Source organism: Chlamydotis macqueenii, chromosome 10, assembly GCF_036417535.1.
Source record: "Chlamydotis macqueenii isolate bChlMac1 chromosome 10, bChlMac1.mat, whole genome shotgun sequence".
Taxonomy (NCBI): Eukaryota; Metazoa; Chordata; class Aves; order Otidiformes; family Otididae; genus Chlamydotis; species Chlamydotis macqueenii.
Genome location: NC_141565.1, coordinates 22820986 through 22933790, shown reverse-complemented (window position 1 = coordinate 22933790; position 112805 = coordinate 22820986). Strand labels below are relative to the sequence as shown.

General features: G+C 47.4%; 9 protein-coding genes and 1 long non-coding RNA gene across 16 annotated transcripts in view; 3 read left to right on the top strand and 7 right to left on the bottom strand.

The window, feature by feature from the left end:
• Positions 1 to 1071: 1071 nt before the first annotated feature.
• On the bottom strand, positions 1072 to 2375 carry H1-8 (H1.8 linker histone). Its single transcript, XM_086755319.1, has 5 exons — positions 2360 to 2375; positions 1904 to 2178; positions 1684 to 1816; positions 1531 to 1589; positions 1072 to 1458 (listed from the first exon to the last, which is right to left on the bottom strand). The coding sequence occupies exons 1-5, from the start codon at positions 2373 to 2375 to the stop codon at positions 1072 to 1074; spliced, it is 870 nt and encodes a 289-aa protein (XP_086611445.1).
• Positions 2376 to 5263: 2888 nt separating this feature from the next.
• Positions 5264 to 8181, bottom strand: RHO (rhodopsin). Its single transcript, XM_086755588.1, has 5 exons — positions 7821 to 8181; positions 6743 to 6911; positions 6462 to 6627; positions 6046 to 6285; positions 5264 to 5633 (listed from the first exon to the last, which is right to left on the bottom strand). Exons 1-5 carry the CDS (start codon positions 8179 to 8181, stop codon positions 5514 to 5516), a joined length of 1056 nt encoding a protein of 351 aa, XP_086611714.1. The 3' UTR covers positions 5264 to 5513.
• A 4664-nt stretch (positions 8182 to 12845) lies between these two features.
• Positions 12846 to 45074, bottom strand: IFT122 (intraflagellar transport 122). Of its 7 annotated transcripts, XM_086755220.1 has the most exons (30): positions 44955 to 45074; positions 44262 to 44328; positions 43204 to 43288; positions 42296 to 42374; positions 41634 to 41710; positions 41132 to 41198; positions 39933 to 40079; positions 39517 to 39678; positions 38526 to 38601; positions 37743 to 37934; positions 36946 to 37084; positions 36120 to 36322; positions 35534 to 35671; positions 34620 to 34784; positions 33474 to 33671; positions 31651 to 31791; positions 29907 to 29960; positions 27540 to 27701; positions 24704 to 24870; positions 23640 to 23811; positions 22452 to 22554; positions 20800 to 20940; positions 19667 to 19764; positions 18624 to 18724; positions 17341 to 17506; positions 16265 to 16376; positions 15669 to 15797; positions 14731 to 14810; positions 13886 to 14050; positions 12846 to 13291 (listed from the first exon to the last, which is right to left on the bottom strand). In XM_086755220.1, exons 1-30 carry the CDS (start codon positions 44993 to 44995, stop codon positions 13202 to 13204), a joined length of 3717 nt encoding a protein of 1238 aa, XP_086611346.1. In that variant the 5' UTR covers positions 44996 to 45074; the 3' UTR covers positions 12846 to 13201. The 7 variants fall into 7 exon arrangements, with proteins under 7 accessions (XP_086611346.1, XP_086611340.1, XP_086611341.1 ...); XM_086755214.1 differs by lacking the exon at positions 39517 to 39678; XM_086755215.1 differs by lacking the exon at positions 39517 to 39678 and having other exon boundaries at positions 42296 to 42350.
• MBD4 (methyl-CpG binding domain 4, DNA glycosylase) lies at positions 42845 to 50046 on the top strand. The gene is made up of 10 exons (XM_086755318.1): positions 42845 to 42867; positions 43985 to 44036; positions 44818 to 44978; positions 45354 to 45485; positions 45832 to 46664; positions 47222 to 47296; positions 47887 to 48021; positions 48236 to 48385; positions 49030 to 49133; positions 49798 to 50046. Exons 1-10 carry the CDS (start codon positions 42845 to 42847, stop codon positions 49873 to 49875), a joined length of 1743 nt encoding a protein of 580 aa, XP_086611444.1. The 3' UTR covers positions 49876 to 50046.
• Positions 50047 to 50639: 593 nt separating this feature from the next.
• Positions 50640 to 52943, top strand: RPL32 (ribosomal protein L32). The gene is made up of 4 exons (XM_086755323.1): positions 50640 to 50789; positions 51661 to 51761; positions 51987 to 52168; positions 52768 to 52943. The coding sequence occupies exons 2-4, from the start codon at positions 51666 to 51668 to the stop codon at positions 52895 to 52897; spliced, it is 408 nt and encodes a 135-aa protein (XP_086611449.1). The 5' UTR covers positions 50640 to 50789; positions 51661 to 51665; the 3' UTR covers positions 52898 to 52943.
• Positions 52944 to 53164: 221 nt separating this feature from the next.
• On the bottom strand, positions 53165 to 72700 carry LOC104473460 (cullin-associated NEDD8-dissociated protein 1). Its single transcript, XM_086755322.1, has 15 exons — positions 72500 to 72700; positions 69608 to 69751; positions 68537 to 68691; positions 66889 to 67012; positions 65996 to 66252; positions 65311 to 65416; positions 64501 to 64643; positions 62075 to 62367; positions 61528 to 61669; positions 59034 to 60539; positions 58579 to 58674; positions 57722 to 57891; positions 57446 to 57610; positions 54781 to 54888; positions 53165 to 54581 (listed from the first exon to the last, which is right to left on the bottom strand). Exons 1-15 carry the CDS (start codon positions 72565 to 72567, stop codon positions 54354 to 54356), a joined length of 3705 nt encoding a protein of 1234 aa, XP_086611448.1. The 5' UTR covers positions 72568 to 72700; the 3' UTR covers positions 53165 to 54353.
• Positions 72701 to 72981: 281 nt separating this feature from the next.
• Positions 72982 to 79303, top strand: SEC13 (SEC13 homolog, nuclear pore and COPII component). Its single transcript, XM_086755570.1, has 9 exons — positions 72982 to 73061; positions 73414 to 73458; positions 74232 to 74347; positions 74806 to 74957; positions 75650 to 75783; positions 76219 to 76352; positions 76870 to 76990; positions 77830 to 77976; positions 78432 to 79303. Exons 1-9 carry the CDS (start codon positions 73059 to 73061, stop codon positions 78540 to 78542), a joined length of 963 nt encoding a protein of 320 aa, XP_086611696.1. The 5' UTR covers positions 72982 to 73058; the 3' UTR covers positions 78543 to 79303.
• Positions 79304 to 82138: 2835 nt separating this feature from the next.
• On the bottom strand, positions 82139 to 82899 carry LOC147599577 (uncharacterized). The gene is made up of 2 exons (XR_015259552.1): positions 82779 to 82899; positions 82139 to 82702 (listed from the first exon to the last, which is right to left on the bottom strand). It is a non-coding gene; the product is annotated as an uncharacterized LOC147599577 (long non-coding RNA).
• A 3811-nt stretch (positions 82900 to 86710) lies between these two features.
• IRAK2 (interleukin 1 receptor associated kinase 2) lies at positions 86711 to 105876 on the bottom strand. Its single transcript, XM_086755835.1, has 13 exons — positions 103922 to 105876; positions 101880 to 102059; positions 95927 to 96097; positions 95114 to 95226; positions 93492 to 93686; positions 92982 to 93046; positions 92399 to 92513; positions 91537 to 91646; positions 91007 to 91202; positions 90224 to 90286; positions 88965 to 89165; positions 88283 to 88799; positions 86711 to 87916 (listed from the first exon to the last, which is right to left on the bottom strand). The coding sequence occupies exons 1-13, from the start codon at positions 104097 to 104099 to the stop codon at positions 87798 to 87800; spliced, it is 2223 nt and encodes a 740-aa protein (XP_086611961.1). The 5' UTR covers positions 104100 to 105876; the 3' UTR covers positions 86711 to 87797.
• Positions 105877 to 110193: 4317 nt separating this feature from the next.
• VHL (von Hippel-Lindau tumor suppressor) overlaps positions 110194 to 112805 on the bottom strand; it is a 3037-nt gene continuing 425 nt past the window's right edge. Inside the window, exon 3 of the mRNA XM_086755838.1 lies at positions 110194 to 111780. Coding sequence (XP_086611964.1) covers positions 111596 to 111780 — 185 coding nt within the window. The 3' untranslated portion in view covers positions 110194 to 111595. The remainder of the gene's footprint in view (positions 111781 to 112805) is intronic.

Genomic DNA, 112805 nt, shown 5'->3' with positions numbered 1-112805 from the left:
GCCGCAGTTTAAAGAGAAGTTAGTTTGCTCAGCTCTTGCTTAAGCCCCAGAGCAGGGCCGGGAGCCTTGGAGGGCATTGGCAAGGCCAGCTGAAGATTAGCAAAATCCTCTTTAGGAAGAGAGTTTTACTTACACTTATTTTCTCCTGCCCAGGAGGACTGTCACCCTTTGCATTATCAGGCTGACCTTCAGAAGGGCTCTGTTCTGTGCAGAGCAGGAAAAATTCAGGCATTTGAAGCTGTTAAACGAAAGCGTTCATACGTTGACCCGCAGGAGCTAGCAGGACAGGTTTAGAGGTGAGCACTGTTCCACAGATCACTGCAGCACAAGCAATGCTGCAGTCTACAGCAAACACCCCAAACTCTTTTTTTGAGCCCCAAAACACTTCTGTCTTCCTCTTGCTACAGTTAGAGCACAGGCAGCCCCCCCCGCCCCCCCCGCCTGGTGCTGGAGACCCTTGCCAGTGGCATGCGCCCGGACCTGCTGCTCCGGCATTCCAGTAATCCCAGCTCAGCCAGGCATTAGCACAAGGGCAGCTAGGAGGGCAGAGGGCCGGACACCGGCAGGACCGGCCAAGCCTGAGCTTTGCAGCACCCGGGGTGCCACCATGCCGTGTCCCATGGGACCCAGGGCCCCCTGCCCAGGCGGTCACCCAGCCCTGAGGCTCACCACCGCCTCGCACACATGCAGTCCCCAAAGCCCAGCACCCTCGGCACCACTGCCTGACCTGGTGTGCCACTACAGCCTGCAGCTGGGGACACACGGGACAGCCAGGGCTCTTCTCCGTGGGAGTGGGCATGGCAGGCAGCTGCCTGCAGCACCAGCCCACCACCATGCCATGCAGGACATGGCCAGGGCTGGGGGTTTTGGCACTGGGAGTGCAGGGGCAGAGACCCATGAGCAGCACAAGTCATGCCATTTCATGAGGGAAATGAAAAAGCTTTATTAGCAGGAGGTAAACACGGAGTTAAAACCTGTCCTGGAGAATAAAACCAACCCAGATGCCAAGGGCCTGGGCCCAGCTAGAAGCAGGGCTGGGGTCCCATGGAGAGCAGGGCTGTCCAGGACCCCCTAAGGGCCCTTCCTGTCCGCTGCTGGGGCAGCTGCCTTCCGCAGCCCGGCCTCCCCCTGCCTGGCTGCCGGGGGCTTCCTCGCCTTGCCTTCACCGCCCCTCGCCTTGCCTTCACCGCCCCTCGCCTTGCCTTCACCGCCCCTCGCCTTGGGGGCGTCCTGCTGTGCCACCTTGGGCGCCTTCCCCTTGCCCTTCCCCACTGGGGCCTTTCGGGGCCTCTTGGCCCCAGCACCCGCGGGGCTGTCCCCATCACTCCCTCCTGCGTCCTCAGCAGCCGGAGCCACAGGGAGCTCCGAATGCCCTTTGCCGGGGGCCCGGGGGCGGCCAGCAGCTCGCGGGGGCTTCACTCCATCGCTCCTGGGCTTTGCTGCTGCTGGCGGCCGGACCTGGAGGGGAGAGAGGCCCTCAGGCTGCCGCCGTGCCAAGAGCCACCCGGCCTCGCCCCAGGCTCTACTCACGTCTGTGGGCTTCGCCCTCGGCTTCTGCTTTGCTGCTGTCGGCTTCTCCTCTGCAGCACCTGTGGGAGAGGTGGCGGTGGGCGAGCCCAAGCAGGGACCTCTCCGCGAGGCTGGGGCAGCCCCGGGCAGCTCATGGCACCATCAGCCCCTTACCTCGCTGTCGTGCACCCACCGCGGGGGCCCGAGGGGGCTTGGTGGTCCCTTTCTGCCCTGGCTTCGGGGCCAGTTCTCCATTGGAGTCCACCTGGCCCGGCAGCTGCTTGTGCCGTTGCTTCTTGGGGGCTAACTGGGGGCAAGAGAGGGGTGGGAGCAGGGCCGGGCGGCACCTCGGCCCCCAGCCCCGCCGCTCTGGGGGCAGCAGCTCTCTGCTCACCTTGAAGCGGCCGGTGGCCCCTGTGGCAGAGGAGTTGCTGGGCCGCACCAGGTCCCCGCGGCTCAAACCCTTGGTCAGCGCCTGCTTCAGCATGTACTTGAGGCGGACGGGGTCCACAGTGGGGTACTTGGCCAGGATGAAGCGCTTGATGGCGATGACAGAGACGCCCTTCTTCTCATCCTGGGCCTGCAGCGCCTCGATGACCATGTGCAGGGTTGGGGGGTGCCGGCCCTGGGCCAGCAGACCCGAGAGCTGGGCTGCGCGGGCAGCTTTGGCTGCAGAGAGAGGTGAGAGGCACCTCTGGGGACCCGCACCCAGCTGCCAAGTCCCCCAGGAGCCAAGCATCCCTGACTCTGCTCATCCCTGCGGCCTCACAGGGACCGTGGCCACCAGAGCCCCAGCCCCGCGGGAGCCACCGCTCTGCCAGCGCCCTGCAGTGCTCAGCAACCCCGTTACCTGGCTGAGGCTCCATGGCAGCACACATCACCCAAAAACCCTGGGCCCAGGCAGCCCCAGCTCTGCCCACAGCACCACCACTTCTGCTCACAGGCTGGGTGCACTTCCTGCTAATTTATCTGATTAGCACCCTAACCACAGGGGCTGGTTCACAGCTGCTAATTGCTCTGGTTGCTGCCCAGGGCGGGAGCAGGTGTCTGGGAAGCTGAGTGCCCTTTGACAAAGCTTTGCGAGGGGCTGGAGGGAGAAGGGCACATCCGAGCAGAGGGTTTGGAGGGGGCGAGAGACGGGGGGGTTCACTGGGTGATGGCCCCGAACACACAGGACAAAGGCACGTACCTGCTGCCTGGCAGGTGGCGGGGTGCCAGGGTCGCAGCTTGCTGATGGCACTCGCTGTGGGGCGGACGGGGAGCCAGCCCGTGGCATGGGGCCTGCACAGGACACATTCCCAGAGCACTGGGGTGATGTGCCAGCTCCCTTTGCGTGGGACAGCCCCACTGGGAAGCGAGGGGCTGCACTGCCAAGGGAGTCTGATAATGGGGGGTGAGAACAATCCCACAAACGGGAGGAGGAAAATGGAGAGCTGCTCTGTTGGCCAGCAAAGGCAGGAGGAGCGACTCTCCCACAGGAGCCCTGGGTATGTGAGCACCGCTGCCCACCAAACCCCACCGTGCTCCGGGGAGAGCACGCCCAGCCCCGCACGCAGGCAGCCCCTCCACCCGCTCCGTGTCCAACCGCCACACGCCGAGGACAGCATCGTCCCATGGGCCGGGTGTGAGCTGAGCCTGCAGCCAGCCAGGGTCCCTGGGGCACTTCTGTGTCATGGCCATGGTAAAAGTAAGTCCTCCTGCGATCCTACGGGTATCTCCTGCTGTTCCAGTGGGGTAGGATATTTGTGCTACTGTCTGTTCTGCCTGTGACGAGCCACAAGGCGAGCCTAAGGAATTCACCAGCTGCTCTTTGGTGCAGGAACAGCACGAATGTCCCCACCTCGGGGACCACTGTGTTTCTGCACAGCGTGCTGCGTCAGTCCCTTCCTCTTCACGCAAGAGTCAGGGGGCTTTTGTACGCATCGGCTAAGCCGCGCGGGAGCTGCAAGCCTGAGGAGAGGCCGGGATTACCTGACAGCAGGGCTAGTTGATGGCCCAACCCAGCGGATGTGTTGCTGTGCCAATGTACATGCAAAGCGCTGCCCAGAGAGCCCTTCCTCAAGGTCTGTGCCCACCTGCTGAGCCCGGGGCCGGACTCTGGCAGGGGACCACGGTGCCTGCAGGAGTCGGGTCAGGAGCAAGGAACTGGACAGGCACCCCATGCCCGGGCCCCGCATGCCCGGCTCCCCCGGAGCAGCACCACCAGCCTGCTCCCTGCTCTGTTTCCAGTCTGTTTCTGAATTTCCCAGGAAGGGGCCAGTGCGGACGCTGGGGGGCTGCAGGGGCTGGCACCACAGCAGGGTTGGGTGCAACTCTTCCAGCCATCTGCTCCTCCTGGATCTGGCCGTCACCTCTCCAGCAGCTCCGTGATGCCTCCAGCACCCGCCTGGGCTGGCAGAGGGGTCCCAAACCCTCGCTTGCTCCTACCACCGCCAGCAACAGCCGTAGAACTGGGCATCACTCGGGGCTGGGACATCACCAGCACGCGCCGGGGCCGGGCCGGCGCAGACGGGAAAGCTGCAGCGCCAGGCATCGCACGGCTCCGGTGGAGCCCAGCCTCACGGACAGCAAATAAACACCAGTCCTTCCTCCCCGTCCCTCCAAAACCAGCTCCCAGATTTGAAGTACATGAATCAGACATCAGCCTAAACACTGAATTATTCATAAACCTCTAATCTTTAGATTTCACTGAATATGCAGAAGTATCGATAAAAAAAAATAATGAGAGAATTGTACTTGCAAATTGCTCTTTATTAAAGGTTTAACTTGCATGGGCTCTATATGTTCCCTATTAGACCTTGCCAAGCCGCATAGGATTAGAAATCAGAGAGGATAATAATGTACAAAAATAGTTTCAAATGTTGATAACACTGAACAGCGAGAAAAACATCTTATTTGTATAACTGAGCTAAAAATAAAAACGAAGAACACTGCTACAATTGCAATATGCCATCTTGCAGCGCTTAAAACATATGTGGACGTCTCTGCGCCGTATGCTCCCGAGTCTTGCCTGCTGCAGCGCGGAGGGAAGCCGAGCAGCGCGCCCATCCCTCCTCAAAAGCACAAGCGCTGGCCAAAACCTCCTACTGGGGCTGGTGCCAAGCCGAAACGAGGCGGCGGGCGGGAGGGCTGGGGGAGCGGAGCTGGGGGCCGCGGGCTGAGGGTGCCCGAGGATGGGCGACAGTGCTGCAGGGAGGGGGACGGGGTACCCGGCGGGGCGGCTGCTGGGGGTGCCAACGCCGGCTGCACATGGCTGTGCCGGGTGCCCGCGGGAGCGAGCACCGAGCCTTCCCTGAGCACGTCCGCCTGCAGCCGCATGGCCAGGCCGTGCCGTGCCATGCCGAGCTGTGGTGCCTGCTTGCCCAGGCGGGATCCGCAGCCATCACCTCTGCGGCACGGAAGGGCCCATGTGCACCAGTACCCTGTCCCGTCCCCCCTGGAGGGGTCACGGTGCCTCCCGGGGCTGTGCTGGAGGTGGGGCAGGGCTGGAGCTGGGAGCGCCTGGCAGGGCTTGGGGCACCTCACAGCAGCCAAACCTGCCCCCGGGCAGCCGAAGCGTGGCGAGGCCGAGCAGCTGGGCGGCAGAGCCCGGAGGTGGCCCCAGCCCCATGGCGGCAGAGGCAAGGAAGTGCCCCAGCCCCTGCCTGGGCGCCGAAGTGGGGCGAGGGAGGCGAGGGTGGCTCTGCCGCGGCCGGGGCCGCGCAGGCATGGCGGGGACGTCAGACCCAGGGTCCGCGCTCGGAGCAGGGGGGCGCGAGCTCTCAGCGAGGCAACAGAAAAGCACGGATTTACGCCGGTGGAGGAGCTAAGCCTTTGCATTTTAATTACAAAACGTGTGTACACATTCACAGCCTTGTTCCCAGGGTTCTAGTGCCAGGAGAGAGGAGCTCGCCCCGCGGGCCGTGGCCCTGGTGAAGCGGGGGCGGGCGGTGGCAGCGGCGGGGTCAGGTTCGTGCTCCCGGGGCGGCGACGCGCACCCCGAGGACCGGCCGCTCCGGCAGGGCCTACGCGGGAGAGACCTGGCTGGTGGAGACGGAGGAGGTCTCTGTCTTGCCAGCAGACGTGTCCTCGTCGCCCAGCGGGTTCTTGCCGCAGCAGAGGGTTGTGATCATGCAGTTACGGAACTGGAAGAGAGGGAAGCCCGGGGTGAGGCAGGCGGGCGCCATGCGGCTCCGGCTGTGGGGCTGCCTCCGAGCCCGGCAGCACTGCTTGGACCACAGCGCGGGAGGCACCATGCTGGCGGAGTCTCCTTCCCCGCCGCCTGCTGCCGCCCAGCCTGCTCGGGGCCGGTGCAGACGCAGCCCCCGCTCCTTCAGCGACCCAGCGCCTGGGTCATTTCGGACAGGATGGGCTTGCGTTCATGAGATTTATGCAACGCCAAGGATGGGCTGCACAGTCGCCCTTCTCTCTGCCAGAACCAGATCTCCTGGAAACAAACTCCCCTCCCGCCCGCCAAGCTTGTGGTGCCGGCACCCTCTGCAAGCTGTCGTAAAGCGAAGCAGGGAAAGGGAGGCGGCCTGGCGCCCTGCCCGTTACCTGCTTGTTCATGACGATGTAAATCACGGGGTTGTAGATGGAGGAGCTCTTGGCAAAGAAAGCCGGGATGGTCATGAAGATGGGCCCGAAGTCTGACCCTTGGTTGGTGAAGATGTAGAAAGCGACGCTGGCGTAGGGGACCCAGCAGATCAGGAAGGCGACCACCATGATGATGACCATGCGGGTCACTTCCTTCTCTGCCTTCTGGGTGGTGGCAGACTCCTGCTGCTGGGCAGCAGCCTGTGCGCAGAGGGGAATGGAAAAGTGATGGAGCTGGGGAGGGCTGCACCGGCACGGGGCGCGGGGTCGGGGTTTGGGGTAGCTAAGCTGCACATCTGGAGTTTGCCATTTCCCCCTTTGTGGAGGGGCAGCTGGGGTCCTTTCTGTCACCAGCCTGGAGCACTGGCGGTACCCACCTCCTTGACGGTGCAAACCAGGTTCCCGTAGCAGAAGAAAATGACCATCAGCGGGATCATGAAGTGAACGACAAACATGTAGATGACGAAGGATTCGTTGTTGATCTCTGGCTTCAGCGTGTAATAGTCGATCCCGCACGAGCACTGCATGCCCTCGGGGATGTACCTGCAAGGCGAGCAGGCAGGTTGGCGCCTGACCGGAGACCGGCTGGAAGCCAGGGCCAAGCCGCCGCCAGCCAGGCCCCTGCAGCCCCCGGCGCCGGGCACCGCGCCCTCCCTACCTGGACCAGCCAAACAGCGGGGGAGCCGCACACGCCAAGGCCATGATCCAGGTGAAGACAACGCCCATGATGGCGTGGTTCTCCCCGAAGCGGAAGTTGCTCATGGGCTTGCAGACCACTACGTATCTTTCGATAGCCAGGACAACCAGCGACCAGAGAGCAATTTCACCTGCACCAGGAGAAAGAGGGTGGGGACACAGGGACTTTTGAGTGAAAGGAGGAGAAAAACGCGCTGATGGCAGCACGAGGCCTCCTCGGACTCTTGTTCCCGAGGAAGAGCCCTGGCAGGTAAATCTCCACCAAAGGTTCGGAAAGAGAAACGAACAAAGGCCACGCGCAGACATCTCCCCACCGTGCTGCCGGCCCACAGTAACCACTTTGCTGCTGTGGTTTGAGATCCGTGGCTGGATCCTACAGCGTGCCCCGGACAGCACCTGCACCTGCCAGCCTGCGGTCCCGCTCTGAGACGCAGCGAGTGCCCGTCATCCCGGGACTTCCCCTCGCTACCCACAGCTCCCCAGGCAGCTTGTGCCACAGGGACAGAACCAACAAACCAGCCGCCTGCTGCTGAAGGGAGCAGGGCACCTTTAGACACACAATTTTTATTTAACATCTGGTTTGGTCAAAGCCTGGCTGGCACGGGAAGGAGAGCCAGCTCTGCCAGCCCGCGCCACCATGCACCGCACCAGAGTGAATGACAGGCTCAGCCCCACGAAAGGGAAGAACCAATTTGTCAATTTGTCATCTCCCAAGTCAGAAAGTGAGCCAAAAAGATGTGCAAAGCCAACAGCTGCAAAACCTGCTACTGGTTGCTTTTCATTGCTGCACCGTTGTTCTCAGAATACTGAGCAGGTGGCTACCAAAATAAGGTCAAGGAAAAAAAAAAGGGAAAGGTGTCATTTGTCACTTTCTTCACCTTCCACCCTGAAACGCTGCGACTGCCTCGGCCCACATCAGCAGCAGACAAAGGACCTCCCAGACACCACCTTCTTCCAAGATCACCTGGGCGTCCTCCCTACCCCTCCTCAAATCTGGGGCAATCCCTGACAGAAGATTTTTGAGTATTTGGAAAACTTACCACCCAGCGTAGCAAAGAAGCCTTCGATGTAGCACCCTGTTACTCCAAAGACAAAGTACCCATTCATTGAAGTGTACATGGTGGTCGTGAAGCCTCCAAAGACCATGAAGAGGTCAGCGACCGCCAGGTTCAGAAGGATGTAGTTTAGAGGTGTCCGGAGCTTCTTGTGCTGGATGGTGACGTACAGCGTGAGGAAGTTGATGGGGAAGCCGAGCAGGATCAGCATGAACATGTAGGCAGCCAGCGCCGAGAACTTCCAGGGCTCAGCCAGGTAGTACTGGGGGTACTCGAAGGGGCTCCGCACCACCCCGGTCTTGTTGGACATGGGCACATAGAAGTCTTGGCCTTCCGTCCCGTTCATGGTTGCGGTTCGTAAGGTGCCTTTTGCTCTTACTCAGAGGTGTTTTTTGAGTGCAGGGGGATCGCCTCTGAAGTGGGGGTCCCGCCACCTCTCAGCCTTCGCTGTCACCCCAAGGAGAAGTGGCTACGCTCACCTCCGCAGGGCGCCCCTTATAAAGTGCCCCCTTGGGTAAGCTCCAGGCGTTGGTGTCAGCACGATTAGGGCTTAGAGAGTTATTAATCATAATCATCCAGGGGTAATTGGCTTTCCTGGGAAGGCATTAAGGTGACACCTGTTTCTGGCCCGCGCTGTCATTGTTGGACACCACGGCTCATGGTCATATATAAAGAGGTAGCTCTGCACCTTTCATTTGAGGGGCACCAAACCAGCCGGCAGCTCCACTCGCCCAGCCTCGCTCCTCGGCACGGCTGTGCTCCCCAGGGAGCAAGGGTTTGGGGTGGGCCCTGCACCCGTGGCAGTCTGCACCCCACGATCCAGAGCTGGGCATCCACAGCTCATGATGCTGTTGCACTGGGGAGGCGCTTGCTCGCCCGCCCCCAAGGCCCCCAAGTCCACCCTCTGCGGGCTCCCGGGGGCGCGCTGCCCCTCTGTGTGAAACGCCTCGCTTTCCCCACAGAGGAACTGGGAATGGGACACATTACCGTCGGGTTGCCAGGACGGAGCCAGGGGAAGATAAGCCCCACAGGGATCCTTCTCTCGGCCGCAATTTCTCAAGGCTCCCGGGCTGCGTGTTCGGCTCTCACCAACAAACAGAAGCTCCTTTCCAAGGGAGGGAAGTTTGTGGTTCAAAACCCCACAACTGCAGGTTTAGGGGCTGCAGATGGTGGCCGGGCAGGGCAAGTCCGGTCCGTCAGTGACAGAAGGGTGTCCCAGGCCGGTTCCTACAAGGGGAAAGCGAGTCCATGTCACCAGCTGGTCCCCACTGGAGAGCCGTCCCCACCACTGCCGTTCCCTGCAGGGGGCTGCAGAAGGGTGCTCTCAGGTGGCACACGCATCAGCAGCCCATCAGCATCAACAGCAAGCTGTTACAGGCTCTCAGCCACCTCTTCTTCTGCTGCAGGATTTGGCTGGCGAGGTTTGAACACCACAGTGAAATATGGACCCTGCTGGCAGGTCTCCAGCTGCACCATCTCCTCTGTGCCAGCCTTTGTTTGTGATTTGGGTCACGCAAATTACAGTGGTAACACCTAATGAATAACGCTGTCCACCCATCCTGGACAGGTATCATTTGCACTGGTGCTGAGAAGGCTGCTGGACAAGGGCTCTGAAGGGAGGTTCTGAGCTGAAGCCAACACTCGCCCCCAGCGCTGGCTGACAGGCATCTTCAGTCTCCCCGAAACCTTGCAGAGCCATCAAATTCCACAGGGGAAGCCATCGTTGGAGCCTCCCATGTCCTCTGTGTCTCTCTGCCTCCCCACTCAGTTGTGCTTGAAACATCCTTCGTGCCAACCAGCAGCTCAATTGGACATTAATTACCTTTACTTAATTTTTCAGAGCTGATGGGACAACACGTACAGCAGAGCGAGTACAACGAAGCCAGCCGCAGAGGAGCTCTGTTCTGGAGAACGTGGTTCCTTACCGTTCGTACTGCCACGATTCGTCTTGTAAGCTCCAAAGCTATTTCCCCTCTTCTCTTTTTCCCACCTGCTGTTTATCACCTTTCTCATTAGCAGTCAATTAGCGGCGGGCAGGCAGGTACCAGCTGGGTCCCCCGCAAAGGCCAGGCAAGGAGTGTCTGCTCTGCCCCTTGGGGGGGCTGGGGGGGACCTGAGCACCTGCCCATGCTGTTTTGGCTGCAGCCCAGGGGCTGAGCCGAGCGCTCCTGGCAGCCGGGAGCGAGGAGCGTGCCTCGCCCAGCGCAGGAGGACGTGCCAGAGCCGCGGGAGCTCCCGGGTGCGAGGTGGGCAGGAGCGCACGTCCTCCTGGCCTCGACAGACTTCCTGCAGCCCTGGCCTGGTTTTTACCAGTGTCCCCTGTGGCTTCGTCTCGCACATGCCAAAAGTTTAACGGAAAAGAGCACAGAGCTCTGTGCTCTCTTTAAAGAGAGACCAAGCTGGGAAGCCTTCACTCGGAGTGGGGAAGGCCTGAAGGACCTCAAGTGCTGGCGCTGCGGCCAGAGGAAGAGCCGGGTGGCTGTAGGCAAAGGCAGGCCACGATCACTCTGGACGGCCCCAAAGGTCTTCCTTGGCGTTACCGTGAAAACGCCACGTCCTCGCACACGCTCCGCTCACCCTAAGCCCCTCTCAATTAACTTTTCACACGTGTTGCCAAGGCCAGAGCAGTGCCGCTCCCACCTGCGAATGCAGCGGTTCATGCTCGTACCTGGGCACACTCGGATTAGCGGTTTATCTTCCTGATGCACAAATACGCCACCCTAAGCTGTGATGCAGTAAGCCGCTGCTGAGGCCAGCAGCTGCTGCGCAGGGCTTAGGGCCCGGCGTGCGTCACCCCTGGAGCGCGGCAGCGGGATGGGCAAGCAGCCGCGAGGCAGTACAGGCCAAATGGGAGAAAACCGTTGGTTCGCCACTCACAATGACTTCAGGCAAAAGCGCTGTGGTGGGACTTCTGGTACATCCAGGGACTCCTTATCATGAATTCCCTGAGAGTTTCAACAGCACAGGGCAGCCTGGAACTAGAACACCTTCGCAGTGAGGTGCGTCGAGTCTGTTGTTGCCCAGAAAAGCCAAATACATGTTTCAAAGTTGGACTGTATTTACAGAGCTGTTTGAAAAAAAGAAAAAAAGCTTCCTTGCTTTTGTCTCTGTGCCACTGCAAACCCTCTCTATTTATTTTCATAGTTTTCCGTTCCCACTAGCTCTGCAAGGCCAGCTCGGTTCCGGGAGAACGAGCCGAATCCCATGCTGGCTCCCCTCTCAAACAGCAGTGTTTATCCACGTCAATCGCAGCGTCTCCACTGCAAACAGTGACAGATGAGTCAAAAAGCAGACGAGCAGTAATTAGAACAGAATGTTTTTGAAGTGGTAAATTAAGCAGACTTGGTCCAGAACCACCGAGGGACTCGCAAACCCGGCAGTGCCACTGCAGAGCACGGCTCTCCAAAGGAACGCGAGCGGACGCAGAGACATCCCTGGTCCCACGTGCGAAGCGCTGTTTGCACGGCAGCTGCTCTACCAGCACCCAGCCAGGGGCTCGGGACGGTAAAGCAGAACAGCGTTTCCCCTCACAACAGGGAGGCTGCGGCAGAGGGGATGCGATAGCAGCGCTGGAACTCCAGCTAACGTGGGCACAATTTGTGCTGGATGCAAGTCAAGACCCTTCACTTCCCAGCTCAACTCCAGCCCAGCTGGGCACCTACACAAATTCTCCCACTGTTGGAGAGCCACTGGGTGACCGTCCTGAGGTGTTTTGGGTTTGTGCCCAAACCAGTGCTGGTAACACCGGCGTTGCAGCTGCAGCTGAGCAGCGCCTGCACAGCACTGGGGTTTTATTGCCCTGCTCTGCACTCCCCAGCACTAGGCCCGAGGGGAGGGGACGGAGCGGGGACAGCTGGCCAAGGGGGTATTCCACACCAGATGATGTCGTGCTCAGAAATAGAAGCTCAGGGAAAGGAGGAAGGAGGGAGGAGGATGTGTTTGTGGTGTTTGCCTTCCCAAATAACTGTTACTCATGCTGAGGGCCTGCGCTCCAGGAAGCAGGCTGGACATCTGCCTGCCACTGGGAAGCAGGGAATAAATTCCTTATTGCTTTGCTTTGCTTGCACGCACAGCTTTGCTTCACTTATTAAACTGTCTTCATCTCATGAGCTTCTTTGCTTTTGCTCTTCTGATTCTCTCCTCAGTCCTGCAGGGAGGGGCACAGTGAACAAACTGGGACTGACCCACCACGTTTGGTCAAGCAGCTGCATCACCAAAACCCCCTCAGCCCCAGCAAGGGGCCGAAGTAGAAGGCAGCAGGTCCATCTCCTCTCACACTGTTTGCCTGTGGCTCTGCACTGAAACAATGCCGGGGAAATGCTGCTCAGACCTAAATGCTTAGCACCTCACACCGCTGCTCAGCACAACAGCCAATCCATCCGCGCGCGCTGGGGTGGGCGCGTGCACCAGCACCACAAAGGTACGCTCACAAGAGCTGAGGCGTGGGAACTATCCCGCAACTTTAGCACCACAGCAAGTAGTACAGCCCTCGCTCGTCTCTCAGCAGCCAATGAACAACTCTCCATCCTGGGTACAGAGGAGGGGCTGTGGGGACCCCCTGGCTGTGCGCCCTCAGCTGCTTTGCTGGTCCTGCCTGGCACCCCGACCTATTTGTAAGCGTGCAAATATATTCCATTCAGCCCATCAGGTCAGTGGCATTTCCTTCACTAGTGATAAACACGCTCATGTTACCAGGATGAACACGTGGCAGCGGGCAGTGGAGGTACCCATGCCTGGGTAGCGTGGTTAACATGAAGCACATACTTCCACGCACAGCCTGGCATTCTGGATTTTAACAGTGGACTCGACACAGATTAAAGCCTTCCACCCCCCTCCACTCAGCGCCGCTGCGAGAGACGGGCCTTGCCGCCCAGGTGAGTGTAGTGGGATCTTAAGATCACACTTTTAAGAGCTCTAAACTCATAATGCTGTTCTTGCCTGAATGGAATAGAAATTTTAAAAATACAAGCTCAGGAGAAGCAGAATTACAGCAAATTCCAAAACAAAGAGTACTGAAAAACAGTCCTGTTTATTTGAAGATCTGTCAATAACGGGTACATATTAAGGAGCAAGTCTTAACACAAGTCAGAGTAAAAATGGTTACTTCGAGGTTGAACCTGACCCCAGAAACATTTCTGTAGAAATCTGTGGGCCTTCAGCTGCTTGCCTGGGAAATGTGAGGACATTCACAAACAGACATTTTCATTTAAAAAAAAATAAAAAAAATTAAACTCAGTTCCACTCCTATGTACAAAACAGAACAAGATGACTTAGAACTCAGTTGTGAGGAAAACACTAGGAATTTAAGAAGCGTTTTGCCAAGCCAAGAGGGAAGGCTGTCAGTTGAGGTATAAGATTGTTTTTCTTCATTGGATTGACTCATTTATTCTCCGCCGACAGAACGGACAACAATTATGCTGGAGTACAAGAAGCTCATAGTCTTCTGTGTGAAACATCTGTTAATTAGGAACAGATTTAGGGACAAGTTAGCTTGTGACTAGCTCAAAGAAAATGCAAACTGAGCTCAGCAGCTTCTCTACAGCACGGACATGCTGAAGCTACCATCACAAGAGAACTGGTCCTCTTACTTTCAATTGCATGAGCGAGCTGTAACCTGGAACAGAGCAGCAACCGTTGGCAGACCACTGCCAATGATGCTGAAGAAACACAAACCAATTAATTACTTTTGCAGAAGGAAGGACAACAATTAGACAGTTTCCGTGTAAGCAAACGTGACTGAATTCCAGTATTTCTAAACGCTGTTCCGGAGAGGGGAAGAGGGAGAGGGACTGAACCACAAGCTAACTTAGTTACCCACCGCTTTTCCCTGCTAGACCAGGCTGAAAGTCAGAGGGGGAGAGCAAAAAGAAATAAATACAATTAAATATTTGTTGTTCAGCCAAGGTTTGCTCTGACTTGCTGTCAGTGCAGCTTCTCAAATTCAGCCACCTCAAAGTTTTCGGAAGGCAGCTGTTCCTCTGTGCATCACACACCTTATGTTTTGGGTTTCTCTTTGTTGGTTTTATTAAATCTCTCTATGAAAACACTACCTGAAAACACGATGGACACATGGTGATGGAGGCATCTGGTAGCAGGGAACGGTAGTACTGCCACCGCAGCGGCTTTGGCCAGCGTTTAATCAGGACATCCCTCCGGCTCATTGACTGGAGAACAGCACGATTCACAACCACGGGAACGAATTCTGAGCCCCCTTGCTGCAGGAGAGCAGTTTAGAAAGAATTACTGTTAGCAACTGCAAAGCCCTTTGAGGATAAATCAGATCTTGTCAGAAGCAAAGTAAAATTCAGTAGAAGTTTATATAGAATTGGCCCGAGTCTGGTCCCATCAAACCCACTGTCAGTTTTATCAACACCTTCGGTGGCAGCGGCATCCAGCCACATCTCTGACTTGCTTTCAGTGAGCTTCCATTATTCATCTTAGCGCAACGCCTTGTGAATAACATCCATGCCCACAGCCTGTATTAAAATCTCACAGTAACGAGGGTTTGTAGGTATACTGCCCAGAGACAGAAATACCCTGGGGGACAGTCTTTTTGTATCATTTTATGATGATAAAATGAAATTTCAGGAATGTTTACTTTAAGATCTTTGTGGTTTGTGTGTACGTTGTTGGGTTTTTTTTGTTTGGTTTTTTGGTTGTTGTTTTGTTTGTTGGGTTTTTTTTTTGTTTTGTTTTGTTAAGAGAGGAGTTAACTGGCAAATCCCTTTCCCTCTCTAGCTCCATCCCTCTCTTCCAGTCCCTGCTTTGTACCTCTCTCGTGGCAGTCTTTGTAACAAGCTCACACCAGAACAGCAGCACGGATTGTAAATGAACATTTTCTATCCATTTCTGTTGGCAGGAAGAAACACCTGGAAGATACAGGTAATGCTCTTACCTCAAAGCTCAGTTTTGCTGTAAAGGGATCGTCATCTTCAATAATATCTGTATTGTCATCAAGCCTCAAACTCTGTGCATCTAGACACATTTCTTAAGGAAGAAACAGCGTTCCTGTAAAATCCACTGTCCTCACAGTAGCTAGCACTCATGGAGTAAGTACGAGAGCACACCAGCAGGACTGGTATCCCTGTTGCTCCAGAAGGTCAGAGTATTCTCAAACTGGTACAGTGCCCAGATTATTACAGACAGTACTAGAGAAGGGCTTGCAGTGATTCACGGGGACTGGGGAAATTTATCACTGCAGCTGCTGTAGAATGACAGAACTGACCGCAACCACGTATGACATCAGCTCTGCCTTCTTTTCCTCTCTGCCCTCCTCTGACAGATGACAAAGAGCAAATGAAGTAACCTTTTTAAATTACACTTTGAGCAGCTTTAGTCAGAGATTGTGTTTTCTTGTGCATTACTCTGCACCTAATATTATATGGTCCCCAGAGCAACTGGGAGCTGTGGATGCCAAAGCATTACAAAACAGATTCCAGCAGGAATGGTTATCAAGAAGGTCCATGACGGTTTCCCTTGGCTAAGAGAAGACAGCGTCCGAAGCAAGCTGTTACACACTTCAGATTCTCCCCATTCTATACAGAAAGCAGTTAAAACAGAATAGGTAAAGCATGGCATTTCATTGTTAAAAAGAAATATTTTACATTATTAGAAACAAATTGTCCTGATAAAAAGCTTTATGAAAATATTAGGCTTATTTAAAATATCACTTTGGTTGTTATACTAGCCTGAAAAGGAAACACAATGCAATTGTTCTGATATGAGTCGTATGACAAAAAGAAAATTTTAAACCTAAGGGATGGAAAAAAAATTCAAAATTGTTCCTTTTTCCCTAGGAAAAGGACTGGAAACCAATTTTAATCAGAAGGATACGGTCACTCATCATTTCTTGCCATTTATTCTCTTTTTTATTCAATCTTGGAGCTTCAAGATCAATGAGAGCTACAGCTTCTTCATCCGTGATGCCGTCTTCCAAGTAGAACTCGACCAGATGCAGTACTTCTAAAAGGGTGTGAAAAGCAAAGAGCGTTTGTCCTGCAATGTCCTGCAGGGAACACTGTCAGAAAATGCCTCCTAGAAGATACTGTGCCCCTTAAGAAATTAATACCCTCTGGTTTCTGTGATGGTGGTGTTCTGCCCACACGCTCTCACAAAGCAAGTTAAATAAGATAAAATTAAAAACCAACCCCCCCCCAGCTTCTCAAAGGACTGCATCCGTGTCAATGACACACTTTGTGCATTTGGTGTCCCATAATAAAGCAATGCTTTACTGCTGCTGCCGTCTTGCACTGAAATTCAACTATCCCTGGGGCAAGAGGCAGCCACTAAGTCAGATCTAACAACATTAAAAGGAAAGATTTGTTTGTCCAAATAACACTGCAGAGAGAACAGACCAAGTACTAACCTACGCTGTTCAGTTAACATTTATCTACTTGGAAAGCATAACCAGATGTGATATTCCAACGCACCGTAGGAGGACGCGGAGAAGACGAAAGGTTGCCTGCAGTTAATGCAGACGTTCCCCAAGTTATTTAGCAAAGGGTTGTTGGAAGAGCACCTATAGCACAAGGGCACGAGCTCCTGCAAAGACAGACAGAGCACGGTAATCGTAAACAGATCGGCACATCCTGAACTCTTTGTTTTCAATTAAATAGGGGTTCCTTAGGTTTCACCACTGATGTTACATCAGCACTAATCTGGAGAAATACTGCTGTGAAATCAGACCCTTTAACATCTGAAAATGCTTTCCCTTTTTAATAAAACAGCAAGTTTTCACATTAAAAATAGCTGTCTTCACCACTTAAGAAATTTTCACCTTGCCTTTGCAGTACAGAAGCAGAATTCTGCATCAAATACGCAGTGACAAAAGAAGCTGAAGAGACGGAAGGTTACCAAAGCAAAGTTTTTTGCTCTAAGGTTTGGTCAAATTTAAGTTCTCCAATTAATTCATCTCTCTTCAAGAGCACAGTTATTTTAGACAGTTCTTAAGACTGTTTCCATTATTTCAGGTGGCCAGGTGCATGTTCACTTGCACAATACAATTTATTTTTAGTGAGTACTCCATGAAACACGTCTTTATAGAACACTGCAGAAAGTCAGACTTCAGTTAAAGAAGAAAAGGTGTTAAAATAAGACTCAAGGAAGGAAGGTCATTCCAGGGATAGGGGGAGGAGGGAAGGAGTGCTAGCAGTGGGACAAATGAAAGTGACCTCCACCTGGAGAGAGAGACAAAGACTGCGGAGTAATTGCGTGTGGATCGCAGAGAAGAAGGCTCGAAAGAATTAATAGGCAGAGAGGAAGGCAGACGCAAGACAGGAGAGGGAGGATGGAAGCTGCCCATAAAGAAAGGGCTGATTTTAATTTGTTCTCAGGAGCAGAAGGAAGCCTGACTTGAAGAATAACAATAAGAGGACTGTGTTTCCAGCAGAAATATAATTACATCACAGAGCTATGCATAATACATTTCAGATTTTTTTGTGCATACAGCAACTCAGACTCTTGGATTAGGCCATATTAATGATTAACATAAAACATCACAACTCACTTCACTGTCATGGAATGGCTTGGATCGGATTGTCAGGCTGCCCAGCTCAATCGATTTTTGGAACCTGGCTGGGATCTGCAGTCCCTGTAACTTCTCATAGGCATGACGAGCCAGTTTATACGCACCAAGAGCTTTACTCTGTTTTGCCAGGGCAAATAACGTATTGCTATAATTTAATTAAGGAATAAAAACATATATGGTGTTTAGGAAAAGCGGCAATATTCTTTCTAATCAGAGAAGTTGTGCAAAGAAGCATATCCAGCACCAGCACTTTGAACAGGATTTAACAACAGAAATCTATTTACATAACTCCATTTAGAAACAAGTGTGAAAGGACTATCAAAATGTCTATGGGCAATTATTAGCAAGGTAAGGAACTGACCCTATATAAACCTTGCTTTGGTTAAATAGCCTGACTCCATTTACAAAATTTCAGTAATTTTAGGGTGAATGCATTTTCCCCTAGGGGGGAAAAAAAAAAAAAAAGTAATCTTACACCACCAGCTGAACACACATGATCTTATTGGGAAAAAAGACCATGCTCTGTGTCACTGACCAAGAGGTGTCTTTCCATTTCAGCTACTTAGAAAGCTACTGATCACAAGGCATGTTATGTAAGACTTCATAAAAGATTATACATTTATAAGTGAGGAAGTTATGAAAAGGAAAGCCAACATCCCATTCAAAGCCATAAACGCAGTGAAAACAAGAAAATCAGGCCTCCCTGTGGCACCCAGTGACCTTTGCTATCTCCTACAGACAGGTGCGTTTCCACACGGTTCCTACGGAGCGTTTACGGAGTACTCTCCTCAGATGCCAAAGGCACTACCAAAGCTGTGCAAGTGCTCGCCTGACGGACACTGCACAGCTACACCAGCCTCACGCGAAGCAAAAGCGCCTGGGTTTTTCCCCCACTCCCGTCCCAGGACAGGCTCCTTGCAACAACACTGACAGGATTCAGAGCCGACATCCTGTTGCAGTGACTGTATCCTAGAACTTGCTTCTCCGACAAAGGCAATGCACCAGACTGGGTGGGTGGGTTTAGTTGACAGGTACAGCTCTCTGAAACTATTTAAAAAAAAAAAAAAAAAAAAGTAGTGCAGTTAAACGCACCATGGTTTGAAGATGCCAATTGTTTCCTTAGGGACAAAAGTCAGCTTCCGTTAACTACAACCAACAGGTGAAACTGAAGACAGCCTACAGCATTGTGGATCAACAGCAATTCTTCCTTTCAGGTAGCTCATAAGTTAACTGCTAGATTTTGTACTTTATTGGAAGGATACACTTTTGAGATCCCCAAAGGAGTCTCCTTTGTCAAGCTGTGAAGCAGAAACCTGGCAATATTGAAGAGGGTTTCAGGCAAGTGGAAACTGAAAGGCTCCTCCTGCAGTATTAAAAATACAGACACACATTTCTGAGCTGGAAAATCAACAACTCGTATCGCTAAGCACTACAGCACTAGGCATCTTGAGTACTGTGCTTCTTTCATACCGTTGCAAAAAAAAGAGGTGCTGACAGATAGAGCAAGTGGATTTTGCATGTCTCTATTACCACAGCTCACGCCCGCTACATGGGGAAAAAGAAAGGAAGAGATCCGCATAGCTAAAACAGAACCTGTAACAGGCTACTTAAAATGAGGGCAGGCTGGCCAGGAACAGTGGAGTCTCCACCACTGTAAGGTCTGAAGTAATCTGACCAAAGACCTCCACAACACAGAGTCATCTTTTGGGCAGGGGCACGGATCAAGGGTTTTCAAATGTTTTACAGAAGGCATTTTCCGCAACAGTGGTGGCAACATGACTGTAATTGCTGGAAGTAGCAGGAGCTCCTCACGCGTGACGGCTTATCATTTTGGAGCCATTTAAACACACACTACTGACAAACGTACCACGCTGGGGGGATCCCTAAGCTAGGGTGCCTTCTGTTCAGCCTTGTTTTCCCACGACTAAAGGAAAAGCTGACCACAGCCTGCGTAGGACCAGAGGCTCAGGTCACCATGGAACCAAACTGATATGGCTAGCAAAAAGGGCTGGGGGTGGGAAGTCAGTCAGCGTCGTATCTTCTTCCCACACTGAGACAAGCACAGATCAACTGAAATTGCACTGCGGTTTTTAGGAACCAAGACAACAGAAGTTCCTGTAGCGAATGGCAGAACGTTGTATACTAAAATAAAGTTAAATAAATAAAGTTACTATACAGTACCACTAATATACACTCAATATTTAATTGCCTGATAAGCCATTAATTACTCCTGGTTATTTCTGGACTCCCTAAAGAAAAATTCTCAGGAGGCACAAATACAGAACTTCTAAAGTTAATATCTTACAGTGTATCTTTGAATGGAGTGATAGACATGGTAAACTTCTGCCAAATGCTGGAAATGATGAAACTTCTGTAACATTTCAGTCTTCTGTTGTTCATTCTCTGCGAGAGGCAAAGGCGTTAGTATAAGCTTCCAAGATGAGTCTATGAGACTCAGCTGGAAGAAAACAGCACACTGCAATTTTAGCACCAGCACTTCCCAAAGAGTTACACACCAGTTCAACTGTGTCCCACCCACCTGTGCAAACTACACGTTATACAGACTTGTCATTTTTCTGAGCAAACTTCTGGTCTAAAACAAGCATGGTAAAACACAAAACGGTTGAGGCAAGGGGTTTAACACAGCCAGAGGCTATAGCTCAGTTAAAGGTAGAAAACGGTAGGTGTGCAGCACTGGAAACCTCGCCCACAACTTCAGAGTTTACAAATAAAATGGGTTTTGAACCATTTACTTCATAAATATTAAATTCACTGCTAAGCCAATTGGAAGAGTTTGCATCTCTATAAAATATCTGAGGGGTAACAGAGCAGCACTCGCATGCATTAGTTGAACTAAAAAAAAAAAAAAAAAAAAAGGTACTTATAGCATCAGGCAAATCAATCTTTCATGTTCATTATTACTAAATTACACCTACTAACTACTGGCTCCACCTCTCTCCCAGTGAAACACATTCAGAAGACAAGATTACAGCTAATGAACAGTTTTACCTCTGTTGGCAAAAATAATTTGTAAAGTACCTCTCCAACCTCTGTTCCAAGACTAGATGTATCTTACACTCCACTATTTACTAGTACTTGAACGCTCTAATCCCTTCTCTAGTTAAAGCGTGTTGTGGGAAGGTACGTGAGGATACACGGTCCCAGGAGACATGATTCTGATTTAGTCAGATTTCAAAAGGGGGCCTACGCATGCTGACGTGGCTGTTTTGCTTATTTGTTTTAAATAAGCGCATGGGAAAACCAGGGGGACTACAAAAATAGCACAAGCCAGAGTTATGCACAGCATTAAAAAACAACAAAACCAAAAACAAAGCCACACAACAGTGAAGCAGTTGCAGCAACGCTATCACAATTCAGTAGTTGTTTGTCTACACGCATAAGAAGGTAACAAATATCAACTTCCTTTCAGTTACTTACCTTGGGCTATATCTAAGCACTGCATGGAAAGCATCCAGTAATAATAGGCTGCGTCGTTAAATCGGCTTTCAACCACAGCATTGTGTGTTAGCTGCTCCAGCACTCTTACAGCTTCACTCTGCCTGCCAGCCTTATGAAATGCTACAAGGAAGGCCAAAACAAAGAGGATTTTACAGCGCAATGATATCAATTAACTGAAATTAATGATTTTAAATTAAGAGCAGTCTATTCAGCCAATATCAAGTAGTCTATCCAGGGCAGGATAAAAAGGATTATAAGCTGGTATTCTTCTCCTTGAAAGCAGCGATGCTAATGGAACATGAGAAGCATCTGTAGGTATTTTGTGGCTTTTGCACTGTCTCAGCAGCTCTTGAGCTCACAGATCTTCTACAAGGCTGGTTGCTTTCTTTTTTAAAATACAGAAAAGAGCAAAAATTACTAGATCTCCATATAAACAGTGGCAATCTAAACACTGCAAATCACAACTTCATTCAAAACTGCAATAAATTAATGTTTGAAGTTAATGCTCCGGTTTGTAATGCCGAGTATTTTGGAAACAGTAGAGCATTTGCTATATCCTTCTATTATTTATTAGCAGCATTTCTTTATTTGATGTTGGGAAGCCTGTATTAAGCGAGATCCTGAATTCTCACTTGGTAAACACGCATTTGGCAAACACACACATAACCCATATGAAGATACAGGGTAATGGGGATGGGGGGGAACCAACCCCACAGCACAATTGCCTCCTGGCTTCAGCTAGCTCAGATACAGCCAAATCCTCACATCGCTACACAACGATCTCTAGCTAACCCAGTTCTGGAGCATTTATATTTGCTGAGCAACAGCAGCACAGAGCTTTGTGGAACAAACTGGGAACAATACACCTGCGTTCACAAACTGCCCTAGAGCCAGGTGCCCCAAGGTCTGGTGTCAAAACACACAAACTGCTTCTGCCTGGAGGCAGATCATGGACGGCGTGTTCGCCAGCGTGGTCCTACACACAGAGCGGAGCTGGCTCTGCAAACAGCAGACGCAGCAGTCACATGGAGCTGCACCTGAGACAACTATACTAGAAATGTGCTGGCTCCACACGGAGCTCGCTTTAACAGCTCCTTGTCCCTGGAACAGTTTAGGAATTATATTGTGAAGTCTGTCCACATGATGGAAGGTTGACAGTTCTCTTTAAAGGTAATTTTATAAGCCTAACAAAATACATGAAAATTCTTAAAGAAACAAGAAAGTTTTACTTGTACAAATGCAACATTACCTACATATAAGGTAAAAACTATGCCTTCCACTCAGGTTTATAAAAAAGGTCATGCCATGATTCGATTTCTATTGTGATAAAAGTATTAATAAAGACAGATCAGATTATATGCCAAATACTGTTGCCATGTGCCACACTGAGATATACAATGCAATGGAAAATCTGGACCTGCATTTAGATGGCATCATTTTTGATAGATCTATTGAATCTTCTTATCAAACAAGGAGACTTCCAGCTACTTTATACTGGTATGAAAACATAGATTCTATTTGGTTTTGATCCCACTGATAAGAAACTCTCCAGGGCAGAGACTGCAGATTCTGTATTGGAAAAGCAGGGAGTAAATTTCAAGTGACTAGTGATCTGTCAGCGATGTTCTTACCTTTTTGGGCTTCTTCAAATCTATCGTTCTCTGCTAGCCACTGAGCATAGGGGACATAGACATCATCTTTGAATTCAGGATGCTTTTCACTCAAAGCAAATGCCTGAGGCAAATAAATTAAAAAAAAAAAAAAAATCATTTTTAGAATACTGCATGGTTTAAAGGGTTAAAGGGTTTAGAATATTCCATGAGATCAGTCCTTTAGCTGTAGGTAAATTCACAGTAAAAACACATACACAGAATAGAGTGTAATCCATATTTTCCCCAGTGTGAAACTAATGTATTTTAAAATAAAAAGCAATCAACAACAAAAGAGGCTAACCATAGGAACAGTCTGGATATTGAAACAGGGAAACCTGAAAGTTATTATCTAGGAAATTTAGTAGATTTCACAGCAAGAGACAAAAAATATTTTTATTTTTACTGAATGTATCTTCTAAAGAAAATGAAGTAACACTACAAATGTAGTTTAGAGTCACTTTCTAAATTCACTAACAAGTCAATAAAGGGCTAAGACTACAATTTCCTAAAGCACCCCGGGGGGTGTGTTGTCAATTGCAGCAGCACTTTGAAAACATTTCCTTAAGAAACCACACCTATCAAAAAATTAATGTGAAGAAACAAGAACAAAATCAACGGTGACCCCGGCTGTGAAGTGGGTGTACTGACAGACCCATGTTTCTATGGAAAAACCCAGTGAAGTCAGGACTTTACCTAAATTATACGTATGGTATTCTCACTCAAGCGTGTCCGAACTATAAATAATGCAGTTCAAAGCAGAATTTCCCATGATATAATGCCATTTATGCTTTCTTATGGACTAGAAGCATCCCATGGATTACAATAGAAAGTGGGTAACTATAACTCAACAGGCAAAAAAGTGAGACCAAGAAATACTCAGCCAGGAAACTTAAAAAAACCCAAAAAACCAAAAACCGCAACCCACCACAAAACCCCCAAGAACCCCAATAACAAACAAAAACCTCCATAACACACCTCCCACCCCCCCCCAAAGACGCACTGAGCATACAAAATGAACTTACATGCTCCAAATCACGCTCTACAGAAGGCTCCCTCCCTGCCTCTCCCTTCACTACAGAGGTGGGGGAGCCGGACATTCGCCTCCCCCTCTCGTAACCAGAGACAATCGGGAGTGCTTTTAAACACAGGCATGAAGGGCACGCTTACTTCTTCCCAGCGATGGGTCTCCACGTGGAGATGGACCAGTGCTTTCAGGTCACCAACTTTCATGTAGGTTTCTGCCGCATAGCCAGGGTTATCGAGTTTCTTAAAATAGAAGGCACATTTTGACAAAGGCTCACGCTCAGCTTTATCCAGTTTCCGAGCAATTTCAATTAACCTAGACCAGCAGAGAGAAGCCAGATGTTTCGGGTTCTGCCTCATTGTTTTGCCTTTTGTTTAACTATTGTAATAACTTCACCTTTAATCAGTTATTCTTTAACAAACAGCGTAATAGTAGCACCATGCAACACTGTCCACAGTTTTCAGTACACACTCCAAATTCTTTTTTTTCCTTTTACAAACTCAAAACCCGTTCCTTCAGTCCCTACTCATACGTGCAATTCCACACCTCAGACTCTTTGCAGAGTCATGAAGACGGAGGGAGGGAGTAGGTCCTACATGACTAAGCGACATGGGACACACTTCCTCAACCCTGACCTGAACAAAAGGCTCCTGAATAAACACTTCTCCGTTTGCCACACAGCAAAACTGAGGCAAGGGAAGGCTGAGTGACCTGTCCCAAGATCTTACGGCAACTCAGCCAACGTCCCAAAGTGTCACCTATTGCAAATTAAGGAGACTCTGACCAGTGACAGGAGTAGCCCCGCAACTTCTAGGGATTCTGTGCTCCAGTTATCTTCTCTACCCACTCTAGATGATTATCCTTAGCAGCTTAAAACAGAAATAGGCTATCACATCTAAGCACTGCTGCGATGGGTACTCTGAAAAGCTTAAGGCATGCGTATTTCAGAAGACAGCCTCATGCTGTAGGTGAACTCATTCATTCTCTGTACTGTTGTACTGCATTTGTTTTCATAACATATTTACGTCCCTGCCCTCTAAACATGTAACTTTTAAAACATTTTTAATTGTAGATGTGCTTCAAATACTCAGTCTGATACCAACAAAGGCAGATGCCAAACAAGTTTTGTCTTATTTTAAAATGCTGCAGAATTCACAACAACTCAGGAGTTTTCGTTATGTGTTATTGGAGGTGGAACGAAACCAACATATCGACCCAGCCGTGGTCCCCGCTGAGCTCTATGGCCTTCATGTGCTCGCCTGCGGAGAGGTACATCTCCACTGCTGCTTTCGGCTCATTGATATTCTTGGCCCAATCCGCTTGTTTTTTTATTAGCATCTTTGTGTCTTTGGGGTCTCCAGATCCCAGAAAATCCTGCAATAGTGCAATATGAAAGTTGGTGTTACGTTCCAATCACAAGCACTGTTACAGTCCAAATTCTAAAATGCACGGAGGTTATTTTAATGAGTATCGTTATGCCTCCCAAGAAAAGAAATGCTGCACGCATAGCCACATGAATCGAGACAGTCTTCAGTAACTAATCACCAAGGCCCAATGTTTGGTAGGAAACAATGGCAAGTCTCCCATTTATATAGTTTTCATTTGGAAAAAAAAAAAAAAAAAAAAAAAAAAGTGGGAGATTCTGGGATGGCAAGGAGAAGGACGATGCAGAAGCCTCAGAGGCAGTATGTCCCCACTTGAGTTCTTGGAAAGCCTGCTCTCTCCTGAGCCTGTTTCAGTGGACACAAATTATGACTTCTGCATGCTTTTCAGGAACGTGCCTTTCCAAAACAGAATAGTACTAATCTCAAAAACCGCAACAGATCATTTTCAAGTTTCGGATTTTCTTTTGCAAGCCAAGAAGGTACAGGTTCATTCTCAAAGACGACCCAGCCCCACCTCATGCTTAATTAACAACAGTACACCCACTTAATCATGTTAGCATCAGGATGCCCAGACACAAATCAATTAAAAGCTGAAATTTCATTTTCTGCAAAGACACTTGATAATTATACTACAATGTAATTTTTTTAAAAGTTCATTTATAAGGACAGAATGACAGCTGCTCAAAAGTGAGAGTGACTCTGAACTACTGGTTGGATTTCTACAAGGAATGCAAACACCAAGCCTGGATGCTGTGACGATGACCATTCTGGAAATATTTCTAACAGTTTGTTCAGCTTCTTATGCCAATACCAAAGCCCTGTTCACACAGGTTGACATCATGTGCCAGGAAAGAGTACTTCAACACCAGAACATTGATTAAGGAAAATTTTGTAGCGAGCTCCGCATAGGATTTTGCTCTGCCATTCTCTGCTGCAACACAGCCCTGATTCACCTGAGTGACTATAAAGGTGCAGGATGATCTTTGAATATGAAAAACTGAAGCAAAAGAATCAAGTTGAACGGCATCTTTGACACAACTTGTTTTCCAGCTTAGGTCACCAAAACAAACCTAGACCCAAAGGCTCAGCTTCTTAGAATACAAAGAGGTTTTTGTGAGCATTTTGTGACCTGGTACTGCGATAACAAGCCTATGACCAAGCATCAAAGGACTTCCTAACCTCTGCCTCCAGTCGACTCCAGATTAGCTGTGGCTAATCAAAGTCAAGCACAAGCAAGAGCAAACAGATTCTGTAAGGGTCCCTTTGTGTAATTCCAGCAGCATTAACAAAAACAGAAACAAAACCAAAACCAAAAACACCAACATAAAAACACACCCCGCACCCTCCATGTATCTTTCCTTGGAAAAGTAACTGGCAAACAGGGGGAGTTTACATATTCTTCCATGTACTGTGCACTTCCTGCTCAAGGCGCTTCCTTCATCGCTGCGAAGTTATCTTTAATTTCCTCCGCATGCAGCTACTCTCAAGGACAGGAGACACAAGACCTTTTGCTCTCTGCTAGTTAAATATAGACAGGACTATGGCCAAGAATTAAAAGATTCTGATGAAGACTTATGGGAAAATTTTCATCTATGAATTACATTTATGTTCAAGAGGAGCCAAACCACTGCAGCTAACAAAGACTCCAGCCAAAAATAGTGGAAGTCAGACTTACATCAGCAAAGCCCCGAAGTATTTACATTAAGCTCTTGGACAAAAAAAGATCTCTCTGTAGCACAGTTTGTGGAATCTATGCTAAACCAGTTTATATGCATGTCATGGTAAAGTCTTTGTCCTGTCTCGGGCAGAATAAGGCTCTGATGAGTGACGAATGAGACTAAACAGCGCATGCATTCTCAGGGATTTTGATAAGAAAACTCCATGGAAGACTTAAAAGTCAAGTAATGCTTTCTTATCAACATATGAAAACATTACTTTTAAAAAACATACTCAGTTTATTTCTACATGGAAACATAGTTTAAAAAAAAAAAAGCCAAGACGTATATATCTTTGGAAGAAAATTCTCTAGTAAATAAAGATATGCTAGATTAGAATATTATACAACTTACAAAAAACATTAATATACAACTATCATACCTATTTAAGTTCAAAGTCTGAAAGAACAGTATTTTTATTATAATACAGAAGTGAAATGCACGGAGCACTCACCTCCATTTTGCATTTATGCTACCTTATTGTCTTTGGAAGACAAACAAAAAAGGGATTCTTGACTGAGATAATGGGGAAGAAACAGTCATTAACATTATATTTTTAGTTTTTTTTTTTAAAAGTAAAATTACTATGGATAATACTATATAATCACAGTGAAAGAGTCACTTTTGGTAGTGTCCAACAACAACAAAAAAAAAAAAGAAAAATCCACTGAAAAGCTAGGAATTCCATGGACACATTTGCGACTGTACACATCACAACTGGTAGCTCAGGAGCGGACTCTGAAGAAGGCTACCATCACATCCAGACATAGAAGATCGCCGTTTTTCCCCTTCTAAGCAAAACAAACTTCAACCAATTAACTGAGAAAATAAAGTTGGAATTCAAAGCCTGCATTTAATCCAATTATTTTGTAGGATCATTCCTTGGAAACAGTTATAAGTACATAATATTTCTGCATTTAAATACTCTCGTGCAAATTATTACCTTTGCATAGTCAAACATGCATAAATCAGAGTACATATCGAGAGCTAGGTTTTCATGTCCACTCTTCTTGTACAACTTTGCTGCCTCATGGAATTTTCCCTGGTAGGCATAAACGTCTGCTAGGAACAGTTCGTTGTTGTTCTCTCCATGCTTCTTCCGCTCCTGGAAAAAAAAAAAAAATCCAAAGAGATATAGAAAGTATTCTAGATGATCAGGACCTAGGCGAGAAATAGCCATTGAGGAATCAGATTTTCAGGCTTATATTTTAACTGTTAACAAAACCTTGTAACAGGATATGATAATTATGCCTCTCCTACATTTCTGGTGAATTTGTAATTGAAGAATTAAATCTCTTCTTAATTAAAATTAGGAAGAGCAAAATTAAATGTCACTATACAAACCAAAGTGATGAAAAATCACTTCTCTTGATTTCACACAGGAAAATGAACACAGGCTATCATTACGCTATGCTATTTTAAAAAGGCATCTGATGGGTTCCTTATTTTCTCCTGTAGAAACTCACTAGCGTATAATTTGGCTAAAATTAACAGTATGTGCAGTGGGCTGACAAACATGAAACTAATTGCTAGCAATAAGCAGATTCCAAAAGTATGTTAACCTGGCTCTGAATAAAAACCAGTGTCACCGCCACCGCTCCCACACGCAAGAGCTCCTGACTTCAGGGAGGCAGCAGTCACTGCCAGAGCACCTGCAGATCCCCTCCTGCCAACGGAACTCTCACTGGAGCGTGTGGGAAGGGACGACAGAGCAAAGCCTGTGCAGTGCCACCGCAAAACCCTTCACCTGAGCCAGACCCGCAGAAGCACGCTGGCTTCAAGGGGCCAACGCCATACACACGCGTGCACGTGTTTTAACGTGTATGTCTGATCCTGGATCTTGGGAACACATTGCTACCCCGCTTCAGATAAAATTATTACTACTATTATCCCACCTCATACGGAAACGGATAGCTATGAATTGAATTTAAAGAAAACTGCACAAAAGGGGGAAAAGCATTCCACAAGCATACAAACTCAATTCTCTGCTGCCAAAGGAGACCCAGCCACCACTCCTAGTCACGCTTACTGACTAGGCTGATTTGGGACTGGGGCTGAAAGTTCCCTTTAAATACTTGGTTAAAAGAATAATCAGAGGAATTGTTACACCATTTTTTAAAGACTTCTCAGAATCTTGCCAGATACAGAGATCTGGCAGTTATGTTTCCTGCTGTCATCAATTAGAAAAAAAAATGTGTCATTACTGAGAGAAAACCATCATATTAAAGGAACATATGTGCTCAGTTACACCCCTGCAAGCCTTAAAAAGAATCCAACATGCCACAAGCAAGAGTCAGCAATGATGCAGAACTCTCACTTCTGAAGGAGGATTTTCAAGAAGTCAGAAAGTTTATGCCCATTTACAGAGGGAATCTTTCTCATTAACCAGAACATAACACGGCCATTCCAGAATATCCTCAACAGACACAGATGTGGAGAAACATACGTGGAAAAGAAAGGTCAGTAGTGAGAATACTCTCATCTACCCATACACCCTTTTAAAGCAGGGAGGGGGAAGAGAGGCTCCTAACACACACCTTTGTGCCATGCTGGACACCAGCAAAAGTTAACTGCACCCAGCCGGCGCTTTGACAGAACCAGGGCAGCTCTGCAGAAAGGGAAGACGAGGAATGTGTTCTTTCAGAGAAGGTGTAAATCTAATTAGCATGAGAAAGGGGACTCGACAGAGATCCTTAAAGTAAGCATCATCATGCAGTCCTCGCAGAAGGACAGGGGTGATACCATGTCTTTTAATGTGCTCGGTACAGACAGTTATCATCCAGTGAAATTCTATCAAGAAGTGAAAAAAGCAAGAAGTACTGATTAGAGCACAGTATGGAAGTAAGGAATCCCAAATTCTATTTCCAGTTGTCACAGACTTGTCATGAGATCCTGACTTTGTAATTTTATTGCTCTGGCCCTGTTTCTGGCTCTGCAAAGAGGAGATAATAGTAATTACCCCCCTCCAGGGGGTAAGGAAAGGCTTAATTAACTCATGTTTATGAAGCATTCTGTACTAAACTCTGTTAGCACAGTAGTATTCTACCAATTATTAATTGAATATTGAACGTTCTGCCAGTTTTCCTGAAGACTGTTTCAGAAGTTCTCGTTGTTCCCACCCCCATTTTTCTTCCAGGAAGTTTCAGTCGTATGACTAGAACTTGAGTCACCTCTGCTAATCAGGATTTTTCACTCTAAACATATCTCCAACAGTGAGAAACGCTATCCAAAAGTCCCTCCAAAATAGAAAGTACTGGTTTTGGAATAGTACGAAGTGTAAGAAAACACACTGTTTTTAACACTCTCTTACCTCTATGCTGCTGATCAGTTCTAAATATCTAAGGTCTCGTACCCTGGTAAATGCCTATTGAAAAGAATAAAAAAAAAAAAAGGAATAAAAGGAATTAACTTGAAAAGTCAGAAAAGTTGAAGTGTTGTCACATAAATCAAGCTGTCTTCATGCAAACAGGACAGACAGAAACATACTGGGGTTTGTGTTTGTGCAGTCCTTAACCTGACGGGCTCTGACTACAACTGTCGCCCTGAGGCATTACAGTAAATAAGACAAGCGTTCAATCCAAACAGCTTATCACTGAAAATAAACAGCAACGGCAGCGAGTGCGTATGTCAGTCCCCCGAGAAATACAAAACAACATTTAAAATACTCCGTACTTTTCTTCCTGCTATTTTATAGCTTTTCCATTTTGATGTGAGGCATGATGCAGATGAGGAAATTTAAGGGAACTATTACGAGGTAAAACATATAACTGATCATATTGCCAGAGCATACTGCGTATGCTTACAGCTTTTATACCATTCTAAAATCCAGTGTGGAAGTAGCTCAGGGAGAGGAAAGGAAGTAAGACGACAATAAGACAGAAGTACTGCAAGACAGTGTAATATCTTTTGCAAATGGAGATAAATGTGCAACCCAAAGTCTCAAGTGGCAAAGTCACGTGCAAGTTACAGCAGCTTAGCACTTATTCTTGACGTGCATAAAAAAAAAAAAAAAATTTAACTCTTTAGACTGCACATTCAAGACTTCTAACAAAAGTAATGCTTAAGAGGGCATAGAATATTCTGCTTACACCGGATTGGACTAGGAACATGAGAGCCTTTAATGTCAAGAAGCTGCTTTTGTTCAAATTAATCCGCTCTAATTCTAAGAGGGCACTACTTTAAAATTCCAAGGAGGCACTGAAAACTTCTTTTTAAGAATATTTATTTGCATAAAGCTGTCCATGAAACTGGAATTATTCTGATACCTCCACTTAAGATAAAAATAAGGCATTTAATTTCCTTAAAAACCCCCCATTATTAAAAGATGCCTATCTTACAGGCCATTCCCTGCATATTTTTAGAATGTTTTGTCTTTCATACAATATTCATGACATTGAACTCAGTTCAACCTCTTATTTGAGAAAAGGTGGTGAAAGAAAATAGGGAAGTATTTTATGCAAGAGGAAACCTCTGTTCTTCAGCATACGCGCATTTACAGACCGCTCCCCAAAACAAGGCGTTCCAGATAGAAAATGACTAGAACGATGCCACCCCATGACCATCGCCTTCAAAGAACATCAATGTGTAGATAACAAAGACGATGAAACCTCACATTTGAGCTGAGGTTATATTAAATATTTAGGGGAACAAAGAGAGTAAGTTATAGCACTGGCAAGGGGAACGGCCGGAGCGTTCTGTGCTGCCACCCGGCGGGCAGCAGCGCCATCGCTCCACTTGCCAGTCCTCTTCCCCTCAAACGCATTAACGTATTTTCCAGCGGATCAAAGAAACCATTTTCTTTGCATTTAGCACTTTGATTTAGAACATGGCACTTCTCTAGAAAGACAAATTAGATTTCAGTTTAAAACCTCATCTCAAGATGCTAAGTATATAACAACCCAAGACTTTGGTACGTAGAATAACATCTATGCACTGAAGGAACACCACTTTCTACTCCAGCTATAAAACATACATTATGCACACATGCGATACATATATTAAAAAAAAAAAAAAGGAAAACAGTGTTCTGCTAAATAAGTAAATAACTGCTTTACCTTTTTAGCAGTTTCAAACTCTAGCCCTTCTAAGGCTTCCATGGCCAGTTCTTTCCAGTCAGTGTCAGTTACTCCTAAACATGCAATTTGATAGGCTTCTTTAAACATTTTTCGTTCCAGATACTGATACATGGGTGCCGACTGAGGAGCGCCATTGAAAAACATGTGTTAGAAAGCATAACACCGAGACACATTGGTGAAATTCTCTACACGCACTGGGAAAAAATATATTCTCATCACAAGCATTACAAGCTCCACAGAGAATAAATGTATGGTTTTTGTGTAACAGACAGAAAAACGTTCTGGGGTGATCATTACTGTATCTTTAGACAAGCTGGGTTAATTATATTCCAAAGTCATCCATCTTGAAATCTTCAGTTCCTAGCATATTAGGAAGCAGTTAAGAATGTCAATACTTCTGAGCATTATGCATGCTAAATATTATGTACAATGCGCCAACGAGCTCGTTTGGTTTTTGTTTTTACATACTCTGGAAGCAGAGCAAAGGAGGGGGTAGCTGTTAGCCTTTGTTTCTCAAAGGCTAACAGCACGGAAAGTGGCACAACAACCCAGTGTGACACATCCCTGGAAATACGTAGGCACAATCAGAAGGGGTATCACGAGGCGGTAACCCTTCCGTGCTGACCCTGATGACAAAGCTCTTTTACCAGGACTGGGACTGTGAAGCCCAAAAGACACCGACCTCAAGGACCGGCCCTAAAAGGGAATTTAAAGAGAGAAACTGTCAACTGCAGGCTGACACAACTCGACTAAGGGCCAGGATCTGCAGCTACAGCTCGAACCCTTCCAACAAAGAGGGAGCACTGCAGCCCGATTACCTTTAACTCTGGGCTTGCAACCCGCGTCGGCAGATTGACAAAAATAATGCAGAAAACAATTTAACTGATCCATTTATCTTCTTGATAAATTTATCAATTTATTCTTGGCACTCCCTCCCCTGGAAAGCGTACCTTTGAAAAAGCTGCCTCTATGATACTTCCCAATAATTTTGTGGCATACTTGTGCCTACAGCACGCCAAAGCCAGGCAATGGGTGTCCCAGGCCTGGTCGATCCCACGGCCGTCAACCACTCTGGACAGCCTAGAGCATAATTAAGGATCCGCGTAACGCCTCAGAGGGACAGACAGGGCTCCGTAGCACAGCTATCCGTGAGTCAACAAAAGCACATGGCACTTCTGCCTTCCTCACTGACTCTGTTTCAAACCCTGCAAACACTCGGGTGCACAAGTCAGAATATTTTTCTTTTCATTTTCCCTTTTTTGTTTTGTTTCTTGAACTGTTTTACATTGCTTCCCATAACACAGAAAACAGCATTTTGTGGAAGGCAATCTCTAAATTTAGAATATAAAGACTACACATGTGCTGTACATTCAGACTAAAATATACAGCTTACGTATTGCCTAAACACATCTAGACGAAGCGACAATAAGACAGTGCTTGATGTGCTTGTAAGAAAAATGAAATTACAACTTGAGAAAGGGTACAGAGACTACAGTAAAAATACAGGAAGAGGTAACGCGCACCTTATCTTCATCTTTGCTTTTAGATTATGTGCGTTTGCAAATAGAAATGCAGAATTAGGAACAACAATCAACAAGAGCAAAAAGGAAGTTAGCTTAGTTAACATCAAATAAACCAAAATGAAGTAGATCATGCAATATAACTTAAATAACTATAAAGAAAGTGTGAACTGCCATCATTTTGGTAATGGAATAAGAGTAAATCTCAGAAAAGCTTCTTCACTTCTTAAACATTGATGTTTACGAAATGTAAAGCAACGCTTAATGAGATTAAAAGATTACCTGCGGAACTTCAACAGCTGACATAGAAAAAACATGAAGACAGAAGATCTTAGAGCCGTTGTAACCCACAACAAAGCCTTGAAGTTTCTGCTGATGGACAGGGAAGTTACTGGCTTTGATATTGAGGTAACCCCCTCCAGAAAAGCACAGCATATCCTCACACTGCGTATTCCAAGCCACGCTATTAGCATTGGGTTCCTAACGAGCAAAATAACTGACAATTACAACAGACACAATCACATCTTCTCTCAAGAAATACGCATCCTTCAGCTAGAACACTGACCCAGGATAGCCTGGGTGAGTGTACACACACACTTATTTACATTTGTAATATTCTAAAGCTTAGTATATTCCTAAACAGATTTACAGGGACATAATTTTACATTTTAATAGGCAGCTGTAATGTTTTATTTTACATTTTAATAGACAGATGTCTTTTCTTTGGTTCTTATTTACTGATGATCTCTGCTATCAAACTGTAGAACATAATATAACATTGCACACTAAAACACTGTTAGTTAGCCAGCACATTTAATTAATCTTTTTTTGTCCGTTACAAAGATAAAGTAGACTCTATCTTTGTAGTACTTAATACTTTCCCTTCAGTGTCCTCTGAAAACCTTTCATCAGCATTAATAAGTGAACCCTGAGAGTGACTGCTAAACTGCCAATGAAGAGAAAAATCACCATTATTCATTTTACAGTCTGAGAATACACGATGAACAGAGAAGTTCAGGCTTTAATTCTCTTCGTACTAATGATAAAGCCAAAATGCTCATTAACTGTAATGCTTCAAAGGGAGCCAGGACAGAGATCTAAATTACACTGGAAAGGTCACACGTTTAAGTGCTCTTTAATCAGCTGTTGCTCACATATTTCTCCTGTCTTTGAATTCCTTGTCTACCATCTCTGAAATGGGAGTTTCAATAGATCACAGTTAAATCCTACAAAATGTAATTAATGGCTTAAATGACAGTTATATGAGTTTCTGCACAGGAACACTTTCGGTATGTTCTGTCCTCCAAATCACTTCTTGCCTCCCCTCCCCTCTTTTTTTTTAAAAAAAAACAACAACCCCAAACCAAAACAAAAAAAAACAAACAAACAAACCAAAACAAAAAAACCAACAAACCTTTGAAATTTTACCTGAAACAACAACTCTTTGGTATGAATATCATATACTAGGCAAGTATCATTTTCATCAACCACTGCCAGCTTGTTTCGGGATGCACTCATATCCAGACAGCGCACAGCTGTGGATTGCTTCAGCAGGACGATTGCAAAAACATTATCAACAAATATCTTCAGAATCTAAACATATTTGAAACCAAAGTCAGTCCATCCATTTTTGTTCCTAAAACTAGAAACAGCATGGCAGGTACAAACTTTAAAGCATGCACTTGCAATTTTTTTTCAGAGATACATTGTGCATTAAAATTAAGGAAATGCTTTCAGTTTGAGGTATCTTGAAAAGACTTGTTTCCACAACATACTCTAGTTTGTAAGCCTATACAAATAAAACATCTGCGCTACATCCTGGATTTTTTAATGCTCCACTAGTTAAACAATTACATTACACAATACTATAGGAATATATAGCATAGGTACAGAAGATACAAAGGACCTCAACTTCCTCTCCATTCCTGTTCTCTGTATCAATACCTCTGAGTTCCAGTTTGAGATTGTCAGCTGCTAACTGGCTTGTGAAACAGACAGTGATTTCACCTCCAGAACATCCACACCTTCACAAATGGTTATCAGGAGAAGTGTACACACGCCCCCCAGCCCTCACTACAAACGTTCTCTCTGTTCACCAAGAGCTCCATTTTTGTCAGTTGTTCCTAATAACTTACAGACTTGAGACAAAGTTAAACATGTCTGTATGAATTTTACAGCCAGAGAATGTGAACGATAGAAGTAATTGGTTTTTAATGAGAAGATGAGACTCTCAAATAAATTTCCAGGTTGTAAAAGAGGATGCTGCTTCTAAGGTCTCCCCTAAGAGCATAAAACAGATTTTATCTGCAGTGAAAAGACATATACCAGACATTATGTGTTACCTGACCATTCTTCAGGCCAACTAAGAGGCCTTCTCTTCCTGGAGGTCCTCCAATTACTTTAATATAACGAATAAGAGATTCCATCAGCCATTCTCGTTCTTTAATGCCACTAAATGAGAGGCACTGCAATCTTTTCTCCTAAATACAAAATAACAAAAAGTACTGCATGGAGGTAAAGAGAAAACCACTGTGTCTGATGTGCTATGTTTATACCTGTACTAGCATGTCTGCCTTATAAAAATCATTAAGTCAAACAGTCAATTTAACAAGGTGATTTCCTTAAAGCTTTTCAATGCTAAGAACAAATAAACAGAATAAATCCTTCCCTGCCCCGCTCCCCCCGGCTTTTTCTAGTAGTTCACCCCCACCCAGAAGTTCACCTGGATTATGTGCTAATCTATCAAAGTCACTACAGAGACTGTTTTACTGAAACAGAACCACTGTGGCATGCCACAGCTCTTGCTTACATTCCCCATTGCTACCTTGGGGAAAAATCTGTCATAGACTACACAGCCCCGCCTTTTCCTACCAGCTATCTTAACATCTGAATGCACCCCAAGACTACTCTAGATTTTAAGGCACATACCTGGCATAAAATAATGTGATTTGAACATACAACCAGCAAGTTGCATTCGAATTTTTTTACTATCTTTTCCTTTACCCGATAATACATATCTGAAGAATCATCCGAGTATAACTCGTAAATCAAGATTTTCTCTGGCATCTGGATTGCTAATCTGTTTTTGTAGATTGCAATTTTCTTTACAAGCTCTCTGCCTTTTATTCTAACTAGAGAGAAAACAAACAAAAACAATACAGTATAGGCTGACACTAAAATAATGGGTACAGTAATCAGAAAACTTACTAATACATTAAAATCGAATCCTTCCAAAGCATCTCTAAAATTAAAAGCGGATTGCTCCTCAGATATGTTTGTTGTTCTGCATCTATGTAATCTACTATCGCTACCACAATTTATCACCCACTGTCAACAGCACATGCTGGAGCAATTCTTTGATTCTTTGCCATAAAAAGTCAGTGGATACGAAGAAACAGAAACAGCACTTGAGGCTGCAAGTAAGGAAAAAAAAAAGCTAAATATGATGTTCAGTATTTTTATCTCATTTGCAGAGATTAAAACCTCATCTTAAAAGCCTCTGCCCCTCCCAACGTCCTTTCAAATCCCCACATCTTTCATTAAGCTTGTCAGCGCTGATCCTCCAGGATCCAAGTGTGCACTCTCATCCCGCAAACAGTATTCCGCAGTTTTACTGTCAAAGTGACAACAATCTGTCTCTACATGCAGCATATATTGCAAGTGTTCTGATGGACATTAATTAAAAAATAAAAAACAAACACAAAAAAACCAGAATGAGAGTGAAGCTTTGGCCTGACTGCAAGTGTGAAGCTACCTTTTTGTTCAGTGATGAGGTGCTGGACAATAACATCCGTCATGCTGTCTCTGTAAGCATAGCGATCTTTATAAAGGCCGTGAACAGTGCTGAAAATCAGCTGGTAGAAGGATATTGTTCCATCTTGGCATCCTACTGCCTGAACACAAGAAGAGAATAATTTTAGTTAATTGGTACATGTAGGTGAGAACTGGCAAAGTGTGCAGTATTTATATGAACATCATGTTCCTTTCCCTGCACAACGTACAGATGGATATCAGGTGCAGCCTACTTGTACTTAAACAGTGGTGAGAGTGCAAGGCAAAGCGAGGACTGATCTCACCACAGACCACGCAGACCATCGTGTTGGTTGGGTGGGTTTGGTTTCTCATTCTCTTAGATTTGTACAATGACTCGGAGCGCAGCATTTATGGCTTACAGTTCCCTTGTAGGCATTTTCCACAAAGTGTAATGCTAGAAACTCAAACAGATCTAAACATTTTCTTCCCATCATGGAATTAGATTTGGTCGACCAAGAAGTTATTAGCTGCCATCTCTCCTTTTCCCTCCTCTTTTTCAATCAGGATGCAGTAAATGCCTTACCATCTGAAACCAGGTGTTACGCTCATTTACAGCCCAAGTCCTACTTCTGCAGGATATTTTAAATTTCCGTAGTAGTTCTAGGACCTCACTAGACGCTGCTTAGGTTCTGCTGCCTCAGTAAGAGCATCTAGACTAAGTAACCGAATTTGAAGTTTACGGTCTTACCTTACGTAAGAAATTGTCTGTGAAAGTGTCAGAAAAATGTTCCTACTCACCACATAGTTGGAGTCTGGTTTAACTTTGCATGTCCACACCCAACTGCTTTGCTCTCCTATGGTACCAAGACGCACGCCATCCTTCGTGAAGAGGGAAACTTGTTTATCTGAGCCTCCCAGTAAAATATACTCTCCTTTAGTAAAATAGCTAACACAGCAAGGATCAAAATTGAGCATTCTGTCCTTCCCTATCTACAAGGGAAAATAAAAAAAAATTTAACATTAAAAAAAAACCCAAAAACCAAAACCAACCAACCAAACAAAAACAAACAAACAAAAAACCCACCAACATTAACAAACGGATCATTTCATATTTTCTCAAGGCAGCAATGCTGTCACTGCTACCATTCTTCTCATCTCTCCAGCCATGCACAACTTTTCAATACCCCGGAACCACTGGCTACATTAAGATTCCCAAAGGCAGTTCTAGAGCACATCCAAGACTCCCTCCAGTCCCAAACCACTCTACTCAGAATGCAAGCAACTCAAAACCCCCTTTAACTGGTTGAAAATAATACAAAGATGTCTTCTACAGACCAGTAAACCAAGTCACAAGTCAGTAAGGTTGTAAGGGCTTTAATCAACAATTGTAGGACAGCAGCTGAGTTGGCATGGGAGAAATAAGAGCTGAAGGAAAAGATGGTTAAAAAAAAGCAGACTCGTAAAAGCCTGGGAAAAAAAGAAAACATATAAAAAGCAGTAGTATACAAATACTTTGAATACAGGACACAAAACAGAATGAAAAATACCCTGCCACTCTTGAATGGACTTTCTAAAACATACCTGTTTGCCACTAAGCTGGTAAAAGGAAAGTTTCTGACCCCAGTCTGCCACAGCTAAAACATCATTGCGTTCATCTCTAACAAAGGAAAAAAAGAAAAAGCAGTAATTCTATAGCAATTAATTAATAAATTCCTTAGAGTAATAGCACCAAGTAACAGGATAGCAGAATATACTTCATATTACCCTTTAAAAAAACCACAAACTGAAAGGGCAGCAGATATATCCTGCCATTGACAACCAAGAAAGACAGCTTGGAGACACATAAGAAAAAAAATCAGTCTCCTTTACAGGAATAACTGCAACTCCTTTACAGTTGATGTATCACTTCACATACAGCTACGTAGGCAGTGGGTACGGTGAAGCTAATGGTCCCTTAAACAGATGAAGCACCTGAGCCCGGATTCTGATCTTCGCTACAACAGTACAAAGCCACCGGAACATCAAAGTCAACACGGCAGAGCAAGAGTGAACTACAGTTATCAGTGTATGGCGGGGGGGTGGGGGGGAACGTTCCTCTGAGACCAGCAGCAGACAGAGGAAACGCTTCAGGTCTCAAATTTGTACTTCGGTACTCTGACATGATCTGCTCAGCTTGGAGCAAAACATGACAGTCACCTTCTCCGCAGCTGCTAGCCTAGGAAGAAGGGAGATGGTAATCTGAACATTCTGCTGCAAATACTGCCTCTAGCCATGAACTGAACGAAAAGAAAAGACAAAAAACCTAAGAAAAAGCTAACTGCTTGGTAAGCTCCCTCCCTTTGCTCAATGCATGATGCGTGCACCTGTGAGGAAAAGCAACACGCACTCACATACTTAAGAACACACGCTAGCAGAATAAGGGAAGCCCATACAGAGAAGCGTTAACCTAGAATTTCCTAACTTTTGAATGTCTGATTCTGTATCCCGCACAATACCCTCTGCCCTTGGTCCTTTTTGAAAATTGCTGTTCTAGATAACACAGATATATATGTTCTTTTGACATTTCACTCACAAGCTGGAATCCATAGAGGTCTTGTCTTCCTCCTCGTCTTCTCCCTCTGTCTCACTACCCTGCCTACTGCCAGGCCCGGATTTCAGTACTGGTATCTCCTCTAAAGAGCTGTGAGCTGACTCCTCTTGATCATCTGCTCTACTCCAAAAATTCTCCCACCTACTGCAATGGCAATTGTTTATTCACATATTTGGAACAATATTCTCTCTGAATCAAAGTGGAAAAAACAGCTCCCCTTTCTCTCCCTCAGTCCAGAATGGCAGCAAAGCCAAAACCCCAATACATAATCACTTAAAAAAAGATAACGTACATGGCATTAATCTGTTTCAGCAGGGATAAAAGTCAAGCCTTTCTGCAATCAATAAGCCAAGGATTATCTATTCCGCATGAAAAAAAGGAAGGATGAAATTATTTACCTGGATGGATTCCAACAAATTGACCATATTGGAGATGAAGCAGCCCCTGTACGCTCTATTTTAACTTTCTCGTCACCATTCTTATTCCTTATGCTGACAACGCCGTTGAACATCCCCAAAGCAAGGTACTGGCCATCATTTGTCCAGCTGATAAAACACACACATACTGAAGAGCAAACTACTGAAAACAAGCAGCAGGAATGTAGGACGGCACAGCATACTCAAATAGAAATATACTTCTAAGAGGGAGTTCTGGGAGGTAGCCAGTAATCCTACAGTTTGTTTATGCATCTAAATCCACGTTTATGGCAACAGCACGCACTACAGCAAGAACATTTTATAATATACACAGAAATTAAAAAATGTAGAAATAAAAAAAAAAAAATTAAAGCTATCATCTGCTTGCAATACTTCTAACATGTGCTAAGTAACAGATACATTTTTGGGGATGACAGCGTTGGCAGCAGACCAGACTGTTTTACAAGCCACATTTAGAACACTGATCAGATAAAACCGCATGGTGTGGGACGGAGGAGGGCTGGTTTCTATTCTTGTCTCTACTCTAGTTAGACGGATGACTTTACACAAATTAAGGTACCCTTGCTTCACGTTCACCATAATGGTAATATCTCCTTCTACTGAAAATACCAACAACACAGGAGATGAACGGCTCTACAAACAAGAAGTATAATTATTTTTCCTCTAGCTTCATTATTGTTATTGCACAACACGGCTAAACAGAGGGAGAGAGAAGTTAAGACACTTCCTCCAGGCCTGAAGACCTCTCTGATACTTTCAGAAGAATTCAGTAATAACAGTGCCAAATAAAAACCAAAACCCTTTGCTATTAAAAAAGGAAGATGACAAAAAAAAAAAAAAAACCCAAAAAAATCCAACCAAGCTCTCTCTGAGAAGACTACACAAAAAAGAATAAATCATCTCTGATAAAAATTAGTCATATTCCTACTGGAGCGTTATAAACGCTGCTCAGGTATTCTAATGACGAGAATGGCAAAGCAGCACGAAGTACGCAGTGTCACTGAAGAGCAAGGTAGGAGAGGCTCTCTCATACCACCAGGTACTGCCTCTGCATACGCTGAGCTATTTCACTTGAACTTGTCTTCTTTAAGCTTCAATATTATTTTGAATGGTTTGTATTGAAATTAACTTAAATGACACAGGTAATCCTTAAAACTTACCTGCAGCAAGTAATCTTACTGCTAGCTTTATGTTTAGAGACCGACTTCTGTTCAGGAGACCACAAGCCTAGATTAAAGCAAACAAAAAGCCCAAGTAAATGACAAGTAAGCATTTACCAGTGTTCAGGTTAGAGACTAGTATTGTCGGAAAACTCAGCTGGGACTTCACAGGGATCAAAGTCTCATCCACTGCTAGAAGGACATTTAAATACACATTATTTATCAGTAAATGGGAAAAAAATATCCATCTAAATAACACAGAGAGCATCTCTGCAAAAATTCATAGTGACAAAGCAGTACATTTTTCCCGTGGCACCTCACTACATAGTCCTTTCCAACCGAGTTCAAGCGATTTCAATCAAGTATCCAATTACTGAACTTCAGTTAGCTCTGTATCTCATCTTTCCTGGATACAGAGAACTGTACCTGTCCGGAGTTAGCTTCGCTGTACAACTGTAACAGAACTTACTGGTTTAATGGGAAAGTTAGGAAGAAGACATACCAAAATCACTGGAAGAGCAGGACGCCAGCTGATGAGTAAGAGGATTGTACGACACGCACTGTATAGAGTCATTATGCCTAGAATGAAGTTACAACCGTATTTCAATAAATCCTTCCTAAATGCTCCCTTCTCTGACTTTCAGCAAGAGAGCTGAAAGGTTTACCAGACGCCAGAAATAATTTGATCAGTTTATATTACATCAAATTAATCTGCTATTACTGTAAACTAAATCAGTAATAAACCTTAAAAAAGTTGTCTCTAAGTGGCAGGATTCACTGTATTTCATCAAGATTAGCTAGAAATGTACGTAGATGGTAGTCTGTGAAATGATTGAAGGTTATATCCAAATTTTAAAACAAAAACAGAGGCATATTGTGTTTCATTTTATTCCAATCTATACAGAGTTCCCCGAGTTCTCTGCCAGCCCTCTAAATTCAGAGATTTATCTAGACTCCCCACCCTCTTTTATGCCTTTAATCGCTTTGCTGCCTCATTCAGATACTTTGACTGTTCTTTTCCTCTTCCCTCTCCTATTACCCACTAGCGTTTTCTCTGACCTTCGTCAACCCTCTTCCAAATCTAACGGGACATACTCTTTGACAGCAGAAGTGCATAATCAAAGTCCGCTTTTGAAAGGCACGGAATTGAAAGGGATCACTTACGTGTATTTCAGAATTCCTTCTAACTTTGAAGTCCAAATTATCACACTTTTATCAGCTGAGCCAGATGCAAAGCGTTTGCCTAGGAATTAGAAATAACTTAAATCCCACAAATACAAGAATCACTTTCACTCGAAACACTCAATCAAAGAGAGAGCAAGAAATTTTTGAACTTTACAAGGCTGAAGTAATAAAGGGCCTGACACTGCAAGTGCCTTGATGTGACTGCGCTTCTCCAACTATGTGAAACGCTGACGGCTTTATTTTGTTATTCCCACAGAGCGTGCCTCATTAAAGCTCAGCAACAGAAGCAAGCAGTCAGTCTTTCCAGCACCGTCAGTCACAGCTTGGAGATTTATGTTAACAGTGTCAAGGGAAAAACGGTGCATTTTCCCAGGCATCCCCTACAACTTAAACAGTAGTACTTGAAAGGAAGGCCCCACAGAATGAGAACCGGAGACAATGAAAGAACTGGAAGCAGAGTAAGGTCTGTAGTGAGCACGGTAATGCCTGAAGAATCAGAAGACTGGGCAGCTTCGGGATAGAGGAACTATGGGAATAAAAACCAGCGGCAGGTGAGTACTAGAAAGAGGGATCTCTGGGCTAAGCCTTCTGCTCACAGTACCCCATAAACACAAACTTAACCATCACGGAGGTACAAGGGGAGGGAAGCAGGCACGACATTTCTTGAATTAACAGGCGGCCTTAGATGTAAAAATACCGTACTTCTGCATGTAGCATGTGTAGCTCAAACTCTCCATTAAAAAAACCAAACAAACCACCACACTCACACACACGTTGGGAATACTGTCACTGAAACAACCCTGATTTCTCGATTTATCGACTGGCAACAAGAAATGGAAGATATGCACTCTAGAAACCAGACCAAAGTCCCCCACAGCGATACTTACCATCTTTAGCATAAGCCACACAGTACACAGTGTCCTTATGTCCCTTCAAAGGCTGAATTAAGGTTCCATCAGAAGTATCATACACCTAGTTAAACAAGGGAAAAAACCCAAAAAACAAAGTCAAACATACAAACAAAAAACCATATTTAAAAAAAATCTTCTGGTGACGACTAGGATATAAAATTACTGAAGGCCAACAAGATTACACACTTTCTTTGGTGTTTGCTTTTTTGCATAGCATACAGTCCACGCAAGACAAAATGTTTTAAAGTGGAGGGGCAGCTTTCCTTAATGTAACACTTCTTGGAATGAAAGACGATTCAGTATTAGAAAATTGCACACACAAAAGACATTCCCAGACGCCTCATTTGGCCAGCTTGTTTTACTTCTTTCTCTGCATTAGATGCTTAAACATAATAAATTTCTGGAAAGGACTGTCACTAAATACACCATTCTGCGAGCACCGAAAATTAATAAAGCCTGCATCCTGCAGTTCGGACCCACATCTCTACAATCGTGCCACCCGTCCATCCCTGCGCTTCCTACACCTGCCCCATCTGACAGCTGTGCAGGAGACTGTGAGAAGCGTGCTCCTGAGCTGCTCTTGCTGATGGGGTAGCAGCAGGCAAGCAGACCCAGGGAACCGCAAAAAGCTCTTGTTGAAGCTTCTCGCGAAGCAGGAACATCAATTTGAGCTTCTTCCCCCTTTTCACAGATCTTCATGAACGCTGTACCATCGCAGTGTTTGTACACCACGCCACTGCGCTACGTCTGGAAGCAGGTTAATGGATTTCAAACCACCAGGTGAGGTGCGAGAGGACGAGGTGATGCAAGTAACTTAAATCTCATTACTTTTGGAATTACAGCTTAAAATTTGGTAAGAAATATTTAAAAGCTTCAAAACACTTTACAGTTAGCCTGCATTAATATGTATGTGGATACGAGGCTGGACTAGTAGAGATATGAGGATTTTTGATATATTATATTCATAAGTTAATGTGAAAGAAATCATATTCATACAGCTGTAAAAGCAAGAGGAAAAAAAAAAGTTTCCATACCAGCAGCCTATTTCCAGCAGCAATTATCAACTGAGTCCCATCCGGTTTGAATGCAAGATCATAAATACTAAAGAAAAAAAACAAACAAAACGAACCCAAGAAAACCCCACATTACTAGGCAAAAAAAAAAGTATTTCCTTTAACACGAAAGATGCCACATCTCAAAGAGGGTTAACTGCATGCTTGAGAGTACGCCCGATTCCGAGCAGAGTCCCCAAACGAGAACCCCCTGCGGTCACCCCCCCGTGCTCAGGAAGAAGCCCGAGCGCTGGCCACCACCCCGGCTCCAGGCCTGAGCGCGCAGGGAGGGGAGGCCCGGAAGGGGCGCGCAGCGGTACCCCGCGGGCAGGACCACGCAAATACAGACACAGGCCGCCGGCCGTTGGCGAAGCCTACAACAAAAATCCCCAAAAGAAGCCCCGGAACGGCTGTGCGGCACTGGGTCACCGGTAGCAACCCAGAGGCCTAGCCCGAGGGAGGAGGAGGAGGGACGCTCGGCCCGGGGCTCCCGCAGCCCAGCGCGGCCTGAACCCGCCGCCCCGGGCCGCCCACCCAGCCGCGGGCTGGCGCCGCTCCCCGACGGCCGAGCCGCGGCTGCCCGCTCCGCTCCGCGCCCGCCGCCAGGGCTCCTCGCAGGCCGCGGCCCCGGCCGCCTCGCCGCGGAGCGGGCGGGCTCTCCCCAGGGCCGCTCACCACTGCTCGGCCTTGTCGCGCCAGGTGAGCGCGGCCCGCATCCCCCGGGCCGGGCCGGCCCAGCCCGGGCCGCTCCTCCCGTCCGCTTGGGGTCGGCGCCGCCGCCGCGCGCCTGTTGGCCCGCGCCCCGCCGCCGCCACGGGCAACGCGCATGCGCGCGAGAGCCGGCCGGCCCGCCGCCGCGGCAGGGGGCGCCCGCCAGCGCGGGCCGCGATGGGCGCTGCGCGGCGTCCCGTGACGGCGGCGCGCGCGATGGAGGGGTAGGCGTCCGTGGCGGGCGGGCGGCGGAGCGGGGTGACCGGTGGCGCTGAGCGATGCCTGCGCGGCAGTGGCGGGCCCGAGCCCCCCGCGCCCCCCGCTCGGAGCGGGGCCTCACCCGGCGTCTCCTTTCCCGCGCAGCCTCCCGGGCGGCAGCCGAGACGGGGCGGCGGTGGAGGAGGAGGCGGCGGCCGGGCCCAGCGCCCTGCCCGGCGGCTGGCGGAGGGTGACCCGGCGGCGGCGGTCGGGCAGGACGGCCGGGAGGACCGACAGGTACTTTGTCAGGTGAGGCCGGCGGGCTGCTTCCCGGGAAGCGCCTGGAAACGGGGCCCGGGCCTCGCCCGCCGCTGGGCCGGCAGAGCCGCTCCCCTGCGGCAGCCGGCGTGAAGGGGCGGGCGTGTGCCGTGCGCGGGGTCCGTGAGCCGGCGGCACAGCACGGACAGGGCCGTCCGTAAACTGCTCCCCGGAACCGCTTTTGGTCCAGTCACAAAACCTGCTCTAGACATCACCCTGTCGACTGTTTTTGTCATTTGTTTTTACTTAAAAAACGGTTCTAGTGTTTAAAAAAAAGAGCAAGAGAATGAAGTCATCGCTAATTTACTTTTCTTTCATACCACAGTCCTGAAGGAAATAAGCTAAGATCAAAAAGGGCGCTTGTGGAGTATTTTCAGAAAACTGGGGAGACGACACTGAGAGCAGAAGATTTTGGTTTTACAGCTCCTGATCAGAGGTGTACCCGTTCGAGGGGGAAAAGAAACAGCACGAAAGCTGCAGGAACTGTTCTAGAGAAGGAGGATTGCCACAGTCAAGTGCAAGGCCTCAGTGTACCACATGGTGCAGAGGACGGAATTCAGAACGTTCAGGCTGGAAATGAACGCCTGGAAGACATGACATCCGCTTTGGAAAGCCAAGACTTGATCAGGAAAGGCATAAACCCAGAGGACTTCTTGAAAACCAGAAAAAAGGGAGCAGGTAGAAAAAGTGCTCAGAATAAGAAATCTGGAAAGAACTCAGAAAAGTGGAGTCAAGATAATACCCGAAACAAACGGCAGAGAAGAGTGTGTAACAGACAGGAGACTGAGTGCGTTCAAAACAAGAAATTCTGCAGAAGGACAGGCACGTGTGTCGCTGGTAGCCAGGGCATAGATGATCAGAATGCAGACCCTGTGGACGCAGGAAAAACGCTGTTAAGAATTTCCAGGCCGCGGTCAGACAGACGGCTAAAGTCACAAAGGGAGCTGGGGAGCCTGGCAGAGGAGGAGTGTGTGGAGACAGGTTCTGGTGACACCTCTTCTGCAGAATCTGAGGAGAAAACCACTGGATGGAAAAGAGGGAAAGAGACAGATGGAGGGCATCCAGGTAACCAGGGGTTTAAATCTGACACTGAAATGGATGTGAACGTCGTGCAGCCGTGTGACAAGACAAGCTCCACAGCAGTTAAAATGCCGTCAGGTATTTTTGTGGTTTTGAGCAGAATACTGCCCTAACGTTCTGCCAGGCGTTCTCCTAACTATACGAGCAAAGTGTCCCATTTCAGGTCAAGCTGCTCTTGTTTCTTTATCCAACAGCATTTACCGTACTGCAGGTTTATTCACAACTGAACTTACTCTGCCCATCTCTTTAGCTGTGTAGTATAATATAATAACGCGATTACCTTCGCTGCATTATCCCCGTCAGTGTTGTTGCACGGTTGGTCAGTTTGATTGATAAAAAAGGCTAGTTTGAGCTTGTCTCACGTGCTAGAGGTGTGGGCGACATTTAATCCCTGGTTGCAGTTTGAGCCTGGCTCCTCAGACCGTGGCAAAGTAAGGGTTTATCTTGTGAAGGTAATTCGTAGAGTTGAAATACAGAGGAGCACTGGAGTGAATCTAAAGCACATCTATGTTCCGTACACCTGCTAGAAGTCCTTGCGCTTCCATCACAACGCGCAGTGGAAATGATGTGTGAAACCTGACAGCAAAATGCTTGGGTTTTTTCCTTTTTAATGCTAAAGTGTTATTTCTTTACAGAAGAGTCTATCCCACGAACACAAGTGGATAGGAGGAAAACGAGTCCATATTTTTCAAGTAAATACAGTAAAGAAGGTATTATTTCTTTAGGGAAATAAATCCTTTTTTATGAGGGGAGGCATAGGATGGCTCAAGACCAAGCCAGTTTTAGGCTGGCCGTGCTTAGGTGGCATCAGAGAGCTGGGCTTAGTGCACTAGTGCTGACATTGTCCCGTCTGAACCCCGGTGGTTTGTGTCTTGCAAACAACCGTTAGGGCTGCTGTCAGATGCCTCGGCAGCTGTGAGGTGGTGGGGTGAAGGGGCTTTGGGGAGGTTGTCTTCAGACCTCTGAGGTGTTTCCCTGTCGGGGGAAACTCTGTACCCTGTGACTGGTGCTCTGTACCTGCGCAGGAGCATGGCGGTAGCTGCCCCTCTCCTCAGAACATACACGGAACACGGGAGCACACACAGGCAGCCTCTAGCTGCAGTCTGTGCCAGGGGACGCGTAGGCCCTTGCAGCTCTGTAAAATTTCTGTGTGAATTGCCGTTGCTCCATCCACCTACAGTGCCCCCACAAAGATGAATCTGCTTCAAAAGGTCTTCGCTTTTTAGAATTACTTTCCTTTAAATACATAAATCCATCCTTTACTGCCCAATAAGTGTTCCTATGTTGTCTCTGCGTACAGCTCCCAGCCCACCTAGAAGGAAAGCCTTCAGGAAATGGACTCCTCCACGTTCTCCTTTTAATTTGATCCAAGAAACGCTTTTCCATGATCCATGGAAACTTCTCATTGCAACCATATTTCTCAATAAAACTTCAGGTAAATAGAGTAATATGATTTCGTGCTGTGTAAATGTTGGGGTAGTGTTCCAGGGTCAGAACAGCTGCCAATTTTTGTGGCATTACTGACAGAACAACTTGTGTCAATGTAAAAAAAAAAATCTTTAATTTGTAACTCTTGCCTCAGAAAAAGCTCGCTTCAAACAAGAGAATCACCCACACAACCTTCTGTCCGTGATGGTTTCTTTCACTAGGTAAAATGGCAATTCCTGTGCTCTGGGAGTTCCTTAAGAAGTATCCCTCTCCTGAAATAACCAGGACTGCGGACTGGAAAGAAATGTCAGAGCTGCTCAAACCTCTCGGCCTCTACGAACTCAGAGCGAAAACTATCGTCAAGTTCTCAGGTAGATTTTCCTGAATGTGTCTGTGGAATGGCCCAAGGTACACTAGCAGGGCCAACAGCACACAGTGCTCTGACTTTTCCTTCTGTTTGGCAAATACTGGCGGCGGTTTACTCTGTGCAGCTTTGGGGTACGTTTGCCTTACACATGCAAAGCCCTTGATCCTGTTGTCTTAAGTGAGCGCGAAATAGCATACACCGAATGAGTCCTGCCAGAGAGCTTCCTCTGGGAGGCTTCTCTGAGTGGAAGGAGACAGGAACACCTGCAAGCCTGGTTCAGGTTTTGCAGCGCTACGGTAAGGTGGCTCTGCTCTGTTCTGCGTGAGGTGGCCTCCAGAAGGCCCTTCCAGCCAGGATTTTGCTATGATTCTGGTATTTTCTGTACTTGCAATAAAAGCATTCCTCTGTGGGTTCTGAGGAGAGAGATTTAATTAAAACTCACCCTCAGTGATCTGTTTAAAAGTGGATAAGATGCATCCCAGAGGGACTCATCACCTGCTTTCACCAGGAAATAGCTAAAACGTGTGTATTTCATTTAAAATGTTCCGAAGTGGAGATGTGTTACAACAGCGGAGTCAGGATTTTGTCCAGAGTTGCCTTCTGCAGCCTGCCTGCCTGCGGGCCCTAACGTCTGACGGTGCGTTGCAGATGAGTACCTGAGCAAGCGGTGGAAGTACCCCATCGAGCTGCACGGCATCGGGAAGTACGGGAACGACTCCTACAGGATCTTCTGTGTCAACGAGTGGAAGGAGGTGGGTGGTGCGGCCCTGCTGCCAGGCCTTGGTCCGCAGCGCGTTGCCGGCAGCGGGGCGCTGCCGTTTGGCTTCGCTGGGCTTGTGCCTGTGGACTCCCTTGGGTTAAAAAAAAGAGGAATTTTAATATCTCCAGTAGGCTGAATTCCCAAAATGTACCTTCTACAAGTCTGAACTTGTAAATAAAGACTTGTGTCACCTTGATTTTTCTTTTAATTTTTTTTCTGTAATTTTCCACTTTCACTGTCGTCTTTTTCTTCTTTCTTTGATGTGGGGCGGAGAGTCTTTTCCTGGCTGCAGTTAAAAACCGGGCTCCCTACGTTTCCTGCCAGCCAGATCCCAGCACCCCTCTGAGGCTGGTGTTGGTGGGGCCTGTGCCATGCTGGGGTCCTGTCGCAGCAGACGGCTGTGCGGGGCAGTTGAGGGGCTGTTTTGCTCTCCGGCGTAGGACCCCCCTCCCAATTCACGGAGGGATGGGTGGTTTCAGGGCTGACCAGCGCCGTATTCCTTGGTTTGCGGAGGCCGGGCTGCTGCGGCACGGCGTTCCGCTGCTCCCGGCGAGGCACAGAGAGGTCTGGAGCTGGGAGGGAAAATGCATCCGAGCGGTGAGGTGTTGTACGAGAAGGTATTTCAGAAAAGGTTACACGCTTTTGCTGTGTTTTAGGTACAGCCGCAGGACCACAAGTTAAACGTGTACCACGCCTGGCTCTGGGAGAACCGGGAGAGGCTGAGCATCGACTGAGGAGAGCTGCTGGCGCGCCGCCCCTCGCCCGCTCATGCTCTGTGCGGTGGGCGCTCCGATCGTCAGGTTCTTAATGTGAATGTTTGTGTGACAGGCCCGCCTCAGGCCGTCAGTGTCACGGAACGTTGAACACGGCTGTATTTTTTTAATAAACGTGTCCCGCTGCATGCAGCCTCTGTTCATCACGGGGCCGTGGCGGGAGCTGGAGGAGTGCAGCTTCGCGCCGCAGCCGCTGTGGCCTCTGCTGGCTGGGGGTTTGCGGGGCCTCAGAGCCCCCTTCCCTGCCCCATTGCTGCTTCCTCCCCTGGCCCTGGGGCTGGGCCGGGGGTCTTGGCTGGCGGGGAGGAGGCCCTGCCCAGCGGCGGGAGGGAGCGGGAGCGGGCCGGGCCGCGGAGGCGCTGCCGGCGCCACGGCCCCGTGCAGGGTCCCGCAGACCACACCGGCTGGTCGCGAGTGGCAGGCCGAGGCGCTTAAAGAAGCGCTGTGGAAGGCACTGGCGCAAGCGGCCCTGAGCCGGTAAATATTTGTAAACGCCTACAGCGCAGGGCCCGGCCGCGGAGCGCCGCCGGCCCGTCAGGGGGCGCCCGCGCGCCCGGAGGGACTGGCGGAAGCAGCGCCTCAGCACGGCCTGGCGGAAGTGACGCCAGGCAGGTCCTGGCAGCCCCGTACCGAAGGCGCGGTTCAGGCCGGGGGCCAGCACCGATCCCTTCTCCCGGGACGTCCCGCGGGACGGAGCACACCGGCGGCGCCCCCCGGCCGTGCCTCGGTGCCGCGCGCGGGCCCGGGGCCCGCTCTGCGCAGCCGCGGCGCGCGCGCGCCTGGCAGGACCACCCGCGTATCCCATAAGGCCCTGCGCGCGGGCCCGCCTCCCTCTCTCGGTCGGGGCCGCCGCGGAAGCCGCCATCGCGCGCCCGGTGAGTGCCATCCGCCGCCATCCGGCCCCCCGGGGCCGCTCGCCCCGCACGGCCGCCCCCTGCGGGCGCGCCCCCGCTTCCCTCCGCCGCCCGCTTGCCCCGGGGCGCGGGGAGCCGGCCCCCCCGCGGGCCGCAGGGCCAGGGCCGGGCGGGCCTCGGCGAGGCGGCGGCCGGGGGCTGCGCCTGCCGGGGCGGGCGGGTAACGGGGCCTCCTCCTGGCAGCGCGCTCCCCCCCGCGGAGCGGGGCCGTGCGTGGGCTGGGGAGCGCTGGGCCCTACCCGCGCCCCTTCCGCGGGGGAGCCCGCCTGCCGGTGCGGGCGGTCGGGCCCAGGCGGGGGGCGCGGGCGGCGCTGGGCCTCTCGTTTGTAGCGAGGCGGAACCGGGGAGCGTGAGCCGAACCGGTCGCTCGTAGTGTTGGTGCCGGGGGGGCTGTGCCGCCCGGCGGGCCGCGGGCAGGGGCGGCTGCAGCTGGACCCGCAGGAGCCGTGCGCCAGGCCAGTCCCGGTCCCTCGCGGTGTCAGTTGGCCGCGCCGCCTGCCCGCCTGCGCTGTCGAAGCCTGGTTTCCCGCAGCTGGAGGGGCTCTCAAGGTGCTGAGGCAGGACAGTAACGGGTGGGGGACGTAATTCCCGCAAAGGCGGCTGCGGAGTCGTCTGAGCAGCGCGCGACCTCCCAGGATCGCATCTGGAGAGCTTTCGGTGCTCTGCCAGCTTCGGAGGCGGGAGGGAGAGACACCGCAGGTGAATACCCATTCCCTCGCGAGCCTCGCGGTGGCCAGCGGGTGGAAGAGAGCCTGCCACACGTGCTGTGCGTGGAGCGACGCATCGCCCTTGCGTCGGGTTTCCCTTCTCATTCCGGCTCTGTTTGTCGCAGACACCATGCCTGCCCTCAGACCTCTCGTGAAACCTAAGATCGTCAAGAAGAGGACCAAGAAGTTCATCCGCCATCAGTCTGACCGCTATGTCAAGATCAAGGTAAAAACCCCTAGGGAACAAGTGTGGGACAGCCAGACGTGCTGCGGTGGGGGCTGATGAGAAATTCAAGCATAAAGGGTCGGCGCTGGAACAGCGGGCTGCGCTTAACAGCCTGACACGCCGATCTCTCGGGAGACTGGTTTTGGCCAGAGCCGTTACCTTGAGGCAGGCGTTTTCCGACTGATCTCATTCCATAACTATTGAATGTTTTCCGCATTTCTTCAGCGCAACTGGCGTAAGCCGAGAGGTATTGATAACCGAGTCCGCAGGCGGTTCAAGGGTCAGATCCTGATGCCCAACATCGGCTACGGCAGCAACAAGAAGACAAAGCACATGCTGCCCACAGGCTTCCGGAAGTTCCTGGTCCACAACGTCAAAGAGCTGGAGGTGCTCATGATGAGCAACAAGTAAGCGTGCAGGGAGCTGCCTCCTGCGGCGCTGGGCCCGCGCGCTGCCTGTCCCCGATCGGTGCTGGGTCAGGAGACGAGCAGGCAGTGCGGTTGGGGTGAGGCGTAGGCGGGAGACGAGGGACGTTGTTGCTTTCCAGAGCACGAAGGTCGTCTTGGTTTCCTTAGCGCTGCGGTGCCGCCGGCACGAGGGCACAGAGGGTCTCCTGGGGCCGGCAAATACGTACCGTTGGCAGAAATAGGACGTGGCGGGGGTGTAAGCAGTGCTGTACCTGTGACATACTGATCAGAGCTGCGCCTGCGCATCTCCAGGCGCGGGCCTGAAACTGCTTGTAGCACTTTACAGCAGAGTAGTAGCGGTAATGACTGACAGCACTAAGAACTGCCTCTCGCTGACTTCATTCGCCAGAGCGAGCGCTCTGGCCAAGCTGTTCTGCGGGCAAGCTCCTGCCTCGGGCGGGAACGGGTCCGGCGCAGCAGTGGAGTGGGAGCCGTGCAGCGTCTGCGCCCTGCTGCGTCCCAGCGCTGCCGGTGGGACGGCTCCGCAGCGCTTTGCCTGGGCTGCCGCTGGAGCCGACGTGACGCGCTGTTTCCCGCAGGTCATACTGTGCAGAGATTGCTCACAACGTCTCTTCGAAGAACCGGAAGGTCATCGTGGAGAGAGCCGCTCAGCTGGCCATCAAGATCACCAATCCCAACGCCCGGCTGCGCAGTGAGGAGAATGAATGAGCTGGGTTCTGCAGCCGCGATGTATTTAATAAAGCGTAAAAACACACCGGTGCATGTTTTGAATGGCCAAAGGGGGAGACTGGGGCTTGGTGCCTGCGTGCAGGTGGGGCAGCCACCGGCTGCTGAGGCGCAGCTGACGGTGGTGCGGCCCCGGTGCGGCCGCAGCGTGAGCCCGGCAGTCCCAGAGCAGACTGGCCAGCGCGCTTGCAGCTGGTGGTGATTTGCGATGTCTCTGTGAGAGATAATAAGTTCAGGAGCGCACACAGCTTCACAAGTACACTTTTATTTTTTACACCACTCAAACAGAATGGATGTTCTTTCACACCGCACTATAAATATTTTTCACATCAACCACTCTGTTAAAACAGGAGAAATGAAAGCTTGTTACAGCTCCATGGCTACAAGAGCGTCACGGTGGCCTCGTTCTCCGATTTGCTGTTACATCCTCTCTGTCTCTTAAAGCTTTCTTTCCCTTTGCAGAGCAGGATTTGAACGTGACAGCCACTAAAGGGTAAATTTGCAAATGGCAAGGCTTAGTGTGGGCTGCCTGTGCGCTTGCACCTCTGGCTCGTGACTGTCACCTCTTCTGTGACACTGAAACACCGAGTACCAGCTTTCCTGCGGGTGCTGCTGCTGTTGGGTGACCGGAGTTCAGTGCAGGTCGCTCCCTTCACGGCTGTTGGCTCGACAAACACCGAGCCGCTCGAAGGGGGAAGGTAGGCCAGTGCTGATGCAAAGAAAAGCTGAGTGCAACGCAGTCACGTAATCCTCTCGTTTGGAAGACAGCTGGTTGAGGTATTTTGCAGTCAAACCCATAAAAACCGAAGTCAAGCGAGCTGGCTGTGTATTGCCCAGCGCGGCAGGGCTGTTGGTGCGCGTTTGTGACCTGAGCCCCAGCTGGGGAGCCTGGGCGACAAACGCCAGCTGCAGCTCCTGCTGCAAGCCTCGAACCTGCCCGTGGGTGCGACGCTCGTCACTAGATAAGGACCTGACGTCTGGAGTTTAGCCATGTTATTTAGTGAAAATTATAAATACATTCTTCAGGCAATTTGGGGTAGAAAGTGCAAGTGCAGTGGTTAAAAAAAAGTTTTAAACTATTTTTGTTTGTACTGCAGTAAGGAAATATTTCAGGAAGTAGTTTCCCTTTTCTGTGGAACCACGCTCATTTAGGTTGCTCCTGAAAAACTTGCTGAAAAACCAGAGCATTTGTCTCCCAACCCCTCCCCGACATAAGGCTGCATTTCCCGCCTCTCACACGTCTCGTCACGATTCAGCGAGGTGTCTGATGCTTGCAAGTGCAGCTGGAACCAGCTGTTCTCTGCCCTCAGCGCCCAGTGGCTTGCAAGTGGCTGCTGCAGCGGAGCCCAGCTGGGGCCGTTCCTCGGCCCATCTGCAGTGTCTCCGCTCAGTTAATGCGTTGCAAGGGTGGGAAGGGGTCGGCGTAAGCGGGCAGAGCTTAGCTCATATCCATCGACTCTGAGGGGGGCAGGGACGCAGAATCTTTCTGAATGCTCTCAAAAAGTGACGCCATTTCAGGATTGGATCTGATCTGAGATGAAAACTCTGCCATCACTGGGCTTTTCTCTACTTCAGGGATGGTCAGGAGAGCAGCTACTGCTCGCATGGCAGATCGCTTCAGTTCGTCCTGCTTCTCAAACTCCTGTTTCACGGAACCAGCTTTTACCTACAATCCAGAGCACCACTTTTAGCTGGTATTTAGAAAAGACAGTACAGACGCAAAGAATCGGACGTGCCAGCAGACAGAGACAAGCAGGTCATTTTCTAGCTGGAGGAGAGCAGGGAGCGGCTGCTCGGAAGCAGCGGGGCTGAGAGCAGAGGTGGCTCTGGTGGAACCCGCCCCCGGTGCGTCACCCCGGCCTTACCTTTGTGGAGCAGGTTGTGCGGAGTGGCTCGATCAGCCGCTCGAGCCGCTGCAGCACAGCGCTGGGACAGAGGCTGGACAGCCGGGCCAACATTATGAAAGTCAGCATCTAGACAAAAGGAGGAAAGGTAAGGCGCATGCTGCTTCCCTGCACCCCCCGATCCCCCGGCGCAGGGCGTGGATCCTCGTGCTAAAGCTCGCGTGGGCGTTCTCCCTGTGGGGCCGAGCTGTACCCGTACGGTGGTAAGCTGCTTCGCCCTTGTGCAAGGGACTTCAGTAAGAGCCTTAGAATCATAGAATCATAGAATAGTTAGAGTTGGAAGGGACCTTCAACGGTCATCTAGTCCAACCCCCCTGCAAGAAGCAGGGACATCCCTGACTAGATCAGGTTGCTCAGAGCCTCATCCAGCCTGGCCTTGAATGATTCCAGGGATGGGGCATCCACCACCTCTCTGGGCAACCTGGGACAGTGCTCTACAACTCTCATTGTAAAAAATTTTTTTCTAATATCTAATCTAAACCTACCTCCTTCTAATTTAAACCCATTACCCCTCATCCTATCACAACAGGCCCTGCTGAACAGCTTCTCCCCATCTTTCCTGTAGGCCCCCTTGAGGTATTGGAAGACCGCTCTCAGGTCTCCCTGGAGCCTCCTCCAGGCTGAACAGCCCCAGCTCTCTCAGCCTGTCCTCATAGGAGAGGTGCTCCAGCCCTCTGATCATCTTTGTGGCCCTCCTCTGGACCCTTTCCAACTGGTCCATGTCCTTCTTGTGTTGGGGACTCCAGAACTGGACGCAGTACTCCAGGTGGGGTCTCACCAGAGCAGAGTAGAGGGGGAGAATCACCTCCCTCGACCTGCTGGCCACGCTCCTCTTGATGCAGCCCAGGATGCGGTTGGCCTTCTGGGCCATGAGGGCGCATTGCCCACTCATGTTGAACCTCTCATCTACCAACACTCCCAGGTCTTTCTCCTCAGGGCTGCTCTCGATCCAATCCCCGCCCAGCCTGTATTTGTGCTTGGGATTGCCACGACCCAGATGCAGGACCTTGCACTTGGCCTGGTTGAACTTCATGAGGTTGGCACGGGCCCACCTCTCCAGCCTGTCCAGGTCCCTCTGGATGGCATCCCTCCCTTCCAGCGAGTCGACGGCACCACACAACTTGCTGTCATCGGCGAACTTGCTGAGGGTGCACTCTATCCCACTGTCCATGTCGCTGACAAAGATGTTGAACAGGGCCGGGCCCAACACAGACCCCTGAGGGACGCCACTCGTGACCGGTCTCCACATGGACATTGAGCCGTTGACCACCACTCTCTGAGTGCGGCCATCCAGCCAACTCCTTATCCACCGAGTGGTCCATCCATCGAACCCATGCCTCTCTAGTTTAGAGAGAAGGATGTCGTGCGGGACAGTGTCAAATGCCTTGCACAAGTCCAGGTAGATGATATCCGTTGCCCGTCCCTTGTCCACCGATGCTGTTACCCCGTCATAAAAGGCCACCAAATTGGTCAGGCACGATCTGCCCTTGGTGAAGCCATGTTGGCAGTCACCAACCACCTCCTTGCTCACCATGTGCCTTAGCATGGTTTCCAGGAGAATCTGCTCCATGACCTTGCCAGGCACGGAGGTGAGGCTGACCGGCCTGTAGTTGCCCGGGTCTTCCTTACTCCCCTTTTTAAAAATGGGGGTTATGTTTCCTCTCTTCCAGTCATCGGGGACCTCACCAGACCGCCACGATTTCTCAAATATGATGGCCAGTGGCTTGGCAACTTCATCTGCCAGTTCCCTCAGGACGCGCGGATGGATCTCATCAGGCCCCATGGACTTGTGCACCTTCAAGTTCCTTAAATGATCTCGAACCTGCTCTTCGAGCACTGTGGGCGGTTCTTCATCCTTGCAGTCCCTGCCTGTGCCTTCCACAGCTTGGGTGGGGAGACAAGAGTTCTTATCAGTGAAGACTGAGGCAAAAAAGTCATTGAGTACCTCAGCCTTCTCCACATCCCGGGTAACCACGACACCCGTTACCTTCCGGAGGGGGCCTACATTCTCCTTGGATTTTCTTTTGTCCCCTACATACCTGTAAAAGCTTTTCTTGTTACTTTTTATATCCCTGGCCAGATTCGATTCCATCAGGGCTTTAGCCTTCCTCACCCTATCCCTGGCCGCTCGCACAGTCACTCGGTAGTCCTCCCAGGCTACCTGTCCCAGCTTCCACCCTCTATAGGCTTTCCTCTTCACTTTCAGTTGGTCCAGGAGCTCCTTGCTCATCCACGCTGGCCACCTGGCCTTTTTGCCCGACTTCTTCTTCATCGGGATGCACCTCTGCTGAGCTTGGAGGAGGTGCTCCTTAAATATGGACCAACTTTCCTGGGCCCCTCTTCCCTCCAGGGCCGCCTCCCATGGCACTTTGCCCATGAGGTTCCTGAAGAGGCCGAAGTCCGCCTTCCTGAAATCTAGGGCAGAGAGCCTTGGTCGCATTAGACATCATGCGCTGGCGGCCGGCGTGCAAGAGCTGCCCAGCTGGTCCCAGGCTAATGTGGTGCCCGGTTCTCTGTGAAGAGTGCACAGCCTTTGGGAGAAATGGCAACGTCCAGCCCAGGCCCCCAGAGAACAAATAACACCAGGGATGTCACCACCCTCCAGCAGCCGAGGCGCAGCGCCTACCCGAATGTCGTAGTGGTCCTTCAGTCCATCCTCCACGTGGTTCAGGTACTCATAGATATCCAGACGGTCAAGGCAGCTCTCCAGCAGCGTATACATGCACTCAAAAGCAGCTTTCCTCACGTCAAGGCCATCATCCACCGTGTGCTTGAATGGCCCCATTTCTACCTTAAACGAGAAAAAATGCACTGTCACCTGCAGCAGACAGGATGACAGCTTGATCTCAGCTCCCCAGGCAGAGTCACTGCCGTCTGCGCCCAAGCCGAACTAACGACGTACCTCCCGGATGAGTTCCTTTCTGACCTTCGTTTCGTTGTACAGGCTGGGGAGAACTGCACCGAGTAAATCTCGGATTAAAGCAGGTTTGTTGTGAGCAGCAGAATTAAACATGGCTAAAGCCACACGTCGAACGTTCAGGTCTGGATCCTGAAGAGTTTTTAAGAAGTCACCTGTGGGATAAGAACACACTGGTCAGTCCTGCTGCAGTGTTTCAGAAGTATTTTAAAAGTACATCACAGTGCACTGTGGAGCCTGGTTATGAAAGCACCTGTGGTAAAGTAACTCTAGGGGCACAGTCTACAGACACTCGAGGCGCTTTCGCTTGCCCTCTCCATTTGGGATACAGTAAATGGAAGAAACACGGCTTTCCTGCATTTGGGCACAAAAAACCAGACAGCATGACAGACCTCATCCTAAAGTCAAATCAGAAGCTTAGGTATTCAAGGAAGTTGTTTTTTGTTTTTTTTTCTTGCTCAGATCTCATCTGCTCAGACTTCTCTGAAGCAGAAAGCCCAGTTTTACAGAACAGACCTGAGATGCAGGCTCCCTAGACATAAGACCCTTCTAAGGTAGGTTAGATTTTACAAGATTGTTGTTGTGAGATGCCTGAATCGTAAGTTTAAACGCAGAATGACTAAGAAGAACACTCCCTAAAAACTCTGTCACCAATGGAAAATGCCCAGGAGCAAGGTATCAGAGCAAGGTATCAAGGACTCATGTGACAAATGTTGCTCTGTAATCCCAAAAGCAGAGCAACACAGGCAAAAACTAACTGTATTAGATGAGGTTCACACAGGTGTGGAAAATCCCTGGGCTGCTTGTGACGCCTAGCTCACAGTCTGTCTGTAGTAGCCTACCTACGCAGCCTTTCAGGAGAGCATCGATAGGCTGAGGCTGGTCTGCAATGGTGAATTTGACTGCAGTTACCACCGTGCTCCGGGCATGTGGAGAGCCTGGGGTGAAGATGGAAAGATCAAGAAACAAAACCATGCTGTAACTCTGTAGTACACATTCTGCTCTTGGTCACATCGCACACGTGTTAAGGAGTTAAGAAAACAGAGGCTTTATCTTAACAACCCCCTTGTTTAAATCCTGCCCCAGCACAATCTCCACGTGCAGTCTCTGTTCCTAACACCATCCTGCCCCCCGTGCAAACCAGCGCTCCTCCGATCCCCCCTTGCAGAGATCCCTCCTTTCCTTCTTGCCTCTGCAGACTGGCTTTGCTCCCCGTTGGACCCAGCAGCAGTTTACAAGAGGACTTTCAGGAAAAAAAAAGGCACTTCCCCGCTCTCACCATTGCCCTTCCCATTACCTGACGACAGCTGTTTCTTCAGCCGGGGCAGCAGCTCAGAAGGATTGACCAAAGTCAGCTTCCCCAAGCATTCAGCCACCACATTGCGCGTCCCTTCCTCTGTGCACTCACAGTGCTTGAAAAGCAGAGCCCAAATATCCTCCACGTAAGGCTTGAGGCCATCGGCCGGGGAGGAGCTGATGACTTCTTTTAGAGAGTGCAGCAGGAGGTACTGTCTCTTGGGCTGGCTTCCGATCTCTTTCAGCATGAAGGGAAGATACTCCCTGAGATTCCCAACACTGATGTTCCCCAGCGCGTAGGACGCAGCGGATTTCACCTCTTCGCTGGGGGAAGTGAATGCTTCCAGGACGACGGTTTTGAGCTCTCTCTGAGCACCGAGGTTCGTGGTGCGTCCCATCTCTGCCAGAGAAAGGAAAGCTAGCACTTTGACAGCAGAGCTGGACTTGGGGTTTTTTACATCCTGGATAAACTGGTTCACTATCGCAGGGGCTTCCTTTGGGCAGGCTGAGGAAAGGGCTGCCACACACTTTGCGATGGAGTAATACGCCTGTTTGTGCAACGTCAGCGATGCCCCGGCTGAACCTGACGAGTAAATAGGCGCAGTCAGCTGCTTCATCAGCTCTGAGTAACCCATGGCGGGTGTCTTCGTCAGAACCAGAGCCTGGAAGAAGTCTATGATGGCGTTCAGTGCCCCTCCTTGCAGCAAAGGCGAGTGGACAAGCTGAAAGATTTCAGCAAGAACTGAACCACTGATCTTGGAGATGCAGGATGGATGAACCTTGGCCAATGTAGTCAGGAACATGATAGCCACCTGGGACACATGCATGTCATTCTCGGTAATTAAAGCGGGGAGCTCTGTTAGGACAGACTCTATCATGGCAGGCTTGAGGCTGTCCCTGTAGTTCTTCACCAGGATGTCCAGAGCAGTCAGAGTGCTCAGTTTCAAGGCACGTTGATTCTTTCTCAAGAAGGAAGCTAGAATGGGGAAACCTTCCCCTAGAATGGGTCTCAGATCTATTTTAAGTGGAGAACTAGCAATTAAGGTTAACGCTTTGACTGTTGTCAATCTGGTGATTTCATTTTTGAGCCTCTCCAAAAATATCTTCAAGGTCGGCTGGAGATCAGTGCTTAAATGGTCTCCCAGATTGTAAATTATTTGCCCCATGCAGGAGATAGCATGCTCTTTCACCTCCTGGTCGATGTCAGCTGCCTTCAGTCGCTTCAGAGTACCAGGAAAAAGGTCCTTCACATAGGGCTTGGCATCAAACGTGCACGGTTTGTCCAAAGGCCTGATAACTTTCACGAGTTGCTGAGTAACCAGCAGAGCTTCGGAAGTGATCTTATAAAAGGGGTCTCCGATACAGGCCACTACGGGAGGTAGCAGGCTTTTGATATGAGGGTGAAATACCTCTGGCTGGTGGTTGCAAAGAAGAACATGAAGGAAAGACAAGGTATCAATCCTCATGTTGGAGGAACTGGACTTATCGGCCAGGGAGAAAACAATACCTGTGCAGAAGAGACAAGAACAACTGCTGACTTACTTCATCAAGTGGTTTTATCACACGTCCCACCCCCTCAGAGGAGGACACCATTGGAATTGGGTTGCTTTCTTCCCTCTCCCCACCCAGAAGATACACGCCATTAGAGAGAGCTACTCTCCTTGCTGTCCTTCTGCTTTCCGGGAAGTGGCAATTCAGACATAACTGTTCTTCATAGCAGTCCTGGATGGCTGGCTACGAAAACTGTTTGAAAAAGTTACTTTGAGAAGTCCTCCTGGCCTGAGACGAGAAGGGATGGTCAGGCAAGTGCAAGAAGGTATAACAAAGTGGCATGAAGTTAAGACTGGGAAAGCCTGGTCTCAAGAACAGGCACTCCAGGCAGCAGGAATGCCCCTTCATGAGTTATCCCTGCATTCTTCTGTCGGCAGTCTGTGGACTGTTAAAGATGGACCCCCTTTGCAGAAGGGAGGTACTTCCAAGTCCAATTTCCGTGGCACATTTATGTTTCCCAGAAGACTCAATGAGAAAAATTTACAACAATACTGCTTGCCACGCCTGAAGCCATGCCTGACTCTTGGTTTGAATGTTTTTTTTTCCAATCTATTAATTCATAAGAGAGAGGTCCATGGATCTAGCCCAGGGACAATCACAGGAGACCTTTAGTAAAAGAAAACGTCACTCGTGTTACTGATCTCAGCAGGCTAACAGCATATTTCCAAGCTAGTTTCAAAGGAGGCTGGAACAGGCCCCCCTGAAAGCATCTCTTCAGGGGACTGTGGAAATGAACTTGATGTGCTTATCTTGGCTGTCAGTGGCAGACAGAAGCCAGGATTGATCTGGGAGCTGTTTAGCACATCCGCACAGAGCACTGATGTGTGTGCCCTGATGCTGAGCAGAAAAATATACAGGAATAAAACTGGAACACTCAGGCGAGGAGCAGATGTGTTAGGAAAGGACTGAGCCAACCCTGCCCCGTCACCCCTAGATGAGTTTACCAGGGATGAGCACAGGGATGTGGTCTGCCAGGCAACCGGGAAGAACGCTGGCCAGTTCTGTCAGGAGGCTGAAACAACCCTGTCTTGATTTGATGCTTTTTTCTTTGAGCTGCTTGTGCAAGGCCTTGACGATGCTGGGGACCTGCAGTTTGGAAAAGAAAACCAGACAGAAACACATCAGTCATCCCAGCTTTCAGGGCACAGAGCTATGCTACCACAGCAGCTTGCTCAGTTGAGTAGCTGTCAGCGAACAGACTGACACCTCACCCAAAGGCTAGCCTGCCTCAGACACAGTCTGCCACCACACGCCGGAGGCTAGCAGAGGGGAAATGCAGGTTGAACCTCAGCGCTCTCTCCCCAGGAATGGCAGGAGACAAACACCGAACGGTCAGCCCTCAGAATTCAGTGCCGCTGGGCTGCGTGCCCAGTGGCTCCTTTAGTTAGCCATGTTCTCAGGCTTAACTGCTAGGCATGTTCACCTGTGGCACAGTACCTCCTCCTCTTCACTGCTTTCTGATCTAATCCAGCCCAACATCTCGTCACGCACCTGGTTCTGAAGCATTCTCAGGGGAACGTCATCTTTGCCAGAGGCATCTGAAGCGTGCAGCCAGCTCTGGGTGGGCAGCGTTTGCTTCAGCAAAGAGATGTAAGCGCTGAAGATGTCAGCTTTGACATTCTCCTCTCTCTCTTTGAATCTGCTTATCAAGACCGGGGAAAGGGTTTTGTAGAAGTCCTGCAGGAGATCGTGCCTGCTGCTGACAATGGCCTCCAGGCACTTTGCTGCAGACCTGCGGACTTTCCAGCTGATGTCATCGTCGTCGCTGTACTCATCGTCACTTTCTGAAAAGAAGGCAATGGAAAACAAGGTGCACCACTATGAGAAAACCAGAGCTAGAGAATCACTCGATCCTCAGAGCTTCCCTCTCCAGCTGACCAGACAAACAGATGCCAGGAACTCAGGCTTATCTGGGAACATGAAATTGTCCAGAATAGCCTGTCGCTACAGAGGTTGCTACCAGCCAATACGACCCAGGGCTGCCTGGTGCCAGACTCTTCTGTTCCAAGTAAGAGCTGACGGAGAACAAACCTCAACGTTACTACCCTTACTGGCTGCTTCAGCTGCGGCATCAAGGCTTTTGTGTTGAAGAGAGAACGAGGTTCCAAGATTTTGAAGTCAGAAATATGTAAATATTTGTCTTAGCAATTCCTGCCTGGCACAAAGCAGCGTAACAATTTACTATGGTATTGGCAGAACAATTACCATGTTCTCCAGGAAGCCAGCCAGGATCCTACCCCAATCAGTGTGAACGTAAACAGAAATGCCTTTTTTCTGGGGAACTTGTTCTAACTTTTGCTCTTAGCTGCCACCCTATAGACAGCTATAAATACAGACATTATGAAATATTGTCTAGAACTAACAGGCTTTAAAGGTACCCCTCCTATCTGACCAAGGCCCAACATTCACCTCCAAGTAAACATGATTCCAAAAATAAATGGAAGGCCTCTTTTGAAGACAGTATCAGATTGCTTTCACTGATGACTAAGATGTTTTTATTGTGGACCAAGATGTTTTTAACCGTGGCACTTTTAAGCGTTCAGGACTGTAGCTTTGCTCTCTCCTGCTACAAAGCAGTAAAAAATAGCTAGCTTATACATAGCAAATGTAACTGTGTGGCTGCTATGTTTGTAGGCTGAGTTAAGTTGCCCTGAAACTGTTACATGAAAATTGCAGGCTTTCATTTAAAATAGCAGGTACACATATACCTTTTCCTGCAAAAAAAGCAACCGGCCTTGCAGAGGGGCACAAGGGCAGAGCTACAGGCTCGGCAGCCTCCAGGTGACTGCAAAGCTGAGCTCTGGCTGGCTGCTGTGCTCAGGAACAGTGTGCGTGTGGAAAACAGCCTAGCAGATGGGGAGATAAGAGAGAGCAACGCAGAAACCAAGAAAAAGCTGCAGCCTGAGAAGCAGCGTGGTTCTGACACACACTGGCAGGGGTGCTGGCTGCTGCAGCCTGGAAGTACTGCTTGCTTGCCTCACCTCCCCTGTGACCAGGGAAACAGGAGTTTGCCCAGTCCTCTAAATAACTGAGTCCACATCAAAGATTTCTGGTTCCTTTTCTAACCAGAGTAACCTACAAATGCTGGCTGGCTGCCTGGTTAAAAATGTAACGCTGTGTAACACCCCAGTAGATGCAATAAGAGGGTAACTGCTCTACTGCAATTCCTAGATCTACCTGTAACATCTTTCTTTTCAAGAAATACCATTTTGGCAGGACCCCCTGAGGAACCATCTCTCTCACACAAGCCCTAAGCCTACTAGAGCTGCACTACGAGGACGGACAGGAATCCGTGTTACAGCTGCATGCAAATGCTTGGTGCCACCGCCTCCAGTTTGGGCAAGCCAGACAGCTGGCACGAACAACAGCGTTCATGCCTCCGCTTCAAGAACAACACACAGATATCAAGTCAACTACTTGGAGCAGGGATCTGAGGTCTCCCTGGCAGGCTGCAAGCAGCACCGGCACCTTTGGGAGCACAGGGGAGCGTTTCCTACAATTAGGATGGCAGAGCCGCTGCTCCTCCGGATTTCCAGGCATTAAGCCTGGCTGCTTGCTGGACGTGCTCTAAGAAACTCCTGCAGCCAGCAGGCACAGGAAAAACAGTGCTTCCTTGGTCCAGCTCTCCACTGAGCCAATTCAGATTTCAACTTTCAGTGTCTTCACTGTCACCTAAGGCAGGCAGAGATCTGAGAACTTTGTCAGAAGAAAGTAAAACTAGCAAACTCAGAACGACTGCCGGAACTTTGCACCTACAGCTATATTATGACCACTGGTAAATTCAAAGAACCCATTTAGAAGAACTGACTGTTTTGAAACAGATCTGAAAATTAACATCATGAAGGGTGAGAAAGCAGGAAGGGGAGAAATGTTAACCCAGTGTTCTGCTGAGCACAGTCATCCTCACAAGCAGGCACCTTGCTCTTCATCCTCCCCGTTTTCGGTTTCCATCATCTCTTCCTCCTCCTCATTATCATAGTTGTAGTTTGGGTCAAAGGTGATGTACTTCAAACATAACCCCATCACATTGGGGATGTGAGAGTCCATTTCCTTTGGGCACCTATCACGACAAATAACAATCCTGAGTTAATAAATTAAAGATGAAGCAGTTTTAAATATCCAAATAACAGAATCCATCTCAAAAGGATCCCTGAATGCTTCACAGACTATACGAACATTTCGTTAACAGGAGTTAAACCAGAGCCGCTCCTTCCTGCTCTGCACAAAGTGAGACCACGTTCCCCTGGGGAGGATGCAATGATTTCTGTAAGGAAGAAAAAGAAATAAACTGCCTTCACCACCCAGCTGAATCCTCCCTTCATGGGAGAAAACCTCAGCAGCTCTGCAGGGCTCCTTTTCCAAGACAAGCAGTAAACGTTTGACCAAACAACAGGAGAGCTGCAGCTCAGCAGCTCTTCTGCCTGAGCCCCTTCCTGCCTCCCACTCCCTGCACGCAGCAGGAGTGAGGCTGTTCCCTCCTGCTGAGGAATCCCCCAAGGCCAAAACTCCCGCTCCTGCAAAGCCAGTACAGAAACACTCTCACGTGTTGAGGTAAACCAGCTCACAACCCAAGCCCAACTCTGCATGTAAAGGGATTTCATTTGCAGACTCCCAGCAGGAATGCGTATAGGAACGCACTTAACCCTGGACGCTGACTGTACAGATATTCACACCAGGAGGACACCGATGCACAGAACGACGCACAGTTGTTCCTCAAGGGCACACACCTTCTCACAAAAGACTCAAAGGCCTGAAAGCAGTACTCTCTCAGCTCGTCATCTTCCACGTTACAGTACTGAACAATGAGAGGGATTATCTTCTCCAGATGTTCTCCTGGGAAAGACAAAGTAAGCAGCAGTGAAAATATCATTCCAGCCTTCACACATCTGAGCAGCTAACAGTACAGCCATCTGCCACTTCGTGTGCCTGGCAGAGCATTCCTCCCCTGGACCTCAGGGTCCAGCCTTGCAGGAGTTTTAAGCAGACAACCCCTGCTTCCTGTCTTCAGCCCCTTGCTGGCATTTCAGTCACAGAAAGCTGTGATTAGAAATCTTCTTGGTCCTAATCTCACCTCTGGCAGATCTTTTAGACAAGTAATACAATATGCTGCCCTCCATTTCTCCTCTCATCTAAAATCGGGTGAATCCGCTGACCTAATTCACAGAGGTGTTAATTCAGACCAGGGGAGTGCTGCAAGACCCCGAGATGAAATCCCTACAGGAGGGCAGCCAGAGTTACTCTCCTCCGTTCCAAGTGGAGATCAGAGAGCCAGGTCAGGACCACAGAGGGCATCACAAAGTACAAGCCACTAATACGTTAGGGACAGAGTGAACACACTTATTTCACCGCTAAAGGGAGCCGCTGTAAAATGCATACACGTTTCCCAGTGTCATTTCATGCTACTCGTCCTACCTATGCGGTGTCCGGCCTGCCTACTGATGCCAGCGACACACTGAATGTACGTCCTGGTGGTGGAAGTAGACTCATTCCTCTTCAGCTCAGCAAGCAGATGCTCTGTGAGCTCTGAGAAGATGTTTCCACTGCAGGTCAAGACAAGATGACCCAAGGCAATGATGGCCCTTTTACGTACTGCCAGCCTGGGGCTTGTCAGCTGGGGAAGGAGGCAGTTCAGAATGGAGGAATGGAAAGAGTAGAGTGTTCCCCCTAGTCTGCAATCAACAGCACAAGACAGAGTTGAAAGTCAAAGCCTCAGAGAAAAAGCTCTCTTGCCAGCAAATATCTAAAACTCCTTCAGCTATGAAGACTTCATGCATGCTGTGGGGAGAGACAGCAAAAGGGAGGGTTTGGCATTAGTCTGAACACTGACTTGTTCTGTGTGACACAGGGAGAGGTTATTTGTCTCTGTCGTGGAGGAGTTAGATTTTGATGGTGTCCTTCTGGATGACCTGGGGGTTTGTCAAGAATGTCCTGCATGCAGATGACATTTGACACTGTCACTCTGACTTATGTAACAAGAGAAAGAGGCAGCCAGGAAAAAAAAAATGCATGTGTGATCAGATCACAGAGCTAAAATAAACTTCCCTGCTTTGCCCCCTCCCTCTCCACGTTTGTTTGAACTGCGCCTCCGTGGGATCCATCACCAATGTTACTGCCACTCCCAAGCACAGAAGGGCTCAGTATGTCGTCTCTCATCTCTGCGGGGGAATCTGCTCTGCTGAGATATTCCCCAGGGGCACTCAACCCAAATCCTTCATTTTAAGTCCTCACAGGAGGATTAGGGAAATACAGAAACCCAAAGCGAACGCATCCATACAGCCCCCTGCCAGAAGGAAAGCCTTTGGTACCTGCTCAACATATCTGACAGGATGTCAAGAGCCTCCAGCTGCACAGATACGTCCTCCTGCTTGCCGATGGCTCCTGTCAGCTGGGCTGTGATCTTTTTGCACACGTTCGCCGTCATACTGGAGCCTGCAAGAGAGAGATTTTTCCCCGCTGTCAGTTAAAAAGAAGTCTTTTTACCGCTAAGAACCATTTAATCCCTCCTACACCGAAGAAGAAAGAAATCACCACTGGGAGACCTAACCAGAACAGCACCAACTAGCTTTTGTTTGAGATGGCGGATATGCACCGCAAACAGCGAGGTAGCTCCCTTTGCAGTAAGATGCGTTAACTATCTGGGAGAAGCTCCTCTTCTTGGAGGGTGTCTTCTACCCTGGAACAGCCTGGCTGGTGAAGGTGGTGTGATTGCCACCACAGTCCAGAATCTCAATCTCCTACAGTCCAGATCGATGTCTGGATACAAGTTTACTCTTCGTGCCGCGGTGTGCCTGTCCCAACATAGATTTGTGCTGTGTTTTTTTTCCCAGTTGGTTCAGTGCAAAGGATAAGCAGCTTAAAATTCCACAAAACTTTCAAAGGAAGGGATAATTACTTCCTGCACCGTTCTGAACAGCGCCCACGATGCAACTGAGACAAAGCAGAAGTGGAACATCACTGGAGCATCACTAACGGCTGCACAAGACAGGGAAAGGAGCCTGCCCCAGGCACGTGCTGTTCCTTTGCTATTATTTCAAACCCTCCCTCTGCTCCAGACAACACCACAGCAACAGCAACCACACGAGTGGGGCTTAGGGTAAAGAAAGCATGGGCAAATTTTCAGCCTCTCCATTTTGCAGCAAACCCACACTGCTTTTGCTGCCGTCTGCCCACACAGTGTCAATCCCAGCCCTTGAGGAGAGGACTTAGCTGTTGCTACCCTAAAACAGTGTCAGTTCATGTGATGTATGTCAAACATAGAATTCTGAAAGGACGGCTCACAAGAGCTTAACATTTTGCAGAAACTGAGAGAGGAGTTCAGCAAGTATTTGCATACTAATTCTAGTTCTCCTCCCAACCTAAAATCCAGCAGCGTGGCAGCACTGCCACGGCCACCCACCATGACGGAACAACACATACACGAGATGGCTGCAGAGGAAACAAAGCTCTGGGAGCCTCAGGTATCTCCTGAATAGCTGCTGCATTTTTGGGATACGTCATTCCAAACGCAGGAGAAGCAGCCAGGGTAGCTGTGGCAGTGGGAAGACCCGGTCCAGCTGGGCGGTGGACAGGAGGTGGTGCAGTGCTGGCACTGCTGAGATTGCAGAGGGTAGTGGCGTCGCTGACGCTTTGACCAACAGCCCTGCAAGACTGCCCGATGACACATACCGAATTCTTTAGGATTGCTGGAAACAAAACCAGATTTCTCCAAGAACAGACACAGTTTCAGACTTCACTATCCTCAGAGTGACCAGCTCAAGTTTTCATTTCATTCCATCCTTAACCACATCGGTGTCTCAACTTCTGCTATCTCTCCTCCTTAATTCATTGCTTGTCCTCTAGCAGGTGAATAAGGAATCTGTAACTTTTAGGCCCTGAACTACATGTTTTCCTCCATTTCCCAGAGGCCGTGACTCCCTATTGCCTCAGCCTGACAAACAGGGACAGACATTTTACCTGTGGAAGCCGGTGGCAGCTCAGAGATTACCGTTTTCAGTCCAATGCTGGAGATGTCCCGCAGCTGTTCCTTGTCGGATAACATGTTTGTACACAGCGTATCCACAATGGTTTCCACCTGGTACTCCTTCACTTTGCCAACCAGCGGGCCCAGGCTGCGGGAGGAGAAGCCAGTCAGAATGAGGAGGAAGAGGGATGCCTTCCATCGTCAGAGGGATGCTCAGGCTCGCCCCTCCTTAACGGCACCTCAGCCCCAAGTGCCAATGTTAGCAAAGCATCAGTATCAAGTCCCAGTACCCCGCAGCACGTTGTGTCCCCAGGCTTACGTACCCTGCATTGTTGCTTCAGTTAACTCTCTACCAGTCCTCAGTAAACCTTAGACCAGATTTGTAGGAGTACGTTTCACCTCAACTACTGCAAACATGAGGCCAGTTAGTATCTTACTGGAAGCAGCAGCTCAGAAATGATCACACAATGAATTTGAACCAAAGCAACTATGTTACACAGAGTAATGGTAAAACCTACAGTTAGGTTTTGGAAAAAAAAAAAACAAAACCAACCAACCATCAAAATCTGACTTTCAGGAGGAAATGCCAAATGCATTTTCACAAACAGTTAGCTACCTATTGCCCTCTGCCGTGTGTGTGAAAACCTCTACCTGGGCCAAGGCTCAGAATCACAAACAGGGAAAAACCACTCCCTTTCCCCCGCACTTTAAAAAAATTACTATTATTAGCAAAACTTTCAGTTAATAACCTGTTTCCTGCTGGTAAGTTTGTATTCAAAATTGCGCACAGAGTGTTTGTCAGCATTTGTTTGCAACTACTTATTTTTTGCATCTTTACAAGGTAACTAGCTAAAACGTAAAGCATTAACTGTATTTCAGCCAGCTCTGAGTACCAACAGAGAAAGCAACGGCGGTGCCTGGCACAAGAGGGAAAGCCCCTGCAAAGGGAGGTCTGAGTGAGGTGCCAGCGCCGCAGGGCCAGGCTCCGCTCTGACGCGCTCTCTGCCGCCCGTGGCAGCTTCACTATTGCCAAGGAACAGCGCGATTACTGCTGAGGCGCTTACCACTTGACTGCGAGGTTCTGTACTTCCCCATTTTTGTCCTCCAGCAACTTCAAAAGCATTTTCACAACTTTTTTCTCGCTGTCTTCATCTAGTTTTATTGAATCTTTCTGCAGTTCCACCATCAGGTCGTTGGTGGCCATAAACCTATAAAAACATAGAGCAAAAGCGGGTTGGCTGATACACAGACACAAACGCATTTCCTTCACACCACTGCGGACAGCGAAACTCGACAATTAGTGCTTGCATGGAAACACACTTCCAAAGAGTAACTTTACAAACCTTTACACTGTCCTGAAAAATAAGGTACAAAGAATTATTGCTGTCCTACAGGTGGAAAACTCAGGCAGAGGTAGCTGGTGAAAAGATTTTAGCTAAGGAACCTGTGAAAATGAGAAATACATATTTTCTCCTTAAAATACAAAACAGGGATGGGGCAAACTAAAATTCTAACATTGGCACCCAGCTCGTGTATTTTTTTCTCGGTCACTAAATCAAGATGGTTAGCTACGCTAGAAAAAATCATGGTGGTTTTTGTCCCCAACTGCCAGGCCTCGGAAAGCCAGCCTAGGGTCTAAGAACGCACCCGGCTGTGTTCGTTCTGGCTTATTTAGCACTGACAGCATGAACCCACACATGGAGAAGGGGATCAAGCTGTCAAACTCAGAAAAGAAAAATAAAGTAATGACTCCATGCAAACCATACCTTAGAAGTTCCCTAGGCTACATTTAGACGGGTATTGTTCAGCCCAGCCAGTTCGCTTATATGCTTCTGCTCCTGGAAGCCTTTCCAATCCAAACAGTTGTGCCATCCACACACTCAGCCTCCTTCCTTGCTTAACTCCCTCTCAAAGTTCCAGGTTTTTGGGGTTGTTTTCCATTCTAGAGAAAAGACACTAAACACCTTGCTACACCGAGGCATTGCTGGTGATGGATGCAATGCTGTTGATAGCGTGCAAGGCTTTTGTATCACTCGCGTACAAAACAGATGCTGCACCAGTGCCGCAGCTTCCATTGCTGTAAAGATCTCTGCAAAAGCTGCTGTCTTCCAGGATATGCGCAGCCTTGACCACCCCAGTTCCTGCTTCCGGTTCTCTGGTGTTCACTTATTAAGAAGGACTTGTCTGCTCTTCAATCCTTATCCACTGTCCAATTAATTCTACTAACATTTTATTAACAAGGTAAGATAATATTTGGCATGAGGGAACACATCCAATTGTATTTTTTCTCCTCCCATAAGCAAAACCAAGCAAGTATTTATCATTCCAGTTTAGAAGGAAAAACAAACTCCCAGCTGACTGTCAGTCAACATACTTTTCTACCAGGGACAATGGCGAAATGGATATTGAGCGGTTCTAGGAAGTATCTGTTTTCCTGGGAGCAGGAAATGTAAAAGGTGCTAGTACAGAAGTTTGAGGCTCTAAGAAATGTAAGCGCCATTATTGTACATTAGTTCCTTTCTAATGTTAGCCCCTGCACAGGGATGGACATCTGAAAGGAACCACAGAGACGCTCTTCCCTCTCATTTACCAAATGACAGCTCCATTTTAAATTAGGCTCTGATGTAATTCATTCAGCATGTAAGAGCCCTCGTGTACCGGGGCAACATTTGTGTCTCCACTCTGCAAGCCTGCTCTCAAGTAGCAACGAGGTGGATCTGGAACAAGGGACCGCTGTGGTGTCAGAAAGCCAGCCTGAAATCCAAAATGAGAAAAACAGAGGGACTCTGACCTATAACGTTAACAACACGCAATCTGGTTTTGATTCTGCAAGAGCTGTTAAGCTGCACTTGCAGTTCAATGTCTGCGTAGAACAATCATGACCAATTATGGCCACAGGCTGAGCAGAGTCTTCCACGACAGCACATCCAGCTTTGGACTCGCTACCTGCTGCCGTCCTGCCCACAGGCCCTCGGAAACCGGCACGTGGATCCGTTTATGAGAGGGCAGCACGTGAAACCTGGTCCTGTAACTGGTTGTGCAGCCGAAGGCAGACCACGGGCTCACATTTGACCATGTGCTGGGAGGAAACGGCCCTGGAAAATCTCTCTGACACGACACACGGCCTGCGTTGGGCACATCTTGTTTGGAGTATTAACTGTAAATTCTTTGAACAAACTGTGCCAATACTCCATCACTGAGTCACATCCCGCTCTATTTTAACATCAGAAAAACATCAGCAGCCTAAAGTATTACTAACCCCTCTCTTCTAAAAGACCTCAAAACATCAAGTCTGGCACAAACATTATCCTCCAAGTTAATACGGAGAGAACGATATACTCATGGGTGGAATCTTCCATACTTGTTCATTTTAAGAGAGTGCCTTAAAAATCAAGCCACCGGCCCCAACCCTAAAAATACGTCAACTTCTTCTGCTTTTTCCCATTGCAGAGAAATATTTCTGAAAGCCTTCCTGAGCACAGCCAGTATCTGCAGGGTCCATCGCCCGGGTGATGCTGCTGTCTCTCAGCAGAGAATCTAACCTTCTAGTGGAAAAACAAACTAAGAAGTATTTCAGCATTTTCGCTACGATGTTCTTCATCTGCAGAACAAACAAGAATTTAAATGCTAGCTGCTGAGACTTTTATTCCCCCTTCCGCTCTGCTTGCTGGTTCACGGGCACTATGCAGCGACCAGGGCACGGGAGGGGAACGTTCTTGGTTTCTCCACACTCTTCCCTCAGCCAGAAGAAGGCGGCTGGCTCGAAATACCGTAAATAAAACGGATTAATTCCTCCGAGACTTAATTAAATCCTGCCCACCTGCAGCTGGATTTTACCCGCCAGCAGGGTCGGGGCACCGGGCCCGCTCCAGACGCAGGGGGGCCCCCAGCGCGAAGGGCCAGCCTCCCCCCCGGCCCCCCCCGCCCAGCACCCCCGGGGGCGGCGGGCCCCGCACCTGAAGTCCTTGTCCGAGGAGGTCATCTTCTCCAGCAGGCTGGAGATGTGGTACGAGACGCTAGCCATGGCGGCGGCGCCGGGGCTGCGCGGGAAGATGGCGGCGAGCGCGGGGGCCGGGGTCGCGCCGCCGCCGCCCGCTCCCCTCAGGGCCCCGCCGGCCGGGCGCCCCCCCGAGGCGGCGGGACGGGACCGAGGGCGGCGGCCGGCTGCTGCTCCGGGCGCCTCCGGTGCCTGCGCTTCGCCCTGGCCCCGCGGGGAAGTGCCGGTCCCCCGCGCTGCGGGAGCGGCCCGGCGCTCGGGGGCAGCCCGCGGCTCACGCACGGGCGGGTGCGGAGGCCCCGGCCCGCGGCCGGCGGAGGGAGGGCGGTGCGGGATCCCGCGGGCACCGCCCTCTCCCGGAACCTCGGCGCGGGCGGAACCTCGGCGCGCAGGCGGGCGGGGCGCGCGCCGCGGCGGGGCCATTTGGGTGTGGGACCGCCGTGCCACGTCTGAGGAGCGCGGCCGGAGGCCAGGCCGGGCCGCTCGCCGCCGGGGAGCACCGCGGGGCCGCCGCCGCCATGGTAGGCGCGGGGCGGGGGGCTGCCGGAGGGCCCCGGGCCGCCCTGCCGCGCCTCTCCCCGCCGCGCCCGGCGGAGCGGGAGGGAGAGGTGGCGGCACGGTGGAGAACCGGCGGGGTGCCCGGTGCTGGGCCCGAGCGCAGCCGGGTTGGGCCTCCTGGGCGCGGCACCAGGCGTAACGCGTCCGGCTGCTCCTTAGTGGCATCCCCGGCCGGCGCCTGCTCCTCCTCCCGCGCCCCGGCGGGGCCGCGCGGGCCGCAGGCGGCCGGGGAGCTCGGGGGTGCGGCGCCCGTCGCGGGGCTGGCGCGGTGCGCGGGGTATTGTGCTTGTCTCTCCTCCTCCTCCTCCCCCGCAGGTCTCGGTCATCAACACCGTGGACACCTCGCACGAGGACATGATAGTAAGTGCGGGGCTGCGGGCGCTGGTGCGGGCGCGCTGCGGGCTGAGCGGAGCTGCTTCCTGGCACCTTGCCGCGAGGGGCGAGGAGCGCGACGCCCACGCCCGCACGAAACGGCGGGCGATGTTGGGGGGCAGCGCTCTCCGAGACTGACGGTGTTGGTTTGTGCTGCGTGGACAGGAAAACACAGCTGCTGGGCGAAGGGGGCACGATTTAAAACTTTAGTTTTCATGCCTAGGCTTGTTTCTGTGAAACAATGTATATGTGTGTACCAAGTGGTGCAGAACTTCAGGCGGTGAGACTCATTTTCCTTCACGTGGATGTTTCTGCGAGCAGATGTGTAACTACAAGTAGGAGGAAACGTTTCAAAGTAATTTGTAGAAGTAAGGAGCCCAGCTAAATAATAAAGTTTCAAACATAAGTAAGAGGTGTCAGTATTCTTACAGCCACTTTACATACTAAAAAAACCCCAAAAATACATCAGAAGTGGCTTTCTAGTCAGTGGCACTAATTTCCTGTCGTCTCCTGAAAACATTGTGCATTACTGCTCAGAATTCCCGAGATTACCGCTGCCTGACACTTGTATAGTTAGTGAAACAGCAGCTGGGGAAATAAATGTGCCCGTCGGGATTGTTTAAAAACTATCCTTTTTAACCTGTCCTGCTGGGACTCGGTCATCTGTTCGCAATTCTTACAGCTACTTTTAAAATGTAATAAGGTTTGTTCACAAAGCAGAACTCAGACGTGCTGACAGCAGCTTTCCCATCGCCTTGCAGCATGACGCTCAGATGGATTACTACGGCACTCGGCTGGCGACCTGTTCTTCAGACAGATCCGTCAAAATCTTTGATGTCCGGAATGGAGGGCAGATCCTCATTGCGGACCTGAGAGGGTAAAGTGTCATAAACACAAGATTTTGATCTGTGGAAATTTTCTGTATTTTGTCATTTTGCCCTTTGGTAACAAAAGATGCATGGTAAATTCCTCCAAGGTAGTAATTACTCCAGCTGGTTGTCACTAAACAGCTCTTCAGAGCGGGGGCGGGGGGGCGCCGCTGAGAGCCAGTTAGAGATCACACTGGGACTCTTTCATTCATTTAATACTTGGCGCCTGTAATTTTCAGGAAGTAAACTCACAGTCTTAATTGCTAATATAAGGGTAAATGTTTGGAACTGTTTTCCGCAGCAGTGGCTTTGTCTGACAGTCCTGCGGGCTGTTTTCACCTGGGCATTACTCACACTGCTCATGTGAATCGCTTACAGAACCCTGATGTACAGTAGTGATGGCTGTGAACAGCAGCCACTGGAATGGGTTTCTCTCAGCTTTTCCAAATAGCGTTGTCTCTTGCAGGCATGAAGGTCCCGTGTGGCAGGTTGCCTGGGCTCATCCCATGTATGGAAACATCTTGGCGTCCTGCTCCTATGACAGGAAGGTTATTATCTGGAAGGAAGAAAATGGCACTTGGGAAAAGACGTACGAGTACACAGGGCATGATTCCTCAGGTACGTGGGGTCTGGAGCTGGGAACTGAGACTGGGGACGTGAGAGGATTCAGGTAAGACTGGAGTAAATCCACCTGTGTTAAAGAAGAAAGCCTCTGTCAAACAGTACAGATGATTTAATGGAGAGACAGTAAGTCTGTTCAGCATAACAGAGCATTTACGTAATGTCATGTTGCTGGATAACCTCCTGTCCTGATTCATGATGTTTCCGTAGGAGTTGTTTTATGAGGAAAATATTGTATGTATCCACTACAGGAAGGAAGGAAAAAGGTGGATTTTAGCGTGCTGCATTTTGTTCTACAACAGAAACTGTTTTGTTCAGATGACAAATGCAGATGTGAGAAGTCTCCAGCTTTTGTTTTGTTACTAATCTGGACTTTCAGCCATTCAGCTTTTGTTCTAGCATCGGTGATACTCTCTGGTGTTGCAGGGCACAGTCAGTTTCTAATCTCTCATTAAGAGTGCTCTTTTGGTGTTCTCATTCTAAAACGGTGCCAAAAAGAAAGGCAGTTTTCTGTCATTCAGTAAACAATGTTAACTGACTGGCTTTGCTGAAATTCAGGAATGCTAAGACTTACTCTTAGCTTTCAAAGTCTCTCACTTTTAGTGACTATTGCACTACTAGTCAGTGAATTGGTTAGTCAGTTCTAGGTGGTCACCCTGTTGTAATCCAGTCTGTCTCACCCTTCACAGTGAATTCTGTCTGCTGGGCACCACACGACTATGGGTTGATCCTGGCCTGCGGGAGCTCGGATGGGGCCATTTCCTTACTGAGCTACACGGGTGACGGGCAGTGGGAAGTCAAAAAGATCAGCAATGCGCACACGGTGAGTCTGTTCCTTTGGAGCAGTGCAGAGTTCTTGGAGAACTTGCCTCAAAGCACTTGTAGACTAGATAATGATGTGAAACTTTTTCCAGAATCAAGAATAACTTGTTTTAAATTAATCCAGAGTGGGAAGGTACACTCTGTAGTCAGTAAGCTGGAGCAGAAGACAAGACGTGTTGAGGTTATTGAACAGCACTGATCACACTTGGCATACACGGCAGTCTTGTTAAACACCGTGCTGGAAGTTACCTGGTGGGAAGTGGCTTTGGTGCTAAGGACACGTGCACAAACTGACTGCATCAAACTGACTGAGGCTGGAAGCTGGGAAAACTGCAGGATTCATGTTTTTCCAAAAAATGTCCTTTGCCCCCTCAGCAGCTTTTAAAATTGTTTTAAAGTAAGCAACTTTTAATAATTATTTCTTTTCATTAAATAGATTGGCTGTAATGCAGTTAGCTGGGCTCCTGCTGTTGTACCAGGAAGCCTTATAGAACAACCGTCTGGTCAAAAACCAAACTACATCAAAAGATTTGCCTCTGGTGGCTGTGACAACCTTGTCAAGATCTGGAAGTAAGTGCTCTGTTGCCAGGCTTCAGAACTTAGAAAACTTGATATCCTTTATAGCCTTTGAACATCCCTGTTAGTATCTCGAGCAATATTTTTGGCACCTCTATGCTTTCATCTTTGAATTACTGTTTTAGAGAAGTGCTTTAAAAATGGGAACAACTTAGTGATGTACAATCTCTCACATGGTTACAGCAATTTGTGTCAGCCCTGCGTAATCTTCTCTTGGAATGCAGCTTTCTAATTGTCTTTGATTACCACCATCACCTGGACAACAGCATGTTTCTGTACAGTAACTGAAGATCAAATACTCTTTGCCTATGTTGCTTCCTGTCCCTTTGACGGGAATTTGTCAGTTTAAGCCATAGAGCTTTTTGGAGAAGAGTGGAGAACACTTGTGCTTTGTATTTTCTGGATAAACCAGGAGCCTGAATGCTATAAAAACAAAGCCTTCCAGAACAGGAGATGAGAAATACGAGTGGCTGCCACTGCCATCCTTCTGACGGTATAAATGCGTTTTCAGGGAAGAAGACGGTCAGTGGAAAGAAGAGCAGAAGCTGGAGGCTCACAGCGACTGGGTTCGAGATGTAGCCTGGGCTCCATCCATCGGTTTGCCAACAAGTACCATTGCTAGCTGCTCACAGGTGAGGCTTCTGCTGGAGTGGCGGGCAGGCTCTCAGTGCCCACGCTCCCATGCACTACAGATAAGGAAAGGGGAAGGAAGTTAGGAATCGTAAGGACAGAACTGCTGCATTGGGCCCTCTTGGCAATCCTTTGCTATATCTGGCTCTGTGCATAAGAGCCTCTGATTCCTGTTCTCCCCAAACCCAGAAGCCCACTGGAAGCATTTCTGGATGGAGGGGGGGGTGTGTGTGGCTCTGTACCAAAAAATATTTTTTTTTAAATTTTGAAAATCATGAGCAGAATGGTTTCATATGAGGAAGACCTTCAAACTTACAGTGTAATTTAATGTTTCTGGATCAAATTCACTGAACTTCCAGCTGAAAATACTGTTTTCTAATAACTGGGATTCGTAATCAGCTCTGATGTCCTCAACCTTCATTTTGACTGTAGTGTTCTTCCTCCTCATAATTCCGTAAATGATTTTTTTTTTTATAGCGAGAAGACTACTCAGTAAGCTGATAACTTGCTGTCATGTCAAACTTGCTGTCATGTGACTGGAAAGCAAAATTTCACTCTGGGCAAAAAAAATCAGCTGATATATAAGTTTTTGGGAGCTCTTCTCTGGTATTTGCAAGCATCTTTTGTATGTAGTGTTTCTCACCAGAGAGCTGTACTGCTGTCTTGCTTTTAGCGACAGCAAGAAAACAGCCCCTTTGCTGCACTGAGCGACAATCCACATAGACACATCTCGGCTTCGTATCGGAGCTGTGATCTGGAAGTGTAGCTCCAAGCGCAATCAAGGCTGTATTTTCTGTGTGTAACTAGTGGTCCAGCCAACTGGGTCTGCTTGCTCTTATAGGATGGCAGGGTGTTTATCTGGACATGTGACGATGCCTCTGGAAACTCATGGTCACCAAAGCTGCTGCACAAGTTCAATGATGTTGTCTGGCATGTGAGTTGGTCCATTACTGCAAATATTCTTGCAGTGTCTGGAGGAGACAATAAAGTGAGTACCGCTGCCTTGGCTTCTACTCCTGTACGCCTATTTTCAGAAGGGCTGAGACGAGACAGGCTGTTGGCACTTTGTTTAAGTTAAGACTGTTGCAGATTGTCCTCTGCTGCAATGGTGATTTTTTTTTTTTTTTTTTTTCTTTTGACTTATCAAAAGGGGAGGAAGACCCGAACCTTTGGCAAACTACTTGCACTGCAGTCTTAGTCCTCACTGGAGATCAGAAACGCAGGCATAACTTCATTTTGTAGGGTACTAATGGCAGAGTTCACATACTCTCCCTGTACCACCGGAGAATTATTCAGTATACAGCAACAAATAACTGCATACTTAGAATAACGCTGCAATGCTTTATTTCTGTAACTGTAGACTATCACCAAACTAGAGATGTGATAAGGAAAGGAGAAACTGAGAATGTATTAAGGCTGAAACTTTTCTGATCTGTTTTTGAGGTCACACTGTGGAAGGAATCAGTAGATGGACTGTGGGCATGTATCAGCGATGTCAACAAGGGCCAAGGAGGGGTATCTGCCGTTACAGAGGGGCAGCAGAATGAGCAGTGATGCACTCGTGAACGTTCTAGCTGCAAAAGCAGTCACTGGACCTGATTTGCAGTGTTCCTTGAACCGGAGGAGAACTGATTTTACCTAAACTGGACATGACCATGGGAAACAATTATCCAATTTTATGAGCACTCTCTAACTGTTGCTGGGAGGCTACAGGCTACAATGTGTTGAGAATCAGCCTTAATTGACATTCCCTTAAATTGAAGGTAAAGAGCATAGCAAAGCACTGTGCCTTATACTACTCCTTGATGCTGTGGAAACTGTACCCTGCTTTTCTGGTTGAGGGATCAAATTTAATTGGATTATGTCGCAGTCAGGCTTCAAGCACTTGAGTAGGAACAGGAGGAGGCTATCAAAGTGTGGAGGTGTGAATTCCCTTGTGCAAGGGGACACATACTCTGTCCCTTCAAAGGCCAGAGCTTTGTTCCGAGTGAGGAGAAGGGCTGGGGGGCGTTTTGGCATTAGACAGCGTGCTAGCTGGCTCTTCTGGTAGTAGTGAAGTGGTGCTTAGATCTTCCTGAAAATAATGTGCTTGGATGTGTGAAAGCCTCTGTGCTTTCCTGAAGATGAAAAGGGAGTAGTGGAATGCATATGTCTTTTGCTTTACAATAATCTCGAACTTGGTTATTTAAACCACCATAATAAATCAAATCATAATTTGAAATTTTTTTTAGCCACACTTCTGTACTGTACCTCAGGTTTGGTTTTTTTTTTTTGTTGAGATACCAACAGAATAAAGTCTATTGGTTAAAGCCTGGTGTGCTGTGTTTCGTAGTTTTTCACAGGGGCCTTGTCAGGGCTGTCTACAGCCTGCCTTCGGCCAAGCCCCAGCCCTGTTGTCCTCTCATCCATGGTATTGGCTTTGTAATAGCCCACTAGGGACGAACACTGTATGTAGCTTAAGAATGAACAAAGCTTCGCCTTCAGTTAAACTTGGGCACCGTTGCATTTCAGGCAAGTGTATGAGGCTCCCACAAACCACCCTTCGGCATGCCTTCAACTAAAAGCTGAAGTGCTCTTCCCTTTATTCCTCAGCTGCACTGAAGCACCACAAGTGAACAATCCATAGCCTTCCTCCCTCTCCAAGGGAGCGGTTGCTCAGCAAACTCTTAGTTTTGGCACAATCAAGATAATATACCTGCTTTTCTAGAAAAACAAACCTCATTTTATGATAGTTATCTATCTAGTTGCTCTCACAGAAACACATACATGAATTACCTTTCTGTATACCAGCAGGAGTATGCAACATTCCTGTTCTTGTTTATGGAAGAATACAAACCCTAGAGCCAAAAATAATAAAGGGCAAGGTTATCACAGGCTGACATGTAGGCTTATTTTCCTATTTTATCTCTTTTCCTTAGTAAATATAGCAATTATTCTAAATGGTGTGGTTAAAGGCTGTATGAATCCTTCCTAAGACTGGTGGAAACCTGTGCACATCTGTAGTCGAGAATAAAGCTTATGCTGAAACTGGTGATCTAGAGAAAAAACTGTCAACCTATAGGTACGTTCAGTATTTTGTCCTTTGCAAATACAACCTCAGCCTCAAGAGGGTAGCATAACCTAGCAGTGCACTGGGATCAAAAGGCCAACACAGGTCTGGGGTGCTTTCTAGCCTACCTAGTGAAAACTGATGCTCCTACTTTTCTTCCAAGTACTCTGCCGAGAGATTTCTTTGTACAGCCTATCTTGATCTGAAGGCAGGAGAATAAGTAAACGGAGCAGAGTTCCACAGAAGTGCTCCAGGAACGTTTCTACCACGCTGTAGCTGCCAGGAGAGCAGTGCCTGAAGAGCAAAGCACTGGAATATCATGATGACAACTTGACTGCATCCACAGCCTCTCTGGGCAACCTGCTGCACTGTGTCACCACCCTCATCATAAAAAAGGTTCTTCCTTGTATCTAACGTAAATCTACCCTCATAGTTTAAAACCACTACCCCTTGTCCTATCGCCACATCCACCAAAGGCAGTTAGCACCCGATTCCTGATCCTTGCATACTGGGGCAGAAGTGATTCAGTTCAGTATTTCTGGTGTATAATTATTTGTCCATCTCTAGATTTCCCTTAAAAGTATGTGTATATCATGGAATACATGCCATTTTCAATGCAAAGCTCATTTTTTAAAGTCCCAATTATTCAGGAGACTTTTAAAAATTAAAACTTTATACCAAAATTGATTTGGTTTAGCATCCCTCTCCCTTTGAGCTGCAAACCAAGTGGAAAAAAAAGAATCGAAATTTCAGTAAAACACTTTCAAGAACAGTTAAGTAAGTTGCATGATTATTGGAATTAGCTGGCACACAGATATTTGGGTTGGCATCAGTGAACTACACTAGCATCAATCACTGAAAAACTCCCAAGTTCTTTTTGCCCATATTGACATGAGTTAAAAAAATAAAAAAAAAAAGGCAATCTCAGCTCTCACTGGGGTTATAATGCTCAGGGAGAGCTCATGTGGAATAGTTTGCACTGGTACAGAAAAATAAAACAACCCACGTTACTCCCGTGATATCTGCTCTAGATTTTTTCCAGAAAAACTGTGCAATCTATTTGAAAAAATAAGCTCAATCTCTGTTCTCTGACACAGTACAGATAATTTCAAGACTGCCATTCTCGTTATCCTGTTTCTGAGCAATGACATTGAGGTGAAAAACATCAACGAGAAGCCGGGTAATTACCTAGGTATTCACTACAACGGGCTGTCCTAACCCAAATACTGCATACAGCCAATGCCAAGAAGGTGACCTAGCCAAGACACAAGGAATTATTTAACAACAACAAAAAAATAAATAAAAATTATTTAACAGCAACAATAAAAAAAAGCCAAAGTAAAAGCATGTCTTTTTTTCTCTGTCAACCCAGATCGGGTTTCTGTTCACTTGGTAACGTTTCCAATAAAGTCAAGAACTTCACCCAACTCACCTTCTCCTCAGACTTCAGCCACCAAAAGGAATGGGTTCTTGGAGGGCTGAAACCCAAAACAACCCCACCACCAATATTTGTTTATGCACTAGGTAACAGTATGACAAAGCACTCTTACGTGACCTGGAGCCAGCCACGAAGTTACACAAATATTTGATTGTGTCCTTGAATATTATCTGGATGAGAGGGCGCAGAGGAGGAGGAAAGGGAAGAGCGTGCTTCTGTGTTAGTTCCAAGTCATCCACCCAGACTTCCCTAGCCAGAAGCTATTTTGGAATCAGTCACCATTCCAGCATTACTTAAGTGCCCACAATGAAGATTTTTTTTTTCATGCTACAGCTGAATGTGCTTATTTCTTTGTGGTTTGTTCTTACTCATAATTTAAGATAATGAGTGAAATATATTAAAAAAAAAATCACATTAGGAAAAGGCAAATGCAGTCAGCATGGGCCTCACCTTCAGCTGTAATCAATCTCCTTAAATTGAAGAGGATGCTGTATTAGTTTTGTTCTCCAAAACCTTCTTCCACTAATTTGAGATGATTATTCACTTGTGAAAAAGAAATAAGGTGACTAATTAAGCTATAATCAACCCAATGCCTATGCAAAAAAAAAAACCCAACCCTGAAAGTAACATAACATCAAAGAAATAATCTAGAATGCCTCAAAATCAGCAGCTAGTATTTTGTAATTACTGTAATTGTTTCCTTCTTTACAGATCAGGGGAGAGGAAAATACCTAGTCACTGCAATTGTCGTAATTCCCCAATCTAAAGAATGATCCAATGCTTTCCTTTTTTTTTTTTTTCTTTCCTTTTCCTGTAACATCCCTAGACTGGGGTTTACAAAACCAAGAAACTCTTACAGTAAAAAATGGACTAAAAACATTTCATCCTCTTCATTTACATTTTTTCCAAATATTTCAACACATCCATTCAACAAAGACACGCTCACTACCCACCCCACCCCCTTTTTTTAAAAAAAAACCTCAGACTTTGTTCATCCACAAGTGCAGACTTTGGAGAGGCTTCTCCAGCGACTGCGCTTCGACAAGTTACGGAGTGTCCTTTGAAGTCATTCAGAACAGCATCTGGACAGCCACGGGCTCTTTCACCTGCCTTTGTCTTCTGTCTGTCTGAACACAGCTTCAGTTGGCGGCCGTGTTTTGGCTTCTTGAGGCGCAGCTACCTTGGAAGGCTCTCCTCCACGCCGCGGGATCCCAACCTGAACGTCACCTGCCGGAGGCACCTCCTTTCCGACCCGTCCCCCTGCTGACCTCCCAAACATGCTCTGGAGCACCTTAGGGCTTACCACACTGCATCACTGATGCGTTTTCTTCTTCCCAAGATCTCCAGTCTGTTATCCTCTCAAGTCGCGCTTATTTTCTGTTCTTTGCACATTTGCCTCATCACGCTCAGGTTTGTTTTCAAGCCAGACAATAAATGAAAAAGCATATTTCTTAGTAACATGTGTAAGCAGTTATGAACAACAAAACAGGTAATATGTGACTTAAGGGAGAAGAACAACCTGAAGGGTGAGAACTTCCCCCCCCACCAAGAAAGGGGAAGGTGCTACAAACTCTGCAGCTAGCCAGTAGGGTAACTGGAAACGGAGTAGTCTGAGTGCCTACAGTTTTGCTCTCATCACACTTACGCTTACAACAAAACACCTCGGTGGTTGTCTACCTGAATGGAAGTGTTACATGATCATCAGACATCACAGGATACTAAACGAGGTTCAGAGAACGTTATCAAATTATACAGACAAAAAAGGGTAAATAGTTAAAGAGAATACAATTGGTTCTGGCCAACACAAAAGACAGACTTGATGTATGTTATGGTTTCACTGCCTCACTTGTTCTATAGAAAGCAACCAACTACAGCAAGCAAAGCAAAAAACCAAAGTAGCTCTGTTGCAACAAAGGATTTTTACATCAGCTTTATAATTAAAGTGAAGTACTTTACGTTAATCCATTATGTTCACTCTCGCGGTTTGTTACAAGAACAGGAAGTCAAGATTTGAAAGACTTCCACAAAGAAATATTGCTTCGTAACTAAAAACAAGTGACAAGGACAACTCCAGAAGCCTCCAAAGTAAGGGAACAAATGACGTTACACTGCCCTCCAAGAGTCAAACTGGAGAGAAAGGAAATGATGACAGAAACTTGAAATTTTCATTTCCATGTGCACCTACAGGCTTGTTTTCAATAACAAAACTCAAGACTACAAGATATCACTGAGAATAAAAGTTTTACAGGACTGAACGATGGCAAAAAAAAAATCACACTACGAATTACATATGTATATAAAATATATGACTGAATATATGATTATGACTAAACCTTTGCGCTTTTAGACACAGGTATCCATTAATTGCTAGGGTTTAGCAAAAAGCTGAAAGCATTAGTGCTGCTTGCTGTCGCGATGAGGATGTCAGGCGAGCCAGTCTGGCCGTGGCTCTTCCCTCGGTCTTAGCAATCCCCAGGGAGAACGTAAGCAGCGTCAGATTGCCGCTTCTGCTCTTACAGAAACAACTTCATGCATCATAAAAGAATAAAGAAGAACGTGAGCCCATGCTCATACTTTGCAAGTTATTTTTCAAACCAGCACTTGCCAGTATCCCGTAAGAGTGCCAGAAACGCGCCAGGCACACATTTAACACGTCCCTGCGAAACAGGGCGCCAGCAGCATTCACGTGCTTTCTACGGGTGTCCCGCTTCGGGCCACGGCACTAAACACAGCCAGCAACCGGCGCGCCGAGACAGGGAGCCCCGGAACCCCCGCCCGGCCCCGCCCGGCCCCGCCCGCCGCCGCACAGCGCGACCCCTGCCCCCGCCGCCCGCGCGGCCCTGCCCGCCGCCGGGAGCGGCCGCCTGCTGGACGGGCTCGCTCCCGCACCCTGAAATCCTGCGTTTGCCTCTGAGGAACCCCCCGGATCGGCATCCGGGGGCCCACGGGCACCCCACGCTGCGAGGCTGGGCCCCACGGACAAAGCGCGGGGGCGCCGCCGCACCGGCTGTACCGGGGGAGGGCGGCGGCCCCCGGCCAGGGCCCCGGGGAAGCCGCAGCCCGCTCCAGGCGGCCCGCATGCCTCACCCCGCCGGCCCAGTCTCGCCTCTCCGGGCCGGCCGCGGCTAGGGCCCCCGTCCCGCACCCCTCGGCCCATCTCCCGGGGACTGCGCACCCCCGCAGCAGCCGCGGCCGCAACCACCCGCACCGCAGCGGCGAGCTGCACGGCCGGAGGCGGGACCCTGGGGCCAGCCCTGGCGTCGATTGGGCGGCTCCCGGCCGCCGCTGGCGTCCATTGGCTGGTGCGCGGGTGAGCCCGTCCGCAGGGAGCGCTGTGGCCGGTGCCCCCCGTCTCCCGCCGGCTGCTCCCCCGCAGCGCCCGTCCCGCAGCGCCCGCCGGGGGTTTCCACGCATTGCGCTGTGCCGCGACCGGTCGGCGTGTGGCTGGGACGTCCCTGTGCACGCACTGCTCGGGGGCGCAGCACAGCCTCTCCGGCGAGGGAATTCACCGCTCCCACCGGCCCCAGCTGCGCGGGAACCCGCCCCGGGAAGCGGGAGCCAGCCAACCTGAGGGAACGCATCTCGCTGCCGCCTGAAGAAATAAACCCAGCGGGTTTTGGGAGGTGTATATTTTATAGCACGGACGTTTCGTTTTCAGATACAAACGTGCAGATGAAAGGGCCGCACAGGGTGCAGTCCCTGCTCACAGAAGAGCTGCTGGCTGGTGCCGCAGCAGCCGGTGACCCGGAGAAGGCGGCACGGCGGCTCTCCTCGCACCGCGCGCTTGCCTTCTCTAACACTACTATATTTTTAAAACAATCATGTGTGCATGGATTAAAAAATAGCAGAGTTGTCCTTCATTTTTGACAAAGCTACAATGTCTTAAGGACAAAGGATACTACAGATCGTGCATCTAAACTAGAAACGTCGGTTGTATCTCGGGAATCCTTGTAATTGTTCATTTCAGAGTCACATTTTCCCCATTTTTTCTCAAAGGAAAAAAAATCATCAATTAACAGTGAATGCAGACAGAATAAACATCTTTGTACTAATAATTACTAATGATTGTGTGCAAAGAGACCTCGAGCTGCTTCCCCATGAACACAGATTTACTAAATAGCTGGACTGAGCCACATTTCTCTGTGCCATAAATCATGAGCAAGCAGACTATAAAGAAAGGATTTTTTTTCAGTTTTTTATTCACAAAGGTATTAGTAAATGTATGAATTTGCCAAGTTGAGATTCAAACATACATTATACGGAATAGCCAAGTTATGTAACAGAGTTCCGCTACCGTAAGACTACGCAGCACCTTATATATGTTACACTATATACGCATGTAACTCTATAAGACCCCGTATATCATCTCAGGATATTTTAAAATTAACATGGAGCTCCTGTGACTGCAGGAGAACAAAACCCTTAGAGCATTTTTGTGAGAGACAACTGCGTCTGAATTACGTTTCTCAATTTAAAAACTTCTGTTTTCCATTCAGCTCTGGAGCGTGTCGACACGTGTTTCTTCCTGGAGGAGATCCAAGGTATTTACCATGGATCTCCCAAAATATACCCATGAAAAACAATGAATATTAGATTTTCAGCACCATAAAGTATCTCAATTAAATCTGACATAGAATTAAGCAGTTACTGACCAAACTGAATAGAGTCAATGTCTCCTGTGTCAGTACCAATGTTTTCTTGCTTTGATAAAAATATAAAAACTCACACTGACAAATGTATAGACAGTATCCAAGGCACTTATAATTTTACCAGTTTTTAGTATAGAAATCAATTTGTTTCTAATACTCAGGTCTTTAGTTATAATACTTGCTCACGCCAGTCCCTACAGTGAGCTAGGTACCGCACACGTATAGAAGATACGAGGCCTTACTCAGAGCCCTTCCTGTAAAGCTAGGAAAACCATACCATTACACAGTTCCAAGGAAAAGAATTACACAGGAATTCATTTTTTTTAATGATTCCCTGAACTCCATTGTGAATTTCAGCCATTTCTGTACAGCAGGCCCTATTACCTGCGCTAGGGAGGCAGCAGTCACCTGTCTGTAAGCTGAGCGACGGGTTCCGATAGTTCTTTTTGGTTAGAATAAACCTGTCCTTCCTTAGGCTGCGCAAGAGTGGAACACGCTAACAATATTACAATTAATGAATAGTCATAACAGTAACAGTGACACTTCCTTAAGGGGGCCTTCACTGGATAATAAAGATGACAGCATACAAGTTTATATTTTTTTTCTTTTAAGAGTGGTCACCAAGGCTGACCCCAAGGCTGCTAACGCTGGGCAAGCCAAGAGACACAAAATGATTCCTCTCTGAGAATACGCGGTGAGTGTGGCTCCATGAACAGGTCCACTTATTAGCTCATCTTTCACCAATTCTTTAACCCACTGCCAAAATAAATACAACAAATCAAATTTCAAGTGACCTACGACAAAATTAGAGACATTTTAAATTAAAATCTTGTTCCTAATCCAAAATATACAACAGTTAGCATGTGAAACACAATGAGAAACCTTAACAACATGTAAAGGACATGTAGAAAAAAACTAACTTCCAAAAATACTCTTATGAAGTATCACATACTGTCTTAGAGCTCCTGACACTGAAACCCAACAGTTACACTTCAAATGTTATCATATGCATATATGTAGTAGAGCAGCTCACAGAGTAACAGGCTTAGATTATGTACTTACAACTATCGCCAGTGCAATTCAAACTGAGATGGAGCCACGCAGAACACCTCCGAGAACTTGCATCAACATTCCCCTCTCTGGTAATGCAGTGTTTTTGAGTATGTAATCTTCCTTACGAAGATTGTAAGGAATAGGATAGAGTCATCTGCAAATGGAAACCACCTCCAGTCTCTCTGCTTGAGAGAGACCTCTCAAGGTTTCTGTCTGCTTGTACACAATGGGATAACAACACAGGGCGTTGCTAACTGGCTGCGGATCCATGCCTGCCCTGTAGCTTCCAGGACTGTGCTCTTTAATAAGACATACATTATATGTAGAAGCTTTCTGAAATACACTGCAAAAGGATTGCAAATTATTTTTGCTACTGTTTGTGTTTGCCATACCTTTTTACATTGCAGATGAAAAGGAAGAAGGCACTTCTGTTTACAGAGTAGCATTGTGCTTTAATCTGCTTTAGAATTCTGTTTCTTCCTGGTGTGATCACTTGTTTCTTCAGTCAGGGCTAACATTTGTGATCCATATCTGAAAGGTACACTTTTACCATTGTCCTAATGAAGAGAAAGTCCTTATTTCTTCTTCTGAGCTGGCCACTGCTAGTAAATCCATCCAGTTTATGATTCAAAAAGTTCCGAACTGTTTAATTTGTCCTCTTCATACAGCAAAATATTTTCCATTAGCTTCTTTTTTTTATCATTTATTTTTATTTTCCAAGATGTTTCTCTGGCTAATGCTGAAAAACAAAAAAGCCCAAATATTGAGAAAAAAACCCCATCTATTTTCTACAGAATAGACAGTAACTTTAAATAAAAACCAAACTGGTTTAGGAAAAAAAATGGATAGAAAAACAGAAAACATTTTGTCTATTTATTGGTAAAATCATAACCAAGGAGAAAAGACTTACTGAAATGTGTTTAGAAGTAGGAAGAAAAACCTAAGCAATTCTGGAGGAGAGAGTAACTTGTCCCTACTATTATAATACCAGAGCACAAAGAATTTGATTATCGTAACAGAAGCATGGGCAGTTCTGCCAAAACACCTTGAAGAACAGATGCTTTTCAATGTTCTGCGTGCACCCTTCAGATTTATCTAGATTTACCTTGTGAAGAACACGCAGAGTCAAGCTCTGCATTTTTTGGTTGAAAGGCGCTCTGCGCAGTGGATGCTATTTCCAAGACGTCATCACTTCTGGTGCACACTGCATTTCTCTCCTGGAGTCCATTTGCAGGTTTTTCCTGCTTGATCCCGTAATCAGAAGCTGCCACATTTTCTGAATTGTTACACCTGTTGGTCGATAGCACATCCGTAGATCTTTCTGAAGGATTCCATACAAAACTACTTGATTCATCTGATTCACAAGGGACTCTCGACATCTGTTTGCAGTAAATGTCAGGTGACACCACTCCTATCAAAGGTGTGCATGGACCGGCACTTGTCAGGGTCACCGGCTGCGTGCTGTCCTCTTTGTTCTCCCCCGCAGAAGGCACATCCATGCTGACACCCGTCGTCTCATCATCAGTTTCTTCTGGAGTGTTCATGGAGAATCCTGAAGTGCTGCCTCCACAGATGTAATGCTCTCTCAATTTATTTTCAGCCATTTCCATTATTTCAAGCACCTGTTTTTAACAACAAAATCTGTGAATGCAGAATAATTCCTGTACCCTTGCTTACACACATTGTCCTGTGTCAACACTCTCAAAAATAAGCAAGGCATGAATGTTTTAGCTTCAGAGCTTGCTGCCCAGAAGACTAAAATCATCATCATGTATTTAAAATATTACCTCTGCTATGTTAGATTTCTTCTTTCTCAGACACAGGCAGATGGCTGAGGCAAAATCAACAGCAACCTCTTCCAGCAAGTGTCCTGCTTTCCTGTCTAGATATTTACAGCATATTGCCTTGGCAGCTAGCTTTTCAAGATTTTTTACTTTGGAGTGTGAGCTTTCTTTCGCTATTTGAATTTCATCAGCAATCATATCTTTCTGCTCAAAGGAAAGAGATACGTTAGTGAAGGCAAAATTAACAAAACATCTATTTCTATCCAAATAACTGAGAACATGAGTCTCACCATATCTATTTGTTATTATTGCTCCTTAATGGCTGGTTTACAGACCTGAAAGCTTTAAGAATCTCCATTCATGTTACTGACAGAAATGTTTGTTTTCACAGGCGAGAAAAGGCCAAAGGTCTTCTCTGCCTGTATCTAACGTCCACTTCACTAGAGCAGACCCAGCTCTTCTAGGCTTGTGCCCATTTATAGGAAGGAAAAATAACCCACACTATAGAACAGCACGCTTGCACAGGACTTTTCAAACATTCGTTAGAATCAATCAGAAACCAAGGATCCTTTATTTTCTGAACCCATCTGAACACTGCTGAATTGCTTGGAAATAGCAAGTGAGAATACATCGTTTTCCCCTCAAAGGCTTCAAGAAGACAGCAAATCAGAAGGAGCATATCCCGTCGACGGAGCAGAGGTGGAGTCTGTTTCCATGAAGGCGGTGTCACTGGCACTCAGTGAGCCTGGGCAATTCTGGTTGCTTGTGAAAGTAGTTTGTGTAGTTCTAAGCTTGGGCAGCTGGCCAGGATATAAATTCCAGACACTAGTGCAATACATCAACGCCTAATAAACACGGTGATGAGCAACAGCAGTTACCGCCTGCCCAGGTCTCCCCATTCAGTTTGGCTCATAACACTTCTTTCTGTCACAGAAGAAACACGCAGCAGCGTTTCAGCACAAAGCCTTGTCTCTTAAATAAGCGTGCATTTAAACACCAGTTATTCTGGAGTATCACCTAATACAATCAGGCCAGCACTGATGAGTGCGTATGTGAAATGGGAATATATATTCTGCTTCTGTCCAACGGCAGATGGACTATTAATGTTAATGGCACCAGGATATGGCTTCTAAACATCCCTTCTTCAGCACATGTACAGCAGACTGCAAACAACAAACTGTACTTACATAAAATGTACATTCGTTTTATGACAGCAACCCCATTCACTCGTGTTGGTATTCATTATTCCTGCTTTTTCTTACCAGATAAATAGGCTGTCTTCCTTCATCCAGTGCCTTAATCCCTGTCAGTATCTCTGCTAAGACCTGGGAAGTATATTTAAAAGATAAAACAATCTGTTCAGAATTAGTTCTATTTTTAAGAATTAATTTCGTAATTAAAGAAGTACTGAACTGCCAGGGGACTTTGAAGTTATATTTTTACTTCAGATGGCTTAACAATGCCAGATCTGGGCAATCTTTATGACACTTTAGTTCTACCTTCTGAGCCAAGTCCAAATTTTATAGTTAGGTACAATAGATATTGTTGAAACAAAGGATGAGAAGAAAGTAATTCTAAATCAAGATAAAAAATCACACTGAACAGAGTAACTTCCTATTAAATGGAAACACCTGGAGACAGATGACAGACTATCAGTTGTTTTAGTTGGAATTCCAAATTATCAGGTGATGTTTGTAGCAGTTCATGTGGCAAATCTGCAAGAATTCTCCCTCAGAACTTAACCGCATGCTTTCTGCTCCTTTTTTTTTTAAAAAAAAAGAAAAAAAAATCAGCAGTAATAATTTCTTTTGCAACAAGAAACAATTTTGGTTTTGTTGCTCAAAAGGTTCACCTCAGTTGCCACAAACTGAAGTATATTTGGAGTGTGAACGTAATTAAAACCAGGATTTAAAGGCACGATATAGTCAGCAGCTATTACATGAAATCGCTGGCAGACCAGCTGTATGAGGCACATGCTCTTATAGCCATTTTCCTGTCTAGATGCACCAAAGAATGCAACAGAACATGGAAAAAATGCAACCTACCACACCACAGCCAAATACATCAACTTTTTCTGTTAACTGCCCATGTCTGATGAAATCTTCTGGCAGATAAGTAAGAGAAGCTTGTAGGACTTTGGTTTTCATCATGGCATATTCTGATTTTTTATCAACAGAATACAATCGCAGACCTGAATGTCCAAGCTTTGGTGTAAAGTTTTCATTCAACAATACATTTGAGCTATGATAAAGAAAGATAAATAACAATATTGGTCAAGTAATTACTTTAACTTGAGGTAAGGAACTACAGTTTTACACTTTTAAAGTTGTGCATTGAAAATTGCCAGCATTTGGCCCGCTGTGTATGAATGAGAGGAAAAAGAACATACTTCCATCATTTAGAAAAGAGAAACAGACGAAACATAAAACGGCAAACACCTTACATTACAGAACAAGAGACAGCAGAAAGGTACTGCAAATGGTTTTCAAAATGGCATAAGCTTTCAGCCATTACTGTTAAATAAACCCTGGAATTAACAAGTGACCAAGGAAGTGCTGGTATGCCAAACCCTCACCTTTTGATATTCCCATGAAGAATTCCAAAATTGTGTAAATACTCTACAGCTCGGATGAGTCCTACAGAAATGCTAATTCGCATCTCCCAGGTCAGTGGAGCAGAACCATCCTGCAAGGAAGTGAGGGGAAAAAAGGTATCTTACAGCATAAAAACCTGTAAGACAGTAGTAGTTTTGAAAGCCACAGACTTAGTTTTAGTCCCACTAAAGTTCCAAGCAAAATTCCTGCTGCCCTAAATCAGAAGTTCGGTCAAAGGCAGGAACTGGTGATTCCTAGGCCAAGGAAGGAACCTGTTCTTATACTCTGTGCTGCACGTTTTGCCTGCCGTAGGACGCTGAGTAAGGCTACAGCAAGGATCATGCTTCTCCAAAGCACCAGGTACTGGCCACTACTGGGGGCCAGAGCTGGTTTTAATGGATTGCTTTTCTGATGTTTCTCTGCCCCATTCTCTCCTCTGCAAATACTCTTTCAGCAGGCGCGAACATCTCAAACTGGTTCCTCTTAAGCTGTTGTAGAACTTCATAGCATATTATGCCAATGAATATGGTGATGGGTTCTACAGAAACGTATTCCCAAATCCAATTAATTATTTCAATATGAATAGACACATTTTGCAGATTCCTTATTACTTTAAAAAGCTAAAAGCTGCACAGAAGAACCTTCCCATGGACGTGATCTGCTTTGCAGTAGAAAAACTGGAAAAGAGCTGCAGCCTTCCTAGTACTTGCAGTCAAGATATTTGGGCACTTTTAATTTTTTTTGTCTGTTTCTCAGAATCCAAAGAGATAAAATGACTTTTTATACAATAACAGGACAGGACTTGTAATCACAGATAGATGACAGATCCAGATTATCTCTTACCTGACAGTGAAGTTTGTTTTGTAGTGATCCATTAGGCAAGTACGGATATATCAGACAGTGCAATCCGGTTTCTACTGAGAAGCCCAGCAGCTGCAAAATGTTAGCGTGACAACACCTGCGGGCACAGATCAACAGTGATTTGCAAGTGAAGTAAGAGGAACCCAGGAAAACACATTCCTGAGCTGGAATAAATTCCTCAATTCAAGGCAATTGGGAACGGTGTACTGGCAGCACAGAACGGCCCTGGGCAGGACCGCGGAGGGCTAACTAAGCTAGCAGCAAGGAGAGAGAGCACTGCGGTGCGACCCCACTCTGAGCGAGCGGCAGGGATATGGAGCTCCAGCAGGCACTGCTTCCTCACCCTCCCAAGGACGGGCAGAGCGGCTGCGTTTGCTCAGCTGGGACCCGCACCACCAGCGGGAGGCATGCTGCTTCCCCAGGGCTCCTGCAATGGCAGCACATACCCCCTGTCCCCCGAGCAGCACAGTGCCTGGGAGACAGACGCATCAGGCTTCACCCAGCACACGGGCCACAGGCCACATGCAGGATGCGCACGGACTGCATCTGACAGGCAACCACTTACCGAAAGCAAATCTGTACTTCTGTGTGGAAGAATCTTTGGGTGGATTCTGGGCTTGTGCATTCCACCTGGAAAATGAAAACACGCAATAGAATATCAATAGTCATTATTAAGATGTTGCATTTACACAGATCTTTCAGTCTCTAGACGACAAGCTACTTTAGAAAACAGGCAGGTATCACTGATAGCAAATTTGTCTCAAAGGCAACAATTAATTCAAAATTAGGACAAAAACAGTGTAAAGACACCTCTGATCCACTCATCAATGCAGGCAGCTCCATTGCAGGCTACTCCCACAGACAGAGTTAATAAAGCTACTCAAATGAGTACAACACCTCCCGTATGTGTTTGCTGAATCTAGGTTTACTTACTTTACATGATTTCCTTTTTACATCTCCTCTTGTGTAGCTGTTCTGTTTCCTTGCCCATATGATAATAAACAGCAACTGCTAATGTTCAGGAAATGCTAATAATGCGCCCCCTTCAAAGAGAAAGCAAAGGTGGAGTACTTGCCTCTTTCAGTCTTTTGATGACATACACTGTGTTGTTCCTCTGACCTTTGTAGACATCCGCAAAAGTACCTTCACAAATTCTACTCTTGTCACTGAAACCACTCGTGGCATTAGTAACTTCCCTCTGGGTCCACAGAAGACTGCCGCTGGGGAGATCATTCATTGTCTCCTGCTGCGGAGTAGAAGAGCTGCAAGGCTACATATTGTAGAAGAAACAAGTTTATCATTAAAATTCATATGCTTTTTCCTTCTTTCAGGTGTCATATTTTCTTTTCCATTACTTAAGCAATCACTGTGATTGCTAAAAGAAACTGTGAAAGGTCCTGTGCAATCACTCGTTAGGGTTTCCCTTTGTAATACCTGTCTTGATGTGCTTTGCTGAGGTAAAAGCTTTGCATAGCAGAAGAGACTTGAAAACAGTTACCAATTTGCATTCCTACCTCTCCCAGAAAACTGACTTAGTTTTGTTTCAAAGTTCATGTATTTATTTGAAGTTATGTTAGTTTAATTACAAAAAACATTAATCTTTATGGCTGAGGCATATATTAAAAACCAGCCGAATCAGAAAGTAGGGTCCCTCACAGTGTGTTTATGTTCTGGTAGGAACTTCACATCTACTTCTGAAGCATCTGGCGTCAGTTGCACAATAATTTGTTGCTTCCAGTGTGGCAAGTCCTAATGCCAATTGTTATTACAGTTCCACTGTAGCCTAATCATGCAGCTTTCACAACCTTAATGTGCTCCAAACGTGAGAAAACAAAACAACTCCCTCTCAAGAATCTCTGAAGCTACTGCATTCTTTGTAGCAATCTTCTCTTCCAGCTGGTACTTCTTGAACCATGTTATTCTGGAAGAGTTTAAAGTCTTAAAACAGTTTTCTTTAAAAACACTCAAACAAAGTAAACCAAATAAAACAGGCCAAGACAGAACCATGGTGGGACCAGAGTGTCCACGTGGATCTGGGAAACACTGAGAACCCACAGGACAGATCTTACAGACAAGAGGGAGGAAGGAGCAGGAGACTGTGTGCTGAAATCCTGAGGAACAAGACAAAAACTTTTCATAGTGAGATGGTTAGGCACTGGAACAGGGGCTCAGAGAGGTGATGGAGCCTCCATCCTTTGAGCTTTTCAATTGTCAGCTGCACAAGGCTCTGGGCAACCTGACTTAAGTTTGATACTAGCCCAATTTTGAGCAGCAACCACATTTGAAGTGCAAAATAAAACTAAAAGACGTATGCGATTCTGACTAGTCAGTGGTATATATTGCACTGTCCTATGATCACATCAGAAATATTCAGTCCTCTGTAAAATCTATACTTGAAATTCCTTCAAAACGAATTCCTGTCTGTGGGCATGTTATCTATGCTGAGCTATGCAGCATGTAATATTGTTATTTTTTCCCCTCACTGGTCCTTCACTGGCAAAAAAAGTGATGTAAACTGTAAGTAATCTAACTGTAGCATTACTATTATATTCAGTCCAAGCAAATTGTAATCAAGCCCCACTTTTTAACCAGATCTATATTTTATACAAGTAGAGGGATAAACTTTAATTGAAAAAACACAGAATGTCATAAAGACAATTTTCATTGTTATAATCAATGAGTACTAATGGGATTTACCTTCACACTTGATGAGACAGGAAAATTTGATTGTAAGGATCTCAAAAGGTCTCTTGGGGGAGGTGGTGGTGAAGGGAGTGAATACAAGGCTTCTTCAGAAACAGCACCTGAAACTGAAGTAACAGCACTGAAATACACTTTATTTTTGTAATACCACAGCCTGTGACTAATGATGAAGGTCTGGGGTATTTTGTTGAATTTCCTAACCAGGGATAATCTGTGACAAGCCGCCAAAATGTGAAATACTGTGTGAAGATAGGGAGCAATTCTCCTGGTTCCTCTTTGCAAGATGACTACACAGATCTCTCTAGTCCTGGCTGGCGGACATGGAGTTCCCTATGTCTGTACCGTTGATCAGATGCTCCCCTCAGTACGTCCCGCGGCTCTGCTCCCTCCCATTCCCAGGCAGAGGGGCCTGCTGGCACGTGCACGGCTCTCTTCTGGCCTAGATTTATTCTGCATGGGGAGAGAGACACGGGGCAGGAAATGTATGCATTGAGCCGGTCTTAGTATGGAGCCATGACGGGACCAGGGTGTTCACAGAAGTCTGGGAAACATCTTTGAGATCCCAAGGACAGATACAGCCAGCATCTCTTCAGGCCAAGAGAGCTATAGGAAGGAGGAACAGGAGGCCGTGTGCTGAAGTTAGGAATAGACAGCTCAGGAGACAGTCGCGCCAGGAAAAAGGCAAATATTCAAATGCGACCATTTTGAAGAGCAAATATTCGTTACACTGTACTGAAAGTGAGTGGGAAGCAGTCTTGTCTGTATGGTCATTGCAACGTTAAAGCAAACCCAGAATCTATCACTTACTGCCTGCTGGAGATACTCCCAGGTGTGAAGAGTCTGGTGACGGCAAGAGACTGATCTCATTTTCTCTCTCTTTACTTTTGTATTCTGTGGGAGTTAAAGATATGTTCTCCTGTTTAGGTGGCTCTACCAGCTGTTCTTTTTCAGAGCTGGTACTATTAGAGGGTGATATCCCTTCGAAAGAGAAGAAAGGAAAGGTGAAGATTACCAGGGGAAATAGAGTCTGACGCTAATCAGTGATCAGGAAATAATCCTAGTCAGGAAAACAGACTGCAAATTAACATGAACATCAAAATGAACATTCAAGCAATTCATTGTTAAATTGCTGGAATACTATTGGTATTTAAATTCAGACCACATTAATGACATTTACTACTACTGAAAATTAATAGGAAGTGACAGGTTCAAACAAATATCAGGATGACTACAGAAAATATATACAGTCTCTTATAGTAAGGAATTAGCATCAACAGTAGATTTATTTTGCTATTTTCTATGTAACATCCTTCAGCCAATGATCTCAAATCACAGATATCTCCCAGCCTAAAGAAGGCATCCAGTTTTTTTGTTAATGGTCATGGGACTGAGAGGAAGTTTGACAGAATTGTGTTGCTTTTAGTCAGCAGGGGCTGTGAGCGACCTGGTCTGGTGGAAGGTGTCCCTGCCCACGGCAGAGGGGGTGGAACTAGGTAACCTTTAAGGTCTCTTCCAACCCAAACCATTCTATCACTCTGTGATATGATTCTATGATTCAGTTAAATATTTTAGGACAATTTTCAATTGTGTGATTTAATGTCATGACCATGCTCATTCCCAGAAAACACTTTCCTACACAGAGCTATTTGCAATAAAGAATCATACTTTTACTTATCAACAGAAAGAAACTGGAGACAATCTAGGGAAAACATAAAAGTGATCAAAAGTCAAGACTTACTGATATATAAGGAAAAACTAAAGGCTGAATTATTGATTCACTACAGCTCTAAAAGATCCTGTGTTTTATACAGCTTGGCAAAATCTCAGAATCAGGCCTGAAAAAGCAACTCAAAATCGGCTTAAAAGAAGTACAAAGATGCTTTCAGCATACAGGGACATGTGAGTACGTACATTTCAGAGGGAATTACTAAAATTAGATTAGGCTATAGTTAGGATGGGAAAAAATAAAGTTAAAAAATTCAAGATACTGTTATATACAAGGCTGCGAAAATCTCCTGAAGCAGCAGCTGACTTCTTACCCATGAATAATTTGAAACTGAAGCTGAGAAGGAGCCTGGACATGCCCGGTGTGCACTAGGGTTGATATAAAGACTTTCTACTGCCTGATAACATTTTCCTGGGTGTAGTTCCAAACTTTTGTTTCAACTTGGCACCTTTTATCAGCAATATATCTAGCATTTTCTTAAAAATCAAAATTAATGGGCTTTTTTTATATAAAAAAAAAGCACAAGTATTAATACAAGGGGGGTTTGTCACGCTGTTTTATCAGCTTTGTATCTTAAGCATGGTGGTGATCTTGGAATCAAAAGCCACAGGCTTCCGTTTGCCTTTGAAATCAGATAAGAGCTTTGTGCTCTTTTTGTTGCACAGAGCACTGGGAGTATTTGAAGCAAGCAGGAAGTGGTATGTTTCATTTATAATCTGTGCTCCTTACAACAACAAAGATTCAGAAGAACTGTTTAAGAGAAGACAAGCTGTGACAGTTTCAGTGTAGTAAAGGTTGCAGAGGAGTATGTGAAAAGCAATAACGGCAGAAGTGGGCATGTTCACGTCAGGCAAGTTCCGTCCTTTGCCTTCTGCCTGGGGTTTGTAGCCACTTTCTTCAATGTCGCCTACGAATGGCAGTTTGAATGAAACGAGGGCTTCAAACTAAATCTCAGAAAAATCAGGTATGTTTCTTTATTACTGTGTAAGAATGCTATGAAATCCCAAATTGTACAGGATTTTAAAACTAGCTATCAAACAGTCTGCAGGCCTTTAGTGAAAACTGACAGTCCCTGTAGTCTGCAGTTGTTGGTTTTTGCTCCTGTACTTTAACTTAGAAGTCTCTAAAATTAGAATTACTTCCCCCTTTCAACCTATTTTTGAGGGTTTTTCATGAATTTTGCAACTTCCTCCACATCAGACAAACAGATCACAACTGAAGCTAAAGAGCTGACATATATATATATTAAAAAAAATTATTATGGACATCCAGAAGCGGGACTAGAGTAGTGCAAGAAATTGTTGAAGGGAGGTAGAGCTCTCCTGGAAGTAATCTCCCGGCAAAACATCTACCTCTCTGTTGCACCTGATTCCTTTAAGTCAGAATGAAAAGAATTACGGTGATGTAAGGACCACTTAATTTTCTGAAGTGCCAGCAGAATAAGCAAGATATCCTCCATATCTGGCCAAGAGGAATCAGCTGAGTAAGCATATTCAGATATAGATAAAAAAGCAGAAATGGAGGGTAAGGACTTCAAAGATTTGTCTGAACCACAAAGATCCTGCTAGAAATCACTTCTGCTTCTGAGTGAGCACACAGTGGAATGCCCGTTTTGGGTTAATTCCAGAAAACAGTAACTACTTCCATATGGCAGAATAAGAAAACAATCCAGACTTTCCGCCACTTGAATTGATAGGAAGTTTTGCTATGGACTTCAATATAAAAGACAACTACTAGAATTTTTTTTAGAAAGATCATTTCATTGTAATTTTGCGATTTATTGCATTTGAAGTGATCTGGGACAAAAATTAATATTGATCATCCAGAAACATAACTAAAAATGATCACTCCACAGGGCTTATCTCTTCCACTCTCTTTTAAACCCTCTTTATCCAGCCTTCATATCGCTTTACAGAATTCAGAATCAAAACCAAAATCACTTCTAGCTCCTTAGGAAGCCTTTCAAGGAACAGTCCAATTTGTAGTTCACCCATCGTCACAAAGGAAAGCAGAGAAACAAAGGTACGTTAGATCTGTCACTGAGTGCAGTATCTTCATGAGCTGATTGTGTATGTCCATTTCTTGCCATAATTTCTTAATATTTCCTTTCCCTGCCCTCGCCTGCAGAAATCACCATAAAAACCCCTGTTTACTTGCATCGGCCAACTACAGTTTTTAGAAAGCAAGCTCTTCCTTCGAAAACAGTGTCCTCCTGCAGCCTGGAGGAAGCTGATTGGGTTTTATTTTTAACAAGGGGAAAAACCTCCGTTTTTGCAGACTGTGGCAAGTGAAGTCCAAAAAGTCTCAGAAATGTTTTTGAGAAAAAAAAAAAGGTAAATCACAGAAGCAGAAGAGAAAGCAGGCAATCCCCTCTTGCACCAGAGGCTGAAGTCAGGTGCACGTTGCACAAGCTACAGCGATGTTTACAGACCACTTAAGAGAAAATCTGTCAGATGAACGGAAGGATGATGAATGTTTCTGTGCAGTGACGGTGATTATTTCTGTCTGTGTTGTATCCTTATTTTCAATGGCCATGTTGCTGGAAGCTGCTTTTGGCTTGGGAGCCTGATTCTTTGCATTTTACATAATTAGAGAGACAAATCTTACTTGGTTCCTTTGTAAGCAGTCTTGTCGGGGGTTTGAAAATGCTACCTTCCAGGATTTGATCCAGTGCCATATTCTGGCCTTTGCGCACAGGACCAGGCCTAATCCACTGCGCAGCCTCTGGGTTTCCAGGGTTGTTTTTTACCCAATGTGCTATACCTCAGCTTGAATCCAACAACGTTGTGGTTTGCAAGCAATAGCTCTCTGAAATTAAATACACGAAGCTTCTCATGGAGTGATTCACCCCTGCAATGTGTGGAACTAAACTCAGTTTGAAATCTACTTGTGGCCTTGTTTTAAAGCCCTGCAAGAGAAGAGAAAACCCTCTACCTTGCGGTAAAAGCAGCAGCATCTCAGTTGTTATAACGAGTAATATTTCTCAGCTCTTTGAACTCAGCTTTTGCAAAAATGGTAAAATTAACCCACATGGGAAAGAAAAGGCACCATGCCTAACTGAAAAAAAGTAGCCTTTTCCATGAAAGATAAAAATTATGTAGAGCATTGTTGCTGCTATTACGTAGTGGCAAAAAAAAATCAGTAATTTTTCAATTTCATCTTTTACATTTCTCTGAAGGAGAATGCAGTCTTTTTTTTTTTTTTTTTAATTAAATCACAATGTATAAAGTGGGCTTACAGTAAGGTCAATGAACTCTGTAAAGGAAAACACTAAAACAAGCCAACCATCAACAAAGGTGGGCCCCAGAATGTGCTCTGACAGGGAACGAAGGCAAGGACTGGAACTAATTGGACTTTAAGGTGGGGTAGGTTATACTGTGTTATGTAAGAGCACCCAGAAACTCCCTTTATGGACTGGGAATCAACGGTGTTAAATCCTGAATGGGCACAGAGCAAAAGTGTCATCACGCTGTGGAAGTCACCCTCCAGTCCAGAGTATCCATAAAAAGATCATTATCAGGGAGCCAGGCGTATTGCATTGGTGGTTCCTAGATCGGACTTATGCAATGTAGAGATTTTAAAAAAAAAACTAAAAAAATCAATATTTTGTTTTCAATCCTGTCCGCTCAGACGGGACCCTCAAAGTCCCAGTCACTATGACCAAATCAACAACTGGATTGCCAATAGACAAATTAAAAGAGATTTGAGTTCGCTTTCCTGTAGCTTTGCTTGCTTTCCTGAGGAATGAGCAGTAACGGTCTCCTCAGCTGAATGCTGTGACTGAATTGAGCCAGAAAGCGGATCTGCTGAATCAAAAGACTGCAAATGGGCGATGCCAAAATCAGCTATATTATATCGGTCTGTGGTTACTGTGTTTGAGGGGCTAGGACAGAATTTGCTTGAAGGCTGCCTGTGCTGCAGTACTTAATATTCCTCTTAAAAAAAAAAAAAAAATTTAGAATACCTTTTTTTTTTTTCTGCCTACCAAAATGAAGGTTAAAAGTCACGCTAATGCCAGGAAACTACAGAAAACAGTAGTGCTACACAAAGAAATGCTGTGGCAAGAAACCCATGATGCATCTTGGACTTTCCACAAGAAATGTCTCTAGCTGCTGCGCTGCGAACGCCAGCGGCACCTGGGACTGCTGCCAGCGCTGCCCTGCGCAGGCAGCCTGCTCTTTCGCAACAGCCACTCATGATGTAACTCAAACCCACACGTGTCGCTGACAGTTGCCCTGTCATAGAATGCGAGGAGCAGAGGCTCCTCCCGCACATTTTCCACCCGTGGAAGTGTATGCCCTTGCAAGCTGTGAGCCTTTCCCATACGCACCTGGATAGTACTTCTCCAAGCGTTTTTGGCCACATAACAAAAATCTGTAACTTCTCTTTCTAGTAATTCTCTACAGAACTAGTAAAATTCATACACACATCTGATTTCCACAAAGTAGATTTTGGGTGGGAACATGTGCGAAAAGGGGAATGTGTCCACTCTCAACTTTTTCGGGCAACTCAACAGAGAAAGACAGTATGTTGTCCAGGATTGAATAGATTTTGTGGCAGAACTGGATTAAGGTACAATTTGGCTTACAAAAATGGACAGCTGCAATTTAAACATATTTTTCAATGGAGGAAAATGGAAAGGAAAATTATATTTAAAAGTAGTGTGATTTTTCTGTAAGGCAAGTGTTTACCTTAACTATGCACACTGAATTCAAACTCTAATCATCGGCCTCAAAAAAGAGAAATCTGAAACAGAGCAAGCTGGAGATAGGTGAGAAGAACTACATGCAACGAGTTAGACAAGACTAGAATTGTTTAATCTATGGAAGGATCGAGGAGAACATGACAGGAATAGAGAAAATATGAAGTGGTATAAAGAAATAGTAATGTAGGTAGTCGATAAACCATTTCTCCTTTTCATAACCTTTTCTTTACAGTGCAGGAAAGCAGGCTGCATACACAAAACTGGTTACATGTTTTTCCACTCTGAGAAGGAACAGAGACTCCCCGTGGGAGGAAGGGCCAGCTACTCACAGTCCAGGATGACTTGAGCCGCTCGATAGAGCTGCAGTCCCTGCAGCAGGTCCAGGAGCTGCTGTACTGTTGCCAGCCTCACTCCCCACCACCACATGAGCTCTCTTGTTACGCTGATCCCCGTCTTCTCCATGCACTTGATTTTCCGTAGCTCTGTTTGATCAGTTATCACGTAGGAGGCTAGTGGGAGACAACGGATAGTTCTGTTTAAAAATTAGAAAAAACAAGCAAGTGCAAGCAGGGAAAAGCTAAGGTGCGAGACACGCTGCTTTTTGACTTGTACACTTTTAAGAGGAAGGATCGCAATAAATTAGCTATCTGGACATGAAGAAAATGCAGTTCCTGAAGTAAGATACTCCTTTTATTCCTTTGACTATTCTGGAAAAAAATGTTGTTCTATCAGACTCAAAAAGAAAACCCAGCCACACTTTTCAGCATATTTTCCCTGTAATCTTTCTTCATCTTCATACTTTGTACCAAAATAAATTCAGCTTAAATTCCTGGTGTGATTCACCAATAGGGAACGGAAGCCAGTGGCGAGACTGCCCTCATGTTGGCATTACTAAATACAAATATTATGGTAAGCCAAATAGTAACGGCATCCTCCGGTGTTATTTACAGTCAGATAAACCTGCTGGTGAAATGCAGCTATTTTTAAGAGCAGGAGAGACCGTGCTAAAGCTGACCCTATACAACTTGTCCCAATTCCTGAATGCACACAGTTTCACTCGCTACCCCTCTGTACTCTGCTCGAGTCACTTCCCAACACGTAATCCATCTCTCCTTCCTTAGCTCCCGCTAAATCCGACGCATCTGGCCACCGCGTGAGCACTGAGTTACAGTGCCATGGGCTGGAGGAGGGCCAGGAAACGAGAACAGTGAAACAACAAATGTGTCTAAGAATGCCCCTGCACTTGGGAGCGGGTTATGTCACAGCTTCCCCACCCGTCAGTGCCCGGCCGATAGCAGCAAGAGGCTTTTCCTGCCCAGGGGAGCCCACTGCCTGCTGCGGTCTGCGGGGCGGGAGGTGGCAGCCCCAGCTCCTTCGGGCAGAGGGTCTGGGGAGAGAAGGCAGGATGACCTGTGCTGAAGCAGCGGTTTATGACACACGGTTACCTTGTCACTCCATCCTGGGATTTGGGTAAATTCAGCTGTGCTTGTTTGTGGTCTCTGGGGGCTGGGGGAGATACCCACCGAACTGCCTGTCTGACTCAGCCCCTCTCAGCTGACCCGCGCCTGACACGCTGCTTGCTGAGCCTGAGGAGAGAGGCTGGGGGGCCGGGGCTGCGCGTGGGGAAACAAAGATTCCTGAGTGCACACCTCAGCTGCCTTCGGAAGGACATTAGACAGAGTTTTATGCATCTGAAGGTAGAGGAGATTAATCCCTTCCTAGGTCAGCAAGTTCAACTGGGCTAAGAGTTTGCTGAGCAGAGTTAGTGAAGTCTTGAATGAAATTAAATCATGTTAAACAAAGGAAAGTAGGCCAGCTGAGAAAAGATTCAGGTTAGAATTGTTTGGATGGGGATACAGAAAGAAGAATAAGTAACTACATTTTTATACTTATTAACTGGACGTGGGCAGGACTGAGAAAAATAGGGGTAGCAAGTATGAGGAAATATACATGAAGTGAAGGAAGAAAGAAAAAATAGATCATCTAAGCAAATGTAAGGGATACTGTGAAAACAGGCAAGCAAGATAAAGCGTGAATGGAGAGCGGAGTGCGACAGATAGCGGAGAGCAAGGGGAGGGAGGCTGGCTGCCTGGGAGAAGCCAAGGGAACACAGAAGTCTGGAATTCCACCTGTTAATCACAGGTTTCGCTTGATCTCGAAAACGGATTGGTGCACAGGAATTCCTTGTTTACAGAATGTGCTCTTCCGGGCACTGGGAACAACGCGGCCAGAGGCCCTGCGCATTCCTCGCCCGAACCCCGCGCCCACCACCACACACCCTCGATGCTGCGTGTGCCCCCACTGCCACCCCAGGGACTCGGGCACTGCCAGCCCTGCCGCCAGCCTGCCTGCCCCGCCATGCCCCTCTCACCGAACCGCATCCAGTCGCAGTCACTCAGGCAGTCCATCTTCTGGCAGAAATCCTCCAGCACCCAGGCAGGCATGCTGTGAATGTAGAGAGCGGCGGGGGAGCCCCCTTTCAGCAGCTGCGGCAGGGTCATGGCTTCGCAGTCTCTCTCTGGAGAGTCCTTTCTTCCCGCCGCAGCCATCAGCAGCGGCTGTGCATGGTGAACGCCTAGGGCAAGGACTATGGCCACAGGCAGTGACGCCCGCCAGTCTCTGCCTCCTCTGCGTGCTGCGGAGGGTTGATTTTCTCCAAAAGCTTCCTCTTCTCAAAGAGGCTGGCCTTGACAGTCAGCCCGTCCCCACCCCGGCCCAACTTGCGCTGTGCTGGGGGAAGAGCCGAGCGACGCAGGCAGCATTTCTTGGCAGGGTCAGACCACACTCCTGCTTCCTGCTCGGGCTGACGTCAGGCCCCGGCCCCAAATGCAAATCAGATTTTCCTTTCCATGAGCGCCTATTGCTCCAGCCTGGTTGCCAAACTGCAAGTTTCACATGATGGAGGCGAACGACGCTTTCCCGTGTGTCACACACAGCTGGCAGTGCCGACAGGCTGTGCAACTGCTGCTCCCGGACCCAGCGGGACGCATGTAGGTCAGCAACGGTGCCCGCAGAGGCAGCTCGCCTGCTCAGCCCGGAGGCTGGCCACGGCCCCGGGGCAGCCAGCTGCCGGTTTGTTCACCCACAGATATCTGGGCTTAAATGCAGATCCCCTCAGAGCTACACAGACCACGCTGCCCGCCCTGCTGGGTGCTGTACAGCCGGGGTGGAGAAAGTTTCAAAGATCTCGTAAGATCCAAGAAAGACGTGCGTCCCAGCAGAGAGGGCAGTAAAAAGCACAGCCAGGTGACGCTGAGCAGGGTGCTGCTGCGGCAGGACTCTACACTCACCGCACGCAGCATTTCACTGACTGGTGTTAGTGTGCTAGCAGAGGCAGGGAGCGAGAAGTAAAAACCATCAAGAGTGGTAATACGCCCAGGTCTCGCTAGTCAAGGATTAGACCTAAAGTATGTTCTTAAAGTCAACAATTCCAAAATTTAGTTTTTCCCTTTTTAAAAAATTTAACCTGCTTTTGATAAAGTTTTATAATGAATTGATTTGCCAGTGTACATGCTACAAATACTTCTGGCAAAACGATCTACTTGGAGAGCGCTATAGCCGTACCTCTGCCATCACGTGACGGTTTGCAATGCGTAATTGTAACGCATTCCCCTTTCTGATCTTTCTGATCATATCTAGCACTAGGTCTTGTGTATGAATTGCAAACAGTACTGGAAGTTTTGAGAGCTTTAATTTACTACCTATTTATAATCTGCATATATTTTAAAATATAGCTAACTCTGGTTTGCAGTATCAAACTTTCAGACTTTAGCAGTTTAATATACTTCTTGTCTCAGAAATCATGAACTTTTCAAGTACCATTAAAGTCACAACGAATTTCTTACCCCCACTGTGGCCAGGAAAAGCTGAAAAATGTGATATTAATGTAGCCACAAGACAGACGAAAACCCTAAACAAAAATATCCAAAGTGTATTACTATTTAAACTACCACAATTCAAAGACTGTCTTGGGACCTAGCTGTCTTAGCAGTAGTACTGTTTTAATAATTGTTAAATTTATGGGTTTTTCTCTCCCTTTTCCCTGCTTGCTGTCCCTCTGACACATACCTAAATTCTCTGTCATGGGAAGATTATCAGAACATCTCTGAAAATCATGTAAGGTGAGACCGAAATTTATGTTGCAAAGAACTGGATAAAAGCAGGAAGAGATAACCCTTCTTTCCCTGGGTACTAGAAAAAAATCTGTGAAACCTTTTGGACTATTTGCCTCATGGGAAAACGAGGGGAAAGGATGCACCTAACCGTGTGCATGGCTTCAGCTTTGCACTAAACGTTACATGTAACAAAAGGTTTTACAAGTGTTCTGGTTTTGTTAGTGAGGGGGGGGCCTAAGGTGGTAGCTTCTGTAGGAAACTGCTAGAAGTCGCTCCCCTTTGTTCAGTGGACTCGGCCGGGCCTAGGGCGGACCCGCTGCTGGCCAAGGCCAAGCCAATTGGTAGCAGAATGTCCCGTGATAACGCCTCTGCGATAATGTATTTAAATAGGGGAAAACAGGAAAAAGAGGAGGAGATGTGAAGCAGCTGAGCGGGGGGCAGAGAGGGGGAGGCGCGAGCCTCATGGGCCTTGCAGGCCTCACCCTCTGGCCTCCCGCCGGGCAGCCGACTGGGCCCAACTCGGCCCGGCCTGGCTGCAAGAAGTGGAGAGGAGATGAGATGTGAATGAGATGTAAAAAGGATCCTGAGAGACATCTACCAGCCTGTTGTGAGGAACGGCTGCAGACGCCAAGGTCAGTGAAGGAGGAGGGGGAGGAGTAATGCGGCTCCTGGCCAAGATTCCTCTGCAACTCGTGGTGACGACCATGGTGGAGCAGGTTGTCCCCCTGCAGCCCATGGAGGCCCACAGAGGGGCAGAGATCCACCTGCAGCCCGTGGAGGACCCCACGCCGGAGCAGGTGGAGGCCTGAAGGAGGCTGCGGCCCGTGGAGGGCCCGCTGGGACAGCTGTTCTAGAGGGACTGCACCCCCTGGAAGAGATGACCCACGCCGGAGCAGTTTCACGAAGGACTGTGGCCCGTGGGAGGGACCCCACGCTGGAGCAGAGGAGGAATGCGAGGAGTTCTTCCCCTGACGATGACGCAGCAGCGTAAAACAACGCGTGATGAACTGACCGCGACCCCCATTCCCTTTTCCCCCCGTGCCGCTCGGGAGGGGAAGGTAGTAGAGATAATGTTAAGCCTGGGAAGAGGGAGGAGTGGGGGGAGGTTATCTTGTTCCCTGTCTCATTCTCCTGCTAATTTTAGAAATAAATGGTTTTCCCCAAGTCGAGTCTGTTTTGCCCGTGACGGTAACTTTAAGGATTTCTCCCCGTCCTTATCTCAAACCTTGAGCTGTTTTTTTTTTCTTATATCATCTCCTCCTATTCTCTCGGAGGGTGGGGGGAGCGAGAGACAGACTGCGTAGTCTGGTCCTGATCGGGGCTGAACTACGACAACAAGGGAACTGAATTTTACTTTTTCAAATGGAGACTGGAATGATCCTATACATTCCTGTGCCTGGCCTTCCCTTTTGAAAAACGAGGTACCAGGCAGGACTCCGTCCTGCTGTGCGCTCCCCTTCAGCCCTTGGACACTAAATGAATGTCAAGAGTGATCTCCTCTTTCTCTGGTGTTTTTCACCTTCAGCTGTGACCAGGCACTTCCTGACACAGCGCGTTCCCACCACACCATATGCAGCAGCTGTGTCAAGCAGGAACTTTCAGTCTGGTCCTGACCTCTCTCTCTCAACTTACTGCTGCTCTGGGGACTGTCAGATGGGACAGTGCTACAACTCGGACTGAGAACTACCCAAATTTTTAATGGAGTTGTCACAAGAAAATGAGAACTTTCACTCATTACTAATCTAGCTGAGTAACTCGGAGGAGGCTCCATTTTCCAGTGTTCCTGCCTTAGAGCCCGCTGGGGTTTTCTCTGGTCTTTTTTCATTCTGACCTAAAGGAGCACTCCAGAACAGAAGAAATGTACTTTCTACCATATGTTGATTATTTCTCCAGACATTTACCTATCTGTAACATCTGGGCTTGTTGTTTGTTTTTTTTTTAAAACGTATTTTATCAATAGGAGTTCTTGAATAACCAAAAATTTCTAGCATAGCTTTTATGCACTTGCTCCAACAATTCTAATTGAGCAGGCTTTCATGTCAATTACTTCCTCGCATCTGTCAGTGCCTTGCGCTTCGAGTAATACTCCAGCCATGGGTTTGGCTGAAGAACGAAGAACAAATGACACGAGAAATACGATGAGCTATCGCATTCCAATGACAAACAATATGCAATCAAATTGGTTTTAGGCTAGAATGCCTCTAAGTAAAAAAAAATTAAAAAAAATCAGATACACAGCTGGGCTGATGTTGTTGCTGAACCAGTCCATGGTGGGGTCTTGTAGGCATTTGGTAACTTGACTCTTATGGCTAGCCCAGCCAAATGAAGATGTTATTTAACATGTTTACAATCACTGCCATGTTGGTTAGAAAGACGAGATAGACCCAGCAAGACCCATAACAGTACTGCCAGACTGCGGCAAGAGGATCCCACGTAACGTCAGGTGTGACTCAGTGCTCTGCAGAAACAAAACCTTGTCACGTATCTGCGAGACATGTAACTGCTTCTCGTCCTGCAGAGGAAGTTGCTAAGTTTTCAAACGTGATGTATGCAGGGAAAAAGGTATTTCATGATTTGTCAACAGGAAAATCAACACTTAGATGGTAGGCGAGAGCTAACATTAGTGAAGTAGCTACAGAATTCATATCATGAGAAAACGTATCCACATCGCAAGAAAAGAGCTGTGGGAGGAACAGGGGAGGCAGCTGCGTGAACAGGGCTCTGCATCAGACTCTGTATTTGTGCTCTTCCTCTCCAGACTTCTTGCACAATTCTGGAAAAGTCACTTTCATCTACAAAACGGAAGTAGAATTTCCTTTGTTATCCTGTCAAGGGAAAGTATAAAATTTCAAGCATGGACTGCATCTTGCTACACATTAAGGAAGAGGCAGTCATTATTTTAAAAATAAAGTACTTCCTACTCTTAGTGGGTGCGCAAAGAGGAGTCAGCGACTGTTTGCAGAATGAAGTGACAGCATAAGGCTGCAAAGCTAGATCCAAACAATGTACGTCGGTACTAAAAATCAGATACTACAGGGCCTGACACAGAGACAGTGCCAGGTGCCGAATCTAAAAGTCCCTGTCTGGCCTCTGTTCTGCGAATGAGGCGTTTGCCACCCCGGGAGGGGATCGAGAGCAGCTGGCCTGCTGTGCAAGGACAACATCTGTGCTTACGTGAAACGCTACAGAAGAACTGAAGCCAGGTTTGTAAAATGCCTGTCCTAGGACTCGCACGCCTCAAGGATTCAGGGAAACGCCACCTCCTACTTGGGATTCTGTGGGAAAATGGACAGTCTTCTGAAGAATCAAATCAGTTTCGCATTTGAAACACAAACTGGTGAGGGAAAGGCGGTAGAGCAACCATGTAGATATGTGACTGCTGATTACAGCACACAGTTGAAGGACGGTCTCAACCCTGACAACTGCTTCTGCATTTTTATGCAATTTAAACTGAATAGTGATCGAGTAACGACCCAACACGTCCTGGTTTGGGTGTACCCTCCCCACTCAGGCTGCCCACGGACTGACAGATCTTTGGTTTATTTCTGCACGGTAACAAACCACTCTCAAATCAATCATTGAAAGAGAGGACAGAACATGTCCCTTAGAAACTGAGCTGAACCACAGCACATCAACACGAAGCAGCCACAACTAATTGCTGCTTATCAGGAGCTGCTCTTCAGCTAACAGCTTAAGTTGCCTTGGAATTCAGTAGCTGCACTAGAAGTTGTGCAAAGACAGGACACTCCCATGAGCGATGAGATCATTTAGTTTTTGTGTGCTTGTTTTTGGCAAGTCACAGATACACAAGTATGCGTTTCTATCCTTTAACATGCAGGCATCCAAGAAATCTGATCCATTAGCCAAGATAAATGTTGTACTAGGAGAGTATCACTGGCCGGCTGTATACTGGAAGAAGTCACAGACCAATGGAATAGATTTATATTATTCTAATAAGCAACACAAGAGATCACAGACGCCATGTAAATCAGAAATATACGGCATGTTTGATATACACAGATCTGTTAAACCCAAGACCTAATACCTGCTACATTAAAAAGAAAATCTTCGGAGTCAAGCAGGGCAGTTTTCTGAGCCTGGCTGCCAGTGCTGCCGCGTTAATCGTAAGGCAGAGCATCACAAGGACACGAGGAGGGAAACAGCTCCTCCCTGTAGGACCCTGTCTGCAGGAGCACTGTGCAGCACCCTCTACCTGAGGTCTCCCTGGCAGCTGGGGCCTTGCTGATGCCAGCTCCCGCGGCCTGCGCAGGCTCTTTTCTCTGAAAGAGATCTGCCAACAGTAGTAAAAGCAGAAATTGCAATGCAGCTACATTTACGCGCAGACGCTGCCTAAAGTTGTGATGACAGTTTAGGGTCAGCCGCAACGCAGCCCTGCAGCAGCAGGGGGCTGGAACAGTTTGTAAACTCAATCCAAAAGCATCTGTCACTGATCGACTCAAAGGGCTTCCGGGAGTATTGCAGGAATACAAGCACCGTGAAGTTATTTGACAGAATTGGAGTAAAAAACTTAGCATGGATGTACATTTTTATGATATAGATCAATTCATACACTTGAAATATGTAAGAAAAACAAGTCTACAAAAAGTGGAGACATTCCATACTTACAGAACACATCGATATTCTTGGTCAGTTTCACAGCTGTGTTTCTTAGGAGGTGTAACTGGAAAGAAATGTACGCCACAGAAACAGCCTGCCACGATCTCCTGTCAGCCTGCTTCTGACACTCAACAGCACGACAGCTGTTACTCGGTGGACAACTCATGTATCTGCTAAAAACTACGCTGCTTTGAATTGTGTGTGTACATTCACATGAATACACATTCTAAGAGCGGTGTGGGGGGAACAGAACTCAGGTAAAGAACACTTGTCTAGCCTGTACTAAAAGCATGGACCTGTTTGTGAGCTGGATCTAGCGATGGGCCCATATGAGCTGGTACAGCCTGCTGTCTGTTCCCTAGGAGACACAAGCAGCCCGAGCACTCCGCGCTCCCTGAAAAGGCCTCCCCCTACGACCTGAACTACCGCACTGCGACGGGAAAAGGCAGGACTCAAAGCATCTGCCTTTTATGAATGCTACTCGATACGCCTGTACAGGCAGCTGGGAAAGCAGCCGCAGAAGAGAAAGGTGTTCTAAACCTAGGATCCAGTCTGCACGGATGGCTGGGTTGGATCACCTTGAGATCCACTAGGCAAGAATCCAATCATAAAAGACAAGGAAGGCATTCCAGGTATGATCTGTGTAAAAATATGCCAGCCTCAGAGTTGGCATGACATGGGTTTATAAACGCAAAGGTTAGAGGCAGAAAAACCCCCAAGCTTTTACACGTCATCTTTCCACCAGCACGTGTCAGGTCAGGTCCTCAGAAGGTGGTGATGGAAACCCTCGCACACAGAACACCCCCTACGCTTTGTGATTCACAGGCAGATCTAGGTTAAGCGTGAGAGTGAAATTCCATCGAAAACAAATTATTCAAGAAACCTGGTGTTGGTCTGCCACTTATAATCTGCATTAAATTAATCCTCAGTGTAATTCACTTTCTACTACAAAGAAAGTTGATCTGTACGAATACTCTCCAAAGAGACGAACTGATCTGATGTCCGTATGCAGTGTTCTGAGATGATCCAAGTAAAACTTCTCTGAGCTTTGCCTGTGTGAGGCCTCTAGAGTCATCAGTTTGCAGTACACGTAATGAAGAGCAGAACTGAACCTTCAGGAACCCAGCGTACTTCTACATGCTGTTTGGTCCTTTCGATCTGGCTTACCTTCACAGCAAGTCTTCTGCAATTTAACTTGAATTTATGTTTCCAAGCTTAAAATAGAGACACTAGTTCTTGGCATGTTTCGCGGTGACTATCTCTGCTTAAACTCAGTGGTTTGCTATCTAAAGAGTCTGGAGTGAGTAATCATGTTATTCCAGAATTCCGTTCCTCAACAGTTCACTTCTCTCCAGAGAAAGCCGCTGAAGATCCTTTCTAATATCAGGATGATCTTCCAGCTCTTCATACAACGATCGCACAATGTCCAGCTTCCTGTAGTCCATCGGTTTGACCAGACTGCGAACAACCTGGAGACATCTCTCTTTCAGGGTGAACACTGGGGTTAAAAACAAACACACACACACACGACCTCATCACAAGGGCTCTCGTTAGCCGTCACCTCCAATGTAAGACAGGACTTCTCCAAGCACGTGAATACAGAACGAAACATGCAGCAGCGTTATTAGCAACACGCTAGTGTGGTGGTTTAGCCCGAGTCACCACACCGTTTCTTGCTCACCCTCCCGCTCCCCAGCAGGATGGAGGAGAGAACTGGGAAGAAAGGAAAACGTATGGATTGAGATGAAGACAGTCTACTACAACAGCAAAGGAAAATTACAGTAATAACAGAATATAAGGATACTAAAATATATACGAAATGAACAATGCACAATTTCTCAGCAGCCAATGTCCCAGTGACCAATACAGCCCGTCCTGAGCAGCAATCACAGAAACGAGACTGAGCAGCAAGCAAAGCAGTGAAAGAGGTAGAGGGAACGATGCCAGGGAGCAGGCAAAAGAGATGAGATGGAAAAATGGATGCCTCCCCCACAGGCAACCCCCACTTATACACCGAGCATGATGTTCATGGCATGGAATACTCTCTTTGGCCAGTTTGGGTCAATTATTCTGTCTGTCTTTCTCCCAGCTTCCTGCATTTGCACATCAGTGAGACCCGGAAAGCCGGACAGTGTCCTTGGTCTCATTCACAACAACTCATATCATCAGGGTGTTTATCAACATTCTTCACACACGAAATCCAAAACACACCGGCTACTGAGAGGAAAATTAACTCCATCCCTGCCAAAACCAGGACAGCTAAACTGACTAGAAACAGAGGAAAAGAACTCATTTCCTGTCATGAGGAGCCCTACAAAACCCATCAGGGACAACCCATCAGACTTCTACAACAAGAGGTCTGTCAATAGCTCTCATCAGTACAGTGCAATGACGCGGCTCTATTGAGAAACCCTCACGATCTCTCCCTATTTTGGGGGCAGATTCTCAGTACTTGATTCCTCACTAGATCCCTGCGCTGAAGTCCAAAGGCACCAAGTACAAACCCCACCGCTCTCCACGGCA

Coding starts and splice junctions, on each gene's coding strand:
- SEC13 (XM_086755570.1), top strand. Junction 75,784..76,218: donor AGATCAGCAATGCGCACACG/GTGAGTCTGTTC, acceptor TTCATTAAATAG/ATTGGCTGTAATGCAGTTAG. Junction 76,991..77,829: donor CCATTGCTAGCTGCTCACAG/GTGAGGCTTCTG, acceptor TTGCTCTTATAG/GATGGCAGGGTGTTTATCTG.
- IRAK2 (XM_086755835.1), bottom strand. CDS start 104,099: ATGGCTGCGGCGGGAAGAAAGGACTCTCCAGAGAGAGACTGCGAAGCC. Junction 89,166..90,223: donor GAAGACAGCCTATTTATCTG/GTAAGAAAAAGC, acceptor TCCTTTGAGCAG/AAAGATATGATTGCTGATGA. Junction 88,800..88,964: donor AGAAATCTAACATAGCAGAG/GTAATATTTTAA, acceptor TGTTAAAAACAG/GTGCTTGAAATAATGGAAAT.
- H1-8 (XM_086755319.1), bottom strand. Junction 1,817..1,903: donor GGGCCACCGGCCGCTTCAAG/GTGAGCAGAGAG, acceptor TCTTGCCCCCAG/TTAGCCCCCAAGAAGCAACG. Junction 1,590..1,683: donor GGTGGGTGCACGACAGCGAG/GTAAGGGGCTGA, acceptor CCTCTCCCACAG/GTGCTGCAGAGGAGAAGCCG.
- IFT122 (XM_086755220.1), bottom strand. CDS start 44,995: ATGCGGGCCGCGCTCACCTGGCGCGACAAGGCCGAGCAGTG. Junction 38,602..39,516: donor ACCTCTATGGATTCCAGCTT/GTGAGTGAAATG, acceptor TTCCTTTGTTAG/AGATGAACGCAATGATGTTT. Junction 29,961..31,650: donor AGTTTGAAACTGCTAAAAAG/GTAAAGCAGTTA, acceptor TCTTTTCAATAG/GCATTTACCAGGGTACGAGA.
- RHO (XM_086755588.1), bottom strand. CDS start 8,181: ATGAACGGGACGGAAGGCCAAGACTTCTATGTGCCCATGTCCAACAAG. Junction 6,286..6,461: donor TGGTTTGCACCGTCAAGGAG/GTGGGTACCGCC, acceptor CTCTGCGCACAG/GCTGCTGCCCAGCAGCAGGA. Junction 5,634..6,045: donor ACATCGTCATGAACAAGCAG/GTAACGGGCAGG, acceptor CCTCTCTTCCAG/TTCCGTAACTGCATGATCAC.
- MBD4 (XM_086755318.1), top strand. CDS start 42,845: ATGGGAATAAAAACCAGCGGCAG. Junction 44,037..44,817: donor GAGAGGACGAGGTGATGCAA/GTAACTTAAATC, acceptor CCGCCCACCCAG/CCGCGGGCTGGCGCCGCTCC. Junction 48,022..48,235: donor ATTTCTCAATAAAACTTCAG/GTAAATAGAGTA, acceptor TTCTTTCACTAG/GTAAAATGGCAATTCCTGTG.
- RPL32 (XM_086755323.1), top strand. CDS start 51,666: ATGCCTGCCCTCAGACCTCTCGTGAAACCTAAGATCGTCAAGAAGAGG. Junction 51,762..51,986: donor ACCGCTATGTCAAGATCAAG/GTAAAAACCCCT, acceptor GCATTTCTTCAG/CGCAACTGGCGTAAGCCGAG. Junction 52,169..52,767: donor GTGCTCATGATGAGCAACAA/GTAAGCGTGCAG, acceptor TGTTTCCCGCAG/GTCATACTGTGCAGAGATTG.
- LOC104473460 (XM_086755322.1), bottom strand. CDS start 72,567: ATGGCTAGCGTCTCGTACCACATCTCCAGCCTGCTGGAGAAGATGACC. Junction 64,644..65,310: donor TTTGAGTCTTTTGTGAGAAG/GTGTGTGCCCTT, acceptor TTGTCGTGATAG/GTGCCCAAAGGAAATGGACT. Junction 54,582..54,780: donor GCACAACCTGCTCCACAAAG/GTAAGGCCGGGG, acceptor TCTGGATTGTAG/GTAAAAGCTGGTTCCGTGAA.